General features: G+C 33.7%; 1 protein-coding gene across 2 annotated transcripts; it reads right to left on the bottom strand.

Moving 5' to 3' along the window:
* Positions 1 to 25,392: 25,392 nt before the first annotated feature.
* PKA-C1_1 (cAMP-dependent protein kinase catalytic subunit 1) lies at positions 25,393 to 98,386 on the bottom strand. 2 transcript variants are annotated; one of them, XM_035732225.2, is made up of 11 exons: positions 97,595 to 98,386; positions 71,957 to 72,087; positions 71,818 to 71,879; positions 71,656 to 71,784; positions 71,520 to 71,618; positions 69,074 to 69,156; positions 58,256 to 58,382; positions 49,229 to 49,324; positions 37,359 to 37,481; positions 33,029 to 33,193; positions 25,393 to 28,074 (listed from the first exon to the last, which is right to left on the bottom strand). In XM_035732225.2, exons 2-11 carry the CDS (start codon positions 71,997 to 71,999, stop codon positions 27,949 to 27,951), a joined length of 1,053 nt encoding a protein of 350 aa, XP_035588360.1. In that variant the 5' UTR covers positions 72,000 to 72,087; positions 97,595 to 98,386; the 3' UTR covers positions 25,393 to 27,948. The 2 variants fall into 2 exon arrangements, with proteins under 2 accessions (XP_035588360.1, XP_051070215.1); XM_051210245.1 differs by lacking the exon at positions 71,957 to 72,087 and having other exon boundaries at positions 97,595 to 97,661; positions 97,717 to 98,386.
* Between the last annotated feature and the right edge of the window lie 34,819 nt (positions 98,387 to 133,205).

Genomic DNA, 133,205 nt, shown 5'->3' with positions numbered 1-133,205 from the left:
AGATAGATAGATAGATAGATAGATAGATAGATAGATAGATAGATAGATAGATAGATAGATAGATAGATAGATAGATAGATAGATAGATAGATAGATAGATAGATAGATAGATAGATAGATAGATAGATAGATAGATAGATAGATAGATAGATAGATAGATAGATAGATAGATAGATAGATAGATAGATAGATAGATAGATAGATAGATAGATAGATAGATAGATAGATAGATAGATAGATAGATAGATAGATAGATAGATAGATAGATAGATAGATAGATAGATAGATAGATAGATAGATAGATAGATAGATAGATAGATATTATGCATAAATAGAGACTAACACTTCCGTTTTGATCCATTTAAAAGAACATGACCTTGACGCATTAATCTTTGCCCCATAGAATGAAATGTATATAATACCAGTCAATGATTATGATGTAAATAGTTGAGAAGGGGAAAAAGATAAACAATCTTAAGCTTCAAAGAAAGTAAACACTTAATTTTAACTATAAGGAACTGAAGTTTTCTTATAACTCATTATAATTATTAATAATATATAGATAAGTGGTCCTATTGTAGGATAAAAACGATTATCCAATACTTTTAAATGATGTCAGTTACTATGTGACTAGAATGATATAACAATGATCAGTGATCTAATGGTTAAACGCTCGCGCGCGAGACTGATAAGTCCTGGGTTCGAGTCTCGCGGGAGACGAGGACAAACGGCCGTCCAGTGCTTCCAGGTTCTCTATGGTGGTCTAACTTCATTTGACTCATGATTGCAACCATTGAAATTACTAAAATCTCCACAAAACCGATTCTGATAAATGATATTTTGTGCATATAGTTTGACTTATTAAATTGTGTGTTGAACCCATTTGGAACAATAATACAGCTGTATAAATTAAACACATAGATTTACAATCAAATTATGAATAAAAATCTTTGTGTGAACTGGTCGAAAACGACATACTTATGTAACCGTTACATACATCATTGTAATCTTATTTGTTGTATTGTATGTACTCATATATCGTGAATCGTGACCTTTCATCTATGTAAATTTTCCATATATATATATATATATACATCAGTATGCATGTCTCCATTCTTATTATCGTGTTAAATGAATAATTCAGTATCAAATGAAGTACAAAGTTATTTAACGAGCTGGCACACAACCGATCCCACGAGCTTTGTCTTTTCATTTCTCTCACAGTTACTTTTTCTTTATGAAATATAATCCTTTCAACATATTTCGTATTTAGATTCACTTTGTATCGTTTACTTGAATCTTCCCATTGATATTTACGACTGCAATTGATCAGTCTCTTATTGGCATATGTGCATACTGTACAGATTGTCTCGATATTATCTTTATTCACAAGCATTATAAGCAAAGATGAATAGTGGCTAGCGGTGGAATCCAGTTTGACGCGCGTCTCGTCCAAATTGGGACTCGTCAGCTGGATGTATCTGCACCTCAGAGTTGATGTTCACTCTGGAACTCGAACCCAGTACCCCTCACTTCAAACGCCATCGCGTTATCCACTTAGCTACTGTATCCTGACATCCAGTTGCTTGTACAATGGGGTGAAGTTTAAATTCACTTGGTGTTGTTTTACTTGTATCTTCCCATTGTTATTTAGGACTGCAATTGATCAATCTCGTATTTAGTGTTAAAATGCCACCGTGATATAAACAGAGCTAACTAAAGTATTTTATGCAAGGCTAATAGAAAACCGACAAACATTTAGAAAGAAACATCAAGAATCAAGTTAAGGAGGGAGACAGTCAAAATAAATATTTAGACAATAACAAGTTAAAGGTCAACAGTAACCGATCAAGATAAACGTTGACATGGCAAACTGAGATATGTGTGAAGGAATTCGAAAAACCTACTTCTACCTGAAATTTGTCATGATGATGTCGTTTAAAAGAGCGATAAAAACATCACGACTAAACCGCCCAGCTGAGAGAACGAAATCCAACTAAAAGTCAATACATTTTCAAGGAATATTGGAAAAAAGAATGCGATGATATACAGCAGACCAAATCAATTACTATTCAATTGAGAAATAGTTTGATGGGACAAGAAAAATATTATATGTAGAAATTATGTTTGAAATGATCTCAGCGATTGAGATTTAAAGAATTCCAACATCTAACCGAAAAGCTTGTCTGGATGTCATCCGGATAACAATGTTTTTCTATATTCACTGTCCAATTTCTGTCAAACTATTCGTTTAAATATGAACAGTTACTCGTGGAAATAAAAGTAGTTGATTTAAAGACTGTCTGATATATCTACCGAACAATATTATTCGGTTGTAATGTAGTGGTTAGAGGTACTCTACAAAAAGCCCTAGACCTAGGTTTCGTGCTATTCAGCACGCTTTAGTAACATAGTGCACGTGATTTCGAGTCACCTAAACTAGTGAACATACTACATCTTGATCGACAGAATGCAATCTTCACTAAGGACTTAACACACATGACATTGATAACTAACCAGTGATCAATTAATTATAAATCTAATTCACCATTTATTTGTCAAGGCATTATCTAGGAAAATTAACAAAAGGTCAATTAAATCAAAATGATTATTGAAAATGTATAGAGGAGAGATATGACATATTATAAACAGAATAATCATCCCTCACATCACCCCTGTCATTGACAACAATCAAAGTGAGAATAAATTGGTTTTAAACTCAACAATTGAATCTAAAGTTTCTAATTCTTAAGAGTTTTCATAAACCGAACGACATTTTTTTGAGAATTTCTAACCAAGTATATAAAAGCTGTTTTAAGATTATTCATATGATTCATTTAGGTGTTTAAATATTTAGGGGTAACATGTTTTCTTAAACTTTGGTCCTTATCTAAGATTATGATATCGAAGTTGAAAAAATTTTTGTTCATGTTCTAATCATCACAACTGTTTCTTTCAATTACACCTCCCTATGTTTGAATATATCCATATACATGTAAACTGTTAAATATAATGGGATGTTACAAAATCATATATGTCATGATGAAAGCTAAATAGGATAATCAGTTTTGTTCTCTCAGTGTTCATAACATTACTTGTTAAATATGTCTTCTTCAGTTAATAGTTCAAAACTATACTTTTTTAACTTTTCTATTTAAATGTGTAATGTAAAATACGTTTTGTCAAGGACAAAATATGGGAGAAGATAGAATATTATAGATTCCAAAGGATACTCAGTATGTGTTTCGGTATGTAGTTTGACATTTTCTACTGTTGTGTCATCTACTTTAATAAGCTGATTTCTGATGTATAAGCATTGTTAAAGCTACGTCAAGGACCCAATGGATAGAGACCATGAAAGACTTAGTATTGTCTTGTTCTATTGTCGTATCATAATAATTAACTGTCATCCAAATGATTTTGAATAAACACATTTGCAGTCTAGTAGTCGTATTCTGTTGATTAAATCGTGCTATAATTTCTGACTTAAGTAACTTAGCATCATGATTAAACATTTTCTAATACTAGCTGGTCAGAAATGGTTGATAGGGAATCCTAGATATGTCTTCGATCTTGGAGAAATTGCTACTACTGCTGTGATTAAAACTCCTATCACTCAGTATCATAATCAGTGCAATAATCACCGATGTCAGATAGCTGAAGATAGTTGACGGTTTCCCACCGACTACCTTCAACTACCTAACTTATCTTTCCTCTTTTCTTCAAGGTCAATTGAACAGATATATTGTGTAAAACGATTGATTTTTAAAGAGCCAATAAAAATATACGATTCACAACAGTTCTTTTTTTTACTTTTGATTATGTCCAGTGTCAAAAAATAGATGTGAAATATTGTTACCTCACACACTTTAGTTAAGTCCCCACTGATGTTCGTTATACTCAGTTACTCAATGTAGTCTAATTGATCAATTTCCATTCTATGTTCCATAATAATATTTACAGTCCCCCCCCCGAAAAAACCTGATTTAATTTTTAAAAAGTTGATTCATATAAAAACAAGTCAACATTTTAGCTCTCATCTTTCTCTTCTAGAAAGAAACAATGTTATGATGTGAAGAGAATATTTGATTACCACAGTAAAACAAAATAAAATTAATGGAATTTTCATTAATTTTTTTGGTTGGTGTTTTTTAGAGAATTAGTTTCGTACGGGATGGGGTCACTAACCCCATGCCCAACCCTCCTCCTTTACCCGGTCTTGGGACCAGAAGTAACTCTGGAAGAGCAAAGCAATGGCCGCATTCCTACAATTGAAAAACATATGGAACTCAAAACAACCGTCAACCAATACCAAAGTGAGAATCTTCAATACGAACGTCAAGGGAGTTCTACTATACGGAGCTGAAACTTGGAGTACTACAACAACCAGCATCAAGAAGGTATAAGTATTTATCAATAGTTGTCTACGCAGGATACTCAACATCCATTGGCCGGACGCCATCAGCAACAGCCTGCTGTAGGAGAGAACAAACCAGCTTCCAAATGAACAGGAAATTAGGAAAGTACGATGGAAACGGATAGGACATACATTACGTAAATCCCCGGACTGAATCACGAGGCAAGTCCCAACTTTAAATCCTGAAGGGAAACGGAAAAAAGGAAATCCAAAGAACACATTACGTCGGGAAATAAAAGCAGATATGGAAAGAATGAATAACAACTGGAAAAAGCTGGAAAGGATTACTGAGGACAGGGTTGGATGGCGAATGCTGATGGGCGTCCTATGCTCCTCCATGAGGAATAACAAGCGTAGGTAAGTAAGTAAGTTTCATTTATTTTTATTTCTCAATATGAAAATATGAGCATGTACACATCAATATTATATGTAACTATGCTTTGTTAAAAATACGTAGTAAAGCCTTTAATTTAATTGTGACCCAGTTGACGACAAATGATACATCAATACAATACACATGTACATATTCGAATATGTTTGGATTCACGTTAGCAATTGGTAAGAGACTAAGTTTATAGATATGAGTACATATAATTGCACATGTACACACACACACCCAACTAATTATCCATGATAAAATTCAGGAGATATATATGAGGAATGAAGCTTAAACTGTTTCTGAATTCTACGTCAATATTGATTAAGACATAATTATTGAGAAACACAAGGTTAAACTATTATTGTATAAATTATATATAATTTTTTCTGGTTAGCGCTTTTTTAGAGAGTTAGTTTTCTACGGGATGGGGTCGCTTGTGATACTGGTCGACAGTTTTTTGTGTTCCATATGTTCTTTAAGTGTGAGAACGCTGTCCTTGCATCGGATCCCCATTGTTTATCAATGATGTTGCTCAGGCAGATAAAGCTTCCCATCTCTTCCAGAGCTTCTCCATCAAGTGTGATCGGGTCGGTGTTCTTTGTGTTTAATTTGAAGATCATGCTCCTGCTCTTGTGTATGTTGAGGCCTACTGATGCAAAGGCTGCTGCTATATTGTTTGTCTTAATCTAAATTTGTTCGCTTGTACGGAACAGAAGAGCTGAATCATCTGCAAAGTCCAAATCATCTAACTGCATCCAACCTGTCTATTCTATTCCGTGCTTCCTGTCAGATGTGGAAGTCTTTATACTTCAGTCAACCACCAGAAGAAGAAGAAAGGGGAGAATAAGAAGACTTGTCTGACTCCAGTCCTCGCTTGGATTGCGTCTGTCAGCTGTCCTCCATGTACGGCTTTGAATAATGGAATAAAATCATTGTTTTATGTCTGTTGAACTACATTATAAATGAAAAGATACAAGATGAATATCTTCACTAATGAGATAAAATATGTTATTACAAATATGATGCTAACCTATGCTCCATAAGAAAAGTGAAATAATGAGTAAACCGGTGAAAAGTTTTGAGTGTAAATGAAACCTAAAGAAATTATCATGTTTACTAATAAATCTCATATATCACATTTTGATACAGGAAAGAAACAAACTTTCGAAAAGTTCTATGATTTAATGTGCATGATGAAATAAAGTATTTTTATTATGCACTGTAACAGACATTGACAAGAAGAAATAATCAGACAGGTGTTTGGTACAGTAAGTACATTGTGCACCAAAAGTGAGAGATACCTACTTACCTACGCCTTTTACTCCTAGTGGAGGAACGTAGGCCGCCCATTAGGATTCTATATTGAACAAGAATGAGGGATAGGAAGAGTATTAATGATTCTATTTATACATTCCTAGAGGCTGTGGATAAAAATAGAATCTTCATTAAGACTCATTAAAAAACCGCTCAGAATTTCTCTTCAAGACATTTGCAATATTAGAGGTATTGAAACTGTCACTGTTGGTCACGTTGAGGCTGGTGTTATCAAGCCTAACATGATAGTCATTGTCTTTTGTCAGGGTTTTTCATCTGAAGTCAAGTCCATCAAGAAGCTCGACGAAACTCTAACTAAATTTCCTTTACTGACCATGTCAAGTTCAATTTAAAGAACTTTACAGTCAAAGATATTTGTCATGATAACATTTCGGGATTTGCTGTTAGACCCAATCCTTCAATGAGATGTGAACAGGTTTCCAGTTTGCTGAATATTCAGACAGCAGAAACTGCTCAAATCAATCAAAAATAATACTTGAAATATCTACCATGAAATTCGTTTTCTTAAAAATGGAAACCCCCCAATTAACTTGTATAATACTTACGCCTCCTACCCCTCATGAAGGAACATAGGCCGCCCACAAGGAACTTATATAATAATCAAAACAAATAAGTATGGCATAAATTTGAATCCGTGAGTTAATTCAATTAAGTGTCAGTTCACAAAATGTCTTTTAAATGTATACAATCAAGAAAATTAACACCTAAAAGACTCCCATAATAGGACGAAACGGCCATCCAGTGCTTTCAAGTTTTCCATAGTGGTTTAGCTTCAATTGACTCATGATCTCAACTATTAAAATTACTTAGATATTCATTTGGTATCTGAATATTTCATGACTATGTAAACGTCTGGTTATAATAGATTCACTTGAATTTTAAACACAAATCGAAATAATCAGAAGGGACGTGTGAAGATTTTAGAAATTTCACAAACTGAAATCATGAGTCAATTGAAGCTAGACCACCATGGAAATTTGGAAGCACTGGACGACCGTTCATTCCTAGTATGGGACTCCTCTAACTTCTGATAATGATCATCTGCTCACCAGTGACTGACTTCAAGAGATACTCTTGGAGTTCTAGTGAAAGCCGTTGCCAGTGGAGTTCAATCAGGTCTGTTGTGAGATATCAGCTCACTGAAGACAATGGTATACGGTGGCGCAACCTCGTGGATTGGTTGAAGTTAGACATTAACATCGCTGGATGCCGGAAGGCTTAGTGGTCTCGCACGCGACACTGATAGGTCCTATACTCGAATTTCGCGGGGGTGCGGGGTCGTGGATGCGCACTGCTGAGAAGTCCCATACTAGGATGAAACGGCCGTCCAGTGCTTCCAGGTTTTCCATGTTGGTCTAGCTTCAATTGACTCATGATTTCAATCTGTGAAATCGAAATAAATTAATCATGTCACATATTGAAGAGAGGTTTGAAGATAATTAAGGAAATCTAGTCGAAATTATACTGTAACCAAAATCTCATATTATTTAATGTAATAGCAATATCACGACTATGATTACTATGTCCCATAACATTTTGATTGTAGTAAATAAAAAGAATGGTACAGTTCATTGACAATATGATAAAAGTAATAACATCCATGAATTGATAATTCAGTATTTACTGACTTCAAATTGGATGGTTTCTGGTTGACATATTTTACCATGCTATACTGAGTGAGATTTATTAGAATACCAAACCATATATATATATATATATATATATATATATATATATATATATATATATATATATATATATATATATATATATATATCCAGCCACTATATTGTATGAATTATACTTGTTTAAAAACTTGTTTTAGATAAAAGACAGTGAATAAACATGATAATAATTGATTCGTCATAGAATTTGAATTAGTGACATTTTACCGAATGCATTGTGGAAGCCCATTTTCAACTAGTTCTTAATATCTCTTCAATAATTGAATGATATGACCAAATGACATTTGAAGGAGAAGTGAACTATTATCCCTAAACATTACTCCATCAGGGAGTCAGCCAATTCTTTGCTTGCTTGTTTTATTTTATCGGAAAGAGTTAGTTCAAATAGATAATCGATTATTAATCCAATTTCATATTTGATAGAACAATGTTTTTAAGTACCGAAGATGTAAGATATTGAAACGATCGTTAAACTTCTGAACATGAAAAGCACTCACGTCTGAAGCGAACGGTAGTGGATTCGGGTTCCAAAGTGAACATCAACTCTGAGATTCAGGCACATCCAGCTGACGAGTCCCATTTGGACGAAACATGCCTTAAACTGGATTCCACTGCTAGCCTCTATTTAACTTTACTTATAACTCACGTTCTCAGTTTGAAATTCATTGTTTACCTATATATATTGTTATAGTCCATTGTTCGATCCAGTTACTATCCATACAGCTAACGTTTAACCAACTTAAACAAACACATGAACAAAACAAAGACTTCGATATAAGCTGTTTCATTAAAAGTTGAATAATCTTACTTACAACTCATGAATGTATGTAGGTGACCAAATTAGACCAAAAAGGGACATGTGGTGATATTGTTTATTTGGACAACTTATGCGACATTGAGACACTGAGTGATTCATCTCTTTTCTAAACGACACATTACAATTCTTTTTTCTGGAAAGTATATATAACTCTGTGAATGGATTATCTGAAGAGGTAGATATTTTACTGTTACATTTATAGCGACTGACTGTCATACCTGGAATACAAAACTGGCTTAATATACAAGAATATACCAGTTGTGATCGATAAAGACTCAATAGGACATTTATGAACATTGCCTGATAAAATATAACTCATTGATATGCGCCTATCTAACAATATAGACACCAGATACAATAGAATTTATATGGCTTTACTTGAGATTTCTTCAAAATCATAGTTAGTTATTTTTATAAATCAATTGACAAATCCATGTCTCGTATATAATGAACTCATGATATAACAAATAGTCCATTGGAAGTGTTTATTCGCATAAAAGTTAAAAATCCTTTTGTTCATTAAAAATACACATTTGTCAGATGGCTTTTCAACAATGAAATGAAGTACCTAAACTTAGTAACTCCGCCTGGAGCCCTCCGGGGCTACTGCCGGTCCTATACCCGGATAAAGGAGGAGGGTTGGGCATGGGGTTAGCGACCCCATCCCGTAGAAAACTAACTCGCTAAAAAACGCTAACCAGAAAAAGTTATTCAAACCTTTAAAACTCTGCCCTGGGAGTCAGAAGGTTTTCATTTAGAAGAACTATGACGTCTCATGATGAAAGCCGAGTTCCTTCTGGAGTCACGAGGCCGATGCTCCTCCTGACAAACAGAGCAACCTAAATTTAGTGCATAAATACAACTTAATATTTAAAGCAATTAGTCCCTTTGATAAATTTCGATAATGTAATAAGACGAAGATTATCAGAACTATGTGATAATATATTAGTGCAATACATTTCGAACAATCTGATCACTCATATACACCTACACATAACTTAGCTAAATGACTAACAAAATTGCTGGATCCTATCCGAAAACGTTTATCTAAGTATTCTTTGAAGGATTCTTCTGAATTGGTCGATCAATTAGGTGATATTAATATCAAGGGAAAGACAATGTGTTCAGTTAACATGAATTCCTTGTTCACAAATGTACCTTTGAATATGACTATTGATATATTATGTGACTATATATCTTTAAACAACCTTAAATTACGTGTCCTTTCAAAAATTCTTAAAGATTTAATATTATTATGTACTGACAATGTTCAGTTCACTTTTGAAGGTGAGTACTTTCACCAGATTGATGGGGTTGCTATAGGTAGACCGTTCGAACCATTATTAGCAGATGTGTTCATGGCACATGTTGAAAATCTGGCTGATGACCTAATCGAAAACATGTCACTATATATGAGATATGTGGACGATATCTTAGTTACTTGTGGAAGAAATGAGGATATGTACTGTTTATTGAATACATTTAACACTGTCCAAAACTATATCAGTCTTTCATGTGAAGAGGAGAATAACGATCAGCTTCCCTTCCTAGATATACTTCTAAGTAGATGAAAAAATCGCTCGATCAAATGATCCATTTTTAGAAAACCAACGTGGATAGGTCAATACCTTAATTATTATAGTTATTGCCCCGTGCAATACAAACGGGGTTTGATAAGGTGCCTATTCAACAAGTTTGATCGTGTTTGTACAAATGACGTCATTGATGATAGTGTTAGGTTGCTAAATAAAACATTAATAGAAAATGGCTATCCTCTGAAATTCATACTATAGCCTTGCTGGAAAAAGCCTGTCTTCATCACCTTACCATTTAGAGGTGATTCAAATAGCGTTTTATTGAAACAAAGGCTTAACTCAGTCATCACAAAACGTATTGCGCAGAAAAGGTCATTATCAAAGAAAGAACAAGGTTCATGCTTCATCGAAAACCTAAAAGACATGAAAACGATTGTGTTACATCCCACTGTGTTTACCACTTTAAATGTTTGTGAGGTCACACATACATAAGGAGGAGCGATCGCGATCTCAAAATCAGAGTATGTGAATATGTACCTAAATGGTTGTAGAAACAAATAGAATCAAGTGACCCAATAAGGGTAGAGGATAAACATCCATCATTCTCTATTGCGAAACATATAACTGAAACACGCCATAAGATTTATCCTAACCCGGCTTTTATGTAAAAGGGCGTATACTAAAGCTTATTGAAACCTTAGCCATACAAAAATTCAAACCCCTTTGCGTATTCAAAAACAGTTTGTTCTCACCTTAAACCTACCTTGGTATTATTGACTTATTATCCAGAGTGGTTAGGTTTCAAATTGTGTTCACATTATTATTATCACTCTTATTATTATTCTTGCCTCTTCTCACCCCCATTTCCAGTCTAGTTGACTTTGAATTTTTATGTATAAATGTTCTTCACAAGTATGTAATGTGTGATCAGATTGTTCGAAATATATTGCACTAATATATCATCATATAGTTGTGATAATCTTCCTCTTCTTATCACATCTTAATATGATCTTTCGAATTCATCTAAAACATAAATACAATCTCCGATAAAATTACACTGATTACATTTACATCATACAGATATATTTTACACTATCAACTGTCACATTTGTACAGATGTACTACAATATACTTCTCAAAACAATTACATACTTATAGATTAACCGCTATATTTGAAAAGATTACGAGTTCACCTAATCTATGAATGGAACGAAGACTCAGTGACCAAATCAGCTAACTATTCCAATGTGTCGCAGCCGGCTAACTAGAGAGAGAAGTTCAGATTCAAATAGGGTAATATATTCCACAAGCAGCTAGAAGCATGAAAAACAAGCACAACTCAAGCGCATATATACAGCATTAAAAATGTCCTTAGGAAACGTTATAAAATAGTATACTAAAAGAGACAACGAACCAATAGCGTTTAAGGTCCTCTCAAGTGGGAAATACGACATGAAAATGAAAATGGCGCGAAAACAAGAAATTCGATTTTTTTGTAAATAGAATTACAAAAATAAGACATTTACCAAGTGATCTTTGGGGGATCTGACATCCCCAACACTAACTATATTACTCATTTGATAATTCATATCTAATTAACCAAGATTCTATTCCATTTTTCGAGATGTACAGTACTAAATGATAATGTAATACACAATCCTTCAAGTAATTAATAGAGTTTCAATGATATCAATTAAATAAACCAAAAGTATATCCATGTTTTAGTTTGGTCAATTAGTTGAAGATTAATGCAGTTGTTTAAACCATAACCCAGTATGTAAACACTAGCAGTGATCTGTTACGATGTCATTTCAGACTAAATAATGTGCCCTGAATCTATACTACCTAGGTTCAAAGACGGTAACGTTCACTGTTTGTGGAATGACAGCAAACGTAGCTGCTCACAACCTAGAAAATCTTTTACAGTATATAAAATATTCATCATTTAATCATCGAACAGTTTTTTTTAATGAACATAGTAGGTTAAATCTGATTTTCTAATGAAATTAGATGCCGGCTCAGTGATGTAGAGGTTAAGCGTTCGCGTGCGAGACCGATAGGTCCTGGGTTCGAATCTCGCAGGGCGACATTGTGGATGTACGTTGCTCAGGAGTCCCAAAATAGGACAAAACGGCCGTCAAGTGCTTTGAGGTTTTTCATGGTCGTGTAGTTTAAATTGACTAATAATCTCAACTATTAAAATTGCTTATTATCGGTCAAAGCTTAGAGAAAAATAAATATCAATGTGTAATAACTATCTTCATAAATCATAGACTTTGAGTACGTATAGGCTTTCAAATTGTTTACTATTACATCATGCGTATCCTAGCAACTTTTGAACAGGTCAATTTCATTAATACACAAGTGATTTATGAATGATATTCACCTTGAACCATATAATTCTTGTCATCAATATTATTCACAATCTAAACAGACTTCATTTTGATTAGGTATCATTCAGTTTCAGAATCTTGAACTTGCTTAACTAAAAAACAATAAACCAAACTCCTTTCAGTAACTTTCATATTGCTTTAAATCATACAATTGACTTACGTCATTTTCGGTGTTAAGCAACTGTATATATCAGAATGTGTTAACTAGTCCAATTCATAAACTATAGTCTTTGTTTTTCATGTCCGTTGACCGAATACTGTCAGCAACACCCTACTGTGTAAGAGAACAATTCATCTTCCAAATGAACAGGAAATTAAGAAAAGAAGATGGAAGTGAATAGACTATAAATTGTGGAAATCGTCAAGCTACATCACGAATCAAGCACTAACCTGAAATCCTGAAGGGAAACAGAAGAGGAAGGTCGAATAACACACTGTGTTGAGAATCGTAAGCAGACATGAAAAGGATGAATAGCAAATGGAAACAACTAGAAAGGATCGTCCAGGACAGTGGTTGGTGGAAAATGCTATGAGGTTAGCTTATGCTCCTCCACGATGGTTGACAGGCATATATAAGTAAAAGTAAGTTTGTTTTTCCTCAGAATACGGGTCCTCTTCATTGTAAAAATGTAACTAATAAAAATCAGTATTGAATATGTATTTATTTAACTCCGCCTGTAGTCCTTCTGTGGCTAATGCCGGTCCCAAGCCTGGATAAAGAAGGAGGGTTAGGGATGGAGTTAACGACCTCACCCCGTAGAAAACTAACTCGCTCAAAAAAACAAATCAGAAAATGTATTTATTTACCTATTTATTATCAATTTACTCATAATTGTAGGAAATAAAATGTCTTTTAATGCTATTGTCTTTTGTCCATTATTTATGCTTATGTCCATCACTAAAGTATGTGTACATGTATATATGTATGTGTATGTATGGACGGATATATATGTATGGTAGCTTTAGAAAACTAGGTTGAATAACCATTAGCCTATTTAACCTATATTAGGCTAAATCTTCATTTTAATATATACGGATGTATATATGTCACATGAAAAATCGTAGAGACCCCATGAACATGTTTTCTTTATGGTGGGTTAATAGATGAAAAATATCCAAAAAAATTTTGTTTTTGTTTCCGTTATGTCCCAGTAAACATAATGAATGATAATTTTTGGAATCCATTTATGGACCAATACTATTAGTATATTTTTATCCTATATTTGTTAAATAACTAAACTATTCATATTCCTGTTCCTCTTGTTACGAGCTTTATTTTTACCCTTGAACTATTATTATACGATTTACCATTCTTGAATTATTCACTGTCTATTAATTACTACCTCCCTCATTCGCAGATACATTTGGCTAATTCTTGTACAAATGTTGTTTCTTATTTTATTAGTACGATGTGGTCTGTCTGCTTGGTATATAAACCCAGTATGTTTGAAATAAATGATTCATATTACAAAGGCTGAGATTGGTCTTCTGAACTTAACTGGCTGGGCTAGGTAGGAAGCAGGACCAATAAGGACTGTAGAATGCTCGTACGTGTTTTACGCTTTATTGGTCCGATTGATGATACACTGCTCTGTAATTGGCGGTATCGTTACGTTATACATTAACAGGGCACACAGGCCACAAGTTATAACAGCTTCTTGTTCATTAACTATAGTATTTCTTTTCTCTTCATAAAACAAAAATGTGTAATTAAGGTGTGTGGTTGGCAAAGATTGTTCTTTTTGTAAATTGTCTACATTACAGAAACTAGAGTGAATCAGATAAATTTTTTAATCTTAGTGTAAAACTCCATAATAAAGTGTACACATGATCTAATTAGGGACCAAATCTAGAATGTTCAAATTTATTGGCTAATTAATTATCCTTAAGTTTCTTTACTTCAAACAATTCATTGTATTGTATGATCATTATCCATTATCACCGGCTTTATTTATCTTACGTTTAACATGGTTAAGCTCAACTGGTTATATTTACTTATTTACTTACGCCTGTTACTCTCAATGGAGCATAGGCCGCCCACCAACACTCTCCAACCCACTCTGTATTTAGGCCTTCTTTTATAGTTCCATCCAATTCTTGTTCATTTTTCTAATGTCTATCTCCATTTTCCGACGTTATGTGTTCTTTGGTCTCCCTCTTCTCCCTTGGCCTTGAGGATTCCGTGTGAGGGCTTGTCTTGTGACGCAGTTGGGTGCTTCCCCCAATGTGTGTCCTATCCACTTCCAGCGCTTCTTCCTGATTTCTTCCTCCACTGGGATCTGGTTTGTTCTCTCCCACAGTACGTTGTTGCTAATGGTGTCCGGCCAACGGATTCGAAGTATTTTGCGTAGACAACTGTTGATAAACACTTGTATCTTCTCGATGATGGCTTTTGTAGTTCTCCAGGTTTCCGCTCCATACAGTAGAACTGTCTTGACATTTTCATTGAAAATTCTGATTAAGGTGTTGGTTGGTAGACAGTTGTTTTGAGTTCCAGATGTTCTTCAGTTGTAAATAGGCTGCTCTTGCTTTACCGATCCGCGCTTTCACATCTGCATCAGATCCACCATGTTCATCAATGATACTTCCCAGATATGTAAAGGTTTTTACATCTTCCAAATCTTCTCCGTCAATTGTGATTGGATTGGTGCATGCTGTGTTGTATTGGAGAATCTTGCTTTTACCTTTGTGTATATTGAGACCTACTGCTGCTGAGACTGCTGCTACACTGTTCGTCTTCTCCTGCATTTGTTGTTGCGTTTGCGATAGAAGGGCCAGATCATCTGCGAGGTCTAGATCGTCCAACTACATCCTAGCTGTCCACTGTATCCCATGCTTCCCCTCAGATGTTGACGTCTTCATGATCCAGTCGATCACCCGGAGAAAGAGAAAAGGTGAGCGTTCCTTTCTCCCAGTCCGTGTCGTCCCATGATATCTTCATATCCAGTGTTGTCCGTTCCAACCTTGGCATTAAAGTCGCCCATCAGAATGGTCAGGTCCTTTATTGGGCACTTCTCGATGATTGACCGAAGCCTATTGTAGAATTGATCTTTAGCGTCTTCATTGTAGTCGTTGGTAGGCGCATAGCATTAGATGACGTTCATTGAAATGCCATCTTTCTTTGTTTTGAAGGAGGCTTTGATGATCCTTGGTCCATGAGATTCCCATCCTATAAGTGCATTTTGCGCTTGTTTGGACAGCATCAATGCAACTCCTTGTGTATATGAGGACATTTTCTTCTTCATGGCCGGAGTATAACAGAAGCTCCCCTGAAGCTAGTCATTGTTGTCCAACTTTCGTCCAATGTGTTTTACTGATCCCAAGCACATCTAGGTTGTATCCCCTCATTTCTGAAGCAATTTGGAAGACTCTCCCGGTGTCCCACATTGTACGGACATTCCATGTGCCTAAATAAATGGTTGCTCTGGTTGTCAGAAGGGGTATCAGCCTCGTGACTCCAGAAGGAACTCGGCTTTCATTATGAGACGTCATAGTTTTTCTAAATGAAAACCTTCCGACTGCCAGGGCACAGTTTTAAAGGTTTGAATAACTTTTTCTGGTTAGCGTTTTTTAGCGAGTTAGTTTTCTACGGGATGGGGTCGCTAACCCCATGCCCAACCCTCCTCCTTTACCCGAGGATGTGAACGGCAGTAGCCCCGGAGGGGCAGACACCACAATATGAATCTGTTAACATTGTAAATCAGAATTTTCAATGAAAATGTCAAGACAGTTCTACTGTATGGAGCGGAAACCTGGAGAACTACAAAAGCCATCATCGAGAAGATACAAGTGTTTATCAACAGTTGTCTACGCAAAATACTTCGAATCCGTTGGCCGGACACCATTAGCAACAACGTACTGTGGGAGAGAACAAACCAGATCCCAGTGGAGGAAGAAATCAGGAAGAAGCGCTGGAAGTGGATAGGACACACATTGGGGGAAGCACCCAACTGCGTCACAAGACAAGCCCTCACACGGAATCCTCAAGGCCAAGGGAGAAGAGGGAGACCAAAGAACACATAACGTCGGAAAATGGAGATAGACATTAGAAAAATGAACAAGAATTGGATGGAACTATAAAAGAAGGCCTAAATACAGAGTGGGTTGGAGAGTGTTGGTGGGCGGCCTATGCTCCATTGAGAGTAACAGGAGTAAGTAAGTAAGTAACTATGCCAAGTGACCATTTGATTTTAATTTTGGTTCGGAAAACTTTGACAGGCTCTCTTTATCAATAAATTTATTGAGTAGTAATTTAATCGTGGATGCGCAGTGCTGAGGAGTCATATGCCAGGACGAAACGGCTGTCCGGTGCTTTCAGGTTTTACATGGTGGTCTAGCTTCAATTGACTCATGATCACAACTACTAAATTACTATATTATCCACAAAATCCCTCCTGATATTAATCAACATATGCTCTCTAGTGACTGGCTTCAGGAGCTATATTTTGGAGTTCTATTGAGAAGCCGTGACCAGTAGAGTTCAACTGGGTCTGTCGGGAGATATTAACTCACTGGTGACAATGGTGGACGTGCGGCTCAAATTCGTGGATTGGTTGAAGTTGGACATTAACACCGTTGCTTGCCAGACGGCTCAATGGTCTAATGATTAAGCGCTCGCGCGTGAGACTGGGTTTGAATCTTGCGAGGTGGGATCGTGGATACGCGCTGCTGAGGAGTCCCACAATAAGAGGAAACGGCCGTTCAGTGCTTCCAAATTTTCCATGGTGGTCTAGCTTCAATTGAATCATGATCTCAACTGTTGAAATTACTAATTTAATAGTGAATAATTCAAAACTTTGAACCGATGCAATACATATTATTTCATGTTTCATATTTAATAATTATCAGTCTTGATCGTGTAAATCAGTGTTTAATTGAAATCTGTTGTTCAGACGAAATATTAGAACGTTGTAATATAATATAAGAATTATCAATTACTTAAGCAAATTATAAAACAGGAAAATAACTGTTTATAGTTAACACAGTGAACTGATCTTATTTAGACAAACATTCAGAATCTGAAGGCAAATAGTAACTGTTTTGTTTGAATTCGGGACTGCTCATCAACGCGTATCCACGATTCAGGACATTTGAGTCTCTTAAAAATCACTTGACCTTTAGATTATTGATTTGATATAAAATACTTTACATTGTACAACCGTCACTGATTACTATCGAAGAGTAACCACCTAACATCTGGCATTGTTGAACTCCACTGATCATGATTTCTCATTCTACAAATTAACATTTAGGTTATAATAATATTTATACCTTTGGATGAATATATATCGTTCAAGACTCTAGATTAGTGCTAGGTTAAGAATTTGGATTAGAAAGTTCAAAATTAGGATGCATATAGATTGATCATAAAAGCTTATCATAATTCATAACTCCAAGCTCAAATCCTAACTATAATCATAGATCTCACATCTTAATTCAAAAGTTTTAATTCTAGTTCAATAATTATAAATCATTCATTTATATTACCCATTATCTGGTTAGTTCAATAGGACCAATAAGTATTAAAGAATATCGAAAAGAACCACTGAAGCTCGCCTTAATATAGAACTATATCAGTATTTTAATTATGAAAAAAAAATTTTTTAGCATCGAATGATATCTTTGCCAATTAGTTTGAATTCACTTCAGTAAAACAAAGAAAAGAACTAATTTGAACAATTTTATTTGACAGAAAACATTTGATCTTTAACATTGGAACAAGTTCAATCATTCAAAAAACTTCGTTATTATTTCCTTTCAAGTACGCGTATACATGTAATGTACATGTTCTATCATTTATACAAACAATCAAATAAAACTGTTCTATATAGCATATATATATAACTTGTGTGTCCTGAAAACTTACACTGACTGTCCTCAGAGGACAAACCATCTAAAGAGTAAATTATTACGTACAAGTAACAACTTGTATAGATAGAACAATAGTTTGTTTTTATTAAAAATACTTTAGTTAAAACGGTTTAGTGGGCTTCGATTTAATTTATAAGTTATATTGGTCACAGAATGATTTAAGTTGGTGTATCATTAGAAAGTAAAGAGTCTATGACAACTATTATGTCCTAATATAAGACTCCTTTACGGTGAACACTCAGAACAATGCTAGGGATTAAACACAAGAAACTTTAGCTGTCATAAAAATATAATTAATTATTCAAATGAATAAATCGGTTTTACATTTACACGAATCAGGTCAATCACTTGTCAGTTACAAACAATAATTAAATCTATTTATATTAACAATGCTTACATAATTTTATCTGTAAATAGTTGGTAACTAGTGAATTATACTAAAGAGATTGCACAAACATATTTCTGCTTAGAGAAATAAACAAATTACAACTGATAACAATGTGGTAGACCTCCTCAATTGATTCACGAGTTCGAAACCCAAATCACTTTTAGTTTTGGTAACTTCGTAGCATCAAATAATAGACATGAGTAAACGTAACTCAAAATCCGTACTTAAATAACGACAGCTTGTTCAGCTTCTGTCAAATTACCCCGCCAATGTTGCACACGAGATTACAATCGGCTATTAAATAAGCTAGTGAGTTGCATCTCAGTTCTGACTCTTTGGTTATGAAACATGATGTTTGATCATTGAAAACATTCATAGGTTGCTAGTCGTCTAATATATAAAGATTAAGATCACGGTTCACGTATGGTGTAATCAGTTAATTCAGATCCAGAGTAAAAAACAGAGTTATAAATAGATTTATGACGTTTATTCAATGTCTGGATTGGTTAGGATATGTGTTACCCAGTCCTAGCTACCACCTACCTACTACTAACTCTGACTAGCATTGGTGCAAATAGGGATAAAGATATGGTGTCATTTCATGGAGTCACCTGGTGGGAGTCCGAGCCATTTCAATAAATGTAAATCTTTGTTGAGTTCCATGGTAGACCGATTTAGATACAAACGTTTCCTATAGACCTGCTCAACCAGAAATGTCAGTAGAAAAACTTGAAAATGACTAGGAAGCTTTAATTAGTAAAATAAACAATCAGGTACACAAATAATTGGCATACATACATTTGTTCTTCTCACCTGTCTTTTGACATTGAAGTGGTACATGAGCACAGATACATGATATCTCTACACCCTTGTTTAGCCTGTCAACTTCATGACTTGATCACAGTCTAGAGCTAAAAGCATTAAGTACGTCAGATGTACTGGTTACCCTACCAACTCGTCAATCAGTGAGACTGACAGACAGTAGAGAAGATTTGTAATTTTAATGTAGTGTCATTTATCAACTAATCAGAAAAACTTATGAACAAACAGAGGATTAAGAGTTGGATCAAAGGGACATGCAATCAAAATAAAGAGGCAGTTAATGACAGGTTACAAGTCAACAATAACCAATCATGATCAATAATGAGACTGACTCTAATTCACCCTATCTGATTAAGATAAATTAAGTTGTACTATGTATCCATTCTGACATATAAGCTACCTAACAAAATACACAATTCAACATGAATTGATCAATTCTGAAGAAATGTAAACTATAAGTTAATTAAGAGTAAAATAATCTCATAATCAAAATACATCAGTATGAAGATTTGTAAAGATTGTATTAATTTCAGATGGATTTTCTGAAGTTCCAATGACAATCTATGATCAATGGAGTTCAGTCTGTGTCGGGTGTGAGACTGTTATCCATTTCAGACAATAGATGAAAGGTTACGCAGGATCATGGATAGATTGAAGTCAAACATTAACACTGTTGGATTCAGACTCAGTGGTCAAGAAGTTAAGAGTTCGCGCATAAGACCAAAGGTTCTAGATTCGAGTCCTGCATGCGGAGTCATAGGTGTGCACTGCTGAATAGTTGCATACTAGGACAAAACGACCATCCAGTGCTTCCAAGTTTTCCATGGTGATCTAGTCTAGGTTGATTCGTGAATTCAATTAAACTATATATTCATATACATACGTTATTTGAATTTCTCTTCTCTTGAGTCGTAGTTCTCTTAGTATTATAAACTCCTTAATGACCTATGTATTGTTATATAGAGATAGTAAAATTTCTCTAACTAATATTGCCCAGGACAGAGTTGGATGGAGAATGCTGGTGAGCGGCCTATGCTCCTTCACGAGGAGTAACAGGCGTAAATAAGTAATATTTAATGGTATTGAAAAGAAGTTTTTAAACATTATAAGTCAATCATCATGCATAAATTATGATAAATCACTTTTCTTTTGTTATTATCATTTATTCATATGAAATATTCCAAGGACATTGTAATCAGTGTATAGTTCATTTGTCAGTGAGTTTTAAATTACTTACTTACTTACTTAAGCCTGTTACTCTTAATGAAGAATAGGCCGCCGACCAGCACTCTCCAACCCACTCTGTCCTGGGCTTTCCTTTCTAGTTCTATCCAATTGCTGTTCGTTCTTCTCATGTCTGTTTCCGTTTCTCGGCGTAATGTGTTCTTTGGTCCTCCTTTTTTCCTTTAGCCTTGAGGATTCCGTGTGAGGGCTTGACTTGTGATACAGTTGGGTGCTTTCCTCAATATGTTTCCTATCCACTTCCAGCGCTTCTTCCTGATTTCTTCCTCCACTGGGATCTGGTTCGTTCTCTTCGACAGTAGGTTGTTGATATGGGATTAAATTACCATCTTAATAATCTATTTGTTATACAACATTAAATATTAGATTGTTAAGAAAGAAAATTACAATGAAAAAATGTTCTACGCTAGTTACAGATAAGGAGGACCAACAAGTTGAATTGAATATAGTTTTGTCTACACTTAAGGATAAAAAATACCCAAAGAGTTTCTAAAGAATATTATGAGAAATGAAAGAAAAACGAAACTAGAATGTATACTGAAAGATTGAAAGTCCACCATAGTCATCCCATACCGTAGTGAAACATCAAAAGAAATCAAGCGGATTCTAAACAAGCATGATGTAAGAGTGTATTTTCGGGCGTGTGACACCATAAGATCGGCATTAGTGAAAGTTGAAGATAGGTTCCCAAAGGAAGAACAACAAAATATTGTCTATGAGATCAACTTTCATGAATATAATGCAGTCTATGTGGGAGAAACATTCAGACATTTGAATGTGAGTTCGAAGGAACACAAAGTGTTTGAAAAACGTTCCCAAATCCTCGGTTGATGTAAAGAAACTTGAGAATAAGTCTGCAATAGCGTTGCATGCCTTAGAAACTGGACAAAAAAATAATTTTGTAGGGACCAAAATACAACAGAAAGGTTTCAACACTCATAAAGAAAGATTGACAGCAGAAGCGCTGTATGGGCGAAAAAGAATAATCTGAACCGAAAGGGTGGTATTCAACTAGCATCTACTTGGCAAATATTCTTTAACAAGTAATTGGACCCATTCTTCATCCAACCTCTTTATTTCACATGCAACGATATTTTGCCTGAAATTAATGTCGATTATTTTAGCAATACAAATATGTATTTGATGATTCGTGTTTTACATGCACATCGAGGATTCAGAAAAAATTCCAACCTTCAATTTGATCTATCTTTTCTTCATATAAAAACGTTAACACCGAATATCATTCATAAATAACTCAATCTTACACATACATATACACACACAATTTATTTATCATCACATTGTGAACTTTTCACACGATCCACATATAACTGACTCATGTTATCCTACTTACTAATGTCAACATCTAAATATGATTGAATAAGCACTCAGTATAGATTTGATTTGATTGCTACAAAGCTATATATTTCTTTGATGATTTTGATTTATATCAGAAGAGGTTTTGTGGAGATTTTAGTAACTTTATAGTTGAATTCATGAGTTAATTGAAGCTAGACCACCATGGAAAATCTGGATGCACTGGACGCCGTTTCGTCCCAGTATGCGACTCCTCAGCAGCGCGCAACCACGACCCCACGTCGCGAGATTCAAACCCAGTCTCATGCGCGAGCGCCTAACCACTAGACCATTGAGCCGGCCAGCATCCAACGGTGTTAATGTCTAACTTCAACCAATCCACAAAGTTTCGCCACCGTCTGCTATCGTCATCACTGAGTTACTATATCACAACAGACCCGGTCGAACTTCAGTGGTCACCGCTTTTCACTAGAACTCCAAGATATACCTCTTGAAGCCAGTCACTAGTGAACATAAGATGATTTTATTACCCTGAAGAAGTCCAGACAAGTCTGTTGGACGAAACAGAATTATTTTAAATTTCAATCGCTGAGATTATTTCAAATACAATTATCACATATAATGACTTCTCCAGCGCCCAATCTTTGTCAAACTATCCGTTTCAATCCTGACGAATATTCGTATAGATTTATACTTCCTTATTTAGTAATAACCGTTAAAACTACAGAATACAGATTAGAGTACTATTATTAGATCATAGATATCACTAAACTGTTATTTGTATATGGTGAAATAATAGACTGAATAGTATTATAGTTAAGCAGTACATAATAGAGAAAAAAGTAACAAGTCAATCGACAAGTCTATACCAATGTATTCATTGAACTGATTAAAATATGTGTTGAGTATATCTAATCTTAAAATATGTCGACATATTATGCTAGCTGATAACTATTATCACAGTTTATATTGAACCTTCATATCTGTTTATCAAATCAGTTTCCTCTCTAATTATCCTTATAAAATGTATTGTCACTTGGATCAAATACGAATTAATGTCATGCTTTACATTGATGATAACAGATTGATTTGATACTGATTTATGTTTGGATTTGAGAAAGTTAAAATTATAATTATGTCGTTAGATAGATAATGCACAATAGCAATATTTACTTATCTATTAAGATAAACCAATTATAATTTATACAATGAAAGATAATACTGAATACGGTATGTCATAAGTATACTTAAGTGGTCAAAATTCAAAACGTAAATAATAATAAAAGTTAAGAGATTATGTCACTGGTTAAAAAAAAGTGTCAGTTCGTTACAGCATACTCGTTATAAGTGATCTTTTGAGTAATAGATTATACACCATCATCTCGTACATAATACAAAAGTTATGCGAAGAAGGTAAAACTAATGTTATTACAGAATGAAAAAACTTCACAACTCTACTTCATTACAGTGTTCATTTTGAAAAAAGATACATAGAGTAATATTTGAATATCTAGGTGTCTAGAGATATTGCATTAAACATTTCTCTGAGTTATTGGTTAACTTCAATGTAATAAATGTTTGAAATATCTACTCACTGGTAACTAACTTCAAGATGGATTTGGTGGGGTTCTAGTGAGAAATCATGACCAGTGAAGTTCAACCGGTGTCTGTTGTGTAAACAAAAATAAAGGACGATTGCTCAATATCGTGGATTAGTTGAAATTAGGCATTAACACCGTTGGATACCGGCTGTGGTCTAGAGTTAGGGTTGGAATCCCGAGTACGGGACCGTGGATGAGCACTGCTGAGGAGTCCCATACTGCTTCCAGATTTTCAATGGTGGTCTAACATCGATCGGTTCATGATCTCAATCAAAACCCAACAATCTCCGTAACACAATACTATACTAAATAATTATTTATCCAAACTAACATTTTCGCATTTATGATAATCATAGCCTTGAAGGATCTAGGAGTTGGTAAGATTTGTTGAATAAATGGTTACTAGTTACTCAAAAGTCAGTTTCTCATGGTTTTCGTAATACAAATAACATATATGGATGAGTTATTTAAACAAGATAATAAAAAATGTTTTTGCCTACATATAAAGAAACATTTCTCAGGTTATCTAACCAATTGATGAATGTGAACCTAATAAGCTTCAATTAGATTCATAATAAATTTACTCTAGTTTAGATGACCAACAAGTTGCATAATCTCTGAAACTGCTATGATAATTATAGTTATTTTTCATAAATGATGATATTTTAACAGCTGAAATATCTGCAGTGTTAAATGTTCAACATGCGATGTGTATTATATACCTTTAACCATTATCCCTTTATTTAGTGGTGAATAATTTGAATAATAGCTACGAATTTAAAATAATCAAATGATATCTTATCACCTAAGACTCAATCTAGGTAGTAATTATATTTGAAATAATCTCAATGATTGGAACCTTTAAATAACTTCAACAATTCATCTAAAAACTGATTCGAGATACTTTTTTTATAACTTTTAACTAGTTTATCAGATTAAACGTCGAAATTATTTGAAAATTTCAATCAATGAGATTATTTCAAATACAATTTTTACATAATCTTATCTTGGTGGGTAATCTCTGTCAAAACTGTTTACACTTTTATTAATTCATTTGAATACATAAATGTCGGTACAAACAGGCACCAAATACATATGTGACATACAAGTCACTTGATTTGTGTGAGGGCTGAAATACCATCTCTGTGCCCAAACCGAAACAGGTGGTTTTCTTAGGGGGCCACGAGCCCGCGCCTTTGACCTAAAGGTATAAACCACAAGGCAGTGGAACAATGTTAGGAGATGCAGTCCCATGGTAGCCGGTGACCAACAATAGGTTCATACACTATTTGTTCCTTTAGGATCCTGGAGCCCATGTGCACCATTGGTTTGGAATCAGGATTTTTCAACTCCGCTAGGTGGATCCACCAACTCGGTTAAAGTGCCAGACATTCGCTTTTAGTACTCTGAAGTCCGTAGATAACACCCCCACCACAAGAAGGTAGTGAGTAGGACTTCTTTGGCAGTGGCTGTATACGTGCATCTCAAGTGGGAGAGCTGACTCATCCCACCCTCAGTCCTACCAGGGCAATTAAGGGGCTGTTTACACTTTAGTTTCATTTCATTCACCAAATATGTTAGAATAGAAAATAGTTAGAATAAATTATTTATTTATTCAATAATTCATTGAAAAGATATAACAAACCTATTCACATATTATTATATATTTTTTCCAACAATGATGAGAAATACATATATACGTATGCAAGTGTATGCGTACATACACATGGGCATATCCCTTTTATTTTTCTTCACTCATATGTAAACATACACAAATTGTTTTTTTTTTAAAAAAAACAATTAAGTAGTAAGTAGTATCAATAGGTGAATTGGAAAAAAACTATGATTAAGCAGAGATGTGAATAACAATAGAAATATGTTCCGACTGAAAATAGGGCATTATTATTATTATTATCTCTATAAGGATTTATTCACTATTATTACAGTTATATTATAATTGTTAGACAAACAAGTAAACAACATAGATAATATGAAAAAGAAGAAAACAAATAGGGGTGACAATCAATTAAAAATGTTATTGGGTGTGTGTGTATATATATATGCGCTAATATGACAGTGTAGATATATATATGAATGTAATCAAAGAACACTAACAGTACTCATTCATCGATAAATAGTCTATTAAAAAGAATGACAATCATTTAGATAAATTAGATCACACAACATCACTATGGATGAACTTAACCATAATCAATTTTCATGAATTGTTTGTTATATAATGACCTAATATAAATATTTTGTTTAGGTTGAGAAAAAAACAACAACAACAAAACAAAACAAACAAACAAAATAATCACACTATCGAACAAACATCATAAGGAAAACAACTTGAATTATTATTGTGTTTTTTTACTATTCAATTGTCAAAAAGTAACAGTAAACACGGGCACGCACACGCACACATGCACACGTATATTTACAAATTGAAATAAAATGATGTAGTGGATAATTCGAAATAAAAAAGCAGAGTGGGAATATTTGATTTTATAAAGGGGAATAAAACTTGTTCTGCTGTTGTTGTTTTATTGAACGAAATAAAAGACAGCAAATACATTGATGAGAGAGAAGAAAAAACGAACAAGCAAACAAAGGATTAGTTTGTGTTAAGCAAGACAACATACATTATGAAATAGATTGAGAAAACAAAAACATAATTTTTTTTGTGAAGGAAAAAAAATCGTCATCAGTAAGGGAGTAATTTCATCATTAACTTGTATATATTTTTGACGTGTATAGTTTGAATGTATATTGTTTTCACATGAAATTAACAATATTCCTTTTAAACATGCACATTTTCAAAGTGTTTAAAATAATGAGTAACATAAAAGAGGGAGAGAAAAAAGAAAGTATGATGCATAACAGAATGGTTAAAGGAATAGATAATAAGATGAACAATATTTCTATTGTGCTCACAAATCAAACGCTTCCAGAATGTTTCAACTCATTAATAATAATGGAATGCCAATATTCTTTTCTTTTAAGATAATCAAGATATAAACGTGAGCATGAAGTATAGTGATGGATTTTTTTTTAAAAAAAAGGGGGAAAATAAACTATAAGTAATAGTTCATCAATAGAAACGGAACATTTGATTTAACCTATTTAAACCATAAAACAAATCATACAAAATATGAAGAGATATTATCAATGTAATTCAGTTATCATAGAAACATTTTAGTATTAGTATTGATAATGGTACTAGTAGTATATGCTAGTAATAATAGTAGCCATTGGAAAAAATAACAATTACAAGCATAAATGATTACAAAATTTTTTTTACTTAAACTATTGAAGTGTTGAAAGTGAATTTTCTAGATAGATGCCGAAACAAAAAAAAATATTTACGATATAGTTTTTAATGTACATTAAAATTATTATTTTCAATGTTTATTAGTAATATTGCTATGTTCTAAGTGAATAATTACAAAGTTTATGCCGAAAAAAATCTTCACATTCATCGAAGGAATTGTACTTTATAGAATAGTTTTATAGTTTACAATCATAGTATGAATTAAAACAAGAAAAAAAGGAAATGAATAACCACAACTCATGCACACAAACATACATACACACAAGAAAAGGATATTTTATAACTGTTCATTGAGATCAGAGTTTTTTTATTTTTTTTTTCAAGGATATATATATATATATATATATATATATATCGTGTGAATTCGTATACTGTAATAATAAACACTTTTCTCATATAATAATAATAATAACAGATGAATGAAGAAAGAGACCGATGGAGCAATAATGGCAACGATAGGCAACTCTTTATGCATAACACAAAGAGAAAGATGAAGAAAGACAGCAAAATTCACTGCGATAAATGAAAGTCAATGCAAAAAAAGAACAGGCCGATAAAAACAAATCAGAAGAAAACAGGTGACAATAAAAATCATTGGTGAGAACAAGTTGGAAATAATAAGCACTTGGAAAGCAATAATGATAATAGAACCACTATCATTATTATTATTATTATTATTATTAGTAGTAGTAGTAGTAGTAGTAGTAGTAATAGTAACAACTGATAATGGTTGTGTTTGTTTACAGTCAGTATCAAATGTTCAATTGTTAATTTAATTAATCATTTATTATTATTAATATTTTCGTCATTAATATTTAAAATTCACCAAATTCTTTTGCACACTTCTCTGTTGTAGCAATACGTAATGGTTCTTCTTCATAATCATCAAAATTACTTGCATCTCCAGCACCAGAACATTTTGGTGTAAATGGTGCTTCAATCTAAAATAATCAATAAAAGATTTAATTATACGAAGAAATTTATGTAAAAATGAATTTTCAATCAGTAAAAAGACAACTGGTTAAAGTAGATTCATAACTAAAAGTGAATAATACAGAATACATAATTTGTACTATATAGGACTCTTTAACTGAAGGTAACTGTATCCAAGTATTAATGTTTCAATTGAAAATCAATCCCAATACTTTACAATTCAAACGTACATGGTGCTATCCAACAAACTATTTAGTTCAAACGGTCATTAGCCTATGAAACAAATATGAAATTCAATTTTCTTCCTTTTACAGTTTGTATTTTTCTTCTTCTGTTGTTGATGATTAAAGAAAAAACCCTTCAAGTTATTCATGCAGGGTGCTACATATAACTCAAATAGTAGGATCAATTATAGTTTTAAGCACTAACAATAGAGAAAATGTTAACTTTTATAAATGATTAAGTTTGTAGATCAAATTCATTGTTAACTGTCTAACAGACACAGACCAATACATTCAACATATTCAATGAATTCCTTGAACTGTTATGTTCTTAATTGACAAGTCAAATAAAGTATTTTAACAGTTGAATTCATGAGTCGATCTAAGCTAGACCATCATTGGAAACCTGGAAGTACTGGACGAACGTTTCGTCCTAGTATGAGACTCCTCAGCAGTGCGCATCCACGACCCCGCACACATGTCTTGAATCCAGGACCTTCGGTCTCGTGAGCAAACTCTAGACCACTGAGTCGGCATTCAAATAAACGGATCATAAGTGAACGAAAAAAGTTATTATCAATAACAGTTAGTTCACCGAAATAGCGATTAGTTTCCATGCCTATTTCAAAAGACTGAGGGGTATGTAATTTAGGTATGAGTAGTTTTGTATATGTATGATTGATTAAAACTGATGATAACTGTTAACAGCATGTTGTTTTATAAAATTGAAAATATGTGTAACGAGTGAGTTGAGGTTGAAGTCGTAATATCCATGACAATGAGAAAGATTGGACATTGGAAAATAAGGTAGAGTATGGAAAAACAATGGAAGTGAGCATCGAATAGGATCAGAATAAGTATATATATATATATATATATATATATATATATATATATATATATATATACGCTACCGAAACTGATTCTGAGCAATTATGGGACCCAACATCACCAATCATCAGTGTATAATTCAATGATAATTAATCAACCTGCTTTAATGTAAAGCACTAGTCATGTTATGCAATATACAGAATTCCGTTATTTCATAGGTCAATCTACACTATGAAAAAGACTACATGACGTTAGTAACCAATCATGGATCATTTGTTGTGAAAATCGCAAACCTAAAAAATCAGTAGTGGCTCAACTACTTTATTCTTAACGTTTTTGATTCCAGCACCAAGCATTAGTATGCTAGAATCCGATCGGGAGATCCTCTGTTCCCTTAACATAACAATTAAGCCCTGTTTATCTATACCAACAAGCACAAATGTTAGTAATACGGGATTTCTATTCGGAATGACTACAAATGACCAGTCCCTTTGAGTATTTGTGCATACCTGAACGGACTGCCATGATACTACCAATTACTCACAACACTACGATTCACGTATACTAAGCCGACAAGTCACAATTAAGATGAAATGCATATCCTGGATTCCACTACTAATACAAATTACAAAAAACTATAATCAGAGACATCGTGATGGCTGACAATATGCATTGAATTGAATGAACATGATTCAGATCTCAATTTCTGATCTCCTAACATCTAACTGGTGATCACTCAATATTTATCATCACGATCGATCAAGAAATAAGAAATGGGAAACTTGTTGAGATACTTTGTGCTGAGAATTCTATATTGTATCAAAAATATAATAATGAACAAAGCTATTGATAACAATAGTAATAATTATCATTTTATTATTTTTAAGGATTTTACTTTATCTCATGTATTACTTATTTTTAAATTGAATTTAAAAATGATGGTATGATAGTAAATCAGTTGACGAGGTTGTAAATCTTCATCGACTGAGATGGTTGGGCCACGTATTACGGATGCTTGAACACCGATTACCAAGACGCGTAATGCCGACTAGTGTTGGGGATGGTTGGAAGAAAGTTAGGGGCAGCCAAACCAAAACGTAGCATCAGTCCTTAAAGTCACTAACTTCTAGTCTGAGTTATGCTGGTAGATGCAGACAACTTGGTTGGGGTCCACGTGACTACCGTAACCAATGGTTGGAGACTCTGTGTGACATGTCTGAGAATCGATAACAATGGCGTCGGTGTGTATACTCTCTGTCTCCCCTTAAACTATAAGAGTAAAATTGCTTCATATCTTTCTTTCTACTAATTAATTCCTTCTTCCTGTACGCAGTCTTTCTTTTATATATTACCACCATTGAATTAACTACTTCAATGAATTTGGTGATCTTGTTGTGCTAATGACGTATGGCAACTTGGACTGATGCATACAAGTGCATGATCCTACGTTGCAGCTGACTGACTTTAAATTGAATAGTTTATTTATGAAGTTTTCTTCATTACTTTAGATAACTTTGTATTAGTATTTGTTTCATATAAAAATCATGAAGCTTTTATTTATTCTATATGTATTTTGCTTTGATGACTTTGGTTGAAACTGATTAATAGTGAGATATGTCAAATTCCTTCCAACCTATTGTATTGTAGTTTATGTAACTTATGTTGACAGATATATGTAGCACGTAGCACTAATCGGAAATGGAATGCTTGCGTGCAGAAGTTTGAGAAGACTGAAGTAAAAAGAAGAGAAAAGGAAACTGGAAGCATTCAAAATACTAAGAGAATGAAGGAACAATGAAGCTTTCAAAAAACTATTCAAAATAGATGTGGAAATGATGTAGTTAGTGTATGATTTCTACATTTTAACAAAGCACTCTGTAATTTGGGATTAAACAATAAATCGGTCACCCCTATCATGTGACGATAAGGCTTAAAGTAAATGGATGCGCATTGCTGAGGGGTCCCATACTAGGACGAAACGGCCGTCCAGTGCTTCCAGGTTTTCCATGGTGGTCTAGCTTCAATCGACTCATGATTTCAACCTGTGAAATTTCTAAAACTCTCCACAAAACTCATTCTGATAGTAACCAACTGCTCACTAGTGACTGACTTCAGGAAAAACTCCTGGAGTTCTAGTGAGAAGCCGTTACCAGTGGAGTTCAACCAGGTCAGTTGTGAGATAACAACTCACTGAAGACAATGGTGTACGGTGGCGCAACTTCGTGGATTGGTTGGAGTTAGACATTAACACCGTTGGATGCCGGCTCAGTGGTATAGTGGTTAAGTACTCGCGCGCGAAGCCAGTAGGTCCTGGGTCCGAGCCCCGCGAGGTGCGGGGCCGTGGGTGCGCACTGCTGAGGAGTCCCGTAGTAGGACAAAACGGCCGTTCAGTGCTTCCAGGTTTTCCATGGTGGTCTAGCTCTAATCGACTCATGATTTCAACCTGTGTAAATATATGAATTATCAGTTCACTGTTTCTAAAAGACAAAATAACAATGATGTTAGTAAGGCATTCGATATGATCGATGAAAAAAAGTGAAACTTTATTTACATATTTTAGAACTTTCCCCTTACGGTTCATTATTTAGTTAATCTCTAAGACGTTTTACTGTATTATAATAAGTTATATTTTTCTCAAACTGATCTTAGTTGGTATACCGTTGAAAACCAGATGGCAATGAACAACTGTTGCAACCTAGCATGAGATCCCTCTTATCAGTGAATACTTACAATTGTGACAAAGATTGAACACAAGACCGATAATTTTAAGAGGAAGACTTTTAACATTTATGACGTCCAATCGTACAACCTCAACTTCAATCGATTAAAGATATAGCGTGATGATAACTGTTCCATTCTCAACATGTTTAACATTTTATCAGTAATAACTCTTCACCATGAATTCAAGAATACTATCTTGAAATAAAATATTAATGAGATATGTTAGTGGAAATATTTTTTGAAATTACAGTGATATTTCTTTTTGTTTTAATAATTGATTTCATGAGTCAACCTAATCTAGACCACCCGGAAGTACTAGATGAAAGTTTCGTCCCAGCATAGGACTCCTCAGTAGTGCGCATTCACGATTCCACATGAGACTCTCAAACCAAGGAATTTTGGTCTTACGCATGGACGTTTAACCTGTAGATCATTGGACCGGCATCTGATAGTGTTATTGTTTAACTTCAATCGATTCAAGATCTTGCGCAACCATCTATTAATTGTCTGATGTGGATAACTTTCTCTACCCAACATGGATTTTTTATTTCCCTTATTATATATTTACTCAATAAAATTATCAATATCATCGTATTTTATAAAATTAATATGATGAAAATTTTTGATTGTTCATTCAATGAAACCATAGAGACTACCATCAAATTCATTTCAACAGTAATATTTACAGTATTTGAGATCATGAGTCAATTGAAGCTAGACCACCATGGAAAACCTGGAAGCACTGAATGGCCGTTTCGTCCTATTGTGGAACTCCTCAGCAGTGTGCATCCACGATCCCACCTCGCGGGATGCCAACCCAGGACATATCAGTCTCGCATGCGAGCGCTTAACCACTACACCAATGAACCAACCAGCATCCAACGGTGTTAATGTCTAACTTCAACTAATCCATAAAATTAATCGACACATCCACCATTGTCATCAGTGAGTTACTATCGCAAAACAGACCCGGTTTAATTCCACTGGTCACTGCTTCTCACTAGAACTCCAGGATATACATGTTCAAGCCAGTCACTAGCGAGCATATACTTCCACCAGGTTTTCCACGGTGGTCTAGCTTCAATTGACTCATGACCTCAACTGCTGAAAGTAATATCTACAATAAGAGAATTTTTTAAAAAAATTAACATAAAAACTATTTTTTTGAAAAAAAGAAGATACAACTTACATCACGTTTAAAAATAGAGAACCAATCAGTTGTTGCGAACCATTTATGTGTTTTAATATCATTAACACCATTTTTTAAATTTCCAAAACGCTTAGTTAAATCAACTTGTAAAAGATTTCTTAGTAAATCTTTTAAATCAGAACTAAAGTGTGACGGGAAACGAACCTGATTGGGTGGATAAAATATTATTATTATTATTATTATTATTATTATTATCATTACAATAAAGCAATTGGTAAGGTCTATAATAGTAGCAAGAATATGAGGAAAGTAATTACAGCGTTTGAAATTATTTAGTTTAGAAAAATATATGTATATAAATGTATCATTAGTTTACTAGGTAGAGTAATTTCAAAGAAAATAAAAGTCAAGTCTTAATTGAAGTCAAAATTATCTTTACATCAATAGTATATAGTAATAATGTATAGCTGGATAATAGAAACAATAGAGAACTGTAAACAACTTATTTTAATACACTTATCAAATGATTACGATATTATAGGAGGTGGTATTCAACTACTTATATAATGCACTAGTAGTATGTGATATTACTGTTTATTGTACAAAAAAACAAAACAAATAGTGCATCATACAATTGTTATGTGTATCTATTAATAAAAACAAGTTAATAGAATGGATAGGTCGGAATTATTTAGAAGATTTGGACTTCGCAGATGATCTGATTCTTCTATCCTATAGACATCAACAAATACAAATGAAGACTACTAGTGTAGCAGCAATTTCTGCATCAATTAGCCTCAACATACACAAGGGATAAAGTAAAATTCTCAGATACAACACGGAGAACATCAATCTAATCCCACTTGATTGGGAAACTCTGAAAGAGGTGGAATCAACAACAGAAATGATGCTTTCAGAAATGTAGATCTGGTTGCTACTATATCTAGTGATGACAAGGGAGGTAGGGCTGAAGCAAACGTAGATACGCAAATGATTTATGAAATCCCTAAGCCTTGTGAAGGATCTGACGATGAAAATTTGGACACTTGTGCTGCGCGTTACTTTTTCCAACCGCCAGGCGTCGAATACAGTTTAGAGGAATGGGTCAGATCTATGAGATACAGATCATTCAGTCATTTTGTCAGATCTACAAGGACCGCTAAGGGTAACCTATGTATGGAGTGATACGGTTATAACATGTGAAAATGGGTTCTGTAAGTGCATACCACACTTAATATTGCTTTTCAGTGTAGATATCAAAGAGCATTCAATGAGAACACAAAATGGCCCTTTTTATGGCCTCCTCAACAAACTGATTTAATACTCCGGGTTTTTTTCACTCGTTGTATTAAAAATAGTCCGGTTGCTTGATAGAAATAGCCATGAAATAACTTTTATACTAATTGCGTGTTACATATAGCATAGAACAGACCAAATATATATGAATTTCTGCTTCAATGACGTTCATATAACGTGATGTTCTATTTGTAATCAGTAAGTTTTTTGGATAGATTGATCTATTTAAGGTTAAACAGTTAATCTGTAACAGACAGTAAATATGAGTTATTCTACGTCTGAGACAATTACAATGATATCGATTCCCTGTTTGACATAATTTATCAGTCATCAACATCGTATTTTACCATTAAATTGAAACTAGTAACATTAACGTAATATGTGCGTGTAATTGTACGCAAATATTATATGATTAAACTACTTGATCCATTCGGCGTTGTAACGAAATGAGAATTGTATGTTAAAACTGTGATAAAATTAATAACACCTTACAGGTGAATATTATATTTTACTACAGATTACATATGGTAAAATTGCGTGTAACTACGATTGTACAGTTTTAAAAAATGCAATTATCTGAAAAAACCTTTTTTCCTGAAAGGTCTACGTTCTTTTTATGTTAGACCAGCAATGAAAACCTGGATGCACTGGACGGCCGTTTTTCTCTGGTGTGGGACTCCTCAGTAGTGCGTACCCACAAACACACGCGCAGTTCTCAAACACAGGACCTTCAATTTCGCATGACTAATTTAGTTGTTCTTGGCTTGAATGCTATAGGTAATGGACATGTCATTTATAACTCTCTTAAAAAGTGGTAATTTCCACTTGCAATTGATTAGTTTTTTTCAGGTAAACTAGTAACTATGATCATGATAAAGTTGTGTTTATGAAGAGTGAACTATCCAATTTCATCATATTCGTTAGCATGTAGAATGTATTCATCATTGAGATCCTATACTACACAACTTTGGCATTATACATATTTCATATGTGCAATAGCTGACAAATGAGCTGTTTTAAATGTCTCCTTTTTTATCTCATTTAAACGTCTGATGACTTAATTGACATTTAAGTCATATTCGAATTTATTCTTAACGGGATAATCTAAAATCAACTACACATATAAATGGAAAAACTTAGTCCGCTGTCTACATAGATTGATGAGAATAAAAGTTACTATTTTCTTCATTCTAGGTATTTATTACTCGATATCATTTCTTGCAATTGTCTTCATTTAAATCTAGTAATTACTGTTATTATCAGTATTTCATTTACGGTTTAACAATACTCATGAATAAGTCTGTAAATCTCTAAAACCACTTTGTGAGTAGTTTATAAAATTATACCAAGTTAAAGTTTTCAAGATTAAGATACTTTAATCATATGACAACTTATCCTTCAATATTAGTTGATAATGATTATAAAAATTATAATAGAAATAACCATTTATGTAAACACATTCAAATGTTGCATTTGAGTAGATAAAGTAGAACTATGAAACATGATGGATCAGATCAATTGAACTCTTTGGACTAGTAAACAATGTTTATATCTCCAATTCATATTAAATGACATTACAACACATTATCCTGCTATTAACTAAATCACTGCATGGGTTTATATATGATTAGTTTGGTAAAAAGCAAAACAATTGTTATATTCGTATTCAATTGATTCCATAAACTCTTAATTCTAGTAATATACTAGTATACACATTTTAAATTTCGAATATTGTTGTCATTATACATTAAATAACTTTAATTCTCGTTATACACAGAACGAACTGTTGAACATGTTTGAACAAGAGTTCATCATTAACTTGTTTTAAGTCTTATACATCGTTAATAATTAATATATCAATTATTGAACAGTTTGCCCATTAATATAAAGGTTAAATACGATGAATTGTATTAATTCATTATTAATTAAAGTTAATTACTTTGAAAATTGATTTTTTCAAATAGACGAGCCGATTGAAACAACCTTTTTTAAACCTACGACTAGAACAATCCAATAAAAAAAATAAGGCATTACCGACGAAGCTTAACCAATCAGACTGCAACAAAAAAGTTGGGTATTAATAAGACAGTGACTACAGAATCGGTCTGGATCACATAGTAATAAAGTTAGATAGAACTAATTACATAAGTCAGTTCTGAAGAAACTTAACAGGGTAGAAATTTATGAATGTTATTCGCCACCATCTTTACCTCGTACAAAACATTTCAGTGATTATATGAAGCTGTATAATCTTATTTATATGTAATGTTTTTACATGTTGTAGTCTATTTATTAAAATATCAGAGTGTTACAAAATGATCAAAGATATTTAAACTGATTCACGTATCGGATATGAAAGTCAATGAAAATGAATGGATGATAATTTTATCATCTATGATGAAGACAATGACCCTAATAAAATGATACAAGTCCATAATAGAATCAAAGTTGAATGTTGATGTTCTACTAAAACGAAGACCAGATGGATCACTACAACAATCGATATACAGAAAGCTAATCTGGTACGAGAAGCATAAGAACATGCATGATTGGGTGCAGCTGTGTAGTAAGAGAACCTTAATCTATTTTCTACCCTCAAGAGCTAGATGAATATAAAATTGAAGATATACTTGATGATAAGTTGAATATAATCTCATGAAAACTTTAATAATAATATTAATAATAATTTAAAAACAAAACGTCAAGATGAAAGTATTTTCACAGTTTCGAATAAAGTTTTATTCTTAAACATTGAATGAGAGGGAGATACAGCTAAATGATACAATCCCCTCTTTATTCAATACCAGAGAACTTTGATTACGCTGAAATAACATCCATTTATAAAGTTTCACCAACCAAGAAATTCAACTATTTTTTTGTTCTAATCGAATTCATTTCTGTAGTTGATCTGGATCTAATCAGTGATATCAAACCATATTTAAACAATGAAATACTAATAACACTAACAAGAAAATTCATAACACAGCTAGATAGGTAAATAAAATATAAAATACATTAATTATAAATTATTTATTTTTTTTTGTTAAAAATGTCAAGTAACAATATCACCTACTTTTCCCGATACAATACGTTCATAAATTTGTATTGGTTGATCAGCAAAAAATGGTGGATAACCAGCTGCCATTTCATAAACTAATACACCAAGTGCCCACCAATCAACAGCTTTATTGTAACCCTACATAACAATATAATATTATGTATTAAAAGAAAAAAAAGTAGTAATGAATAGTAAGAACAAATTTTAAATATCATTCAAGTATATTTTTTTGTTACAATAAAAATTTATGGCAACGTCGGTGAGACTATAATTTATGGACGAGCGAATCAAAAGCGTATGAGGGATATCAAGTTCATGAAGCCAATTTCAGTACCTGATGCTCACATACGATCAATTCACAGCGGATTTTAGATAATTAAGCGACTACAACAAATGGGACTATTAAGAAGTTCTTTTATTTGTGATCGTGATAATTAAATAATTTGTGAACCTTGTGTAGACTACCGTAATGTTGTCTTTCAATGTAATATGTATTGCAGGAAGAAGTCTGCTAGAATAGGATTTTTTGCTCGATCCAGATTGATAATTGTTGCCACTTGGATAATAAAAGTGACAGTAACACTGGCCACAGCTAGGTACTACAATATATACGGATGATTGGAGAGTATACAGATGACTACATAGACTTGGTTATGTGCATCGTGTCGTTATCCACAAGCGACATCTTGTGGACCCAACAACCTGAGTGCACACAAACAATATCCAAGCTATGTGGTCGAGGCTCAAAGAGTTTGTGCGACCTTATCATGACTCAAGAGGCCAATTATTATGGAGTCATACAGAAAATCTCCTCTACTGAATGTAATACGATTTTAGAACCTCTGAACCTCTTTCTAACATTGACAAGTTTTTAAATCATGTAGAAGAAGTGTAAACACTTTATATCTCTGATTTTGTATAATATATTTTTACTCTATACTGATTGTTTTCTGATTGATTAATATTTCTCAAGCTCACATAAGATTCGTTCAAAGGTCGTCTATAAAAATTATAGTCTCGCCGCAAAATCTTACACAATGTACATTTTAACAATTTGACTTTCTCATTTTCCCACTTGGAACAACTTTAAATGTCATTGATTTGTTTTGTGTTTTTCTATGATATTTTTGTACTGTATATACACAGATGAATTGTATGCTTATTCGTTCGTATTTCCAATTGTTTATAAAATATACATTTCCATGGTTTCGAGTTCCGTGTGCAAGATCATAGATATATGGATTACTAAGTAGTCTTATACTAAAACGTAACAATCATTCAATGTTATCAGGTTCTTAATGATAATCTAATTCATAAATTCAACTATTAAAATGTAAGGATTATTGAAAAAAATAAAAAAAAACTACCGAAACAACTATTCATATAACTTAATATCAATGTAATATAATATTAGAATAGGTGATTATTGTTAGTTTATGTTACTAAGTTGATTGTATCATTGATTTAAGTAATAATTTAACAGAATGGGTTTTGTGGAGAGTTTTAGAAATTTCACAGGTTGAAATCATAAGTCAGTTAAAGCTAGACCACCATTGAAAACCTGGAAGCACTGGACGGCCGTATCGTCCTGGTATGGGACTCCTCAGCAGTGCGCATCCATGAAGACAATGGTGTACGGTGGCGCAACTTCGTGGATTGTTTGAAGTTAGACATTAACACCGATGGATGCCAGCTCAGTGGTCTAACGGTTAAGTGCTCGCGCGCGAAGCCAGTAGGTCCTGGGTTCGAGCCCCGCGTGGTGCGGGATCGTGGACGCGCACTGCTGAGGAGTCCCATACTAGGACGATACGGCCGTCCAGTGCTTCCAGGTTTTCAATGGTGGTCTAGCTTTAACTGACTTATGATTTCAACCTATGAAATTTCTAAAACTCTCCACAAAACCCATTCTGTTAAATTATTACTTAAATCAATGATACAATCAAATTAGTAACATAAATTCTAAAAAAAGCAAAGATTAGTCTCTTTTTTGTACTCATCAATTATTTATTATCTAAAATCTAGCAAAAACAAAACGAAACAAACATTGAATGAATCTAGATAAATAACAAGCTGAAAATTTTCTACATGACCTTAAATATTCAATAGTTCATTATATATATGTATTAAGGATTATTTAGTAAATTTATATAATAAGGTTAGACAATGACTGAATCTAATTAATATTAATAATAATATTATTATAAGATTATGTATATAAAATAAAATTGAAAGTCCTTAAAACCAACTTATTAATAAGTGAAATATTATAGTTCCCTAGTTAAATGTAATATCATTTTATTATTTATAACAAGCATGAACTGATCAGTTCGTTTAACATGATTACTATTAGTAGTATAATCATTCATAGTAATAATAATAATAATAATAATAGCGGTGATAATAATATGAATATGAATGGATTTCACTATCCTTAAAATCGATAGAATTTAGGAGAGAAAAAAATAGAAAAAAGAAAATAGTCACAACGTAGACATATAGGTCAATCAGGTTAGAATAAATAGCCAAGTAATTGATAACAGAGAAGGGGATATATATAATAGAATTAGAAAGGCAGACAGATAAATATCCTGTTAGTTAAAAAGAGATTAGAAAAACAAATGAAACATTGAAAGTTAAATATTAATACTAATAGTAGACTAAAAAAAACTATTGACTTTTTTTCTCATTTCTTGAATGTTGTATTATAAGCAATAACAATATAAATTATCACAATAAGCCTTTTTAAACTCCTTGCAAGTATGAACATTAGAAAATCCATTAGTAATCAGACTAGCCTAGTTCTTGTAATTGTTATCCGAAAAAGAATTGAATGTATGTACCGTATGATAATTTTACTATCCTATATTATCATTAATTGAAATCATGAACCAATTAGTGTTTGACTACCATTGAAAAATCGGAAACACTGGACGGCCGTTTAATCTGAGTATGGTACACCTCAGCATAGTGGATTAGTTGAAGTTAGACTAACATCGTTGGAAGTCGGTTCAGTGGTCTTGAGGTGAAGCAATCGCACGTGAGACAAAAATTCCTAGATTCGAATTCCACGCGCAAGATCATGGATGTGCACTGCTAAACAGTCTTATGCTATTACCACATGGTCATCTAACACTTCCAGATTTTCAATAGTAGTCTAACATTGATCGATTCATGAAATTCAACAGTTTCCACAACCGTAAATTGAATATCATCACTCAGTCGACTAAATAGTGCTTTCACATTTTTAACAATAGCCATTGAAATGGATCACAATTATCAAACATATCCTTCACATTAATTCTATCAGATATCAGGTTGCACTAAATGATTAAAACTTGAATTCAAAAATTTTATAGTTTGACAAGAAAATGTTACATTGATATTTATTTTATTTTAACACATAGATATTGGTACAAGGAGGCATCAAATACAAATGCGCCACACAGATTTCATTTGATATGTGTGAGGACTGTGATACTGACCGGGTGCCCAAACCGAAGCAGATGGTTTTCTTAGGAGGCCACACCCGAGGCGTTCGACCTGAAGGTCTAATCCACAAGGCAGTGGAGTATTGTAAGGAGATGTAATCCCATGGTAGACGGTGACCAATAATTGGTTCATACACCATTTGTTCCCTCAGGGTACTGGAGCCCATTTGCAACATTGATTTGGAGTCAGGGTTTTCCAACTCCCCTAGGTGGACTCTCCATGTCCACCAACCCGGTTAAAGCGCCGGATATTCACTTTATGTCCTCTCAATTTCGTAAACAACAACCCCGCCACGAGGAGGTAGTGAGTAGGACTTCCCTGGCAGAGGCTATACAGGCGTGGCCATATGAGAGCAGTTCGAAAGGGAGAGCGGACTCTCCCCACTCTCGGCCGTATCAGGGCATTTGGGGGCAAGGTTGTGATGGGGTTGGAATTCGAACCCTCGCCCTTTCGGACTGGTGTTGATACCTTCAAACATAATAACACTGCTTATTTCTAGAACTCCTAACAACAATATTATTGTAGTCTGGAATAACAAGAGAATATTATTCTTTCTAACTGTAACATAAGTTCAAAATTTGCAAGAAGTGTGAATTTTCCTTTTACCAAACTGTCGTCGTACCAATTTATTGATCTAATTTTAATCTATACAAAATCTAGATTCAAACATTTCAAATGATTGGCGGTTTCTATCTATCCAAATCGACAATTATCTTATTGGTTATAATTGTATTCATATTAAATACTAGTTAAGATAGAATATTCGTTATTGTTTTGAAAAATAATACCATTTTGAAATGACCTTAATTACATGATTAATAATTATTATATCGATCTAATAAAATGAAATTACAATTAGATAGTAGTATATGGAATTCAAATAAAATATTCATATATAACAAATAAATTTTGTAATAAAGTCCCTTACTAGAAGACGAGAATCAATAATAAAAGGCATGTACCTTGTAATCTGTATTATTTATTTGAATAATGTAAAAAGGCTTTGTTGTCCTTGTGTTAAGTCTATTCTATACATGTACTTTCATATGTGCTGAACACATTTTTGACGATAATTATTAGAGTTTAGTAAATATTGAATTGGAGTTTAAAGCGTTTTCGAATTTCAATGTTGGAATATCAACGCTGAGATTCATGAAAAGTCTTCAATAGGATGATAAGTACATTCTAAATTTCCATGTTAACTACTATCTAAATATATTAAAACATTCTATAACCAAAAATGTTACATACTTGCACACTGACATTCAAAAATATAATTGACGATATATAGCTAAAAAGTTGAACCATTGCTTGTATTTTACTGAGAATATCGATTTAGTCATTCTCAGATTAGACATAAAGTGCCAGGTAAGGATGGAAAATCGATTGACCAGGTAGAGAATATTTATTAAATGAGATGCTTAGAATATGTATTACGCACGTACCACCACCTACCTTCACGTGTGCGATGATGGATAGTGAAACAGTAAGCTGTGAGAAAACTAGCGGTGGCTAAACTAAAACGTGGAATCCGTCTATGATGTTATTGACAATTGGACTGAGCCATTTAAACATATGTAAACTACTTAATTAACGCGATTACCATAACCAACGGTTAAAAACTTGATATGACAACTAGTAACTGTTTACAATAGCACGAGTGCATCCACTCTTTGTCTTCCTTTAGATTTTTTAAACTTTTTCATCAGTTTGATCACTTTTTTCTGAAGTCTTATATGTCTAATCATTTTTATTTCAATCAATATTGTTACTACCTTTACTAATCTAGGGATTTACCCTGACAATTTCATCTCATTACCCTAATGGATTATGATCAATTAAACTGAAATATACAAACATGTCAGGTTCTATGTTGCATTTGAATAACTGAAAAAATCAATGCCTTTGTTGTTGCTGTGTTTTTTTTTAATATATTCACTAACATGTATATCATATGTTTTAGCCAAAATTACATTTACACATTTTGCTGAGTTTTTATTGACTCATTTATGTAAATCATTTATCAACATCATGGATATGTGCTCAAAACAAAAAGAGATAAAATCTCAGAAAAAACAATCCTAAAATTCTTCTTTTTTTTTGAAAAAGGAACAAATAGACATTGGTTAATACGATAAAGTTTAGATTGAGAGAGTAATGTATTGGAAAGCACAAAAGTACATTGAACATGGAAACATTGATAATATTCAATTGTTGATTATTGTTTTTTTTAGGGGGTAAATATGAAGAAAAACAAATTATTATTAGGGTGAAAATAAAACCTGATTATGATACTACTCTATATGAATTACATAGATTAGATAGTTGATTAAAATCTAGTGATAAATAAGTGTTCGATTAAATTAACATAGAAATAAATCTATCATATTAGCAAAATAAGATCAATAATGAAGGGGTAGAATTAGTGTAATAATAGTGATAATGAAAAATATTGAACATTCTCACTATGGTCCAACGAAACAGAATGAAAAGGTATGTATGAAAGAATACTAGAACTCAAGACAGAGGGAAAAATAAAAAATGAATGTATCTGTGTTATTATGAACAATTCTGAAATAACTTAATGAACGTCTGTAACCATTGAATGTTATTGGATAGACTTCAACTCATATGGTTTGAACTAATAGTCAACGACTTCATGAACTGATATCTCATTTTTTAGCCACCCCTTAGATTTCTCCCAACTTACTATTGCACTAGATAACATTAAACGTCGGACTTGGTGGTACTTTGGCAAGGATAATGTACGTTCCAAGAAACCTCAGTCAGTGAATATTCACAACTTTACAACCTATTACTTATCTTTAACTAAAGCCTATACCTAACCTTAATATTCTATACTCAATCATTCAATGATATATGAGCAATGCTTCGAAGAGAAGTATGGTAAAAAATCTACAGTCTACACAAATCTCTTACATTTATAGCTCATTTCCAATCTATGGAATGATACAGATAGAACTGTTGAGCAGTATATACGTACATAAATAGAAACTGTTTGTTTTTATCCGCAAGAAATTATTTGAAATTATACAGAGGTACAACGTTTCTCTTAATATTTTCATGTAAATAAATATGACATTTTACATTAGAAAATATAATCAGAAAGCGTAACTATCATACATATATAATCAGTTAAAAAACGAGAATTCCAAGATGACAAAAAACTTATTCATAACTCAAGTGTATACTTTTAATTTTGGTGTTTATAAAATTTTAAACTTTCATTGTTACTATGGGGTATTTCACCAGGATGCCATAGTTCAAAAGAAATTGAAAATTTTTTGAAAGAAGCATAAGTAATTTTCGTAGTTCACATTATGAATTCATTTTAGTTAGAGAACTAATGAGAATTGGTATGTAATATATAGCTATTTTACCTTATCATGTAATACCTTAACAGTATACATCTATGATTCCACCAGGGATCGAACAAAGGACTCAACAGTGCACATCCACGACCCAACAATCGAGACAAAAGCCAAGGAGTTTCAGTTGTGAGCGCGAACACTTAACCTTAGGAGCTAGAATCCAATGGTATACAAGATTAACTTTAATAAATCCACGATATTGCGCGAATATCTATTATTTTCAGTGGATACCAACCTCAAATAAACAAATAAGCTCCACTTATTATGACTTCTAACTGAAGCTACGGAAATTTCCTCTTGAGGCTAGTCACTAATGAGCACATAACTGTCGGAATGAGTTGTGGAGGGTATTAGAATTGCATTGAAATCGCGGACCGATCTAAGTTAGACAACCATTGCAAAAACCTGGGGACACTGGATGATTGGCTCATTCTACTATAAGACCTATGGTCTCGCATGAGAACGCTTAACTTCCAGACCACTGAGCTGCTATCCAACGGTATACAAATCTAACCACAATCCAATCCACGTTACCATCTTCAAAATATTATTTTCATTGTATACTCTCAGTAATTCTAGAGTGTCTAGATGAAATTCAAAACGACTTATTACTGAATAAATAAGCATTGTTTCTCTTTAATTTCCCTATTTATAATAAAATATGTACAGAAATTAAAGAGGAAAAACTAAAGGATAATAAATTTGTAATTTCAGTAAAAAAATTAATGATTATTTTAAGACTTCTTATTCATTCTTAATTGATACAACGAAAGAGATCTATCTACGGTAATATTAAACAAGTAAAGACTATGCAGCGAAAAAAAACTTTGTATATATTAATATCATTTAATAAAACAGAAAAATCGTATTCACATTCACTTAATATATTTATAAATTAGTAGTTTATTGAAAAACTAGAATCCGATTAGGTAATAAACTGATTGGAAGTGTAAAATATCAAAATGGAAGCCAAATAGTGTTTTAAAGGTTAAAGAAAATATATAGTTATTGAATCAAAAGTAAACTATGGAAGATAATGAACCTTTTCAAGTTTTTCGTGATTTTCACAAATTGAAATCATGATTCAATTGAAGCTAGACCAACATGGAAAACCTGGAAGCACTGGACGGTGGCTTCGTCCTAGTATGGGACTCCGAAGCAGTGCGCATCCACGACCCCGCACCCCACCGCGAGATTCGAACTCAGGACCTATCAGTCTCGCGCCAGGCGCTTCACCAACTAGACCACTGGGCCGGCATCCAATGGTGTTAATGTCTAACTTCAACCAATCCACGAAGTTGCGCCACCATACATCATTGTCTTTAGTGAGCTGATATCTCACAACAGACCTGGTTGTCACCTTCATTGAATTGTCTTTACTCCTTAATTATTAAATTTACATCAGTCTAACATTATTTTCAGTTGGATATTTTTCGTATTTATATATGATAAATAAACATTTGGAAGATATATATATATATATATATATATATATATACTGTAGTGGACGCAACTTGGTGGGGATGACCAATTTATTGTTTAGCGCAAAATTACACAGTGCCTTCATAAGATATGAAAATCATACATTGAAATCATTATTTGCACATCTTCCATCAGTTGTCCATTAAATACTTCATAAATATTCAAATTATGTTGCTCTGTTTCCATTCCTGTCCTCTTCAATTCAATTTTCTGCTCGCAGACATTCCACTTCCGATTGCTGATACATACTACTTATATCTGTCAGCATACGCAGCACATATCATATACTCATATAATATGTCAAGGAGTGATGATTATTTCTCCAAATATTTTAGTTGAAATCATGAACTGATCAATGTTAGACAATCATTTAAAACCTGGAAGCACTGGACTGCCATTTCGTCCTGGTATCCAACTCCTCAGCATTATGCAACCACGGTCAAGCGCGCGAGACTCGGTTCCTAGATTGAATACTGTAGGTAATGGATATGGATAACTTCTAAAAAAAGACTTAATTCTCACTTACTGTCGATCAGGTTAATTTGTTCTCATATTTAATTAGATTCCGATAACAGTCCTCAGAGTAAATTCATTACTTCAGAAAATGTATGAAATCAATACAACCCTTATGCTACCCCTCATCAGACATGTCAAAAAAGAAACAACTTTCACCAAACGTATCAGATGATCGTTACGCTATATCATCACAAATGAGTTGAAATTCTACCCATAAGTTCTAATCATTAAACATTCATCATGATACGTGAAGCTCCCGGACTCTATCCTTAATAAGCTCGTGGTCACGTATCGTTGATGAGTCAAGTTGTAGGACGAGGTATCTGTTTACCATCGTTTGATTTACAATAATATTACAAATGAGATCAATCTATGATGAATACATCATACAAATATAAGCACGTCAATAAACAGATACAAAAAAACAAAACATTTATGATACACACAAAAAAAAACAATATTACAATTCGTAATGGGAGAAAACATTAAATATGTCAAGATTCTTCAATGTGTTCTTGTGTGTTTTTTCTTTCTGTACTGATACATAGTGAAATTATGCAACTGCATGTGAAACTATATTTATTTACAAAAAGTTGACCAGTGCAAAAAAAAAGTGTAAGAATACAGAATAAATCAATAGATCAGGTGAATCTCAAAAGTAGTAAACGAATAATTAAAACAGGTAGGAAACACACACACACACAGACACTAGCAAAAGGTAATACATGTCTCTTATCATGTATATTGATATGTAAATTGATAATAGTTAAAGTATTTACACTTCATCAGATTTTAGATAAATCAATGACAAAATAAAAAAAAAAGAAAACTGCTAGGATAAATGAATGAAAGGAGAAAAAAAAAAGAAAAATTGTGTATGTACTGTAAAATTGAATATGTTTGTCGGATACAAAAGAAAAAGAAAAGAAAACACAATTATAAGAGACTTTAAGTATGTTACATGTAATTCATTCTTTTTCTTTTTATAATATGATGAATAGATAAATTTGAAGGATAGTTAAACAAGTTGTTACTTGTGAGATACAAATGAAAATTTACTCATTTAACATATATATGATTATATTTAGCAATATATAGATCATTCAGAACAATGAAAGAAATTACAATTGAGATCTATAAATGGTGAGATCTTTGAGTAATACTTAGGTGATCTTGAGAATGTCCACCTACTTACTATGATTAAATGAGGTTTGTAAATTAGTGTAAGAAATTAAGATTAGGGCGTTAGGGGTTAGGAATTAGAATTAGCGTTTTCATCACGAACTGACATTGACTATAATTCCAAAATTGTATTTAGTTATATGAACCATAAAAATTTCGGGCTATAATCTAAGATGTGCTATCTTAAGTCTGATTAGTTCATCTCAAAATTATAGTCTCGCTATAATTATGAATTGTTGTGGGATTAATTCAAAGATAAATGTGAATGGGTGGTCAATTATCATGTTCCAAGGATTAATTGAATAAACTACTTGATAGTATGAGATTTGAAAAGTTCTCTTACACAATCAACTATTGACAGTTGTCAAGTAAGAATAAAGAGGTAAATACTAGAACAAGTTAAGTAGAAATAATAAGATGAGAAGTACGAACTAAAGAAAAACAAGAAAGTAGTAAAATGTTATAGTCTATTAAACAAAATATTGAATAAACGCATAAGGTATGTTGATGTCCAATGTAATGAAAATGATTGAGTAAATTTCTTTTAAAAATAGAATAGAATAGTAATTAAAATACTGAACTCTCTATTAATAAGTCAAAGATACCAACTCAACTTCACCCAACTTTAGTCTGGACAGATGAATAGTATCACTATCCTTCACACAATCAATGTGTCAGAGAGATGGGAACAAAATTACACATTTCAAATGTGTTATATTATCTATACAGTAAAAGTAAACGTAAATCATGCGCAAAACTACGTGGAATATGATAAAAACCACTCTCGGAAAAGTTTCTTCTGGTCAATATTTACCTACATCATTAAAATATCATATTACGCTATGAATCAACAGTAGTTGAACGGATTGTAGATATAAACACGGCTTCATCTACTTTGAACTAGAAAATCCTGGTAAGACTGTTATGTCTAGCACATTAATTATAACTTACAGACAAGTATATGCGGAAATCCAAGGAGTTAACCAAAAGTTGTTTCAGTATTGTGCTAATAAACTTATAACAAACTTATGTAATAAAGGCATTTTTAGAGACAGAAGTATAGAGCACTGATCTTGATCATGTACACTACTGTTAAACAAATACAATACTGAAGCTTTAAGCTGATATAATATTTAAAAATAATTCTTGCTGTCATTTGAGTTTGTTGGATACTGACATAATGAACATTGAACCAAGAAATATTTGTATCACTTCTATCTTAGTTACTGAGTAATTGATATATTTTTCCCTGTGTTATGAAATTTCTCAGTTCAATGATTATAAACACCTTCTAAATGTATTATTTGATTTAACATTTTAATTATTCCAATTACCTAATAAAAATGTAAATTAACCATGTGTGAAATTGAGTAGTATCCTAGTAAAAACACTACATCATATACATAATGAATATAAATGGAATTATTTATAATTTAAATGAGTTTTTGTTTAATAAAAGTCAAATATTTATGATAATTTATTGATATAACTTACTTTGCTTAGAATATGGAGGATCCACCTAAGGGAATTGAAAAACTATTAATCCAAATCAACGGTGTACATGCGCTCCACAACCCTAAAGGAACGAATGGTGTATGGATTTCCTGTTGGTTACCGGCTACCATGAGATTGCATCTCCTAACGTTACTTCACTGCCTTGTGGATTTGATTTCTAGGTCAAAAGCTCTGGGAGTGGCCCCCTAAGAAAACAACCTGTTTCGGTTTTGGCACCCGGATAGTATCCTAGCCATCACATTTGGTTCCCCCATGTATTAATATTTATTGGTTTAAATAAATATAAGATAACTTACTGATACAACTTACTTTACTTAGAATAATTTCAGGAGCTAAATATTCTGGTGTACCGCATAGAGTCCATGTTCTACCTTTCACACGTTTAGCAAAACCAAAATCTGTTATCTGTAAACAATATTTATGGAAATTACAGAAAATATAGAAAAAAATAGATTCAATTAACTTTATTAAGAGATTAAACAAATAATTATTATCAAAAGGGGTTTTTGTGAATATTATAGTAATTTCAATAGTTGAGATCGTGAGTCAATTGAAGCTAGACCACCATGGAAAACCTGGAATCACTGGACGAGCGTTTAGTCCTATTGCGGGATTCCTCAGCAGTGCGCACTACTGAGTAGCTAAGTAGTTAAAGTATTCGACATTCATAACCAATAATGTCACAGATTTAAGTTGTGTTTGGACTAATTCGATTTGTATAATCAGCTAATATCAATAATCCTCACACATATAGTATAAATTAAAGCTGAATACATATATGGATTGATAAGTTGGAAAAAGTGGTAAGATCATCATCATCAAAATATTAAAAATATCTCTATAATTGTGGTTACTCCTCTTGAGTTAAATCAAACCTTTCTTTTAGTCTATTATAACGCCACTGTACTTAAAGTATTGCTTTCATTAATTACTCTATGTGATTCTAGGGTATCTAAATCAACACCTAGACAATTTATTGTTGAATAACTATGGATCGTTTTTTTCTTTACCATTACCCCATCTATTCTAAAAATTGAGCGAAACATGCAATATCATTCACAAATAAATTCCATCATGTTGGACAAGTAGACATATTAGCGAATACCGACTAGCAGTGAAATAACACGATATGTTACCATTGACAACAATCCATACAGACAAATTAGATTCGGAAAACGTCGAAGTTCTGGATCAAAAAAAAGAATGTTAACTAATGTCTAGAACCGTGGCATTTAGGTCAATCTCCAATCAATGAACATATCGAAAAAGAATCAGTCAATCAATCAATCCCAAAAGGAAAAAGTCAATTAATCACATGATTGAAAGTCAACCGTAAACCATAATTAACAGAAATCCTTGATAGATTAGAACATTAAAACTTGAAATAACAAACCGATTTACAAACAAATTAATCAGAATGAACTAATTGAGCGTTTAATGCAGAATGAATTAAATTATCTGACTCAGTGAACAAAAAATGTCTGTAGAAAAGAACAAGGCGATACAGAGAGAACAAGAGAGATTGGTACTAGATAATCTCGGTAATAATAAAAAACTCAATTCCAAATGCCGACCTATTAATAAGCGTTTAAAAAGTTTTAAATGAGTGATCCTCAGGAAAAAAGAAACAACTTTTCATTAGTTTACGCTTCACATACAGTTCTTCTGTTGTATCATGATCTCTCCTATATTTTACTCAAGATTAACTGAATTAATAATTCCAATAGGATAACATATAACAAATATACAAATTTGTCGTGATATCTGACTTATTTCTAAAACTTCCCATTGTTTAACGAGAAGTTATGCAAAATAATGTTGGTTTCCACTATGAACCAGAATAGCTCCTTGAGAACCATTCAGCTCTAGACAGATTTTTCATATAATTAAAAGGTTCCTCAAGGATACCATCTCTACAACAATATAAGGAATAGCATACAGTACTTACAATTCTAACGGCAAGCATGATACCGTTTGATAATTGAGTTGAAATTCAATAGTCTACATTTCAAATTCTTGTCTATCAACAAAACTACTATACTGCATAAATCGTTTAATGAATACAAATTAATTATCAACTTTAAGTCCTCAATAAGAAAATGATTGCAAGATATATATATATATATATATATAAAGTTAGGATTGGTCTTCTTTCAAGTTTCCTTGACAATAAATAACACCAAAAAACGGTAATTTGAGCCCAGAAAACACCGCGTAGATGTTTTATTTTAAGATGAGACTTGTCATCAGCAGTATGAATTCTGTGTTTACTGTGTAGGAACTTGAACTATTAGTTTTATTGTGATATTATTTTATCCATTGAAATTAACATTCATGGACTACGATAATCGATCTTTACCCGATTATCATAATGAAGAAGACTGACTACGAACGTTACTCTCTTGAATTTTTATCCCTATTACACTACCTATTGGAAAACTGAACACCACCTACTACTTCGATGAGCGATGTTTACTAGTGTTGAATTAAGCTGGAAGAAAGCCTGGAGGTAGTCTAAATCAAGAAATGATATCACTGCATTAAATTATTGACGATTAGCTTAAAATATATTGATAGATGTAGGTTACCTGGTTAAGGTCAGCGAGATGATTGTGATCAATCGATGAAGAATCTAGGTAACTGTTATGACCTTGGATGTCTTGTTTTGCTACCACGCGACCTATCGACCAATCCGGATACGACTTATACGGATCTTTACACTAGGCCAACCAATGACGTTCAACCGGTGCGGGCAGTCTAGCGTCCTTACTGGTCCTATGTCCTCCGAGCCCTTCCACTTGAGTCCAGAACACAATACCAGCTTCGAATCAGAGCAGATCGTTTATTTCAAACATACTCGGTTTATATATCAACCAGACAGACCACAACGCAGCATAAATTAGAAAATAACATGTGTACACAAATAAGCCAAAAAGTGGCTGTGCACGAGGGGGACAGTGAATAATAGACTGAGCATAGATTAAGAACCGTAAATCGTATAATAATAAATTATAGGTCAAAATAAAGCTTATAATAAGAGGAATATAAATATACGTAATGTAATTGTTGGATAATTATACAATAAGAATATTTATAGAATATTAGTTCATTAATAGTCCTCGGGAGTTACCTGTAATTTAATCTCCACTCGGATATAACAGTAACATAACTTAAAATCACTTACATGGATTTACTCTGTATGCTCTTCTTGATCTTGAATTCCTGTACTCCTTCACACATACCTTCTCATCCTACCACATCAAACCGAATGTTTAGTACTTTTTTTCAATTTGCATTACTGCTACATTATTTTCAATCTTTCACCATTCATCTTACTAATTTCATCTATGTATGTTTATATGTTACAGGAACTTTGAACAATACACATCTGTTAGGTTTTACGTTGATTATGATCTATTGGAATTCTCACCATTGATTATAAGGAACATTATATGACATTTAGTTTATTTAACTGAATCAATGAATATTATCTTCATGAGTCGTTAGTTTCTATGTAGCATTTTCCTGATATCAATAGATATTTTCTTTATTTAATTTTATAGGACAATAATTTTACAAGATGTCAGAAGTAAACACATTGATAATATAAGTCACTATTTTTTATCAGTTACATCATCAGATCAATTAATTTATAAATGAATATTAAACAATTAAAAATAGTCAAAGCTGAATTCACGAGTCAATCTAAGCTAGACCACCATTAAAAACGTGAAAACACTGGACGGTTGTTTCGTTCTAGTATGGGACTCCTCAGCAATGGGCATCCACGATCTCCACAAATTCTCAAAATTAAAAATAGTCGACAAGTGATATTTCAACTCGATTTACAGAATTCAATTATCAGTGTGCATTAAATAAACTTGAGACTGACCATTAGTCTACTTAATGATCAACCAATGTAAACAGATATTAACAGTCATAGTAATAGTCCTGGTATTTATTATAATAAGCCGAAATTTCAACTAATTTTATGAAACCATCCAAAACAATATTCTGACAATCAATTATTCCTTCATGAGATCACAATTACGTTTTCTAAGTTTGTTTCCTTCCTTCTTTTTTTTTTACTGTCAACCATACTTTGTTAGTTGTAACTAGAACTGACATCCCGTATATCAAATAGTAATATATATATATATATATAGGCGTGAATAAATGTAGTCTCATACTGCCAACACTTATTTGCTTTACTACATTCGAACGAAAAGCAAATGAAGATAACAGTAGTAGTAGTCTGTAGCAAGTAGTGAAAGAATCATTAGTATTTGTTTCTATTTCTATCAATAAAAATTGTCAAATAAATGTGTATGATAGTATTAGTAGTAATGGAATCAATAAGTAATTATGCTAACCACGTTTTATAGTTTCAAGTCTCGTTATATCAGAGAACCATTAAGAATATTATACTATGATGTAATCAATTCACCAGTCAATTTGCGTTAGACAATTACAAACTGAAACATACATATGTACATACAGGGAATACATAAACTACAAACACACACAGAGAGAGAAGAACAACAACTACTTAGGTAAACTAAAGTGACAAAAAGGCAGAAAACAGTCTAACATTTTTATCCATTACCACCCAACTAAAAATGGTAATAATAATAATACAAATAGCAAGATAACGTAAACGTGAATGAGGTGTAAAAAATAGTCCTAGAAGGAAAAATCAAAGATTTATTTGGTATTTTATTTCCGTAAAATGGAATACTAGACGGATCAATAATGAAATTCTAGTCAGAATCTTAGGGAAGTGGATCAATAACCAATTAATCCACGTTATCTGTAAGATATAATCCAAAACTTAAGTGGATGTTGTGATTTAGTGTGTGGTTAAGCCATTCAATTTTTGACCATCAGGTTGTAGGTTGTGAAACCCTGCTTCGTCTATTTCATTTCAAGTAGTAAAACGCCAGTTCTAGTAGAGAAACCGAGAATCGAGTTTGTAAAGTAATCAGAATGCTTAGATAATTCCTTGAAAAAACTTACTGTGTTGTTAATATCGGACTGGACTATTATTCAAAGTGTTACACATTTTGGCTTCCAATAGCTTAAGGTCACATATGTTCACGTAAATACCCTTATTTTTGTACATAAACACAAGGGTTTACCTAATCTCAAATAACTCTCAATATAGATCATGTGTCATATAATCAAATGCAAAAGAAACACTTCCGCGTTATTTATCTACAATTAAACAAGAAAGAAGACGATATTCAGAGTCTAAAAATTGTATCCAATACATGTGGTATAGAAAGACGTCTTGAATTAATACTCAATTTTGACTTCAAACGAATTATCTGTTACCGATCAAATTCAGGGAGGTAGAAGCAAATTTAGTGGTCGGACAAACAGATCTGCACAACAAAATCAATATTAATAAACCAAGGATAAATATACTCTTTCATACCATCTCATCTAACGTTTCTATTATCTAGTCAATTTATCCATGCAATTAAACAATAAAGTTTTATTAGATACAGTAATTTACCCTACCCAGTTTTTAAATGTACAATATAAAAATAGTGTTAATTAATACCTTCCAATACTGATTCCTGATATCTAAGAAACCGAATAAAAAATATTGTATGAAAGTTACCTATATTACTACTACACTAGTAAAAACATTATCAAGATCATCAAAAATGGTGCAGTCGCATTGGCTGTTTCACAATGGTATTTATTCAGAGACCTATCCATCTCACCTACAAATCTGTCTAACATTACTACTCCTAACCATAAATTTCAAGAGTAGATTTAATTAGAGTTGGACAGTGGGCAGCAGTGAAATCCAGTTTGATGAGTGTTTCGCCATACTTGGGACACTTCAGTTGAATATACCTGTACCCAATTGATAATGTTCTTACCAAGGGTCGAACTCAAAACCTTTCGAATTAAACAACCAACGAGTTTCAGACAGAACAAAATGTATGTCCAAGATTCTACTGTTAGCCACTGAATGACAATATAGAGGGAATTTACACAGAATACATAAATGTCAAAAAGAGACTGATCAATTTTTAAACCTTGACATCAACAAAGGCAAGAAAAAAATACTTCCAAGAGTAGATTTTTTTAAAGAAAATAACCACAAAGCTTAATGTAAAATATTTAATTAATATATAATTGATTTGAAAATAATTTGGTTGATAGCAGTCTAAAAATTGAAGTGTAAAACAACTGTTAATAGGATGCATCGTTTTATTGTGAGTTCGAGTCACACATTGTTGGCATGGAATTGATTTTTTTTAAAACAACACTAGTTTCCAATGATTGGGTTGTAGAAAGTTGTCTACTTAATTCATTTACACTTATATATGACATTAAAAATAGTGTATTTTGTAAATAACATACAAATGTAGATGGTATTAATCATATATCTAAAAAGCTATAAACCAGAGTCATATCGTTATTGTTGGATTAGGAAAAAAGGCGTTTACTTTTTAATCAGAAATCTTAAATCAATGTTAATATAAACATTATAAGCGGAGATGGATGGTAGATAGCAGTGCAATTCAGGACGCGCGTCTCGTCCTACTTGAGAATCGTCAGTTGGGTGTACCTGCAACCCAGAGTTGATGTTCACTACAGGACTCCAACCCCGTACAGTTCGCTTCAAACACCATCACGATATCCATTTAGCTATTGATTACAAATAGCCACTAGCCTGTGCGATGGGTTAAAGCTTAATTCATTTTTGTATTAGTTGTCTGAATCTTCCCACTGACGTTCCAAATGTTAGCTTAAATTTTCTTGTTACAAAGTAAAGGGATAATGTACTCAACTTCAAGCCATATTGTTTATATGACTAGTGAGGTTATTACGAGGTTCGAACTGTCAATTTATTGGTTGAATGTGAAAAGCACTTAAATCACTTAACCACTGTTCCATCAATAAAATGAAATCGTGTTAGTTTCCGTTGTTGTCACTTAACTGTTCAGTGATTTTTTTTCTCCGCTTTTATGACTGTAACTTAGAGAATCAAGATAGTGTATATCACAATAAAATGATTAACCCTAAACATTAACACAGGTTACAATGAAAACTAAGCCAAAATTAACAATAGATCAGTTGCAAACAATGTCAGTCAGTTACAACATAGGACCAGGCATCGGTCCAAGTTGCCATACCTCATTCGCACAAGATGAACACCGGATTCATAGAAGTACAACTTGGTAAACATTTTCGTCAGCTCAAATCACCACATTATATACAGTAAACAGTGAAGTGATGAATCCAACATGAATGAAAAGTAAAGAGGAGTATAATACTGACTACAACCATTGGCAATACATAAAAAAATAGTTTGAAAACTCTACAGTGACAATAGACTTAGAATTTCAAGACAGAAAAAAACTCCATACTACTTCAGTAAAACCATCAATTCTCAGCCATCATATCTAAGGATTTCAATTGTAATTCATGATTATTGTCGAGCTCTCAAAACGGAAGTCAACAAGGCTTTTAACAGTGATCAATCTCTTCGAAAACGACTATCATAACTTAGTTTGACTGACATTGTCCTTCCCCTTCCAACATATCCCTATGTTAACCAACATCTCTCATCAGAATAATATGAAAGGAATAACTTCAAATAACAAATGTCCTAACCACCTCAGACTTTGAAGATTCACAACAGTGTCAACTTATTTGCCATCAATACCCTACGATTGTCTAATTGTGGCATTACTCACTCAGATGGTTTCACCATAGACACAAATAATGTTTCGAAAAGATCGTTAATCATATACTAAATCTTAAGCAGAGATCGATGATGGCTAGTAGTGGAATCCAGGATGCCTGTCTCGTCCCATTCGAGACATATCAATTGGATATACCTGTTGTTTGAGAGTTGATATTCACATTAATGGGAAGATTTAAATAGACAATATAAATACTGAATATCTTCTTCAAGGTTTTTGTGATTATTATCACTATGTAGTCATATTACAAAATATGTTTCCAAATCTACAAACGATATATAACATGACAATTCAAACAGACTATGCTTGTCAGTCAGTCAGTTACAACGTAGGACCAAACACATACATGCATCGGTCCAAGTTGCCACACCTCATTAGCACAGCATGACGAACACCGGATTCATAGAACCAGTTAACTCAATGGTGTAATATATAAAGAAAAGATTTTTATGTAAGAATATAGTACAGAAAGAAAGAATTAGTTTGTACAAAGAAAGATATGAAATAATTTTAATCTCATAGTTTAAAGGAAGACAGAGAGTGTATACACCTACACCACTGTGATCGATTCTGAGCCGCGTCACCCACAGTCTCCAACCATTGGTTACGATAGTCGCACGAACCCCGACCAAGTAGTCTACATCTACCAACATGGCTAAGACTAAAAATTAGCGACAGCACTCAAGATTATGCTTGTCAACATGACTTAATATTACTCTATTTATATGTAACATTTGTACATTGTATAGTCAAGATACTAACTCAAATATATCTACTGAAACAAAATAAGAAATTTATTTATAAATTCTCTATATTTTTGATATCGAATCCGACAACATTCATTACTAAGCTAATTAATTTTATTAATATACAATTTAATGAAAACATTATGATGAGATCACATTGAAAACTTAACAATGAAATTGTTTATAATAACTCAATTATTATTCTTTATTCTATATCGTAGTACATTTATTTATTATTATAAATATTTTTCATCCAATTCAATTTTATAAAATACATAAACCAATTTAAAGTTAATTTTCGTCATCGATTACTTTCATATATGGGAACTAATGAAAACTAAAAAGGTATTAAATAATTGATTTATTAGAACCCAGGACTTATCAGTCTCGCATGCGAGCACTTAACCGTTACACCACTGAACCAGGCAGCATCCAACAGTGTTAATGTGTAACTTTAACTAATCCATGAAATTGAGTGACACATCCACCATTGTCATCAGTAAGTTATTATCTCATAATAGACCCAGTTGAACTCCACTGAAGTCTCACAATAAGATGAAACGGCCGTCCAATGCTTACAGGTTTTTCATGGTGGTCTAGCTTCAATTCACTCATGATCTTAACTATTGAAATTAATACAATCTTCACAAAAAATTATTGGTTAACAAGTCTAATAAATATAACATATTGGTCAAGTACAATCTTTTTCTTATGATCAACTTTCAGTCACATAACTGGTTAAGATCAAAATAGAAAAAGTGGAATTCAATCATTTCCAATTAAATAGTGAAATATTGGAGTGAATTTAAACGATATTATCAACATGAATAAATAAAAAAAAGCAAACCAATTGAAAATACCTTTAAATATCCATATTGATCGATAAGAATGTTTTCCGGTTTCAAATCTCTGTAGACTAATTCTAAATGATGTAGATATTCAAATGCCAACACCACTTGACTAGCATAGAATCGTGAATGACTTTCACTGTATACATGGGAAAATTAAAAAGAAATAATTGAAAGAAAATTCGGCATAAAGATATACTTGTAGGATTTTTGATTATGATCAAAAACAGTACATAATGTTGAGTAATCTAAATTTAAGAAACATTTTCTTTAAAAAAAAACGATTCTTTAAATTGTTGAATGATAGGATTCGATCTCATTGACTGATAACTTGGATTCCAAGTAAACTGTTTTGACATTTAATTTGTCGTTTTAACACTACGTACAAACGTATGCTACTGTTATTCCAGATCATGTAGTTTAGCTTCAAACTTTTATTGGAAATAAGTCTATATAACTGAATCTCAAGTGTTTTACAGTTAGCGACTGATACATTCATTGTGTATTAGTCTGATTTATTTTTTTAAAATGAAAATATCATGGATATATTCACGAGAATAAGTAAAGAATCTGAGTAACACAGTATGAATGAAATTAGATCAAACAGGAAGCCAATCAAAATAAATGTGCAAACAATAAAAGAACAAATTTTTGTGGAAAAAAAGCCCAAGTCAAATTTGATACAGACAAAACAATTTGTAAGAAAATTGAAATATTTCACTTTAATCTAAAAATTTGTCTCGATAGAGTTGTTTACCAAGACAATGAAAGTTTCTTGATTAAATTCAGAGAATTCAACTCCACCAGAATCATTCACTTGATCCATAAATCTTTTTCATCAATGTAATCATTTGTAATTCTCTAAATCTTGGGCATTTCACTTCTCTACATTGATTTACCATATTGTGATAGTCATTTTGTTTATTATATTACTCTTTGATTCTTCTAGTTTTCAGTCGTTGAAAAATGTGCTAATACAAACCGATAGATTTTAATTTATCATTTCAAATGATATATCATAAATTTAGCTAAATCGCTTATAGAAATTTGTATAATATAAAGTTGTTTTTTTTTCATCACAGATGAAGACTATCTAGGAGACCAGTGAAAACTAAGAACCGGTGAACAGCTATACATACATATGATGCCACCAGCGATTAAACCCTATAGTCATTATGTCACAATATGAGTTTGTCTTTTAAAACGTTAAAGTTCAATTATCAACCAAATTTTTAACTTAATCCATTTCATATTGGTTAAGGTATCGCAAATTTAACTAAAATATCCATGAATATAATGGTTTAATTATTCGTTTGACACTCATTTATATTACTCATATAAAGGTACCCGCTGTAAATACAGATAGATACAAAAAGAAATCAAGCATTCTAAAAACAATTAAAAAAATGATTTACAAAAACAATCCAAAAAGCAATTCTATACAGATACCTATAACAGTTCTAATCCATTGGTGAAATTTAACACTTGATTATTTTTTTAAAAAAATTACTTATCAAAACAAATATGCTAAAAAAGTTACACGTCATGCATTTTTAGTGAGAATGAATAACAATTTTCCATTTATAGAGAAATTGAGGGAGATAAATTTGGCATAGATTCGTTGTAATTTGATTCAAATGACAAATCATGTAATATAACTGGAAGTTTCTACAGACTACCATATATATATATATACGATCCTTTTATAATATCCCCTGCTTGAATCAACTAACCTATTGAAATGTATTGTTCTTCCACGAACAGCATTCCTTAGCCTTTAAATGAAACATAATTTATCACTATATAGTAAACACTAGAGCTTACACAGTGATGAATTTACTTTACATGTTAGTATAATGTCCAAAAACAGTTCATAATTCGAACAAACATGTAAGTTGAATGATACTCTGAGTTTGTTTATTTTATCTTGAAATATATCATTCATAGGATCTGATAATGACCATATGAACAAGTGCATACAGGTTAGTTCATATATATTGGTTGTTTGAATATTCTCATAGTTGTTTAAGACTGTAATCGATCAGTCTCTTTTGACATATGTGCATCACGTGGGAATTGCCTCGATATTCCTAATAAGTCATCAGCATTTTTAAACAGAGATAGATAGTGGTTGGCAATAGAATCCAGAACTCAGTAGCTAAATGGATAACGCAATGGCTTTTGAAATGAACGGTACAGAGTTCGAGCCTCGGTGTGAACATAAACTCTGGAATCCGGATACATCCAGCTGACGAGTCCCGAGAAGGACGAAACGCGCGTCTTGGATTCCATTGCTATCCACTATCCATCCCCGCTTTAAAATTCATTCAGGTTAGCTTATACTTCCGCATAGCAGTTCAACAAAAATCAATGAGAATTCATGGACTACTGTCACATAACACGATTGATATGACCTGTGATCTACTTTCTCAAATTTAGTTGTATATATAACTACTTTAGGTAAAACGAAAATTGATTATTATCAAATAAACAATTAACTAAATAATTCATCAAATAATTCATTAAATCATAGAATATTATACGTAATTTTGAAACACTAGGGAAGTAAATCACACGACAACAATCTAATATATATGATAGATGCGACCTGTTTGAATATCTGGGCTACCTGTTCTTGCTATCTGAATATTTCAACAAGTTATATTTTCGCATGTTTGTTTTGGCACATCATTATGCTTATTAGTATCACAACCTATTCAAGTTTAAGATATTTCGCTGTAAAAGTTATAAAAGAGCCCAATCAGAATAATCGTGGTTACTGGCAATATGCATCGAAAAGAATATACATGTAGAGTCCTGAACTGCTAACATCTAACCGGCGACCACTCAATATTTATCGCAAAGACCAATCAATAAATAAGAAAAGGAAACCTATTGAAATAATTTGTACTGAGAATTCTTATATTGTACCAAAAATGTAATACTGAATAAAGCCAATAATACTAATTATTACCCTGAAGAAGTCCAGACAAGTTAGCTGGACAAAACGTTGGAATTAGTTAAATTTCAATCGCTGAGAATGTTTCAAATATAATTTTCACACATAATAACTAATCTTAATAGTCGAATAAATATGGTGACAGCGCAACATGAAGTATCAAGCTAAATATATGAAGAAATTTAAGTCAATTCATGAAGTGCTATGAACTATGCAAAAAGATAAAGCACTGAAAAAACAAGCTTTACAAATGAATCAATCATTTCTGTGAGGAGTTGGACGTATTAAAATAATCAACCTGTGAATTCAGTAGTGATCATAAGAGAATTTCTGGTCAATAATTCAATCATTACATTAGATCACCCTACCTAATAATTGGATATAGCTTCCTAAGCTTTTTAATTGGTTTAAAAAGACACATAACGGTCATAAAGAGGCAGCTTTAATAGATAATGGAGACAACAAAACATGAAACAAAGATGAGGAAGTTAAGATGTTTGAATTTTAAAAACATCTAAGGATGTCTTAAATCATGGACACTGAAATAGGTCAAGCGTAATGCATAAATTCGGGGGTATTTTGAAGAGAATAAAACTTATGTGCCTTACATTTTCCAAAATAATTGACCTCAGTTCTCATATGATTTAAAAAACACAAAAACAATTTTTATTATGAAATAGTGTACACGAAAAAAACTCAGGAAGCACAAGATAATTGTTTCATCCTATTCTGGTTATTCCTCAGACTTCTACACCTATGGCACTAAACAGAATGGTTCTAGAGAGAGCCCAGTCTTACAATGAACACAATACTTTTTACAGTTTGAACAACGAACTGAACTTGGCTAGACCAACACTGAAAACCTGGAAGCACTGGATGGCCGTTTCGTTCCATCATGGAACTTCTCAACAGTACACATCCGCGACCCAGCAACCGAGAACCAAACACGGGACCTGAAACCTCGCACGCAAACGTTTAACTTTTAAATCACTCAAACGATATTCAAAGGTGTTAATGTGTAATTTTATTCAATTTATGATACTGCGTGACCATTTTCCATTGACTGCCTTGGATATATGTTTCACACCCGGCACGGATAGAACTCAACTGATCACGGCTTCTCACTACGACTGCATGAGTGACACCTTGAAGCTAGTCACGAATGAGCCCATGGTTATTCATTTCAAATCACTAACTAATCATAGCTAAACCACTACTGAAAGTCTGGAAAAAAATATTTTTAGTCCATTGAATAGGATTTCGTAATTTCAGTCAACATATTGTCTTCAATCAAGACAAAACAATTATTTAGTGATTTCTAGTTTTCATAGTTTCTACGTTTCACTTCAGTTACAATGAAGTTTATACACTATCTAACTCCTATATATATATGGAAGACAGTTTACGTTCACATTTCGAAATAAAGATCATATATGCACAAATACATATTAGGACAAACCTTTTAAACAACGAACGATACGTGTACATTCATAAACATAGTATATCAATGGAATGATGATGATGATAACCATATCCCTACAAGCATATACACATATTTATATAGATGTTTTGCCTACATAAACACATGCTAATAATAATAATGATAATAATAATAATAGTAACGATGCCGTATTTAATTCACAATTCATACAAAAAGAATATTATATACACAATACAATACAAATTTGTTGATGAAATCTACATCCATTTTTATATATATAGGTCATTGTATGCGTACATATATATATATATATATATATATATATATATATATATATATTGTTGAAATATTAATTACTGGAAAGAGGAAGCGTTTATAATGTTTTTCTAACTAATATATAAAAGCATAGATTAAATTAATATTGAACATATTACTAATATAACAATCACAATAAACATAACATCCAACCGACTTTAATCATTATTACTATTGTTATTACTATTAGTACTATTATATGGTGTAAATAAATTATAAAACAATTCAGATAAAGAATATCTTTTTTAATGAGTTCACTCCTCATAGTAAATCTCCGTATAAACTATTATAGTCATCTTCTAATATATTCTTCCTAAAATGCAAAATGAATTGCCATGACTAATCAACTCAATGTACATGTACCATTTTATCTACTTTTGTGAAGTTAATTAAATAGGATGGATCTTCTAAGTTGAGTTTTTTTCATAATTGCGAAACTTTTACCAGAGTAATTTAGTCAAGGTTAAAATAAGTTAATTGTATTAATGATTCTGTAACACGTTGTAAACTTAAGTTTTAAGTACAAAAACAATCTGTTATAATTGTCTCATTACTATGGTCTTAGTTGATGGTTTTATTTTCTTTATTTATTGTATTTGTTTTACTTCTGTGCTTAGAAAAATGATTATACTTTACTCGATCTTATTGTTATTATTATTAAAAACGTTCTTTCTATTCAGATTTTTTCATTACCAATCATACATATTCATTTCAATTAAACAATATTAACAATTATACTATTCCATCCTAGTGATTATATATTTCTTATGTTTTATAAATCTCTTCCTTGTTTATTGAAAATGATGTCGTCAAATTTCACATAATAACTAATCAAATTCAAACAGACAAATATTTATTCAATGACCAATAAATTGTGTACGATTGTACAATATTAAAAATGAATTTGTTGAAAAGAGTTACTTCAGTGAATAAATTACTTTAGATTTAATGGGTATATATTTAAATAAATAACTTAGTTGACCAATAAAATATTGACTTGAATATTATTCCTAAAAGTAGTAGTAGTAGTGGTAGTAATATTATTATTACTATTATAATTATCAATTTACTGACTATTCAACCATTTTCCATTTGGAATAAAAATAAATCTAAATAGGACATATGGGGTCATTTGAAATGACTCAGAAAAATTGACATTCCCATAGATTGATTTTGGCATATTTCTAAACGAAAAAATAATAATGGCATAAGGAAAAATACTTTATTGAATAATATATTGAATGTATTTAATAAATTTTATTGCTTAAGAATAAGATATAAACATATTATGTGAAGGCTCAATAAATAAAAATAGATAGACTCAATGATTATTGTTTTCTTCTATGTTGCGTGAAAATGGGTAACTGATTCATTGATTGAGCGAGTGAGTAAGTGAATGAGATCGAACGGACAAAGAGAACAATTAATTTTTGAGAGTAAACAAACTCTGTATGAAATAGATAAATTGTTCCTAGCAGTGGAATCCAGAGCGCCTGTTTCGTCTTATTTGGGACTCACCGAATGAATGTACCTGTAGACCAATTTTGACATTCACATTGAAATTAGAACCTAGTACTTCTCGCTTCAAATTTCCAACGCATTATTCACTTAGCCAGTGAGTTCATATATCCACTAACTTATCCGATGTATATGGTGTTTACCAAATATTAGAAAGGCTTTGGATTATTCTGTTGTTGATGTCATCAAATGAATTTGATACAATTGATGAGTCCCAAGTAGGACGAAACGTTAGCATTGCATTCCACTGCCAACCATAATTCAATGACTTTATAAAAATCATGACAAAGTGGCTATATCACGGTATGCACATATCAAAAAATTCTTAGATAGCCATAAAATAATCCATATTCTTTCTGATAATATAAATTCTATATATTTGATAATAGTGTGCCAAAAAATAAATCCCGTTAGATAAAACTTCAACAATTGTGAAATAACTCCTTAATATTTACAGAGTTCAGTTTACTTGATGCTCAAATATAAATTTTATTAAACTAATAGATAAAAACTAGAATATAATCAGTGTTCCACATATTCACTAGACGAAGTGAAATTGCTAGGACTAATTAAAGAAAGAAAATATACTAAATGAATAGAGTAATCAAATGTTTATGTTTTAGATGATAACTGATAAATGGATATAGCTAAATATCAAGTTGTATCTAGTGATGCAATTGTTCAAGGCAGTTTTCTAACGCATTATGTACAACCGGTACATAAAAAGTACACACCACGGAAATTTTGATAAATGGTGATAAAAGGGAAGATTGTATGAGGAAAGGATTCATACTTTTAACTAACACATTCGCCGTATTTCCATCCATAAACACTAAACTAAGTTCATATAGTCAGTAGAACTTATAGTACAAAATCGTATTTTAATTTAGCTAGATTGGTCGAAAGTTAGATGTTCATATCTATTTCCAACGGCTGGCTTTTAAAGGTTAATTAGACTAATTAATATTAATGTCTACTTTTTAGAGAAATAAATAGAACTTTCCGAAAATAATACCATCCCATCTACTGATCGAACTATGGTTTTCATAGTGTACGCTTACTATCTCTAAAATTGCATTTAGCGAAACATGAGTTCAGTGATGTAGACTACCCACATTCACTACTTCACAAAAAATTGTTACTTGCCTCAATAATTCTCACCTTTAAGATTTTTCGAAAACATTTGTAAACTGGTCATATACTATAAGCAAAGATGGATGGTGGCTAGCAGCAGGATTCAGGATGCGCGTTTCGTCCCGTTCGGGACTCGTCACCTGAATGTACCGGCGTTTAAAGTGAACGGTACTAGGTTGGAGTTCCGGAGTGAACATCAACTTCGAGATGCATGTACGTCCCGAAATAGAACGAAACGTACGTCCTGGATTCCACTGCTAGCCACCTTCCGTCTTTGCTGACTATGCTTGTGACTTTAGGTAACATCAAGTCAATGCGCACAAGATGCACATATCCCAATGAGAGACTGATCATGGGCTCCAGTATCCTGAAGGAACAAATGGCGTATGAGCCAATTATGGATCACCGGCTACTAGAGGACTCCATCTCCTGACGTTGCTCCACTCCCTTGTGGATCAAACCTTTAGGTCGAAGACTCCGGGTGTGACCCCCTAAGAAAACAACCTGTTTCGGTTCTGGCACCAAGACAGTATCCCAGCCCTCACATAAATCGAATGATTTACGTGGCGCATACCTTTTTGGTGCCTCCTTGTACTAATGTTTGTGTTTAAAGGAATAAATAGTAAAAATACTATTCACAGTGAAAACAACAACGTTGGTTAGTCTTGTGAACAATGCAAACTACTAACTTTATTCAATGCCTGATTCTAAACAAAATCAAAGCTATGCAAAGACATAAAATCGACTAGTCAACTGAAAGTTATCAAATCGAGGGTACATTTAAAGTAGAAATGATCCTGACAATGATGGTTAAAACAAAAACGTTGGTTAAAATAAACAGTTAGTAATGATTCGAGGTAATACAGTGTGTTACGGTAAAAGAGATTTTTTAAAAAAACAAGTCACCGACGACAAAATTCAGTTCACCTTTATTTGTAGAGTGATGGCATAGTGGTTAAATTATTCAACTTCTAATCACCTGGTCGCAAGTCCGAGTCTTGCTCAACCTACTTTGTTTGGACATCTGAGTATCGCTAGCCTTTACATGAAAAGAAGTCTCAAAACTGAGTGCCAAAAGTCCACACAGTAAATTAAATTAAAGATTAAAAACGGTTTCAAAAAGGGGTTGAAGAAGAATTTATCCCATGATCTAATGATTACAGGTTAATTATTTTGGTGATTTGGTGACGGTACTGATTTGCAAATACCTCATTTAGACCATAGAAATGACAGTTTAACGTTGTGTCTAGGTTTAATCATGAAAATCTTTTGTCTCAATTAAAAACCCACTTTAACTTAAATATAAAAGCAAAATAGCTTTAATTTCTTTGCTGTTGTGTTATAATAATTTCAACCGTCAAAAATTGTAATTTTGAATGCTGTCATAAGATGTTTCTATCACTAAAATTAAGTAACGTTTCACAGAACTATTATATTCACCAAAAGGATAGAAAAGTTAGTAAAATATCGTCTACAAATCTCATACCTTCAAATAATTTTACTTAACAAACAGTGAATAGTTAATTGGTAACATAAATCATGGTCAAGTATGCACATAATGCAGTTTACATCGCGAAATAACTTTGGACAACCACGAAAAACTAAGAGGCATCAGACAATTTTTCCATCCTACTATAGGACTCTACAACAGTGAGCACACACGCCCCTATAGGAAATAAAACCCAGGACATTCATGCATGATAGTGAGTAGTTAAGATTTAAACTATAGTTGCAGTTTAATGGTTTAAATTTCCAACATCAATCAATTCGCGATATTGTGCAACCACCTCCCAATTATATTGGTGGGTAACTGCCTCACAAGTGACATAGTTGAACTCCATAAATCACGCATCTCACTTAAACCCAAGCAATCGCTTCTCAAAATTAGTCACTACTTAAAACATGTTAAGTTAAAGCAGCTACTCAGTGCTTTGTAGTCTACTATGTTGGCTTAGGTAAAGCTAGCTTGTCATTTACACTACGAAACTCTAATATATTTGGCGGTTTACTTTTTCAACGTAATTGGTGAATGTTTACCTGTTAAAATTGTTCACGCCATGACGAAGTTAGCAGTTAGATGAATTGTTTTTTTCTACCTACATATATATATATAAACTGGATAATTAATAGTGGTTGTTTTAAGCCGTAATCTGCGTTAAATTTTTCCTATGAAGCCTAACAATAATAAATAACTTCTCAAACCGATTCCAGTCGAGTTGACTCTAAACGCATGACTTAATAACCGAAAGCTGAATGTTCATATCAAACATAAGACGACTACAGTCTACTAGATCATGTAGAAGTAAACGTAAAAGCCGTCAGATGTTAGATCCTTTGAATCCATTCAGGGAGGAGTCATAGTAATTTATAAGGAAATTTCATGCTCAAACCCTGCGCTGTCTGCTTCGAGCAGTCAGGTAGTACCACCAACCCTCCTACAGCATGACTCACAGCTGAGTATAAATACCTATAACAAAGTGGATGATTGATAGTAAAATCACTCATTTTGATTAATATAAAAGTATAATAATCTTTTTATTACAAAAACATTATTTTTCAACACAATCTATTACCTAAACTAATTTCCGCTTTTAAAATACCGGAAAAAATTGAATACAATAGCACCAAATGTTGACCAAGAAGGAGAATATTTGAAGTTGGTTTACGTACGAAAGAATAGCAATAACACTATATTACCGAGACAATTAAATATCAACGAAATGTGATAACCACAAAAATGAATATATGTATAGCAAGCAAACTATAAACTGACAAAGAATAGTCAAACCGAATTGTGAAACAAAAAAGACTTTTTTTTGTTGAGCATGTACTACTTCCAGCTGGAGTCCTTAAAATGTGAGAAATCAGTGGTTATAAGTCATAAGTGACACGAAGGAATGCTTAATACAAGAGTAAAGCACAACTATGTATGGAGTGAAACAGATATCACTAACGCCAGTGAATGATATTTACGCCCACAGAGAATCGACTGAAGATCGAAGACGGATTTTGATTCAGAGGTTTGATCGTGCTTATCGTGATCGTTTCAAGATTTAGGCAGTCACTTTCCGAATAACTTGCAACAGAATACTGCTGAGAAAAAAATATTTCTTCAAAGCTCCCTCAGTTTTAATGGTCTGTTCTACAGCTGATAAAAACTAGTCTTAAACTAGTCAATCTACACTAACCCCCTAAATTGATTGTCTTTGCATTTGTTCATTCATATGCATTGAGACACTTTATTGATGAAATTCCCCCGCTTGTCATGAAAAAAGGCGATCGTTCAAACTTTCCAGTTCATACATGGTTTTACGTCATAATAGTAATAATAAAGGTAATAATAATAATCTAATTTGGTAATATGTATCTACTATAATGTAAGCGTAACAAATAATCCCCTTGTGCACACGTATACACACATGAATTTCTACTCAAAACATAATTACAATCCATTTTTAATTACCTGAAACGACCGATGCGTCTTAAATGGGAAAACATTTCTCCCCCATTAACAAATTCCAAAACCATATACAAATTGCTATTGTCCTATAGTAATAAGAGAAACAAATAATACGAAGGGTTTTAGATAAAATAATCAAATTCATCTTCTTGGTATACTACTCAAATGCACTTTAGAAGCGTTTGCATATTATAATTTAACCCAGTGACTCGATTAAAGTTTATGCACTGGATTTTCAAGTACACACTTTATCAACGATTACAGTAAAATTATATTACACTTTCAAAAACGTTTGATTCAAGTGGACATTTGGATTTTGGTGAACGATTCGAAGACGCATTTCGTTAACTACTTAGTAGATTTTCCTTAGAGAGGATTTGTTTTTGTGACATGAAGTAAAAGTAGTCTCATATGGGCATGATCTGATGTTAACTACTCAGATATTATGATGTATTATTCGTTAGTACAGTAAATCCACGAAGATTGATTGTTTTCGCCTGTTCCAAACTAACTACAGCAGCCCTAGATAACGGTCTGTCTGTCGACGTGATATTCATAGATTTTAGCAAAGCGTTTGACAAGGTTTCACACGTAGGTCTTATGCAGAAGCTCACGAGCTTCGGAATAATAGGTACTGTACATGCGTGGATAGGAAATTTCTTATGTGACCGCAGACAGAGAGTGAGGGTCAACGGAACGCTATCCGATTGGAAGCCGGTCAAAAGTGGTGTACCCCAAGGCACCATCTTAGGCCCCCTGCTCTTCCTTCTCTACGTTAATGAGTTACCGCTGTTACTTAGGTCGTCGACATTATTGTTTGCGGATGATGTAAAAATCTGGAGAACAATAAAAAGTGCGGCTGATCATCTGGATCTTCAAGCTGACTTAGACGATTTAGTTAGATGGGCTCGAGAGTGGGGCTTAGAAATCAATGCTAGGAAGAGTGTACTAATGCACATCGGTCACGGTAATAGTTACCGTTACACTATTGAGGGTAAACCTCTGCCATGCGTTCAAGAGCATAAAGACTTAGGAGTAGTATTAAGTCATGATTTAAAAACAACTACGCATTGTAAAGCAGCCGCTGTCAAAGGTTTTCGAGCGTTATGGTCACTTCGCCGAGCGTTCAAATCTTTTGACGAGGAAACGTTTCGAATTTTATATCCCACCTATGTAAGACCACACTTAGAGTACTGTATCCAAGCAGCTAGCCCATGTCTGGTAAAGGATACTAACTCCCTTGAGCGTGTCCAGCGTGTGGGAACGAAATTAGTGAAGGGTCTTTCTAGACTCCCTTACGATGAGCGTTTAAAACGCCTAAATCTTTTCCCCTTGTCGTATCGTAGGACACGAGGTGACCTTATAATGCCATTTCGTATCTTTAATTATGATTTGGGTGTTAATATGTCTTATCTTTTTGCTCCCTCCAGGACTAATAATCTCCGCGGTCATAGCAAGAAGGTTCATAAACCAAGATCTAATAAACTTAAAGTGGGGTTCCGTTTTTCTCATCGAGTAGTCAATGATTGGAACGCCTTACCCGAACAAGTGGTATCAGCCCCATCAGTGAATACTTTCAAGGAGAAGCTGGACCTTCACTGGAAAGCAGTGCGTCAGGATTAATACAGGTTCATCAACCTACTATCCTTATTACTGAAGACTGAAGACTAAGTCATATTGTTAGCTATACCACCGGACAGTATGAACTGGCATGATATACTAAGCGTCTTTGGACAGATTTGAATATTATCACAAATTTGTGTAACAAAGACATTTCATTGGATTATCTTATTCACTATAGTGAGAGTACGAACTAGCACAAATGTGTATAGTCCATATAAAGACTTGTAGATCGAAAAAGTAATTTTTTCGGGGTTTTTCCTCTAAGCTGAAAACTTTAATCGTGATAAGGCAAGCTGTTAATTGTGTATGTGCAGAAATCTTAGTAGCCCAATTTACATGATGTCACGATGTTTATAAAAGCTTCAGCATTACACCTTCCAACTCACAATACACGCCCAACTCTAGCGTACACCTCAACAGTTCGAAAGTTTAATGGGGTTGCTTAAAACACTTTAACGACCTTACAAAGGGTTAAAAGGAAAATTATCTGAGGTTGCATAAACAAGTTTCTGGACCGGATGTACCCTGGTTTTAGAAATGGGAGGACGGTTGGGAATCATTAAGTGCCAAAACATGAAAATATTATATGCCCATACGGACATATATTTATTCATATACGTTTTAGCCCCCCAACCCATCAGAATAATAAATGCGGGGGAATACAATGAAGGGTACAGTGCATAGACTACTGGTCTATAATTAAACAGCAATAACGCTTTGAAAACAACGAAAAATCCCATCAAAAACAGCATATAAATACGGTGATGAAAGTTTTTAAACTTTTGGTTACCACTACAACAGTTTGAAGCATTAACTGCTCACTTACTTTGAAATGATAATCCAACCGGACAAGGAACGGAAACGAAATAGCTTGTAATATACGCTTTTCGTTTAACGTATGTTCAACTTGTTTCAACTTCACCACCTGTAAATAAAATAAACACTCAAATAACTTCAAAAACCTTTTGTTTGTCTAAAATCTTCATAGCATAATACTCCTTGCTGACTTTGTGCTGGACTAGCATCACGCGTCCGAAAGACCCAGTGCCTAACGTTTTGATTCGGTCGAATGAATCCAGAGTGGCCGTGTTCTAAAAAAAATTCGACATCAACAAGTAACACACCTGAGCAGGCTTCTCCCATTTTTCTAGAAATTCTTTCTTTGCTTCTTCCAGAAGAGCTTTCACTAAAAGTATAAATTAAATGAAGCATGAAAAATCGACGATTAGTTAATAGAAAAAAATATATTAAACGTTCACTTACCATCGGCCGGATCACCCTTTTTAGCAGCTTGTGCATTACCCATCGATTCTGACTCCCAAGTGATATTACGCGTTTCAAAAGAGTTGCTCCAATTAGGTGATTTAAACAAATATTCAGATCTTAAAGTTTATCTTTGAAAAAAAGTTCTACTGTTAAGCACATTCAAGTTGAATACGATAAATGAATTATTTCTGTGCTATGGGTCTATTGGCTCAGGCCTGCAAGAAAAACGATGGCAGAAGCAATGATAACAAGAGCACTGACGGAGAAGAATGTGTCAGTGTAGTGATTGCTGCTACTGGACCCGTTAAACACCTGACTGTGGTTGACGGGAACGTGAAATCTCCGTTGACATTAACGAGGGATGAAGTGCTGCTTGATATTGACATCGGCAGTCATATACCTCTAGTTGAAATAGAAGATCCGGATAAAAATGTCACCGTTCCACGTAGTTCAGGTGTGGCTGTCCTGACTGGTGACAAATAGACTTCAGTAAGGAGAAAAAGAAATGGGAAGAAAAAGGCTGTGGGCAAAACGCAGCTGGCCATCAAGGCATTGCAAGGGATGTTATCAGAAGGAAATTCCTCACTGCGTGACAAGACAGATCTCTCTGAGAGACCAGTCATTTTTCATAAGATAAGAGAATCTTCAGATAAAGAACCAAAGACGAGATTTGAACACGATCTCAATCATATTAAGACATTATTAGGTAAATTACTCCCAGATACAGTTTCAGGAGTCAGTATTTGTAAGCTTTATAGAATAGGAAAAAAGGTGGATTCCGAAAGTCCTCAGAAAAACCGCCTCCTAAAGGTTACATTCAACACGGTGGAAGAAAGGAACCTGATTCTAAGTAATTCACGTAAACTGATAGGATCCGGAATATATAACCGTGAGGATCTCAGCCTAGCAGATCGTATTAAGAGACGAGCTGCAGAAGCGGAAATAAATGAACGTCGCCAAAACGGGGAACGAAACCTTAATCTTAAGGGTTTTCAAGTCGTAAAAGTTCGGAGCAAAACGATCCCCAAGCCACTCTGGGTGGCAAGGGAAAGCTCTCCACAGACTTAAAGGTATGCTACACAAATGCTCGCAGCCTACTAAATAAAATGGCGGAGCTCAACTCAGTGGTGGTTAAAGGAAACCGGACATTATTTCTGTCTCGGAAACTTGGTTAACGTCAGAAGTATTAGGTAGTGAAATCCTGTTGACTGGTTTCATAGCCAGTAGGGCTGATAGATTAAACTGTAGGGGAGGCGGGGTTATTCTGTACACGAAAAGTACCCTAACCATAAGATGAGCTGAGACAGTAGCACATGTTTCAGGGACATGTGAACTGGTGAGATGTGAGTTGAAATACCAAAGGCAAGATATTGAAGTAGTTGTAGTATGTCGCAGTCCAGAATGTGTAGCAGATGATTTTACCCTAAGTAAACTTTAGTCCTGGTGTAACAACGGTAAAAGCCTTGTAGTAGGCGACTTTAACGAACCATATATAAACTGGGTTAACTTAGAAGTAGGGTCATCCATATCGTCGTTCGACTGCAAACTGTTAGAAACCTCGATTGGACTAGCATTATTCCAACACATTAGAGATCCCACAAGATACGACTTAGGAAACTCTTCTCTTTTAGATTTAGTCTTCCTACACGGTGATGATGTTGGCCAAACGGCTTTTCTCCCACCACTTGGGAGAAGTGACCATGCAGTCATCTTATTCAAATTCATGGCTGAGATTGCTTGTCAAACGATTGCGCCGGCCCGTCCTAACATATGGAAGGCAGATATGCAGGCAATTAACTCCGCAGCATCGGCTGAGAACTGGGAAATTGACTCAAAGGCATCAGTTCAAGAGGCATGGACTCTATTCAGGCAGTTATACAATCGGGTAACTCAACCATACATACCCTGGACTGTCCCAAAGAAAAAGAGGCACGGACATCCCTGAATAGGGCGGGATATTCGACGCATACTAAGAAAAAAGAAGAAATGCTGGGATGTTGCCATCCGCCTTGGTACAGCAGGTACGATGGAACGCTATAGATCGGTAAGAAACGAGTGCAAAACAAAAATTCGGGAAGCTCAAAGAAAATATGAAATGCAGCTGGTACAATCTGCACTCAAGCAGCCCAAGAGGATATTCTCGTACATAAACTACAGAACAAGGATGCATCATTGGATTCCCAACCTAATTAAAGTAGGAAGTGAATCTGAAATGATAGAGGAAGATCAGGAAAAAGCAGAGGTTATGGCTGACTATTTTGGGGCAGTTTTCATTCAGGAACCTCCTCTAGAGAAAGAACCAGACTCAAATACATAGTCAACAAACCAGCTGCTCACCATCGACTTCGACCAAAACGATGTGCTTAAGGCTCTTAGCACCCTAAACATGGAGAAGTCAACAGGACCAGATGAACTACACCTCAAAATCTTGAGACATATTGCCCAATATATCGCAGCCCCACTGACTGTGATATTCAATATGTCACTTGACCAAGGTGTGTTACCTATGGACTGGAAGGACACATTCGTCACTCCCATACATAAAAAAGGGCCACGACAAGTTCCATCGAATTACAGACCCGTAAGTCTCACCAGTGTGGTAATTAAAATACTGGAAAGAATAATCAAACGGACCATAACGACATTTATGGAAACCAACAACTTGCTGAACATGGCACAACATGGTTTTAGAAAGGGTCTATCCTGTACAACGAACCTTCTTGTAGCTAGGGAGTTCTGGATTAATGCACTAGACAACGGAAACTCAGTGGATGTTGTCTACATAGATTTCAGTAAGGCTTTTGACAAGGTGCCAACTAATAGACTTCTAGTGAAGTTGGAAAACCTTGGTATTGCCGGACCTCTTTTAAAATGGATTAAAGATTTCCTAGTAGGTCGTAGACAAAAAGTAAGAATAAATTCCAAGTGCTCCATCTGGAGACCAGTACTTAGTGGAGTACGCCAAGGTTCCGTCCTAGGTCCTTTACTTTTTATAATGTACGTTAATGATCTTACAAGTATAGTACAGTCTCCAGTGTTATTATACGCTGACGATGTAAAAATTTGACGAGTAATAACTGGAGACAAAGACTCATTTACTCTTCAGGCAGACTTAAATAATATGATAAACTGGTCTAAAGAGTGGCTGATGCCTATCAACGCGGAAAAGTTTGTCTACATGCACTTGGGAGATTCAAAGGTTAGTAAGTACAACATAGGGGATGTGTCATTACCCGTAGTCTGGTCTCATAAGGATCTAGGGGTGACGGTGAGTAATGATCTTAAGACGACGGCCCATTGCCCGGAGGTCGCAGCCAAGGGGTTTCTAACCCTCTGGGCTTTAAAAAGGACATTCACTAAGTTAGATACTACCATGTTCACCACAGTATACACATCCTTAGTGAGAAATAAGCTAGAGAACTGCGTTCAGGCTGTAAGCCCCTGTTTAAAAGGTGACTCGGACATACTAGAAAGCGTACAGAGGGCAGCTACCCGTGCAATTCCGGAACTCCGGGGTTTTTCATACAAAGAGCGACTTGAAAAACTGGACCTCTTTACTCTGTCCTATCGCAGACTAAGGGGAGATCTAATTTTGATGTACAGAATACTGAGAAATGATTTCGGACCTAACTTATTCTCTGTCTTTCCTCTCACTAAATCGGGACACTTTAGAGGACATAGCAGGCGAGTAGAAAGGCCAAGAACGTACAAAATATCCGTGGCATACAGGTTTTCACACCGCGTCATCAATACTTAGAACCTGCTGCCTGAAGTAGTGGTGTCCGCACCTTCAATTGACTCTTTCAAGAGAAGACTGGACACTCACAGTAGCATACTAGAAAAGGAATAACATAGGCCGTTGGCCTTCTCTCCTTACTACACAAATCTTTTAGTGTTATATTGGCTTCGCTGTCTCGAACACTAGTCCAGTTACAACTAAGTTAAAATATTGATGGTCGGCACCACGTAAGAGATGCTAAGGAAAATTCGAAAACGATTCAACATACGTGGTGAAATTTACTTTTTATATATTTGCTGAGATTACTTTATTTGGTTGATCTTACATGTGATTCTATCTAGCTGGCTATGACATTTTGAATTGTCATTCATTAAATCCTAATCTGATAAATAAAACGAGAACTTCAGAAGCAAGGACATTACCCTTCCATCTTCACTCATATGGATACTTAACAGACCACAGGACTATCCCATAGTGTCTATGAGGCTTTATAAAACATTTGATATCAGGCTCTTTATAAACTATGGTAGAATGTGCTCATCAGTGTGATTTAACCACTGATTTTCACTTCTAAGTCTAGTTCTAACTCTTATAAGGTTAGAAAATTTGTGACAGTTTTTTGACTTGTTGAAAACCAGTGACTACACGATATCTTCGTTTTATTATAGAATTTTTGACGATGTCAGTAACAAGGTGCAGAATTCCAAAAAATAAATAGAGTACAAGCATCTTTGATATTCTTCAGAGCGTCGAACTAGCTAAATTATCGGAAGACTTGTATGCATTTCGATCTTCGTTACAATAGTAATCCCTTGGGACATTTAGCGCCCGTTGTTCACTCAAATTAAGTGGAGACAACTAGATGGTCCTAACGGAATACATACATCCACATTCTATCAACTGGTCACAGTAATGCAACGCGAAGACACAAGATCGAATAGGGATGAGCATTTTAAACATGTGTACGTGAAGAGCAAATGACTCATGGAAGAACAGTGAATACGGACGTTATTATTTAACCAACATCAACAAGTACATAGTTAATTTATATAGAAATCGAAAAGTGTACAAATTACAGGCAGTTAATCAGAAATTGCATGAGAGACATATGATTTGCAAGGTGTTTATTAACCGGCAGTGCCTCGTCAAGCCACACTATCCCGAACTCTCAGTTAATGAAAGAAGTAAGTACTCTCATGTGATCTTTTCGGTGCCGTTTAGTAATGGAACGTACTAGTAGATTCCCTATTATTCCGAGTCATATAGGTCACAGTTTTAATGCCACCAGGCGATCTGAGCAAAGTTTATTCTTAAGTCTTAGCAATTTTTGGTTTCTCTTCTACAAGGGTTTCACAGATTGTCTTGAATAAGAGCTCGATACAGGTGGATTAACGTTTCACGACTTTCACTTGAAGAACTTAAGAAAAACGAGTTCCCAAGTCAAAAAACCAAAAGTAATGTATGCTCTATCAAATAAGCAAGTTAGGTTAAACTGCAAACGACATCACGGTGAAACAAAACTACGAATGAACATGTGGTTAAAGAACAAGTAGGCTCTATGATAGCGAATTCGTAAAACAGAAGGTTCGACCGAAGACCCAGGGATATATTATTGGAACCGATGTCATAAGTAACACTGAAATGCAAGATATAATGAAAGATAAAGAAACAAGCTGATACCTCAATACAACTCAGACATCTCACTCAATATCTTAAATTATCAATAATAGTTATCACGAGAAATCAAGCACTCACAAGACACTGAAGTTTCACATTAAACATATACTCTGGATGACGCTATGTTCGAAAACATACCATAATTTTTTACAACGTACATGTAAGTGGATCATCATTACACATCTGCAAACCATAACTAACTCTTCATTGGTATGAAGATATCTTGCCTGCTTTACGAGCTAAGGATCCGCGAAGGTTTTAATGGATACACATTTCGTTTATTACAACGATTCTATCGTTACACTAAACGAGGTTAACTACTGTTCCGAGACAGCAGCTACTCCTGACGCACATGTGTGTTTTCCCTTTCCTAAAACTGTTGAACTTTCTGAAGACTACGTTTTATGCTTCGTGTCCCGTTTAATGTCATGGAATGCTATTAATCTCTCTTGAAAACTAGATGAATGTATAAAATTACCCACAAAGTTTGTGAACTGATAGGTGCTGAAACTCGTAAACAAATGATCACAATTCTGAACAAACACACTGCCTACTCAAGTGGACCCTCAGACCACTTCGAGCTACCTTGAACTGAGCCAACTAACAAGAGGTAGTATTGTAAAGAGCTTACTAGCTAGCAGAGGTTTGAAATCCGATGATACCTCTTCCCCAACGGCTAGTTTCGTTTGTGATCAAATAGATGATATAATGGACAAAACGCTCTATTACGAAGTGAACCACCCGTGGTACATCTAAGACATACTCAAATTGGAAAATGTGTGAGTCAATGATGTCATAAGACTATATAGACCTCCACATCATATCCTATCTGCATAACTTAAATTACACTCTGGAATCTTTAAACTTTATGACGCTAACTCCCTAACTCATTTATCTCCGTGTGAGGGATAGGACTTAATCAAGCTAAACTGAGAATTCCCAAGCATTTGGACTGAATTTTAAGGCTAATCTACCCGGCTACAGACCAATTGAGAAGTGTTCCACTTTGACTTCTACTTAACTAACTTCAATAATCTACCTGCATATACAGTTTCACAACTAGCTGAATACTCAAACATTATAACCAAATTCCATTCACTCGGAAAACATTAGTAGAACTGCTTATTGTAGTCTGGCTTCTTGCCTACAGACATGATTCTCAAGAAGACCCTTTCTACACATACCGTATTCGTTTTCCATAATACAGTGGTGTAAGAGAGTTTGAATCTGAAATCCCCGGCGTTGGGCAAAAGATATAAGACATAGAGCCACAGACCATAAATTTCTATGAAACTACGTGATACCTTTCAACTCGACGACTCCAAACCGTTCTTCGATGACAGTTCTGACACTGAAAGAAGTGAGGTCGCATTGAGCATATCCTCTTCAGAGTTTATGAAATCTGGCCTTCCAGGGCAGGACTGAGACGTATTATAATCCAGTTAGAAACAATGAAGACAGTGAAGCATGGTTGCGCAATGTCCTGGAATGACTGAAGAAAGACTTGATATCGTTGGTTGTCGGATCAGTAGGCCAGAGGTTAGGCCTTCACGAGGGACCAGGGGTCCGTGGTTCGAGTTTTCTATGTGGGACTGTGGATGCGTACTGATGAAGAGTGCCATATCAAGAGGAAACGGCCGCCCGAATCTTCCAAGTTTTCAATGGTGATTTCACATACATCGTTTCACGATTTCAATGCAATCCCTTGACCTTCACAATGCCATAGCAAATTTTACCTTTACTTCCGACCTGCTTATTTAGCAAAGCTTTAACATTCTATATCACTCCACTTCGTCTCCATATTTGCTGCTCTTTGTAGACTCATACGAATTATAACCGAGGATAAGTTCTATTATCAGTTAAAGGCGTTGGACAGTTGTTAGGAGACTGGCAGGATATGTAAACTCGAAGGTTGGAAGTTATGGAACAAAAGGAAGGTGGCGCGGTTAACGAGGAGTCCTTGATAGCATAGCAGAGAGTGGTTACTCTTTCGTGAATTTTCGGGGAAACAACAACCGGCCTCCAGTCAGCTCCAACCTCGACCAGCTGTCACCAGCCAGTTCAATCGGCCTGCTGCTCCGGCAACATCGATCAGACTGTCCTGCCCTCCATGGCAAGTGACGACTGATCCACCAAATGAAGCAGAAGTCCAAAAGAACTCTAACTCTTGAAGCGCTACAAATCGCCGGGCCTAGATGACCTACCCCCGCCCTTTTTTGAAGACGGTAGTGACTTTCTGGTCAAGGGACAGACTACGTTATTTACAAAGGTCTGGGAGCTAGAGATTGTTCTAACATCATGGAATTAGTCGATAGTTGTCCCTATCTTTAAAAATGGTTCACACCGTTTCCGTAACAACTATCGAGGGATAAGTCTACTTCCGATTGCGTCCAAGCTATTGGCTTCCGTCATACTTCGCAGGTTGTTCAAAGCCCGAGAAAGATTGACTCGCGAGAAGCGGGCTGGTTTTTGTTCTGGTCGAGAATGTATTGAACATAACATAACCCTCTGCCAAATGTTAGAACATCGTCATACTTATCAAAGGCCAACAATCGTAGTATTTCTTGACATCAGGGCCTCCTTCGATTCGTTAGACAGGGCAGTTCTCTGGGATTGTCTATTGAAGAAGGGCGTGCCTGAGAAGTTTATTAACATTCTAAAAGCTCTATATACAAACACCTCAGGCAGAGTGAGGGCATACAACTACCTCTCTTCATTTTTCCATTCGAGTAGTGGGGTTAGGCAGGGTTGTCCAATCTCACCATTCCTCTTCAACTTTGCCATCGATGACATTCTGGAAACAGCTCTGATGGATGTAAGTAATGGTGGTGTGGATCTGTTGCCCGGAGAAAGACTTCTCGACCTTGAGTATGCGGACGATATTGTCTTACTGTGCGACAATGCCCAAGGCATGCAATCCGCACTTAATCAGTTGGCAATCAGTGTCCGTAGGTATAGTATGTGCTTCGCATCTTCGAAGTACAAAGTACTTCTACAAGACTGGCAGGATTCTAATCCTCTACTCACCCTGGATGGTGAGCAGATAGAAATAGTCGAGAAGTCCGTGTATCTGGGTAGCTGCATAAGTGCTGGTGGGGGTGTGAGTGATGAGATTAATACACGTATAGTGAAAGCCAGAGCGGCTTACGCCAGTCTGGGTAGTTTTTGGAGCCTTCGTGATGTCATTCTGGCTGTAAAAGGTCGGATCTACAACGGGTCGGTGAGAGCAGATCTGCTCTATGCTTATGAAACCTAGCCTCTCCGAGTTGAGGATGTGGCTAGAGACCTTATTAGATATGACTCAGAATAGAAGCCAGTGGCAACCCTGCTGTAAGCTTCTTTTACTTTCTTCATAAAATGTGACTTTAACTTCTTGAACTGAAAGAATTCTTTCTGGTTGTACCTTTCTGTTTCCTCCGTTATTATTATTATTATCTCACCACCGTACACTAATTTTTGGTCGTTATTGTTCCTTTTTCTTTTCACACGCACCTTACATTGTTTATCTTTATATTTCCGTAACCAACAAAACTATGAACCTGTATAGATCGATGTAAGCGGATTGGATGCAAGTGCAATCAAGCACCACACTGAGTTGGGTTTAAGGCAAGCTACAAGTCCACCGAACAGTATAAGTGAGTATTGTAAGAAAGGAAAGCTCTCTCTTGAGGTTTCAATCAATGTTACACTCATAAGCATTGAGTTTTTACAGAATCGTTGCAACCATCTTAGTTACTTTAGACTACTCATGTAGACTTGATTTTTAATAACAAATGTAGGTTCTTACTCGAAGAATTTGTACAAAATTTGCGTAAGACTTAAAAACTTGGTGGCCAAAGTAAACAGAAGAGTTAGTGACAGAAGCCGTATTGTCTACTACAGGGGGACATTTTATATCATATGACCCACTAACTGCAATAAATATGGTGTCACTGAGATACGATGTCAAGCTGATGGTTCCCATTGAGTAGCATTCAAAGACGTGAGGTATGATGGTTTGCGTTCTTCAATAAACAACTCTGCTAATCTGTTACCTCAGCCGTATCAACCAAAATGCCTAAACCCCTCTTTACGGTTAAAAATGAACCCTTCGACGACTTGGAAGCATAAAAAATATTCTTACCCCTAAAGTGTTGTTTATCGCTAGTTCTAGATAAAGTAACACTAGGCTTCCTTTAAGATGGTGTGTTATTTTGAAAAGTTTGGGTGTTGAGTAATTTCCTGACATCCTGGAATGAAACAATGATTGTACCAATCGTTAAAAAATGCATACGTCATCTATACCTTAGATGTAGGAAGACAAATCTACTTCCCATTGCGTTCAAAATTTTGGCTTCCGTCCTACTGCCCAGATTGTTCAAAACTCAAATAATTGACTTATGAAAAGCAGGAGGGTTTTGTTCTGGTCGTTGATGTACTCCTCATATTATCACCCTTTGCTAAGCGTTAAAACTCCTCCATACTTACTACAGGTCAACAACCGTTATATTTATTGTTACTAGAGATGGCTCTGATTCAATGGAGAAAAATATTCCCTGAACCAGGTGTGGAGCCTTCTTTATGCTAACCTAGTTCTGACAGGTGATGTTGACACTGCGGCGATAAGAGCACTTTCACTTTGTTTGCGAAACATGGCACATCTAATCTGAAGACGTTGGGAAACTCCATTTTCGACCATCATTGTCTCCAAAGGATGGTTAACGCCCATTTGCAATGCCGTTTTAGTAATCACGTTATTCGGAAATGCATGTTCTTATTCAGTGACGGGAAATCAGTTGGTGTCACCATCCCAAAATACGGACTATGGTTTCTTAAACATATGTTACGAATATCGTCTCAGAGCCCTCCACATTGTGTATTATTTGACGACACTTGTTTGGAGTGGGAAAAGCCGAGAGTTGATATGGTGCCGTAACATGAATGGAAGCTGTGTATAACTAACACCTGTCAAACTATCACGTACCCCTGGTTTCAGTCCTAGGGATAGCATGACTCAGTAGCCTGAGATGTTATCAGATGTGACCCAGAATTTATTTTATTCGTTTACTTAAGCATATGAACATCGGCACAAGAAGACGTTACCCATATCATCCGATTTGTGTAAGGATCGGAATACTGTTTGGGCGCCCAAACCAAAACAGGTGGTTTTCTTAAGGTGGCGCTCCCGGAGCCTTTGACCTACAGGTCTAGTCCACAAGGCAATGGAGATGTAGTCCCATGGTTGTTGGTGACCAACAATAAGCTCATACGCCATTTGTTCCTTCATAATCCTGGAGCCCATGTGCACCATTGGCTTAGAATCAGGATTTTTCAACTCCCTTATGTGGATATTCCATACCCACCAACTCAGTTAAACCGCTCCATTACCAATTGTGGTAGTCTCTTAGAATCCAAAAAACGAATTTCATGGACTTGACACAGTATCAAAAGACAAAGGTTAAATTTAGTTATATCTACTTTGATGATAAACAACCAACTTCAAGACTTTATATAAAAAAATAAATGGGAAGGCTAAGAAAAGGACGGAAAATTGACTAAAACTAGATACTGACTCGCTGCTTATCCCATACCACAAAGGAAGTTTGAAAGAATCATAATGATCCTAAATCGACATAATATAACAGCGAAAAATAGGGAAAAACTACGGGATCGGGTCTATAAAATCAGATGAACAGACTGTAAGGATAGATATGTAAGTGAGACATCATAGAAACTAAGTTTAAGGGTGAAGTAGCACGAACTTGGTTTGAAGCATATTCATAAATCTTCAGGATATTTTAGACAACTTAAAGGTAAATCAGCGACAGCACTACGTTCTGGAAAAACAGAACACAACTGACTAACATAAAGTAAAAATTTTCAGTGAGGTCTTGAACCTTATATAGAGAGACTGACAGCCGAAACCCTACAAATAAGACCAGACACAAGCAATCGAAATAGAACACATGAAGTACAGTGAGCCACGCCACAGTAACTATTAATTAATAATTAAAATGAATTTCATATACTACTCATTTTCAATTGTATGTTTGTGAACAACAGTGACGTGCATCCACTTGTTCTAATATGTTTTCATCTCTGGATATATCTTAAACAAACAGTACGTTTAACATAACAGCTAAAACATACTAATTTAATAATTTCAAACTTCCGACTATCAACCGTATTGCATAATTTTGTCCTAGATCATATCTTAGGTCACTGGGTTTTTTTTTCCACATCAGATCTGGAGACAAACACATGCATTACTTCTCGTACCACAATTTCAGTGAATTTTATACTAAATGATTTCCCTTCGCAATTGAATAAGCCCGATATTCAACATTTTAACATGATTGGACAATTGTTTAGTATACAGTCATTTTGTAAACCTTTTCTATAATCTTGATTTCAGACTATTACCCTGAAAAAGTTCGAATCAAACTGTTAAGTGAAAAGTACTTACAATATGATTGTCGTTTTAATTAATAAAACTAATTAGACAATCCAAAGTATAATATTCTTAGACAATTAAAGTTAGTTCTGAATATGATCAGTAATTAAACAGTGAATATCAGGAAAAAATATTTCACCATGATCAAGTCACCTAGTATTTAAAATTTATCTTAACTTTCAAAAAATAGTCAAATTTTGAAGAGAAAGAATGTTGTATTTGTAAAATCTTAACGAATGAATTTGAAGTAACATTTCGTCTGGTAATCTAGTTCAAACTTTCTCAAGGAAATATAATCAAACATCGGAATTAGTATCAGAAGGGGTTTTTTGTGTGGATATTATAGTAATTTCAGTAGTTGAGATCGTGAGTCAATTGAAACTAGGAAAACCTGGATGCAATGAACGAACACTTCGTCGTATTGTGGGACTCCTCAGTAGTGCGCATCCATGATCTCACCTCACGTGATTCAAACTCAAGATCTATCAGTCTCGCACGCGAACTCTTAACCTCTAGATCACATCAAAATTATCAAATATAAATCATGTACCTATTTATATTCAATAATTTTGATGTTTGATTATGTTTTCTTGAAATAAGCTTGAACCAAATTATTAGACGAAATGTTGGATTTACTTCAACAAATTCATTCGTTAAGATTTTACGAATACAACATTCTTTCTCTTTATAATGTCTCACATCAACTTGGTGAGCCAAATACTGTGAAACTATTGAATCAAATTTAGACGAAAGTTCTTATAAATAGTCGAATTTTCTATAAAAAAAGTCCTTCAAATAACTTGAAGTTCACTTGGAGTTTTGGCCAAAAATATCAAGGAAGCGAAACGTCACATGCAGAGGTTCTGATTTGTTTGCTGCTACACTGCTACTATGTTTAGTAGCATTCCAGAATCTTCTAGCAACCCAAGGACATTTAAAATATCATAAAAACCCTATATTTTCTGTATTAAAATGAACCTTGGAGTAAACTACTTCACGCATACTTTGAGTCTTCTCTCTCGTGTTCAGGTCACTGTATAGTTCTAGCTTGGGGGTTACAGAATAGCTTAGGAGACGAATATAGCGTTCAATCCGCAAGACTTATCAGTGATCATCAGTTAATTGAAGCTAGACCACCATATGAAAAACCTGGAAGCACTGGACGGCCGTTTTGTCCTAACTTAGGACTCCTCAGTAGTGCGCATCCACGAACCCGCCTCGTGGGACTCGAACGCAGAACCTATCAGCCAGAACCCCGCAAGGTGGGGTCATGGATGCACACTGTTGAGGAGTCCCACAATAGAATGAAATGGATGTCCAGTGCATCCAAGTTCTCCATGGTGGTCTAACATCAATTAACTCATGATCTCAACCATTGAAATTACTACAATCTCCACAAAACCTCTTCTAATAAAAATGATATCAATATAGAAGTATTTATGTATATGTGTAAAATAATATTATTCAATATTGAATATGTGATTAACCATGGTGGAATTAATTATGCATTAAACTTGAGTTGCTAAGCCAACTTATTGATTTCTTGATATATTAGTACAATGAACAAAGTTTATGTAAAGATTTTTTTATTTTTTATACCATTAAAGAAAAATATTTGAAAAATGATTGGTTAGATTCTTTACAGTGAAAATAAAGTGTACCTATTAGAAAATCTTAATGTTTCTTTTGGGGGGGGTAGTATGGGTAACTTGGGTCTAAATTGAAGCAAGATGAGGTTAAGATCTTTAAACTTAGCATAAAGAAATAGATACAATTTACTGAAGAGGATTCACAATTAATATTTAATTAAGAAATGAATATAATCCGTTATGTTATAAGGAGTCAGTTAGTTAGCTACAATGTAGGACCAGGCAGATAGATGAATCGGTTCAAGTTCCCATACATTATAAGGAGTAAAATATGTGAAATTACTTGTAACGTCAGTTCATAAAATTAACCCCAGAAAATGTCAAATACATAGTGTATTTTATGATTTAACAGTATTGCAGACCGTTTCATTATTTTTACAATAAATCTTTTGTAAGTGATTTTAAATAGTAGAGATCAAAAGTCAGTTGAAGCTAGATCACCATTGGAAAACGTGACAGCACTGGGCGGCCGTTTCGTTCTAGTATGGAACTCCACAGCAGTGCATATCGACGACCCGCCTCATGAGATTCCAACAAAGGATATATTGGTTTCGCGTGCCTATGTTTAACCTCTAGACCACTGAGCTGGCCCTCATCCAACCATGTTAATGTTTAACTTCAACTAATGCACGAAATTGAGCAACACATACACCATTGTCATCAGTGAGTTACTATCTCATAACAGACCCGATTGAACTCCACTAGTCACTGCTTCTCATTAGAAATCCAGGAAAATACCTCTTGAAACCAGTCACTAGTCAGCATACGATGATGATTATTATTATGAGAAGGGTGTTTTGTGGATATTATAGTGATTTTAATAGTTGAGATCATGAATCAATTGAAGCTAGATCACCATGGAAAACGTGGAGGCACTGTACGGTCGTTTCGCTCTAGTATGGGACTCCTGAACAGTGTGTGTATACGATCTCGCCTCGGAAGATTCGAACCCCACTGGTTGTGATCGTGAAAACTTTATAGTTTCATAATTAAAAACAATCACTTTCAATGATCTCTCATCTTTTATCGTATTACACAGTGTTACTGCCTCAATTATTGATGAATATTTCAACATAAGTTTATACTCAAGTCTAATAGGTATAAAATTCGACCGGTATTCATATCAATGCTGAATAAACAGAATAGACTACGTTATGAAACAAACATCTTACTAGACAATTGATCACCAAATTGATATCAACTTATAATTTCAATATTGAGTTTATGGTGAAGTAAAAGGTAACATAAATAAAATATTTCAAGACAGCACTTGATTTAATAAGTAGCATTAAATCACATAGTCTAAATTCTATTACTTTAAACAAACAAGATGTCTCATTGTTCAACGTTTCTATGGTGATTGAACTTGGAGGTTATGAATGATAAATCCAAATCTCTGTTTAAGAGGGGTTTTATGTTTAAAAACAAAACATTTAATCAAATCAATTTTAACCTAAATAGATAATATATGATATATTTTGTATGCTAACGATGCTGGGCATATAAATTATTTACAATTGATTGATCACTTGGTGGTAATCAATGTCATGTATGTCAGATCCTTCTTAGTGCAGATCGAATTTTATCGATCAAGTTGTAATTTGTTGACCAGTTTAGGCGACTTAACATTGCATGCACTATGTTGAAATAAGATGGTAGTTGAAGGTAGTCAACAAGAAAGCCTGGACCTAGGTTTTGTACTACTTGGCACTCTTCAGTAAGGTTTACCTGTAATCTTGATAATACAAGATTCAATTAGATGAATTACTTGCAGTTGTTTATTTTTTATATAGTGTTCTGAAGTTTAAATCACTGGAGAATTTTATCTTCAGAAGTATGTTATAATCATAGACTAAAGTGAAATCTAATTTGCTAATAAAATAATGCGGAAGATATTTAATTAATAGGGGTTGTTTGGATGGAATTATGTTCTCTAAGTTACATGGTCGAATTGAGATGCTTTCATAGTCTTTCCGAATATTGTTATCCTAGTTTTATGTTCCATAAATTCTCTGTGGAAATACTTCATCAACCGAGGTGATAAATTAACTTCATTGAGTGACCAAGAATAAGAACTTATACTTATTTTTAAACTTAAATTAAGTACACTAAGTGTTAGTTTCCTACTATTCCATTTATTATCAACCAAGTGGGAAGTTTCAAAGTAAGGGATTATGTGAACAACTCTTGATGTTACTAAGTTAGAAGTGGTCGAATGGAAACCCTGATTCTAGGTTTCTCACTGTTAAGCATTCTCCAGTAAGGTATACCAACAAGCTTTAGAGAATTCCTATTCCCTACAGCACTTCAATCTGCTTTATCCAGTGTCATAACTAATGATGTTACCGCTGAACTAACCAAACCTTTATTGACCTAGTATAGGACTGAAATATGTAAATTGATTAATTATTGACTAGTGACCTCTATCGTGTTTGTCTAGTTTTCTATTAATTATTGAATTCTGTCGAACATGTTGAGATTTGATAAATTATCTGAGTAACTTGACGTTGAGTGCACTATACTTTGGCGTTGTATTGTCTATTCCAAAGATTTAGTGAAGCTGGGTCACACAAGTTTGACTTACACAGGGAGAGTCAGTTCCTTCAAAAACGATGGTGAAACTTGCTACTTAGCGTTACTCTCTAACTACTTCCAACCACCTAACATTTAAAACACTTACACAAGTGAAAACCCTGCAATTTGATGGATAGAATTTATTCAACACTAAGGACTAGACAAACATGACACTAGTCAATACAATCTTTAAACTGTGTAAGTATTTCATACCAAAACATTAGAGCTGTAATTAAATTTAAGCTTCTCCTGGATCTGTGGTTTATTAGTTGAAATACTTAAACTTTAACTTTAACCGAACTATATATGTAGATAATTATTGGTAAATAAGTTTTCATATTACCTATTTTTCTCGATATTCGTCAACAATACACAGTACACTATTATTCTCATTTATTTATTTATTTATTTTAACACATAGATATTGGTAAAAGGAAGCACCAAATACATATGCACCACACAGATCTCATTTGATATGTGTGAGGGCTGTGATACTGACCGAGTGCCCAAACCAAAGCAGGTAGTTTTCTTAGGGGACCACACCCGGAGCCTTAGACCTGAAGGTCTGATCCACAAGGCAGTGGAAAATCGTGAGGAGATGTACTCCCATGGTAGCCGGTCACCAACCATTGGTTTATACGCCATTTGCCCCTACATAATCCTGGAGCCCATGTGCACCATTGGCTTAGAACCATGATTTTTCAACTCTCTTATGTGGATATTCCATATCCACCAACTCAGTTAAAGCGCCGGACATTCACTTTTCGTCCTCTCAATTTCGTAAACAACACTCCCGCCACGAGAACGCATGCTTCAACCCATAAGATAAAAGGAACACTGAAAGATAAGTATCAGTTGTGAAAGTAGACTGTAGTCTGGAGAGTTGATCCCATAATGTGTTAGTAAATATAACCGCTGCTTAACGCAAATGGTTTTCAGTCAATTGTGACTCAATTTAGATACTGTTAATCTTGAGAGCTACTTAGTCCATATGGCAGTAACAAAGTAGGTTTTATATACTTTTCCTGACTTATATATGCATTTTGAAAATATTTTAAAAATTAAATGAATAGAAGAAATGAAAATTATCTGTCATATACATTAAACCACATCTTCAATTAATCCCATTTATAATCTGCTATAAGTTTAATCAAATGTAATAACAATCTACCCATTAATTATTGAAGAGTAAATAATGTTATACTACTTAACTCTCTACCTGTTAACTGGATTTTACCGACTAACCGATAGAAATGAATACTTGAACCAATCAGCAACTAATTTGAATACTCTTATCTCAGTAGATATTAGCTCCATCACAAGTATTCTAGTAGTAACACTTTCAATAACGATATCATATGATGAATACTCTAACCACTTGAATGAACAATGTCTTCTTTTTTTTGAGAAACTATATATTTCTACGTGATAAGAGATACAAAACCCAAGTGTAGTAATTTCTATCAATTATCACAAACATAGAACATATTATTATTATTATTATCTAGTAGTGATTAACTGTGAAATCCATAGCGCTTATGTTATCTTGTCTGACATAAATTGGTGTAGAAAAATTGAATCTATATTAATCCCTATAGTTCATAGTAAACAATACCGGAAGTATTGTTTAATTTCGAAATAATGGTTCCCTTCATTACAAATCTGTTAACGATATTATCTCATAGTAGCTAATTCAACAAATAATCAAGAAGTCAAAATGTTCAATGTAAAGTTCCTTACTCTTTAATATAAGTTACTTATTTAAAATAATCTTATCACTTTTAACTTTGAAATCATCTACAAGATATTATGGAATAAATTGTATTCGTTTGAATTAAATTTGTTTCAAAGTTTTACTCAATAGTTAAGAAAAGATTGTATTTCTGATGATGTTTCGTGACTTAATGTAAGTCACTTCTTCAGAGTAAATAAATAACCGAATATTAAATTAACACAAGGTGGAACTGATACAAGTGTGAAAGTGAGGATCGGAAAAGCAAGAGCAGCATATTTACAACTTAAGAACATCTGGAACTTAAAGCAACTATCTACCAACCAACAACAAAATCAGAATTTTCAATACAAATGTCAAGACAGTTCTACTGTATGTGGCGGAAACTTGGAGAACTACGAAAGCCACCAACCAGAAGATACAGGTGTTAATTAACAGCCGTTTATGTAAAATATTTCGGATCTTTTGGCCAGACACGATCAGCAACAACCTACTATGGGAGAGGACAAACCAGATCCCAGCGGACGAAGAAATCAGGAAGAAGCACCGGAAGTGGATAGGACACACATTGAGGAAAGCACCCAACTGCGCCACAAGACAAGCCCTCACAAGAAATTCTCAAGGCCAAAGGAGAAGAAGATCAAAGAACACATTACACCAAGAAATGAAGACAGACATGAGAAAAATGAACGAAAATTGAATAGAACTAGAAAGGAAGGCCGACGACAGAGTGGGTTGGAGAATGCTGGTCGGCGGTCTATTCTCCACTGAGAGTGATAGGCGTCAGTAAGTAAGTAAGTAAGTAAATTAACACAAGTTTAGATAGTACTCATTAGGGTATAACAAAAATATTACTATTAACTCTTAACTTAATGCTCAACGTATTTGAAACTATCAAGTCCAACTGTGGTATTAATACCTAGTTAAAAAAAGAGGTTTTTGAAAGACTTTATTTGGTCACTAAGATATGAATTACGTCACATGATACTCAAAAGTAGTAGATTTAATCAAAGAATAAATTGACAAGGTATACTGATGAGCATGATATAGTAAGTAGACTCTTGTTTTCAATGATTCAATAGATTATATTAGTTTATAATAAACACATAAAAACGAGAAATATCTGTCCATTATTATTCAGCTTGCAGTAGTTTCTGATATAGTATTGATATGAATCAATAGTTAGAAAACGAAAATATATCATTCGATGTAACTTTTGAAATAGAAAAGTTTAAAACATTGGACAGTTAGCTCATTGTAGTATGAGACCTGGTCTCGTTTATTAGTGCCTAATCCTGAGAGCCGAGTCCTGGGATTCTAACCAGAAGTCATGATCAATGGAATTCAACCATGTCAGATGTGAGGTACTTACCCACTAATAGTATTGGAAGATTATTTTTGCTATACCGCGAAATAACTAAGTTTAGACATATAAACTAGTGAATACTGACTCAATGGTTTAAAGGTTAAGTTTACACAATGATAATATAAAGGTATTGAGTTCACTTCTTATTGGGATCATGAATGACTACTACTGATGAGTCCTATACTTAAACAAAACAACTATTCAATGACTTTTAATTTTCTGTAATTGTCTAATAAAGGTCATTCCATGATAAAAATCATATAATTCAACAATTTCCAAAAATACTTCCTTCATACACTTTGAACTTATGGAATTTTACAAAACACGTCACAATTTTCCCAAATCTATCTCTTTTTTTACATAATAAGATCAGTATCATAGATAGGTAAAACACAAAATTATTAATTTAATAGTCAGTTGAAGCTAGATCACCATGGAGAATCTGGAAGCACTCGATGGCTGCTTCGTCCTAGTATGGGACTCCACAGTAGTGTATATCCACGACCCGCCTCGCGAAATTTCAACCCAAGGCCTATCAGTCTCGAGCGCGGACGCTTAACATTTAAATCACTGGGCTGGCCGGCATCCGACGATGTTAATGTCTAGCTTCAACTAATCCACAGAATCGAGTGACATATCCATCATTATCTTAAGTAACTTACTATCTCACAACAAACCCAGTTTAACTTTACTGGTCACTGCTTCTCACTAGAACCTCTTGAAGCCAGTCACTAATGAGCATATGATGATTATAATTAGTGCACTGCTGGGGAGTCTCATACTAGGACGAAACGGCCATCCAGTGCTTCTACGTTTTCCATAGTGATCTAGCTTCAATTGATTCATGATCTCAACTATTAAAATCACTATAATATCCACAAAACACCCTTCTCATAATAATAATCATCATCGTATGCTGACTAGTGACTGGTTTCAAGAGGTATTTTCCTGGATTTCTAATGAGAAGCAGTGACTAGTGGAGTTCAATCGGGTCTGTTATGAGATAGTAACTCACTGATGACAATGGTGTATGTGTTGCTCAATTTCGTGCATTAGTTGAAGTTAAACATTAACATGGTTGGATGAGGGCCAGCTCAGTGGTCTAGAGGTTAAACATAGGCACGCGAAACCAATATATCCTTTGTTGGAATCTCGAGAGGCGATATCGTAAATGCACACTCGTAAAGAGTCCAACAATAGGACCCCTATTTGATTATAAAATTATTACACAAAAAAAAAAAATATTATTCTCATAATAAATTGAAAATAATTTTCCGTTAATTCTTAAACACAAACCAACCAACCGACCCAAAATGACTATAGATTAATACAATATACTTACTATTATGACGATTTTGTAAATGAACACTTTTATTCCGTTTAATAAAATTTGGAAAATATTTTGATTCTTTAGTGTTTACTGAAGTTTTAGGCATGTTTTGTTTTGTTTTAATTTAATTTAATATAAGATACATTGAATTAGATTTTGAAATAATCCACTTATAAAAGAGATTCAAATGAATTGTATTCAATCAATTGAATAGAGAAAACCAATATATTCAATAATTTTAGTTTAGGTTGAATATTCAATGAAATAGGAATAGTAATAATAATAATAATAATAATAATAATAATAATAATAATAATAACAATTCAATGAATATATTAACATTCATACTACTATTCGTACATGATTATATAAAACTTATATGCATGTGTAAAAGGTACATGGTTATTTGTTTTGTTTGTTTCATTTCGTTTCGGTTTTTTCTTCTTTTGTTTTAGTTTTTGTTTTTGGTTAATCACAAATAGAAACACATGAAAACTTTATTTGTTATTAGTGACTATCAGTTTATATATGTAACCTTACTATATATTTCAATTTATATCATTGACAAGTTCAGGGTTATTTTAAACATATATATATACATATATATATATACACACACACACATACATACATACATACATACATACATACATGCACACTAAATATAAGTATATAAGAACATAGATACTAGATGACATTTATTGTGTGTGTGTGTGTGTTTGATGATATGACATAACAACTTTTGATACGAAATGATATCGGGGTTGCTTTGTTTTTTTTTGTTTTGTTTTTTTTCCATATTTTTCATGATAATAATATGAGCATGACTGATTCTTTAAAAGTAGTGATCACCTTGAATCATGTAAATGTTTCAAAATCGAAAAATTATGCATAACAATAATTTACATTTAGAATAATGTATACATATGTATATATTCGATAGAAACTATATAGAATGTTGATTATATTATTCATGTACTTGTGTGTACAAAACGAGAAATGACAAAACTGATATGAATTTTTTTCAGAATGGGTTTTGTGGAGAGTTTTTTTTTAGAAATTTCACAGGTGGATGCGCACTGCTGAGGAGTCCCATACCAGGACGAAACGGCCGTCCAGTGCTTCCAGGTTTTCAATGGTGGTCTAGCTTCAACTGACTCATGATTTCAACCTGTGAAATTTCTAAAAAACTCTCCACAAAACCCATTCTGATAATAATCAACTGCTCATTAGTGACTGACTTCAAGAAAAACTTTTGGAGTTCTAGTGAGAAGCCGTTACCAGTGGAGTTCAACCGGTCTGTTGTGAGATAATAACTCATTGAAGACAATGGTGTACGGTGGCGTAACTTCGTGGATTGGTTAAAGTTAGACATTAACACCGTTGGATGCCGGCTCAGTGGTCCAGTGGTTAAGTGCTCGCGCGCGAAGCCAGTAGGTCCTGGGCTCGAGCCCCGCGTGGTGCGGGATCGTGGATGCGCACTGCTGAGGAGTCCCATACCAGGACGAAACGGCCGTCCAGTGCTTCCGCGTTTTCAATGGTGGTCTAGCTTCAACTGACTCACGAATTTTTCTTTGGTATCTGTCCATAGTTTATCGAATATATATATAGATATAGATATGTCAGAAGGATTGAGATCATGAGTCAATGAAAGTTAGATTATCATAGAAAATCTGGAAGTATTGAGTTCGAATCCTGTGGATAGGATTGTGGATGAGTAGTACGAATTACAAATGAAATGGCCATCCAATACTTTCAGGTTTTCCATGATGATCTAACTTTAATTAATTCATGAATTCAATTATCAAATTTTGAAATTGTTTTTTTCTTCATAAATACACTTTTATGATAGTTATAACAATAGTACATTAGATAGTGATAGTTTTTGTTAATCATTGTGAATAACATTTAGTTACTTACTAATTTCATTGTCAGAGAAGTTCTATTCACTGCCTTCATGTGGGTGGGAGTGTTGTTTACAAGATTGAGATAATGAAAAACAAATGTCCAGCACTTTATCCGGATTGGTGGATATACAAGATTCACCTATGGGAGTTGGAAAACGCTGATTCAAAATCAATGGTGCACATGGGCTCCAAGATTCTGAGGTGACAAATGGTGTATGAACCAATTATCGGTCACCAGTTACCATAGGACTTCATTTCCTGACGTTGCTCCACTCCCTTGTGGATTAAACCTTTAGGTCAAAGGCTCCGGATGTGATCCCCTAAGAAAACTACCTGTTTTGGTTCGGGCAGCCGGACAATATCTCAGCCCTCGCACAAATCGAATGACTTATGTCGCGCATATGTATTCGGTGTCCCTTTGTACTAATATTTATGTGTTCAAATAAACTAAATAAAATACTAACTCATCAAAGTTTATATCATACAATTGAAATATTTCATATTACTCAGTATTTTATAAATAATTTGACATGAAATGACAATAACTAGGAACTAATGAAAGTGTTTATCTAGTCTATTTCCACTGATAATACAAATTAAACATTAATGGGGATTAGTAAATGACTTCCCTGACAAACTATCATCGCTTAAAGAACCATATAACATCAGAAATCCCTGAATACTTTACAAGCCCAAATTCAAGGACATTATAAGAGATGAAACTCAAAGTCTAAAATCAACCAATCTTAGAGTAGAGACAGTTAATACCAGTATGACAATAAGTTGATTACTCTATAGCCCTAATTGATGCAGCTCTCAAGATAATGCGGAACATCGGATTTTGACCTATTGGTCAATGATACCATGCTAACGCTAATATCTGAAGGCCCTAGGTTCAACATCAGGTAGATCTTTAAGCTTGTGTTACCTAGAAGCCTGAAACTTATAACGGAGTGGTTGTCTAGTAATTATTAAATTTCTTTAGTTCTTCAACTAATTCCAGTAAGTTTCAAATTAACTGAGCTTAAGATCATAAGAGATGCTTATTATCCTTTAATAAAGGTTGATATCTACTAGAGATATATATCATCTCACTAGATAACAGTTATCTAAAAATTTATAAATAAATCATAAAGTGAAAGTATACACTAATTAGGTTATTTAATCATTATGAATATGAACTCATGTATCTTTTCAAAGTTTCATGTATTAAAAACTAGGTCGAAACATTTAGTTGAAGGTTCGTGTTTCATATATCAATATGATAGTAATGCTAATTTTGAATCCTATTTACTCCCGTAACATTCAACTTGATCCTAAATACTTGTTCTCCTCTATTGATTTATGATTTATTTTGATCTCATTCATTATACTACACTTGATAAGTCAATAAGTTATAACAAGTGAAATTCTCTTCATCTGACTACTAATTAAATTCATTTAAAATGTAAGATATGATTAGTAAATTTTAAAACTTTTTAATTAGATGAGAGTTAGTGTTACTATACGGAAGTCAGTCATATGTCAGTTAGCCAGTCACAACGTAGAATTTCGTGCGTATGTACGTACATCAGCTCGACTTGCTATACCACATTAGCACAGAGATGCAGTTGTCGATTCAAATCCCATCGTGTTAGAAGTTGTAAGAGTATAAGTAGTAATCGGAAACATTAGGGTTTGAAGATATTACTCAAGGAGTATAATCGAGTGAAATAAATTTAGAAAGAAAATAAAGGATACGAAGAATTCAGAAGATTAGAATTTGGGAGAACACAAAGAGTGGATGCACCTGCGCGATTGCAAACGATTTTGAGACATGTCATTCAAGGTCTCTAACTATCAGTTGCTTCCAACTCGCGGATCTCAACCAGGTAGTCTACACCTACCAACATGGCTTAGTCCACTTGGCAATGACTTTATGGATTTGTGCTATGTTTTGGTCTGGCCGCCCCTCTATGAAAGTAAATGCCCTCAAGATTTATTCAATTCAATCCCTAATCATCAATTACATAAATCAGAAAATTTTAGATGGCTGCTTCATTAAAATTTAAGAATTTTAAAAACATAATTTATCTCAAAAATCAAATAACAAAACATTCAAATTTCGAGACCAGAACGATAAATTTCAGTTATTGTATCAAAATAATTAAAATTGTCATTACGAGGTTGTGGTGATTGCCAAATTTCAACAAAATCATCAACCAACACAAGCTAGATCACCATTGGGAAACTGTAATCATTGGGTAACCGTTCTGTTTTAGTGGCCGGGAATCGAACCCAGGGCTTTCGGTCTCACTTGTGAACGCCCAACTTGTAGACTATTGGAGCGGCATACACTGGTGCTAATGTTTAACTTCAGTAGTCTAGGAGTTAAGCGTTCATGTACAAGACTGAAAGTTCTTGGTTCGACACCCACGTATAGAGTTGTGAGTCCCCACCATTCAGATGTCTTATACTAGGACGAAATAACTAACCAGTGCCTCCAGGTTTTCACTGGCGGTTTAACCTAGATAAGTTTCATAATTTCAATGATGATTAAGATCTAGTAGTTGAATTCATAAGTCCATGGAAGCTAGACCACTATAGAAAACCTGGAAGCACTGGATGGCCGTTTCGTCCCAATGTAGGACTCTACAGCAGTGAGCATCCACGACCTCACCTTGTGAAATTAAAACTCAGAACCTATCAGTCTCGTGCTCGAGAGATTAACCTCTAAACCGTTGAACCGGCATCCAACTGAAATCATTAGATGGATTATACATCAATTCATAAAATGTAACTTTGATACTCAATGTAGTAGCAAAATATTCTGATATAAATGAACCAAAATCGACCTACCTATTTACGAAAACTTAGATTTCTAATAAGAATTAAAATATTATCACTAACAGCAACTATAAATCTATGATACAATTTTGTTTTTTAATCTAAATCTGATTAATTGAATAGAAATTAAATAAAGATGGATAGTGGCTAGCAATGGAATCCAGGATACGCGTTTCAAACAAACGGCACTCAATTCGAATCCCAGAGTGAACACGAACTCTAGGATGCAAATACATCCAGCCGACAAGTCTCAAATAGGACGAAACACGCATCAAACTAGACTCCACTGTTAGTCACTATCCATCTTTACTTCAAAACCTTATGACTTAAGGCTATATCAAAGCAATCAGCACAGGATACATATAGAATTGTACACAACAATACAATATATCATTGACTTACATTTTATATTATCATTACTTAAACGTTGATTTGAAGATTTATAATTGGATGTATTATTTCTTCGAAGCTATCCAATATTCATATAAAAGAATTATATTTCTTAAAAGAATATATATACTTACAAATTTATAAATTCCTTGACTTTTATTTTGTTCCATTTTCATTATTCTCAATAAAATCCTTTAAATCGATTAGATGAATGGATGAAAATTATAATTTTTCTCTTTTTTTTCTTTTTTCTTTTTCTTTTTTCTTTTTTTTATGAGAAAGAAAGGGATATCTTTTACACTATATGATCAATTCGTTTTTTTTTAATTTTTGTTTTCCTTTTTTTGTTTTTTTCTTGTTGTTTTTGTTGTTGTGGTGGTGGTGGTTGTTGTTGTCTTAAAAATGTTAATTCAAAGAAACGGATCTTTATTTAAAATAGATTTATTAAATGATCAATGGATCACTTAGTAACATATCACATTATTTAATATTACAAAAAATGATATAGATATCAAATGAAAGTATTAGACTAATAATGTAATAGTATTAATAATACACCAATATACTTTTGTATAAATGTGCACAAATCTATTTATATATGTGTTATCATTACATTCAGATATAAATGTATATATAGATAGATATAGGTATAAGCATAAATCATATTGTCATGACATTTCATTGAAACCAATCAACACATTGACAAATGAATATTATTACATCTAATAGAATAGATAGGAAATGACAATTATATGGTTTGTTTTACATACTTCACTATTGATGTATTTGACCTTTGAACATTTAAACAAAAAATATTTTAGGGATATTTTAGTATTAAACAATTCTAGTCATTGTATATTAAGTAATACTATTTGATGATTTTTATTAATAATTGATTGATCATTGGATAGTGATCAGTGTTATGTATGTCAGGTTCTTGTTAGTGCAGATCGATTCCCTATCGATCAAGTTGTAATACGGTTACCAGTTTAGGTGATTCAACATTGAGTGTACTATGTTGAGATAAGATGGTAGTTGGAGGAACTGATATACATGACACTGATTACCAACCGATGATCAATCAATTGTAAATATATCTTAGTTCTATAGAAAGTCAGTCACTGCCAGGATAGCTCAGTGGTGAAGCTAAGTGACACAGGATTGAGTCCGTTAAGGGTCATCAGCTTCCTCAAGATTAGAGGTACACCTTGCTGACGAGTACCAAGTAGTATGGAACGTACGTCCAAGGTTTCCTGTTGACTATCTCCAACCCCCATCTTATGTCGACTATTTTTATTTACTAAATGAATTCATGAATCGATCTAAGCTAGATCACTATTGAAAATCTGGAAGCACTAGATGGCCATTCTATTCTAGCATGGGATTCCTCAACAGTGCACATCCACAATCCCTCACCAAGGGGAATCCAATCCACAGACTTCGGTCTCTCACGAGAATGTTTAACCTCTGTTAATGTGCCACCGTCCATTAATTGTCTGAGGTAGAGATATCTGTCTCTACCCGACACGGAATAGACTTCACTGATTACAGCTTCTAACTAGAACTCCAAGAAATTCATCTTGAAGCTAGTCACTAGTGAGCACATGATGTTTATTATCAGAATGGGGGATTGTATATAGTGTATAAACCTTGGATAATGATTCAAAATTCTATATACGATTTGTTTATTATAATATTTCAGTAAAGATATGTGAAATGCGATAATTGATGAAGTTATTTTCTGGGGACTTTTAAAATTAGTGCTTATCATGTCATTTTAGTTTTGACCAATTAAAATTCACATGTGTGAATCTGAATCTAATGAAACTAAATTATCCCAATATTATTAAGGATATCTGATTTTTTACTCAGTCGTTATGACCGTCATCAAAACGATACTAATTTAAATCAATATTTTGAAATAAATTATACATATGTAGGGCCAGTGAAATGTCATTGAGCTCTAACCAAATCGTCCGGCAGTTGAGTCACTGAATATCGAACAGTTCATCGATTCCCATCATGATCAAAGACATTCAACGCGCCTCAGTTAATCGTACGCCATGGACTCGTTCTTACTAATATATTTCCATAATAACATCCTTTGTGTTATAAGGTCTTCAAAGCAGTCGTAGTACATTGATACGTCGAAGAGGTAATGCACGTTAGGTGCTGACCGCGAGATGTGACTTCGAAGTTAGCTTTTAGTCATACCATTCTTGTCTAGCCAGAGTAGGCCCCCATTTATTCAACACAGATTTACACATATTAATCATCACTATCACTGATCAATTCATATGTACAAAAGCATTTCAATGAAAAGTTCTTGATTTGTTCAATATTGAACATTTTAGGAGTACATTTTTATTGTTTTAAGTTCTACTCATTTATCTGTTTATATTTCATAATCATATGCCTAAAAATGTGAATATCTTCAAATGTGGATATACCTATTCTATATCTGTCAGCTAGTCAGTCAGCTACAACGTGGAATAATATTGTCCGACCGGCCATTTTTTTTTAAAAAAAAATTTTCCATCCCCAAATTACAATATTTTTCATCCCGTGTTTCGTCCAATGAAATGGCTAGTTTCAAAAATTAGATTTCATTGGTTAGTTATGTCTTGAAAATTGTTATAAATTATCCGTACTTGTCTTTTTGACTACTTTGTTTCTGGTTGCGTTTCCATCGGTTGAAGCGTTAAAGACCATTATCACAAATTTTGAAAGATCGACTTACAGTCATTATGTAGTGAGAGATTCGCATATTGGCAGAGATCAAAAATCGTACATTAAATTTGTGTGTTGGCGAAATGGGCGTATAAGATCTAGCGGTTCTTCACAACGTATTAGACGGAGGAGGTAATTTGGTAAATGGTTTTATAATTTTTTAAACGAAGGGCTTCAATGAACACCCAATGTCCGGCCTTCATGTTTTGTAAGATTATAGACGGCTATTGGACTGTTGTACGTGGGAATGTGCATCACAATCACGAGTGCAATTCCCTGAGGTACCAAGGTAATTCATGGGTGCGCAGGTTAACGGATGGGGAGTTTGAAACTGTGAGACCGCTGCTGATTTCCGGTACCGCTGCATTCCACATAAAGAATTTTGCTTACCAATCTTATGGGAAACGTCTTACTGATCAAGATGTCTGTAATATGCGGTACAAAGTGTTCTCACACGCGAACCTTCCTGGTACGCAATTTGCCAATTTATAATGTAGACTATAGGTGATTACGGGAAATTGAAAGCTCAAATAACATCCTTGGGTGGGCTTTGCGAATACGAATTGGACGATGAGAACTGTCTATCGTATTTCTTCTTCATGACTGCTGAGCAATTGAATTTGGCCGGTCACTTTTGTGACGTAATTGGTTTTGACGGGACGTACAAAACGAATAACGAGAACGTCCATTTATATCAAGTCGTTGCCCTGGATATGAATTTTAAGGTAATACCCATGTGCATTGCCTTTTTAAGTCGCGAAACGTCAACACTCATTTCTGCATTCCTGCGTTTTTTCCAACGGTGTACCAACAGTCGACAGCTGGTAGGCATTGTGACCGATAATTCACCTGCAATTGCTGCTGCTATTACACAGGTGTATCCGGATGCACACCATATTCTGTGTCGCGTACACCCTGTTCGGAATGTGATAAAGAGGGTAAGTGTTCCGTTTATACAACGAGGAACTGTTGATTTGGATGAAACGCTCAGTAACGATGATGAGAAAGTAATTTCTATTAACTCCGAAGAGTTAACTGAACGGGTCATCGAAAATGAAGAAGAGGATGACGAGAATCGACTCTGCAACATCTGTAATCTTGCACAGCCTCCGTGTGAAACTGGTGATGCGGTTGGTTGGGTTTTCTGTAGATGTGAAGCAATGTTTCATACCTTCTGTGCCTACGACCCATCGCCGAACGTACGAGCAGTGCACTGTCCTCTCTGTGGCGCCATTACAAACTAATAAAGACGACGTCCAACCGCGAGAACGAGTAAAGGCCCTTTTCAGGGCCACCCACAATTTGATTTCCATTATTTTTTATCCACTACTTTTCCGCGGAAAAGGTCAAGTGATTAAGCACTTATTAATGTCTCATGAATTTAGATATCCCTTAGAGATTAATAATCGAAAAGCGATTATCGCTCATGTATTCGTAAACTTGTTTCTAATGTATATTAGATATAAAGATAAAGAAAACTTAAACAAGATTTTGTCATCTAATGAAGACTAATCTAGTAATTTTATATTTAAAATATTGTGAATACTGTTCATGTTTTAGTAACACTTTTGGTAAACTATCTAACAATAGTACATTTTAGTCAATTTTAATAGGAATATTGCAATATAGTGAAAATTCTAATTTGCTCATTAGGTCGATAAGTTTAATGAGAACATTTATCAGTGATTATCATTACAAAGATGAATGTGATTCAAGCTCATAGAGAAGTAAACACAATGAAGAGAATTAAGTTTTTTTATGAATAAAATAATGACAGTATAAAACAAGTTGAAACCATCATCATCATTGAAATGATTCATGTGATAAAAGGTCATATAGTAAGTGTAAAAAGAAATAAGACTATTAGCTGTTTCATGAATACAAAAAACAAGAATTTCATATTCTTGTTTTATATTAAAAGTTCCTGAAACCAGAACTATGCGTACGTAAGAAGTACGTCTGATCGTCAACTGCGCCTTCATTGTTATTCATAACTACCGATTATATCAACGTATTCATTTGCACAGCTATATAACCATTAATTACTGCTACAATGTAATTGTAGCAGTAATAAAAATTCTCATAGAATATTCAAAAATAAAAAATAATGTAGCGAACAATCGTTTTCATTAACTTTATCATCACACTATACAGTTATAAGTTCAGAATTTTAATATTTTATAAAGACCAATAATAAGGCATGACATTAATGAATTTGACAATGTAATGTGTGTGAACAATGGTGAACATTTACATCTGTTACGACATATATACTTACAAATTGTAATATTTTCAAATTAGAAAGGTCATTCAATAAAGGTCGGGATTATTTGCAGTAAAGTGTTCAGTCACAATAAGTGGAAGAGCATTATAGGAAAATTGAAAATACAAAAAATTTTGTGTCAATGAAATACATAGTAGGAGAATTTAATCTTGTCAATTGACATAATAATAATAATAATAATGATCATAAGGAAAATAAATAACAATAACATTGTAAATGTTCATTGATACAGTTGACCTTATTCATATTGATACGTTGAATGTCGATAGATCTTTGTTGAGTCAGTCAGACGACGTAGGCTTGTTCATTGACACTTCATGAAACTAATATTTCAAAAGCTTGTCAAAAATGGTTACATTCGTTATGTCTAGATATAGTTCAGGTTTTATATTACGGTGGTTAACAATATTCACACTGGACTGATTAAACACACACTAGTTTTTATTACGACCAAAAAATTAATTTTAAAATACAGAACTACAAATAATTTACAAGTGAACACAATAAACCCTTTCAATGGACTTTTAAAATTAACCGCATTGAAATCTAACGTTTTCTAATTCTCATTAAAAATGACCATTTACAAAATAAACGTCCACTAAATATTAAGTGTCTATTTCGGTTAAATTTATTACTACTTTCATATACTGTCAAAGTCAGTTCATTAAATGATGGTCGACGGTTGGTTCACCTGAATTATACATAATGCAACCAGTAATTTATCATGATGAATTATTGATATGTTGATTTATTTCTCCGATGAACAGACCATGTGTTATAAAAAAACCTATGCACACACTTTCGTGATAGTTTGTTTATTAATTGGGTATTCAACTTTAGACTACCGACCTCATTCAGTAATCACTATTATCAAATATTCAAACCGATTTTCAGTTCCTTTTTCACTCAACTTTCTTTTAATTAGATACATATAATTATTTGTGTTAAGATAACTAACGACTTCAATTCAAGGTATACTTGATCGGAAAACAAAAATTTATCCCAATGCACATTCACTAACAGTAGGATTGCACGGTAATGCAATTCAGTTGGTGTCCTTTTCTTCAAAAGTCTAAATTTTTTTCAAGACTAAGATTACACCAAAAAAAATTATTCATTATCATTAAATTTCAAATGTAAAAAAAGGAAAATTCTGACATCCAATCACAGCACTTGATGCTATTTCAATTTCAACTAATCAGATTATAAAGATGAACAGTTTACGACCAATTACAAAATTATTAAAGGTGACAAAATGTTTGTTCATTATCAATTGAGCACACACTTGCAAAACAAGTCCACCAATCAACGATAACTAAATTTTTCATTCACACCCTACAATTTTTTTAAAATCGGTAGTAGGGAATCATATTGGCCGGTCACTTAATGTCAACCTACAACGTGGGATCAATCACTTGTATGCATCAGTTCAAGATGCCATAACTCATTAGCACAAGATGAAGCAAATGCTTCAATGATAGTGTAAAAAGCATTTCATATAAAGATATAATACAAGTAAAAAGAATTGAGTCGTTGAAAGAAAGATATAAGGTAATTTTAATCCCACAGTTTGAGGGAAGAAAAAGAGTGTATGCACCTACACCATTATGATCGATTCTTAGCCATGTTACTCAGAGTCTCCAACCATTGGTTACGATAGTCATTTATTTATTTAAACATATAAACATAGGCACAAGAAGGCACCAGATAGACATGCGCCACACATGTCATTCGATTTTTCTGAGGGCTGAGATACTGTCCGTGTGGTAAAACGGAAACAGGTGGTTTTCTTAAGGAGCCATTCCTCGAGCCTTTTACCTAAAAGTCTAATCCACAAGGCAGTGGAGCAACATTAGGAGATACATTCCTATGATAGTCGGTGACCAACAATAGCTTCATACACCATTTATTCCTTCAGGATACTGGAGGCGATGTGCACCATTGGTTTGGAATCAAGGTATTCTAACACCCCTAGGTGGACTCTCAGTATCCATCAACCCGGTCAGAGCAATGGACTTTCGCTTTTCATCTTCTCAATTTCGTAAACAACAATAATACCGCGAGAAGACAGTAAGTAGGACTTCCCTGGCAGTGGTTGTATATGAGTAGCCATGTGAGAGCATTTCAAGAGGGCGAGCGGACTCTCACTACTCTCAGTTGTACCAGAGCATTTGGGGGATTACAACAGTCACTCGGACTCCAACCAAGTAAACTATTTAGAATTTCTTTGATATTCTTCAGAAAAAATCTAATCATTGATCTGGATCTAAATACCCCTCTATTTGATTCATTATTTTATGATTACAATAATCAGTGAAGTACAACAGTAAACTTGTCATATATATATATATATATATATATATATATATATATATATATACACCAAAAAAATCAGTCAAAATAAAAAATGTCCAATAAGTCAATTCAACTAAAATATCATTTAAGAATAGTTTGATTTTGTTTATATTGGTGATTCTTTTGAATATTATTTAAAATATGGCTTAGTGATAAACATTATGACCTTTCAAATTCTTTGTATAAGTTAGTTCTAGATAATGGAACATTTTATAAGTTGGTACTTGTTTACAATTTACATTAGATAGTCATCCATTAGTGGGCTAAATATTACATTTAACTATATTATTATTATTATTATTATTATTATTATTATTATTATTATCGTGCATATATATAACTTATTTACTAGGTATTGGACAAGATTACCTTTTGCATAGAAAAAAGAATGTAACAATTTGCTAATTATTACTAAACAGGATACATAGATGTTAATAACAGATTGATTAACGACAATCCTAAACATTAATGGAAAGATTTAAATAAACAATACAAAGTGAATTAACAATTCATCCCATTGTACAAGTTAGTAACCATCGAAACTCAATAGGTAAGTGGATAACATGATTATGTTTGAAGTGAATAATACTGAGTTGGAGTCCTGAAGTGAAAATCGAATCTGGGATTTAGGTACATCCAACTGACAAGTCCTAAGTAGGACGAAACGTACGTCAAACTGAATTCCATTACTAGCCATTATTTATCTTTTCTTAGAATTCAATACGATCACTAGACAGAAACTAATTAGATTCTATTTGTAATTCGTATAGTAAACATTGAGTATAATTTTGTATTGATAGATAACAATTGTCTTTCCATTTGTAATATGTTAGTTACATTTTTTTCATTGAAGATATCAGAATGTTACTTGGAATCATTGATGTGTATGTTAAACATGTGTATTAATTTAGTGTAAGTCAGTTTTAAGTTGTCCTCATTCAATAGTTTCAGTGAGTTATTAACCCACTCTAGAAATGGTTGTCTTTCGAAATCATAGAGATATTGGATGAACAACACTTTACATCGTAACTTTGATGAAATTGATAAAGTGAACTATTGTATTCAGTTAGTTAGTATAATATATGCATTACTTTAGCCTAAAGTTTTGATTGTTCCCTAATCGGTTCTTATTTATGGTTTACACTATACTCCTCTATTTATTTCAGTGATATTTCTGAAATCGTTAGTTGATTATAAATACTGCCTTTAAACAGTAATTTATCACCCTAATTTAACATCATTGTTAATTCCGTATTTGTAGACTTATCAAATACTGAGATCATTTTATTTATATTGTTAATAAAATAGTCTTTTCATTGTATCCTGTAATCCAGTTCAATCACTTACTAATTACCCATTATGTAGTTTGGGGACAAGATATGATCGATCTGGTTTAATATTTCTAAGCATAGAAGTCTTAAACTAGAAACTAAACAGCTATCTAATGCTTCAAAATTATTAATAGGTCGGCATTAACTTTCATTAAGTGACTAGTAGTATCTCCAAAATATACATATTTATTTACCTTGTAAGTTTTACAAACAATATTGTCTAGATTCGCTTAGTGTTGTTTTACTTGTATCTTCCCACGTATGCCAACAACAGATTGATCAGTTACAGTCCCAAACATCAAAGGGAAGATTCAAATAGGCAATACCGATTGAAATTAAACTTCACCCCTTTGCACAGTCAGTTAGCTATCACGACTCTGTAGCTAAATGGATAACGTGGAGTTTGAAGCGAAAGGTACTGCGTTCGAGTCTCGGGGTGAATATTGGTATCAGTTATAAGATACAGGTACATCCAGCCGACGAGTTTCAAAAAGGACGAAATGTGGTATAACTTAATCCGTTTGTTTTTTTCGGCACAAAAAGTTCTCTCATAGAACATCATATGAATTGATGTTTATAATGGTAAAACACAATAACACGATATACAACATATTTACGCAATATGAATCTGTCACACTGATTCATTATCTATACAAAGATATATGTATACATGATTAAATGATATGGGCATGACAATCCAATACAATGTTTTTGCTTTCGAAACAACTTTTGATTACATTCTAATTTTGTTTTCTTTTTTGTGAAAAAAAAATTATCATAATCAGAAATGGAAAACTCCACCTAGAGCCCCTCTAAGGCTACTGCCGGTCCCAAGCCCGGATAAAGGAAGAGGGTTGGGCATGGGATTAGGGACCCCATCCCGTGGAAAACTAACTCGCTAAAAGAATGCTAACCAGGGAAAAATTATTCAAGCCTTTGGACAGACATCATCAACAACGACCTATTGTGGGAGAGAACAAGCCAGATCCCAGCGGAAGAAGAAATCAGGAAGAAGCGATGACAGAAGATAGGACAAACATTGAAGAAAACACTCAACTGCATCACAAGACAAGCCCTCACTAGGAATCCTCAAGGCTAAAGGAAATGAGGAAGACCAAAAAACATGTTATGTCGAGAAATGAAGACAGACATGAGAAAAATGAACAACAATTGGATAGAACTAGAAAGGAAGGCCCAGGACAGAGTGAGTTGGAGTATGCTGGTCGGCAGCCTATTCTCCATTGAGAGTAATAGGCGTAAGTAAGTAAGTAAATCAAAAATAGGAGTTTGTGGAGATTGTAGCATTTTCATTAGTTGAGTTAATGAATTGATCTAAGCTAGATCACTATTGAAAATCGGAGAAGTACATGATAATCATTTCGTGATAGTATGGGATTCCTCCACGTTTCTTCAACGAAGGGACTCCAATTCATAACCTTTGGTTTCTCATGAGAAAGCTTTACCTCTAGACTACTGAGATGGTATTCAACGGTGTTAATGTCTAACTTCAATGGATCCAATGATATATACTATACATTTTCTACTGTTGTTTTGTTCATTCCGTAAACTAATACAATGAATTGGTTTTCATTAAATTTCGAAAATATTATCTAAAAATAATGTGAGATATTCATATTCTTAACTTTATAGGGTAATATTAGAACTGATGTAATGATTCCATCCAAATTATACACTTTTCTAGGTTGGTTCATTAATATAAGTGATCTATAAACATGATTACCATATGTTAGGTGACAGAAGGTAGTCAGCAAATAATCTACAATGCCAATTTATACGATAGTTGGCAAACATGTGGGAACTGACGCTCTATGTAGGTTTTAAATCTATATCACTCAATTTTATATTATTAGTGAGGTATCCAAGCATTGAATGACCTCTTATAGAATTGGGATATTTACAACTGATTATTCAGTGAACAGTGATCAATGTCAGATTTGTATTCTTTCTATCTATTAAAAACTCTAGGATATTTCTTTATTGTATTAGTGTCTTATTGTCATAAAATTTCTATGAGTTAATAAAATCACCATCTATCTACTTAACAACTCCACCTGTAGTTCTTCTGGAGTTACTGCCGATCCTAAGTTCGAGTAAAGGAGGATGGTTGAGCTTGGGGTCGGCAACCCTATCCTGTTGGGAAAAACTTTGCTAAAATAGCGCTAACCATATTAAACAAATTAAGTACCTACTTAACTCTATACAGTTTCTTACTAATAATACAATACGATGTGGTCTGTTTGGTTGGTATATAAACTTATTTACTTACGCCTGTTACTCATCGTGAAGGAGCATAGACCGCTCACCAACACTCTCCATCCAACCCTGTCCTCAACAATCCTTTCCAGATCCTTCCAGTTCCTATTCATCCTTTCCATATCTGCTTCTGTTTCCCGACGTAATGTGTTCTTTGTCCCTCCTCTTTTCCGCCTTCCTTCAGGATTCCAAGTTAGGGCTTGTCCCGTGATGCAGTTTGATGATTTGCGTAGTGTATGTCCTATCCATTTCCATCGTCTTTTCCTAATTTCTTCTTCAGCTGGAAGTTGGTTTGCTCTCTCCCACAGAAGGCTATTGCTGATGGTATCCGGCCAATGGATGTTGAGTATCTTGCGTAGACAGCTATTTATAAATACTTGTACCTTCTTGATTATGATTATATTAGTTCTCCAAGTTTCAGCTCCATACAATAGAACTGACTGTTTTGACGTTCGTATTGAAGATCCTCACTTTGGTATTGGTTGAAAGTTGTTTTGAGTTCCATATGTTCTTCAACTGTAAGAATGCGGCCCTTGCTTTTCCAATCCTCGCATTTACGTCTGCATCTGAACCTCGTTGTCAGTCAATGTTGCTTTCCAGGTATGTGAAGGATTCTATATCTTCCAGAGTTTCGCCATCAAGAGTGATTGGATTGCTGTTCTCTGTGTTGTATTTGAGGACCTTGGTTTTCCCCTTGTGTATGTTGAGGCCTACTGATGCTGAGACTGCTGCTACACTGGCTGTCTTTATCTGCGTTTGTTCGTGTGTATGCGATAGGAGGGCTAGGCCATCTGCGAAGTCCAAATCGTCTAACTGGTTCTGAGCTGTCCATTGTATGACGTGTTTTCCCTCAGATGTCGAGGTCTTCATAATCCAGTCGACCACGGTATAAAAACTTAGTATCTTTGAAATACATGATTAATATCATGGAAGCTGAGGTTGGTACTGTGAAATTAACAGGCAGAGCTAAGCAGGAAGAAGGACTTATAAAGATTCTAGACTACTCGTATAGGTTTTTTGCATCAACGGCCCAGTCGATAAATCACTTTTCTCTAATTGGCGATATCATTACGTCATATATTGATAGGGGCATAAAGTCACAAGTTATAACACTCTATTAAACTAGATTAATTTATTGAGAGCACGAACCGATTGATGTTAGACCAACATTGAAAACCTGGAAGCACTGGATGGCCGTTTCGTCCTATTGCGAGACTTCTCAGCAGTGCGCATCCACGATCCCATTCGCGGGATTCCAACCCAGGGCCTTCAGTCTCACGTGCAAACGCTTAACCTTAATATGAATTCAATCCAACAGTTGGAAAATGAATTTATTTATTTACAGAAATGAAATGAATTGGATGAAATACCACATTCAGTTGTGCACTGAGAAAATAAACGTTTTCCGTCAAACTGATTCACATTTAGAGCACCAATATCATTGTATTCTCAACTGATATATTGAATATAACTTGCTTTAATATGAACTGTTAGTTATTAAAGTTGTTAATTATCAGAATAATCAACTCAGACAATTAATCATATGATACTTCAACTTTCATTAATATTAAGTCAGTCTAACCTTATTAGCCTAATTTTAGTCTGATACAAATCAATTAAAATTGTAATTTTATCATCAGTACGTGCTCTATTCAATAGTTGCACGAATCAAGCTAATAAGATTGTTCTTGGATTGTAATTCAATCAATACGTTAGATTAGTAAACTTGCTCAACTCTTGAGTTTGTTCTTTTTTTTTGATTTTCGAAATCCCAAATGGTTATATACTGATAAACGATAGAAAAGTGCGAAACGATGGTACGATTGAAAAGTTTAATATCTTTAGAATATTTTAAAATTGGAAATGAGATGAATAAGTTGGGTGAAACTATAATTTATGGATGAACCAAATAGATTTATGATAATAGGTCTTGGATTTTGGCGCGAAATTCATTCATCCATTTAGATAAATAAAGTCTTGACATATTAGCTGATATCAGTTCATGATTAAAACTCTAAATCCTTCTCCTTCATATAGGTTTGAAAAATTTATTTAGCCCTAGTCAGTAGGTGGACATTCTCAAGTACACTTAAGCATCACTCAAAGGTCGTTCGTAAATTATAGTCTCACCGCAATTTATTGATTGTTCAATGATAACTGTTAATTAGCTTACTTTAATCAAAATCAAACAATTAAAACAGATGGATAGTGGCTAGCAGTGGAATACAGGATGCGCGTTTGGTCCTATTTTGAACTCGTCAGCTGATTGTGCCTGCATCCTAAAACTGGTGTTCATTCCGGGACAAGTGAATTTAAACTTCACCCCATCGCACACACAAGTGGCTATCAGGACTCAATAGCTAAGTGGATAAAGTGATAGCGTTTGAAGAGAACAGTACTGGGTTCGAGTCCCAGAGTAAATATCAACTCCGAGATGTAGGTACATCCAGCTGACAAGTTACAAATAGGACAAGAGGCACGTCCTTGATTCCGCTGCTAGCCACTATCAGTCTTAACTTAAAAAGTTTGTGACTTAATGCAATATCGAAACAATCCGCACAGGATGCACATATGCCAACATGAGACTGATCACTTGTAGTCTTAAATAACAATGGGAAGATCCAAGTAAAACAACACCGAGTGAATTAAAACAGAGAAATCTAATATAGCTGTAGGATGTTTCCATGTAGTTATCTTGTTGCGTTTACTCAGTTTTCATTACTCTTTTCTTTCTTTCTTTCTTTGTTTTCTTTTAGTCACATCAATTTACATCAGTATAACAGCGCCATCAATAGTACAGTCAAAAAACATTATTGTTCAGTGATAAGATAATGATTATTGTTTTGTTCTCTTTTTGGTTTTAGTTACATATTTTATTAAAAAGAAACAGTCTGATACCTAGTTTATATTCCATTTACATTTTGTCAAGTAATACAGTATACAGGGTTATGCTTACGTCATCAAAAGCTATTTGTTATATTTTAAATATACTTTGATCAAATTATGATTCCTTTTTTTTGAAGAGCAAAATATATAACATAAGAAACGTTACCAAGTATTAGTACAAAAATTGAAAGTATCTACCATTATCTCACATGATAATATGAAACAATAGATAACAATCTTGGATAATCAACTACTTTAAACCAATTATAATCTATATCAGAAGGGTTTTTGTGGATATTATAGTGATTTCAATAGTTGAGAATATGAGTCAATTGAAGTTTAACTATCATGGAAAAACTGGAAACACTGGACGGACATTTTGTTTTATTGTAGAACTCCTTAGCAATGCACATCAACGATCCCGCCTCGAGAGATTAGAACCCAGGACCTATAATTATTATAAACTATACAAACAATGGAATAGATTTCAGATCATAATATCTAACGATTGATCTACTTAGACAATTATATGGTATCCGATGAGAAATTATGAGGTTTGTGTTATATCCGAGAGAAGATTAAACCACGAGTAACTTCTGAGACATATTAATTGACTAATATTATCTATGCATTCTTATGGTATAACTATTCAGTAATTAGATTATGTATATTTATATTCCTCTTATTATAAGCTTTATTTTGACCTATAATTTATTATTGTACAATTTACGGTTCTTAAGCTATGTCCAGTTTATTGACTACTACCTCCCATGTTCACAGTGACTTTTTGGCTTTATTGTGTACAAATGTTATTTCCTATTTTATGGTGCGTTGAGGTCTGTTTGTTTGATATATAAACCCAATATGTCTGAAATAAATTATTCGATTCGCATAGCAGAAGGTGGTATTGGTGTTCTGGACTTAAGTGGACGGGTTAGGCGGACATAGGACCAATAAGGACGCTAGGCTGCCCATACCGATCGAACGTCATTGGTTTGGCACAGTGCTAAGATTGTATAAGTCGTATTTTGATTGGCGGATAAATCACGTAATAAAAAGCCGGACATAAAGTCACAACAGTTTGGAATTCTATTGAAAAATTGTGAAGATCAACTGTATCAGATATGAAGAAGTTACACATCTATAGTACTGAAAGATTATTATGAAACATTTTGAATGTATTGAGGTTAGAAATGTAAATTACTGGATGAGTTGAAAGTTAAATGATTCACTCAAAAACCTCAAAATCTTGGATTAGACCATGCTTTTGGTTTCTGAATATAAATTGCTGAGGATTGTTACATTAGGACAAGACAGTGTTCCAGTGTTTATCTAACTAAGGTCAATCCATGATCCAACTAGTAATTCGAATCAATTTTTGAAATTAACGTTGCGTATGTTATTCCTAGATGGAGTACGAAAGTTTTCGATATATGACTAAGTATATTGAACATTATTGTTATGGTTGTTTTAAGAGACGAATAAATATCTAACGCCCATACTTTGGATGTTTTTTTGTGTGTGATTGCATTCTATGTATTTCAGTTAAATGATTTATAATAAGTTAAACTTGCTCACTGTTTGGTTTTATTACTGGAACAATGTCCTTAATTGTGGTACTAGACATAGCATCCATACTGAAATCATGAAACGATCTGAGTTAGACCACAACTGGATGGCTGTTTCTACCTAGTATGGGGATGTCCGGTGCTTTAACTGGGTTGGTGGTTATGGAAAATCCACCTAAAGGAATTGAAAAACCTTCATTTCAAACTAGTGGTGCATATGGGCCCCACGATGCTGAGGGAACAAATGGTGTATGAACTTATTGTTAGTCACCAACTACCATGTGAATGCATCTCCTAACGTTGCTCCAATGCCTTGTGGATTAGACCTTTAGGTCAAAGGCTCGGGTTGTGGCCTCTTAAGAGAACCACTTTCTTCGATTTGGGCACCCGGGCACTATCTCAGCTCTCACATAAATCAAATGATTTGTTTATTTATTGCCTTCTTGTGCCAACGGTTATGTGTTCAAATAAATAAATAAAAAGTGACAGACTATCATTTCCTTCAAGTTTACAGGTATATATTGATGATAAATACCAATTTATACAAAACTTAGATTAAAATGAGTTTTTGTTCCATTAGTCTCAAATAGAAAGCATCCAAAACACTAACTTTTCCTTATTACTGTAAATATTGCGGATTCAGAATGAAAAACAAATTCTTCTACCGGGCTGCCATTAAACAAACATATAGTTAAAAGTAAATATTTTAACCGAAAGCAAACTTTCTGGTTTCGATCACTTGGAATGATTGTGTTAGTATAGTTCCGAGGAATCGTAAACTGAGACTACCATTTTCGTACATACAAAAACATAGAGAGGATTGTTATATGTATTAGAAGAAAATTTATGACAGTATTCTATCAATTTTGAATTTCTGATGGAAGATAATAATCGTTACTAATACAAACTGAATAACTCCACCTTTAGCTCTTCTAGAGTTACTGTGGGTCCCAAGCCCGGGTAAAAAAGGAGGGTTGGGTATGGAGTTAGCAACACAATCCCGTAGAAAACTAACTCACTAAAAAACGCTAACCAGTAATATAAACCGAATAATTGTGAAGCTATAGAGAACTGTTCCAAATCGTATAAACATTTAGAAAATTCAATCCATCCTATTTAAAGAAAAAAGAATTTACGTACAGAAATTGATGACAGAATTGATGAAGTATGATACACTTTATGTAGACTAAAAGACACAACAACAATAGACGATAGATACCATTTCATTAATAAGATAAATTATAGAAAATGAGACAAACACTATTATAAATTAAGTAAACCCTACTTCTTTCATTTGTACGTACACAAATACAAACTATCAATGAAAAGGCATGATATATGATATATATGATATATGAACTGGGAAAGAGTTAACATTTCAGATCAAGGGAATCGCATGAACGCGAGAAAATTTCCTAAAATATGGTATTCGAATCAATGGCCAATTATCAGCCACATCGATAAGGACCTATCAATCAATCCATACGAAAAAAGTTAATCAATCATGTGGTTAAAGGTTAACCAAGATACATAAATAATTGAAGCTAATGAAACATACAAAAACAACCATTCATAAACAAAGAAGTTAGAATGATATGACTTAGCATTTGTGAAATAACAAAGAATCTCATTTCTTCCTGAAGTAAACTTTATCAAGAACGGTAATTAATGCTTTCCAATTAAACTATTTAGTTTAGAAAATTCAACAATACTAAGAGTATAAACCTTATTAACAGCAATCTATGAAAAACATTCCCAAATTCTTATTAAATGATCGTAATCACTAGAGTTAAACTAAATCTGGATTGAGATAAGCCTCTTTAGTTCAAATATACCGTAGTACTTGTATTGAACAATTGTTTAAAGAACCAGAAAATTATGTTTAATTATGATGAGATTTATGAGAAATGACTATTAACACAATGATGCGTACATAGTTTTAAGATGAATATTGAATTTCGCTGTGTTGCGAATCGGTTCACTAGATGTAAACGAGAAAAAAAACGTCCTGTAAAGGAATACATCCTTATGACTAAAACGATTTTTTCCCCACTTTAGTAGCCCTTTTACAACCGTATTGTCTTATAAATTGAATAAACTCAATAATGATGACCACTTGATTACAGGTAAATGGTTAAACAGTATTATCCTTAGCAGTAAGAAGTGAACATGATAAATTTCTAATCCTGTATATAGTATTCATTGATATTAATTCATATTGTATTGTTTATTTGAATCTTCCCGATGATATTTAGAACTCTAATTGATCAGTCATTTATTGGCATATGTTCATCTCAGCGGAGGAAGAGATCAGGAAGAAGCGATGACAGCATCACAAGACAAGCCCTCACTAGGAATCCTCAAGGCTAAAGGAAATGAGGAAGACCAAAAAACATGTTATGTCGAGAAATGAAGACAGACATGAGAAAAATGAACAACAATTGGATAGAACTAGAAAGGAAGGCCCAGGACAGAGTGAGTTGGAGTATGCTGGTCGGCAGCCTATTCTTCATTGAGAGTAATAGGCGTAAGTAAGTATGTTATCCTGTACGGATCGCTTCGATATTGCCTTAAGTCATAAGCATTATAGGACGAAACATGCATCCTGGACTCCATTGTTAACCATCATCCATCTTTACAGTGTCTTCTGATCTTCATTGTCAGTTTCTTTATTATGATAAACTATGGTGGGAGATAACATAAAAATGACTATAGTACAATGATTCTTAGTGGTTAGAATGTTTAGGTCAATTGTCAACTTCCGTATCAATGTATCTCGCAAAATTTTTTAATTCTTATGTATTTTTCATGATCTTCCGAGTTATCTCAATATTCAAAGTGTAATTTCGTACTTCTAAGAATGATAATGAATTGTGAAATAAAGAGAAACATGCATTTTATCATATTCTATTCAATGAAATATCTACTTTCATAGTTATTTATATAAACCAATTTGGTTTTGTAGCTTAGCCAGTGATTGTTGTTAACCATCTTAACATCTAGTAACAAGTTCATAAGGATACTTATTATCTAATCATGACAAAATACACAATAATAGAACAAGTAAAAATCACATAAACTAGAAATTGTCACTTTATTAAGTTTGATAGTTGGTTAGAAACAATTTTCCCCTGTAACAACAACAACAACAAAAATCTAAGTATAACAGTGTCTTATTAAAAATTCATGCATAATTTAAATAATTCACGCGATCATTTATCTTTCTCTCATAGATTTTCACTGATTTCATGTAAATTAATTCAAAACTCAAATTTTACAAAAAATAAAGTTTATAAAAAGTTTAGGTAGATAGATAGATAGATAGATAGATAGATAGATAGATAGATAGATAGATAGATAGATAGATAGATAGATAGATAGATAGATAGATAGATAGATAGATAGATAGATAGATAGATAGATAGATAGATAGATAGATAGATAGATAGATAGATAGATAGATAGATAGATAGATAGATAGATAGATAGATAGATAGATAGATAGATAGATAGATAGATAGATAGATAGATAGATAGATAGATAGATAGATAGATAGATAGATAGATAGATAGATAGATAGATAGATAGATAGATAGATAGATAGATAGATAGATAGATAGATAGATAACTATTATCAAACGTTAATCTTTCTAAACAAATACAATGTCCTTAAAAGCTTTTTTTTATTTAACAAAACTATGTTGATCATCCGCTGTGAAATTTACTTTTAAAATCTTTTTGTTTATTTCAATCAATCACTGACCAATTTTATTTGTATGTTGATCTTGTTTATTATCAATCCATATCAAAACTTAATTAGCTAATCTAACTAACTTGTTAATGAATACCAGTATCCATCTAATTTATGATTTTTGTTTGTTTGTGATAAATTATCAATTTTTTAAAATAATCAATAAACAAAATGAAAAGTACATTTGTGATTTTTTTTCTGTTAATAAAAATAAATTGAATGTTCAATATTCAATAAATTCACTTTTGGTCAGAATCCTGGAGTGAACATCAACACTTGGATGTAAGTACATTCAGTTGACGAGTTCCAAATAAGACAAATCTTGTGTCAAATTGTATTTCATTGCTAAGCATTATCCAACTTTACTTAAAAAGCTTATGAATTAAGTTACTATCGAGGTAATATGCACAGAATACACATATACCAACAAGAAACTGATCAATTACAGTGTTAAATAACAATCAGATGATACAAGTAAAATAACACCAAGTAAATTTAAACTTTATCCCATTGAACAAGCAAATGGTTATCAGAACTTAGTAGCTAAGTGGACAACATAATAATGTTTGGAGCGAACGGTACTGGGTTCTCAAATAGGACAAAACATACATTCTAAATGTCCAATATGAACCACCATTTATCCTCACTTATAATATCCAAATAAGTCTGATATTCAATAATTAGAAATAACTATCTTCATAACACAACAACAACAATCGATAAAATATATACCCATTAATACAGATTAAATAACAATATTGTTCAATCAGTTTCCCTCTTTTTTTATAAAACAAAAAGTTAATTTGGGTGCGGTTCATTTCAACAACAACAACAAAAACAAACAAAAAGAGAACACAGAACACAAAAAGATGTAAAACAGTATAGAGTTGAATAGAATAGAATGTCAGTTTTTATTTAAGATAAGAAATTTAAGCGATCAAATGTATTTTCATTATTGTCTTTATTGAAAGATGAAAATTTTGTTTGTTTGTTTTTTATAAGTTTGAGAGAATATTCTATTGAAAGTATTTTGTAATGATTATCAACTCCTCGTGGAGGAGCATAGGCCACTTACCAAACACTCTCCATTCAACTCTGTCCTCAATAATCCTTTCTAGAACTTTTCAGTTGTTATTCATCCTCTTTATATATATGCTTATAATTTCCCGACGTAGTTGTGTACTTTAGTTTTCCTATTTTCCGCTTCTCTTCAGGATTCAAAGTTGGAGCTTGCCTCGTGATACAATTTGGTGATTTCCATAATTTATGTCCTATCCACTTCTATCGTCTTTTTCTAATTTTCTCTTCAACTGGAAGCTGGTTTGTATTTTCATTATTGTCTTTATTGAAAGATGAAATTTTTTTATAAATTTGAACAAATAGTCTATTCAAAGTATTTTGGGCGTGTTATAATTATCAACATGCTTTTAATATAGATAGAGATACATATATAGTAAGTCTTCTCAATGAAGCAAACCAAGATAATTGATTAAAGATAAACTATGAGTACAATATGTTCATTGTGATAGAAGAACATATGAATCAAAATTGAAAATCCATAGTTATTATTCAATAGACTATGAAAGAACTTTAGGGCGAAACTACAATTTATGAACAAACCAATCAGGTATCAGATAATAAGTCTCGGAATTTGGTGCGAAATTCCTTCATCTATTTGTTTAAATAGTTTTGGCATTAAAGCTGATTTGTATCAGAAGGGGTTTTGTGGGGATTATAGTAATTTCAATAGTTGAGATCATGAATGAATTAAAGTTAGACCACCATGAAAAACTTAGAAGCACTGGATTGCCGTTTCGTCCTATTTTGGGACTGCTCAGCAGTGCGCAACTCCGCCTGTAGCTCTTCTAGAGTTACTGCCGGTCCCAAGCCCGGGTAAAGGAGGAGGGTTGGGCATGGGGTTAGCGTCCCCATCCCGTAGAAAACTAACTCGCTAAAAAAACGCTTACCAGAAAAAATAATTCAAACCATTTTAACTCTGCCCTGAGAGTTAGAAGGTCTTCATTTAGAAGAATTATGACGCTTCATGGTGAAAGCCGAATTCCTTCGGAAGCCACGAGGCCGATGCCCCTTCTAACAACCAGAGCAAAAATTTTTATAGGTACATGGAACGTTAGAACAATGTGGGAAACCGGGAAGACCAGCCAAATAGCAACGGAAATGAGGAGATACAACTTGGCAGTACTGGGAATCAGCGAAACCCACTGGACCCAAGCTGGACAGAAAAGGCTAGCTACGGGAGAGATGCTGCTATACTCCGGTCACGAAGAGGAAAATGCTCCACACACACAGGGAGTTGCTCTAATGCTGTCCAAAGTAGCACGAAATGCACTTGTAGGATGGGAATCCCACGGATCCAGAATCATCAAAGCATCATTCAAAACAAAGAAGGAGGGGATCTTAATGAATATTATCCAATGTTATGCACCCACCAATGATAGCAACGACGACATTAAAGATCAATTCTACGAGCGGCTGCAGTCAATCATAGAGAAATGCTCAAGAAAGGACCTCACCATTCTGATGGGAGATCTAAATGCCAAGGTCGGAATAGACAACACCGGATATGAAGATATCATGGGACGACATGGACTGGGAGAGAGGAACGAAAATGGAGAAAGATTTGCAAATTTGTGTGCATTCAACAAATTAGTCATAGGAGGCACAATATTTCCACACAAACGTATACACAAGGCTACATGGATCTCACCGGACCACACTACAGAGAACCAGATAGACCATATTTGCATCAAAAAAAATTCCAAAGGACAATGGAAGATGTGAGAACCAGGAGAGGAGCTGACGTAGCTTCAGATCACCACCTAGTTGTAGCCAATTTAAAACTGAAGCTAAAAAAGAACTGGACAAGTGGACAAACAGCAATACAAAGGTTCAATACAGCCTTCCTTCGAGATACTGACAAACTCAATGAATTCAAGATAGCTCTCAACAACAGATTCCAAGCCTTTCAAGATCTACTGAAGGAAGAAGAAACTACCATGGAGGACAACTGGAAAGGCATCAAAGAAACATTGACTTCAACGTGTCAAGAGGTTCTGGGCCTAAAGAAACACCATCATAAGGAATGGATCTCTATAGAAACACTGGACAAGATCAAAGAAAGGAAGAACAAGAAGACAGCAATTAACAACAGCCGAACACGAGCAGAGAAAGTCCAAGCACAAGCTGAATACATAGAAGCAAACAAGCAAGTGAAGAGGAGCATTAGAGCCGACAGGAAGAAATACGTGGAAGAATTAGCAACGACGGCAGAAAAAGCTGCTAGAGAAGGAAATATGAAACAGCTCTACGATACAACGAAGAAACTATCAGGGAAATACAGTAAACCAGAGAGGCCGGTCAAAGACAAAGAAGGCAAGCCAATCACTGAAATTCAACAACAGCGAAACAGATGGGTAGAATACTTCGAGGAACTCCTGAATAGGCCGGCTCCAATGAATCCACCGAACATCGAAGCAGCACACACAGATCTTCCTATAGATGTCAACCCACCAACGACGGAAGAAATTAGAATGGCCGTCAGACAAATCAAGAACGGGAAAGCAGCAGGACCCGACAACATACCAGCTGAAGCACTGAAATCAGACGTCGAAGTAACCACAAGCATGCTTTACCCTCTATTCAAAAAGATTTGGGAGGAGGAACAAGTGCCAATGGACTGGAAAGAAGGACACCTCATCAAGATTCCAAAGAAAGGAGATCTGAGCAAATGTGAAAACTACAGAGGCATTACACTACTGTCAATTCCAGGGAAAGTCTTCAACAGGGTGTTGCTGAACCGGATGAAGGATGCAGTAGATGCCCAACTTCGAGATCAACAAGCTGGATTCCGAAAGGATCGGTCGTGCACAGACCAAATTGCAACACTACGGATCATCGTCGAACAATCAGTTGAGTGGAACTCGTCACTATACATCAACTTCATTGATTATGAAAAGGCATTCGACAGTGTAGATAGGAGGACATTATGGAAACTTCTTCGACACTACGGAGTTCCTGAGAAGATTGTCAATATTATCCGGAACTCATACGACGGACTACAGTGCAAAGTAGTGCATGGAGGACAGCTGACAGATGCATTCCAAGTAAGGACCGGAGTCAGACAAGGCTGTTTACTCTCTCCCTTCCTCTTTCTTCTGGTGGTCGACTGGATTATGAAGACCTCGACATCTGAAGGAAAACACGGAATACAATGGACAGCTCAGAACCAATTAGACGATCTGGACTTCGCAGATGACCTAGCCCTCCTATCACGTACACGTGAACAGATTCAGATAAAGACAGCCAATGTAGCAGCAGTCTCTGCATCAGTAGGCCTCAGCATACACAAAGGGAAAACCAAGGTCCTCAAATTCAAAGCGGAGAACAGCAATCCAATCACTCTTGATGGCGAAACTCTGGAAGATATAGAATCCTTCACATACCTGGAAAGCATCGTCGATAGACATGGAGGTTCAGATGCAGACGTAAAGGCGAGGATTGGCAAAGCAAGGGCCGCATTCCTACAATTGAAGAACATATGGAACTCAAAACAACTTTCAACCAATATCAAAGTGAGAATCTTCAATACGAACGTCAAGGCAATTCTACTGTATGGAGCTGAAACTTGGAGAACTACAACAACCACAATCAAGAAAGTACAAGTATTTATAAATAGCTGTCTACGCAAGATACTCAACATCCATTGGCCGGATACCATCAGCAATAGCCTTCTGTGGGAGAGAACAAACCAACTTCCAGCTGAAGAGGAAATTAGGAAAAGACGATGGAAATGGATAGGACATACATTACGCAAATCGTAAAACTGCATCACGAGGCAAGCTCTAACTTGGAATCCTGAAGGGAAGCGGAAAAGAGGAAGGCCAAAGAACACATTACGTCGGATAATAGAAGCAGATATGAAAAGGATGAATTACAACTGGAAGGAGCTGGAAAGGATTGCCCAGGACAGGGTTGGATGGAGAATGCTGGTGAGCGACCTATGCTCCTTCACGAGGAGTAACAGGTGTAAGTAAGTAAGTAAGTCAGCAGTGCGCATCTACGATCCCGCCACCCCGCGAGATTCGAACCCAGAACATATCAGTCTCGAGCGCGAACGCTTAACTTCTTGACCACTAAGCTGGCCAAAATCCAACGGCGTAAATGTCTAACTTCAAATAATTCACGAAGTTGCGCCACAGTCCACCACTGTCATCAGTGAGTTATTTTCTCACAACAGATCTGGTTTAACTTCACTGGTCACTGCTTCTCACTAGAACTCCAGGAAATACCTCTTGAAGCTAGTCACTAGTGAACATATGTTAATCAATATCAGAAAGGGATTTTGTGAAGATTTTAGCAATTTCACTAGTTGAAATCATGAGTCAATTGAAGCTAGATCATCATGAAAAACCTGGCAGTTACACATTAATACTGTTGGATTTCGGCCGGCTCATTGATCTAATGGTTAAGCGTCCGCGCTCGAGGCCGATAGGTCCTAGGTCCGAATCCCGCGAGGTGAGATAGTGAATGCTCACTGTTGAGGAGTCCCATACTCGGACAAAACGGCCATCCAGTGCTTCCAGGTTTTCCAAGGTGGTGTAACTTCAATTGATTCATGATCTCAACTATTAAAATTACTATAACCTATATATCTTAAAATATATCTGTCTATTAAATGTATTAACTATTTAGAATAAAACTTAAGAAATATTTTCATCCAAAAAAAAAACAAAAAAAATGGAATTTATCATTCCATAATATGAAGATTGACATATTTACTGTAATTTAATGAGCGCTTTCTCTGTGTTTTTTTCTTTGTTTCTATGATTCAAATATTTTAATAGTTTTTAAAAGTTAAAAAACACGTAGCTAAATTCATTTTTGTATTGATTGTTTGGATCTTTTCATTGATACTTACAACTGCAATTGATCAGTCTCTTAGTGACATATGTGTTTCTTATGCGAATTGCTTTGATATCGACTTAAGTCACAAGCATTATAAGCAAAGACGGTTGGTGACTAACAATGAGAACCATGATATGTGTTTCGTCCTATTTTAGGGCTCGTTAGCTGGACGTACTTGAATCCCAGAGTTGATGTTCAATCTGGGACATGAAACCAGTACCAGTTGCTTTAAATGACATCATGTTATCCAGTTACTTACTAAGTCCAGGTAGTCATCCTATTGACAATCTGATAGTTATCTGGATTCAGTAGGTAAGTGGAAAACATGATAACGTTTGAATCGAACGGTACAGGATTAGAGTCGCGGAGTGAACACCAACTCTGGGATGCAGATTCACACAGTTGACGAGTCCCAAACTAGGATGAAACGTACGTTCTAGATTTCATTGCTAGCTATCATCCGTCTCTTCTTAAACCATAGCTAAATTGATTTATGAAAGACTAATTAAGGCAATTCAATCCAGTTACAATAAAACTTGAAAATGGATAAAGAGAAATCTTTTGTTTCAAGATGAAAATTTATGTATTCCAAATCTAAGTTTCAATGTAATCATAACCTTAAATAAATATTTCCAATTAGTAAAACTCCCGAATCGACTCATCAATTATCAATTTATAACCAGTAAATGAACAACATTACTTATAGTGTGATATATGCTACTTATGTTGATAGATATAAGTAATATGTCACACTAATCAGAAGTAGAATACCTGATAGCAGAAGGTTGGATTGAAAACAACAGAAAATGGAACAGAGAGTAACTGTAATAATAATAGAATTGAAAGATACATGAAGCATATAAAGGACCATTGAAAGAATATATGCAAATAAAATATTTAATGTATAGTTTCCATATTTTATGAAACCACACTGTAATATATATAACTTAGTGTCGGAAAGTCATCAAAATGAAACACTTCCTTGGCACTTCCTTGGTAGAACAAGGATTAAAAATCTTTGTAGATAAATGTTGTATGATAACGTGTTTCTACTTTGCCAATGATTGATTAATGATACAGTAGGACTCTAGAAAGTTTTCATTGTATAACTTCAAACAGAATTGTATTAGTTCAAGCTACCGAATTTTACAATAGAGTAAGAAGGGACTTATTCAGTAAATATTTATAATTTCACTGAAATCATGAACCGATGTAAGTTGTACCACCACTGAAAAACTGAAAGTACTGTATGGCCATTTCGTTCTAGTGTGGGACTCCTTAGAGATAAACACCCACCATCCCGCATGCAGGAACCAAATCTAGGAGCTTCGGTCTCGTATGCGAATATTTAACCTCTAAACCATTGAGACGGCATCCAACGTTATTGTTGTTTAACTTCAATCAATACATATTTGTAAATTTACCTTCTAGACTAATATTCTTATTAAAAAACTTTACTGTAACCTGAATGAAATCCACATAGAAAATTAACCCACATTTGCTAAGAACAAAATATCACCCCAAAGTATTCTAACATTTTATGATAAAAGCTTTTAAAACAACACTGCTGTCACTGTAGTAGTAGTAGTAGTAGTAGTAGTAGTAGTAGTAGTAGTAGTAGTAGTAGTAGTCTAAATTCAAACTTTAAGTTAATCACAAGATCTACCGCCTAGAGTCTAAATCATAAGAACTTAATGATATTTCTATTTAGAATATAGAAACCCACTTCAGTAAAACAATATCAATGGTATGTAAACAACCCTGATGTTAAATTGATTAACCTAGATAACTTGGTCACTTAATTACGTAATAATGTCAATGTTTTTCTTTCTATTGTTGATCAATTACCAACTTTTTCATAATATGTATGATAAATTTTGTAAAGGTATACATAAAGGTACTTACAATATAACCAGGTACTTCATAGTAGTGATTTAGTAATGTAAACATTAAATTTTAAGCAGAAACAATGATGATAATTTACTTAGTAACAGTGACCATAATAAAGATGCTAAATAACAAAAATCTGACCAGTATTAGGAAAAAACTTTCATTTCATGATTATATAATCCATAGATACATCATGCTTCATATGGTAAGATGTAATAGCTTCAATGTTATATGAAGTTGGCAGTGTACACTGGTAAGAAATCTTAAACTAGAACAAATCCTCCGACAAATACCTCCTGGTAAAAAACAATCTTGTTCATCTTTAATGAAAACCTTTCCATAATTTTTGAAAGTTTCAAGGCAATTTTCACATTCATGTTGGTTAACATTAAACATACATTTCTTTTTCCCATAAATTTTCATATTTTTAAACTTTTCCCCATTATTAGAAGGGGTTTTGTGGAGATTTCAGCTTCAATTGACTGATGATTTCAACTATTCAAATTTCTAAATTCTCCGCAAAACCCATTCTGATAATAATCACCTGCTCATTAGTGAATGACTCCAAGAGGCATTTCCTGGAGTTCTAGTGAGAATCCGTTACCAGTGGAGTTCAACCAGGTCTGTTGTGAGATATCAGCTCACTGAAAACAATGGTGTACGGTGGCGCAGCTTCGTGGATTGGTTGAAGTTAGACATTGACACTGTTGTATTTTGGCCGGCTCAGTGGTCTAATAGTTAAGCGCTCGCAAACGAGACTGATACGTTCTGGGTTCAAATCTCGCGGGAGGCTTGGTCGTGGATGCACACGGCTGAGTCCTATACTAGGACAAAATAACCGTCCAGTGGTTCCAGGTTTTCCATGGTGGTCTAGCTTCAATTGACTCATGATTTCAACCATTGAAATTTCCTCTTTAAATTTTTGTGTAGAATAACTTTAAAGTATATTAAGACAATAATGATATTTCTACAATTTGTCAGTCATATAAGTTAGATAATTGAAAGTAGTCAACTGAAAACTTTGAACTCAGATTTTGTGCTAGTTGATGGTAGTCACTAAGGTATATTTTAAATCTTGAATGATGTGATACTCCTCAGTGGATATGAACTCACTTCACTCAAATTTACCAACTTCATAATCTGAAATATTACTACAAAGCTATTTGAATTACGATTGACCTTTAATAGAACTATAATGTTTAGAATTGAATGATCATTGAATAGTTGGAAATGTTATGTTTATTTAGTACTTTAAATGTTGGTAAAATCTCAGGATTAGTTTGATGATCCAATGGTGATTGGATTCATGGAATTCGATCAATACTTAAAGACTTAGACAGAAATAACACAGATCACTATACAATGATCAATCAGTTATAAGTATATAAGTAATTGAAAAAGTAGAAAAACTCTTAATCAAAAATAAGGAGTAGGTATCCCCTGATTTCATTATAGAAATGCTGATTCTGATCTTCTAGAATACTCTGCCATACACAAAAAAAAAGAAAACAGAATTGGATATGATTTATCAATCACTAAGCATGTCTAAAATACTGTAAAACTTCTAATAATAAGTTACCATGGTGTAATTAATATTACTAAAAATCTTTGACATATAATCGATAATATTTGTTTCAGTTGTAAAGACATTATAACAATGACATGATTTACTGTTACATGAAAAGTTAATGTAATCATGTGAACAAGTAATAGACATGAACACCTCGAACTATACTACTAAATGATACGGTTTTGTATTGTTTTTGAATGAAACACTAGTTCCCATAACAACATTGTAATTGTTTGTGCCTAGTTGATGAATAGCTTGAAGAATCTATTTAATTATTCAGGAAATTAATTTTATTCATGAGTATCCCGGAATATTTTTAAGTTTTCTTAGAAAGAAAATTTTACATTTGAAAGATTAATTTGACGTTTAGATAGTTCTTCATTTATCTCAATAGTTTAATTATAAAGCTTTTATTGATGTTCTGTACACCCCCCAAATACTCTGGTACTGCCGAGAGTATGGAGATTCAGTTCTCTATCTTAAAACGCTCTCAAAAGGCGACCTGCATACAACCACTGGCAGGGAAGTCTTACTCACTACCTTCTCGAGCGGGAGGAGTGTTGTTTACGAAATTGAGAGAACGAAAAGCGAATGCTCAGCGCTTTAACCGGGTTAGTGGACACAGAGAGTCCACCTAGAGGAGTTGGAAAACTCTGATTGCAAATCAATGGTGCACATGGGATTCAGTATCCTGAAGGAACAAATGGAGTATGAACTAACCTTTGATCACCGTCTATCATGGGAATGCATTTCATAACGTTGCCCCACTGCCTTGTAGATTATACACTCAGATCAAAGGCTCCGGATGTGGCCCCTAAGAAAACCATCTGCTTCGGTTTGGGCACCCGGGCAGTATCTCAGCCCTCAAACAAATCGAATGATTTATGTGGCGCATATCTGTTTGGTACCTCCTTATGTGTTTAAATAAATAAAATAAATATACCATAACTAATGTCAACCTTAAATAGAAATGTGAATTACTCAGATTATCTCATTAGTTCCAAATTAATTCATTCCATTAGTTGTAAGTTCTCAAACTTTTGCCTTGACACTGACTACTTTTTTAGGTTAACCTGAAGACATATCATCAATTTATCATATATGAAAAACGTCATGTAAACTACCATTGGATTTTCATAATATTTACTAATTTATTATTATCTAATGTGAAAGATATCTGATTTCGATCTTAGTAGGTACGTTATTACTAAAACTTTAGGGATATTGAAAAAAAAAGAGTCCCAAATCGAACGAAATATGTATCGATTATTTCACTGCTAACCACAATCTAAATGTAATAAAATTATTGAAATTAGTTTAGTTCATGAGTTAAACACAATTGCTTTATTCTCATGTATATAAATGAGAAGAATATAATACCGAAACAACATTATTTAAACATTATCTATAAAAATAAACGATGTCAGTTGGTCTTATATCTCGATAAGAATAATGAATGGTAACTTTTGGGATCCATTTCTCGAATAATACTATACGTATATTTCTATTGAATAATTGTTAAGTAATTAAATTATTCATATTCATGTTCCTCTTATCATAAGCTTTATTTTGACCTATGAACTATTATTATACGATTTACCATTCTTGAATTATGCCCTGTCTATTAATTACTACCTCCCTCATCCACAGCCACATTCGGCTAATTCTTGTACAAATGATGTTTCCCATCTTATGGTACGATATGGTCTGTCTAGTTGATATATAAACCCAGTATGTATGAAATAAATGATTCATATTGTATAGGTTGAGATTGATGTTCTGTACTTAAGAGGTAGGGCTAGGTGGGAAGCAAGATCGATATGGACTCTAGACTGCTCATACGGGTTTACGCGTCATTGATCTGATCGATAATTCACTGTTCTCTAATTGGCGGTATCACTACTTTGTACATTAACAGGGCACACAGACCACAAGTTATAACAGTTTGAAAGGAAGAATAATACGATTTTAGTTATCCTAAACCAAACAGATTATCACATAAATGAATTCGATTGAAAAAAGAGAAGGAAAAAAAAAAAGAAAACATGTTATATTTCTAGGGTGATACATTTCAAAACGGACATCATTTCTGTAACTCTACCACACATGTTAATCAATATTCAGTGGATATATTAATGTAAATTAATTCTAGAAATTATTGCAACAACAACAACAAGAAAAACTCCCCCCCCAAAAAAAAAGTAACAATCATATGATCAGAGGTTAACTTAGCCAACTAGTCAACAAGGATATAAATATCAACCTGAATTTATTGACAAACTGTAAATAAAATCAATCATTTACAAGGTCATCAATATAAATTGATTATAAACTATTGAAATGTGATAGTGATAAATGATTTGTAAAATTGTACTATAAGCATTCCTTTAAGGTGATTGTTATATCCTAGTGAAGAGATCTATTAATGGACTAATATTATATATATTCCTATTGTATATCTATATTCCTTTTATTATAAGCTTCATTTTGATCTATAGACTATTATGATACAGTTTACTATTATTAAATTATACTTAGTTTATTCATTACAGTCTTCCATGTTCACAGCCACTGTTTGGCTTGATCGTATACAAATGTTATGTGATATAATCTGTTTGATTGATATATAAACCAAGTATGTTTGAAATAAATGATTTGCATAGTGGAATGTGGTATTGACATTCCGGACTGAAATGGAAGGGCTAATAAAATATAGGACCAATATAGACTCTAGGCTAATCATACCAGTCGGATGTTATTGGTTTGTCACAGTACTAAGATTGCTATGTTTTAACTTGTCGAAAGAAAGTCATGTAATAAGTTTTGATCAACTAATAATTAAAATTATACAACTTGATGATGGATATTTCATGGAAGTTTGTCCAGATTGCTGCAAAAACATAGTACATACACTATAAAACATAGGGTTTTGTTTAATGCGATGTAAAGTTATAAGTTCTCAGTGGAAGAAGAAATCAGGAAGTAGCGCTGGAAATGGATAGGACACATATAGAGGAAAGCACTCAACTGAGTCACGAGACAAGCCCTCACCTTGAATCCTTAAGGTCAAAGGAAAAGAGGAAGACCAAAGAACACATTACACTGAGAAATGAAGACAAACATGGAAAATATGAACAAAAATTGTATAGAACTAGAAAAGAAGGCCGAGGACAAAATGGGTTGGCGAATGCTACTCGTCGGCCAATGCTCCATTGGGATTAACAGGCATAAGTAAGTAAGATGAAAGATTCAACATGGAACAATTACTTATCAAGCTGTACAAGCTGTACGATTATGCAGCTTCATAACAAAATTCATTGAAAAGAGATCAGTTCACTGAACTTTGTGTATGTGTTTAATGTTTAAATGGGAATTATCTATTAACTACAAATTATCAAATATTTGTTGTATATAGAAAAGTAATACTATAAACAATAATTAATCACAATGACGTAACAATGAAAAGAATAACATAATAGTCTACATAAATTGGAATTTCTGGGACTGTAGTATTTTATCCTTCAGTTTGTTCACGTTGATTCGACATTTAGATTCTATGATATTTTCAAAGAGTCCATTATGTAAATATTCCTTATTTAATAATTGAATTCATGAGTCATTTGAATCTAGACCATCATTGGAAAATCCGGAAGTACTGGACTGCCTTTTCATCTTATTGTGGGACTCCTCAATAGTGCGCATCCAAGATCACGCCTCGTGAGATTCAAACCCAGGACCTTTCAGTCTCGCGTGCAAGAACTTAATCATTAAACCACTGAGCTGGCCGGCATCCAATGGTGTTAATGTCTAACTTCAACCAATTCACGAAATTGCTCCATATTCCACCATTGTCATCAGTAAGTTACTATCTCATAACAGACCTTATTGAACTCCATTGATCACTACTTCTTACTAAGACTCCAGGAAATACCTCTTGAAATCAATCACTAATTAGCATATGCTGATTATAATCAAAAGGGGTTTTTTTTATAGATGTTATAATAATTTCAATCGTCAAGATCACAAATCAATTGAAGTTAGACCATCATGAAACCACCTGAAAGTATTGGATGACCACAAAGCTAAATCGTGGATACACACTGTACACATACAACTTTTTTATAAACATACAAACACCATTTCAACATTCAATATTATTATTGAATGTTATTATAAAATCATTTAAAAGAAATATATCATTATTATTAGAATAAATCCATAATTTATGGACAATTGTTGTATTTATTTTAAATCATCAATAATTAATTCATTTATTCACTTACCACCATCAGATTCATTTAAATTCATTATTCTCTTTTTTTTCTTTTCTTTACTCTTTTCTTTTAATTTTATTTATTTATTTTATTGATTAATTGATTGATTGAATATAAATTATTGAATAATGATCCACAATTTTAAATCATATAAACAAAAATAATTTTGTTTCAAATAATCAAAATGAAAGTAAAGTTTTATTTGTTACTGTTGTTGTTTTTGTTGTCTTTGTTGTTGTTGTTATTTTCTTTTCGTTAAATGTGATCTCTGCTGTGTTTTCTCTTTCTATTTGAAATAATTATTATCTATCTATTAGTATTATTATTATTATATGTATAGTATTTGTATGGTATATTCTATTAGATATTAATGATAATGATTGTTTGTTTCTTTTACTTTCGTTGTTAATTACAATTTATTTACTTTTAATACGTTTATTTATTTGCTTCTTTCTTTTTTTTCTTTTTCTTTTTCTTCTTCTTCTTCTAAATAAACCTATCTGTTTCGTGCACTACAGGCATTATATGTCCGTTTTTTTTTCTTTTTTTTGTTGGTTTGTTTGTTTATTATGTCAGTACTTTATGCCCACTATTTGTAAACACATAGATACATACACATATACACGCACACACAACTACATCTATATATATATATATATATATATATATATATATATTAACAAATAAATAAATAAATCGATATTAAATACATCATCACTATTGAAACAACAACGACAATAATATATAAACATCTGTCTATCTAATTAGTAGTTACCATGACTACAGATAATACCTTTGTATTTGTTGAGGAAATGAAATTGTGAACAAATTTACAAGAAGGGATAACCAATATAATAGTAAGATAAATATATGAAGCTAAATTTAAGTATCAGCTGATCTATTTCTATAATTACTTCAAGAGTTTTATCGTATACTGATTGATACGATCAACTATTTTTATGTTATTCATCCATTGTGTATATCTTTTATTCATAATGATGCCAAAAAATTGAGAACTATCGATTTCAGAATTTGTTATTGTTTGGCTTGTATCTTCCCATCGGAATTTAAGACTGCAGTTGATCAGCCTCTTATTGGCATATGTGCATATTGTGCGTATGCCTCGATATTGCTTTAATTCACAAGCTTTTTATAAGCAATGATAGATAGTGGCTAGCAGTGGAATCCAGGGATCGCGTTTCGCCCTATTTGGGACTCGTCAGCTGGATGTACCTGCATCTCACAGTTGATGTTTACCCTGGGACTCGAACCCAGTACTATTTGCTTCAAACGCCATCGCGTTATCCTCTCAGCTACTGAGTCCTGATAGCCACTTGCTTGTTTGGGTTGTGTCTTTCCATTGAGGTTTAAGGCTACAATTGATCAGTCAATTGCAGTTAAATAGGATTGTTTAGTTTATTTAACTATTTATCAGTAGTAGTAAAATGTGTGCTACTTATGTCGATAGATATAAGTAGTATATATCACCAATCGAAAGTGGAATGTCTAGGTATTATTATTATTATTATTATCATTATTATTATCAGCTTTATTCAATATTATATTTTTGGTACAATATAGAATTCTCAGCATAAAGTATTTCAACAAGTTTCCGTTTCTTTCTTCTTGGTCCGTCCTGGCGATAAGTATTGAGTGATCGCCAGTTAGATGCTAGCAGTTCAGTAAATGAACATCTGAATAATGTGCATTCTTTTCCCTGTATATTACCAGCAACCACATTGTCTCTTATTGAGTTTTTTGTAACTATGACAACGAAAGGTTGTACACTTTTCAGAAGCGCAGCAGAATAGGTTATGTGATTAATAAACATAATGATATATTAAAACAAACAAAAATAGATAACTTGTTGAAATATCTAGATGGTAGGAACAGGTAGCCCAGATGCAAAGCAGGCCGCCCTTTATGACGGTTAAGAAGATCAAACAGAAGAGAATGGGAACAGATAGTGATTGGTATAGAAACAAAGAAACAATAAAGTCTGAGACAGTTGATGAATAGTTTACAAATGAAGTATTCAACGTATGGTATTCATATTTGACAAAATAACTATAATTTCATATTCACATGCATTTAGTTGTCCCCACACATGTGCTACCGTTCACTACTCTACTATTTATATGAAGACTTTACCTTGTTGAATCATCTAATTATACAACTGCTTTAATAAAGTAGCCCCTAAATATTGGACAGCTATTCATTTCTAATTTGATTCTTTAGAACATAAAAATAACATTGTTAAGGGTTATACTTACGAATTTCAAGTCTCTCAGTTAACAACTAACTGTTCATTCGATGTCATAAATTATAATGTTACTGTAGAAACTTTGAACTTGATTGAACTTGTAAATGTGGACTAGTATAGTCCAATTCTAGTGGTCTATACTTTGGATTCTATCAGTAATTGAGCAGTATTAAATAATTCTAAACTGGAGAACCAGTAGTTCTTTGTTTCAAATAATTATGAAAGTATTAACGAATTGTGATGAGTAATTATTGAATATAGAAAATTGTTTCATCATCACTCTTTGAATACACAGTTCATATCAACTGTTTATAAAACATTTACAAAAACTTCATATTCCGAATACAAGTCATAATTGTGAAGAATCAACTATATTTTTTACAGTCACATGTAACGTAGTTAGCAAACTAAGAATGATAATAACCAATTAGGTAGCAGGAATGTTTATTCAGGAAATCTGAATCAGCAGAATGGCATTGAAGTTATCCTTTTAAAGAAAGAACCAACATGTAACAAAAACA

The sequence above is a fragment of the Schistosoma haematobium genome, chromosome ZW, assembly GCF_000699445.3.
Source record: "Schistosoma haematobium chromosome ZW, whole genome shotgun sequence".
NCBI lineage: Eukaryota > Metazoa > Platyhelminthes > Trematoda > Strigeidida > Schistosomatidae > Schistosoma > Schistosoma haematobium.
The sequence above is the reverse complement of the archived record's forward strand: the minus strand, read 5'-3'. Positions and strand labels throughout refer to the sequence as shown.

Bases quoted from the DNA above. Each gene is read 5' to 3' on its own strand.
- PKA-C1_1 (XM_051210245.1), bottom strand. From the start codon at position 97,758: ATGAAAATGGAACAAAATAAAAGTCAAGGAATTTATAAATTT. The intron at 71,785-71,817 runs GTGTGTTACTTG...AATTTTTTTTAG, and splicing joins AATGGGAGAAGCCTGCTCAG to AACACGGCCACTCTGGATTC. The intron at 69,157-71,519 runs GTAAGTGAGCAG...TTATTACTATAG, and splicing joins GGTTGGATTATCATTTCAAA to GACAATAGCAATTTGTATAT.